Here is a 144,179-nt window from a genome sequence, read left to right on the forward strand (position 1 = left end):
TCTGGCAGAGAGCTTCACGGCTAAGTGGGATTGAGTCTGGCCTCCCAGCTCAGCATTCTAGATTGTCTCCAATAATTTTTTTCTTTAACCTCATTGCTGAGTAACCTCAACAACTAAGTCAGAATAGGGGCAGGGGCAGGTAGGGCAAGTTGAAATTATTTAATGTTACTTAAAATGGTGTATAATTATAATTGTAGTCAAGTTACTGTGAAGAATGTTTGAACAAAGGATGAAGGCTTGTAGTTTTCCATTGCAAAGGTGGGGTGAGCTAATCCATATGACTTGAGTCTCAGGTTTATGGATAGAGTTTCAAAGTGTTTACTTATGTTAATGAAGTAGCCCACAGCACTCAAGAGTCATGAGTCATTTTGCAAGCAGGCACAGATCTCCCTGGGCCTTGACCAAAATGCAGCAAGTTGGGAAAGCAGGAGTTATTTTGCTTTTTAGCTGAAAATGCCGGGTTTGGGGAAAGATTTGCTCTTGTGCCTTATACTGGGATCAATGCATGCAAGAACAGAAATTTATAACTGAGACAATGTGCCGTTTATTGTAACATTTAAGCCAAGTTTCTGCAAGTAAAGCTTTAAAACTTATTTTTGTGTGTGCTGAGAATTTATTTCTACACAAAAAGTCAGATATTATTATTATTATTATTATTATTATTATTATTATTATTATTTACTTATACCCACCCATCCGGCTGGGTTTCCCCAGCTACTCTGGGAAGCTTCCAACAGGAGACTAAAAATACATTAAAACATCAGCCATTAAAAAACTTCCCTAAACAGGGCTGGCTTCAGATGAGAGAGACTACAGCTTCCATTGGCAACATTAGTAATCTGTAAGGCAGAGACTACAGCTTCCAGGAAGCAACCAGATTCTGTGGTGTGTAATGTTGCCACCTCCCTGCCCCCATACACCTAATAGCCCTAAAAGAGAACAGGGAAGGTAGAGGCTCTTTCCGAGTCACCATCCAGCTCACCCAAGGCAGTAGAGGCAACTAGCAGAGAGCCTCAACAGCAACCGCTTCTGGCCCTACAATCAGCCTATTGGTGATTGTGCTACTCAGTTGGTGTGAACCCATGACAGGGCCTTCTTGGTGGTGGCTCCCCACTTTTAGAATGCCCTCCTGGTGTGATGCATCTGTCTCACACATTGTTCACATTCAGCAGGAACTTAAAAATATTCCTGTTTACCCAGGCATTTGATGGCTGAAACTGTTCCTGGCAGCCTTGAAATTTTTTGCCTGGGAGGGTAAGTGATTGTTTTTAGATGTTAGTGGTCACCTGTGGTTCAGATGCACAGCTTGCAGCTACCCCAATACATTCATATATACCTGTGAAAGGCCTTCTCAACTGAGAAAGTGCTGGACAAAGACGTTCCTATTTCAGCAAGCATTTTAAGGTGATTTCTGACTCTGTCGTGAATTTTAATTGCTCTTATTCTTTAAAGAAAGCATATGGAGAAATTCTGAATATTAAGCAGTACCTGGAATGAATGAATGAATGAAATGTTTTTAACGTTTTGAGATTTTTAAAAACTCCTTGGTCTTTGCTGCCGGGGTAGTAATTTAATAAATAACAATAAATAACAACAACGACAGTGAGTGAACCTACGTGCCGAGACACAATGATGTGGGAATAGTTACTTTTTTCAGGTCTCCAGTTATTGAGCCATGGAAGGTTTCAAAAACAGACCGGAGGCCAGTTGAGTCCTGGTGAGACACACCCCCCGCCACCAGTTCGTTATTAGCAGCCATGGGGCAGAATACTCCATTAGCTGATATAACAACAATGAGTGACCTACGTGCAGAGACACAATGATGTGGGAATAGTCACTTTTTTTGGCAGCCATTTCAGCTGGTCTTTTCGTTTACTGCTTTTCTGGATCAGTGATGAGGGGAGGATAGTGTCTGTGTCTCCCCGCACAACCGAAACTAGTTGTTGAGACCCCCTTTCCCTCCCTTTTACCCTTCCTGGAAGGTTTGCATGTTTTTTTTTCTTTTAGTCCGGAAATTTTTATTTCACATCCGAAGGGCTTCATCTTATCCCATTTTGCTTCTCCCTTGCTGATACAACCCTTTTCTTTTCTTTCCAGCATTCCTTTTTCCCTTTTCTTTCAAAAATATTTTGGCTCCTCTAATAAAACAAGCATTTGCACTAAAAACACACACACACACACACCGCTTGAATGCTCCCTGTGGCTCCTCTGTTGTGGTTGCTTTTAAGTCCCTTGAATTATATTGTTTTGACTGAACTGTCAGGATTTCAAAACTGCTTGCTGACTGAAAACATATGCAGTCACCAAAACTAGTGAGGCACCTCTCTGGCTGAAGAGAGCCCCATTTCCCAGCAGAGGGCAGAATGGTCCTGTTTGAATCGGCTATGCTTCTTCCATATGCCACAGCAACAGGTTTGTTACTGAGATGCGAGAAAATGGGTCAGTGATACACACAAGTCTTGCTTTCTTTCACTCTTCCGCAAGAGACTATTAAATTTTTAAAAAATTCCAGCGGATGCTGTTGGATTCATTTTTACCACCTAGACTTTGCATCTTTCTTGGTTTTAGGAAAATACAGTTTTACAAGAAAATACAGAAGATTAACTCAAAGCTTGGCATTTTATGCACATCTCCTGACCATTGAGAGCCAGTGTGGTGTAGTGGTTAAGAGCGGTAGACTTGTAATCTGGTGAATAGGGTTCGCTTCCCTCTCCTCCACATGCAGCTGCTGGGTGACCTTGGGCTAGTCACACTTCTCTGAAGTCTCTCAGCCTCACTCATCTCACAGAGTGTTTGTTGTGGGGGAGGAAGGGAAAGGAGAATGTTTGCCGCTTTGAGACTCCTTAGGGTAGTGAAAGGCAGCATATCAAGTCCAAACTCCTCCTCTTCTTCTTGTAGTATTTGTGGCAGGTCAGTTCGTTGATTCTAGGGCAGGGGTTGAGAATACCCTGGAAGCAGGGCCAGCACAATACCTTTTGGCACCTAAAGCAACTATAAAATGGCACCCCTTCCTCCAGGGAAGAGAGGGGGTGAGTGAAGATCTACATAAGGAACAAGGGGGGGGGATAAAGATCTGCAATGGGAACAATTGTGGGAGGAGGCCAGCAGCACTTCCTATTGTGGCAAGAGCCCACTGTAGAGGCAGCATTGGGGGCGGGGGCTGCTGAGGAGGTGACAGATTTGGTCTTCATGGGGTTCACCACAGCACTGCCACTGCAACAGGAGCGGAGGAGGGCAAAGCAGAGGGGGTTGCCTCACCATGCCTCAAAGGTAGGCCACGTCTCCCTGGAAGACTGCAACCCATATTGGGTTGTAAGCCAACAACTTCTACTTCTACCTCTGCAACCCCAAAAACACCTGTTCTAGAGGGTCCCCCAACTCTCTGGAGCATTTTTGAGGCTGTAGAAGGGAGAGGAAGTTCTGTTACACAAGCGAAGTCTGGACTGCTTGTGCAACAACAGCTTTGGTTGGGATCCACTGGAAGCAAGACAATCACCAAAAGTCAGAAACAATTAACTTGGATGTGTCCTCAGCATTCCTATATAAGGTGGTAGTCAAGAACACCACACAGAAATATCTCAGCCAGGATATGTTGCGATTCGTTCCCAATTGCAGAGATCACGGCTTTATTTCCACACGAACTATGAATTGTGTGTAAGGCAGTTTACATAGCTGTCTACTGTCGGCAGGAGTCATTGCATTTTAATAGGGCAATAGCATTTGTGGCTTGGCTACATTCCATAGTAACTCATTGTGATTAATTCAAGTTGCACAGAACACAGCCACACCCCAACAATAAGCATTGCAATTAGGGATCTGTCTTGTTCCAGATCTAAACACATTTACTTGGAAGCAAATGCCCCTGGTTTGAATGGAACTGCTCAATAACAAGGTGCCATCTTTGTGAATAGCCAGTGTCGATGTCCGGGCAATCTATTCTCTTGCAGGAGGAAGTGCTTCAGGGAACGTTGCGCTGCACTTTAAATTCTTTTTTCTGCAAATAAGAGAATGAGGATTGCCTGGGCAGTAGAACTCATGGACTAACAACCATCCCAAAGATAGGCCATAGGAACATAAATCAACAGAGACTAAGCACTGATAATGAGTGCAAGCTCCCGGGTGCCAACTAGTTTGTATGGAGTCAGCAACTAAATTGTGCCTTCAAAACCAAATCTCAACTGTACTATCCAAGGCAGGCTGATTGAAATTAGCTCCGCCATCTAACTAATACTGGTGGACTCAATTCAGGCTGCCATCTTAGAAGGGGGAAAGTCTCATTTGAATCAACAGGATTTACTTCTCAGTAGACATTTACAACACTGCGCTGTTAAGAATTTATTTTCCAAGCTCCTGCTGCCATTGCATTAGTACATTTAGAAATTCATTATTTACAAGACAGTTGAAATCTGGCATCAGTGAGTTCTGTTAAAAATAACAATGTCAAAAGAGCACAGGTGCTTAAAGAATAGGTTTATTAACAATATTTTCACAAACAAACATCTAAAGAAAAAATCAGAAATCTCTAAAACTTAAAATTTGTTCTCATTGGCGAAATATCCCTGAAGGAAAAAAAGAGCAAAAAGGGGGAGGTGAGGGGAGAAAAATGTTTTATAGCCTTGGACTTTTGGAAAGAAATTCTAATTTCTAAGTTTGGTTTTAGTGCTACTTAATGCTTATTACACACACCCAACCCTCTGCAGAAGAGGAAATGGAGAATAACTGATTTTTCCTTTGTATACAGAACAGCAACTGAACTTTTTTCATAAGCATCCCCTTGTCCGAACCTGACAAGACAGCACAGTTTATTACCACCGTATAAATATGCAAGCTCAGCCAAATTATTCTGGAATACAAACAGAATTCAGTCCCACCCTTCTCCAAAAGGAAGCACACCGTGGAAGTACAAGAATTGTCAGCATGCATTTTTGATGGTTATTTTTGTACTCCATGGTACGTGACTTCACCTCCAAAAGGGGGGAATTCCTTTTATATTTCGATTAAAATGTACTCAAACATTTTATAACATTAATATTTATTGCTTTATATGAATACTGTATTGAAAGCCCAAGCATTCAGTTTACACACAAATTATACAATTATATACCGTTTCACAATGGCAGTGAGCACTCTTTACAATCTACAAAAATCTACTTTACAGAAATTTAAAAATTCTAAATATCAAAAAGGTACAGTTGAAGAAACAGGTATAAATTTGGCAGCCAGTAAATGAGACTGGAGGTTGCGTCTTGAATGTTTTTTGGTGCCGGGGGGCGGAGGGGGGACAATATGAAGAATTTAAAGCAGTCATTGTGCTTTGAGCTGGCTTTGGAAAAGAAAGGGTTAACACTGGCTGTCAAAGTAACATGTTTAAAAATATTTAGTGCACTTTCAAAATGATGTACAAATTATGGTAGTTTTTCCTATGTACGCCTACAAACGCTAGTCAGCCGTTCACCTCAGGTACATAACTAGGGGAATAGTCTTGAAAACGTTGCAGTCTCTTATACCAGTCTGATCTGCCTACTTTGAAAAAGCCATCTGAGAAAGGCCAGAAAAAAATGCTCCAGTTCAGAGATACTGTCTTCCTCAGGCTTGCAAACATTCCCCCTACAGAAAGCTGAAACTGAAGGCTGTCCTCAACACATTTTCTCAGAATTAAAACTTTTCATTCAGGCACCTCAGAAACGTACGCAAGTGTTTTGCTAGAGCATTTCTGTTGGAATGTATTTAAACCCGGTACTTTCAACGGCTTTCGGATCTTCAGGATTCCAGGCGGGCCAAATTTTATTTGGTTTATTCAGAGGTGAAAATGTTGCCTTCTGTGAAATGAGCTCAATTATTTCCATTAAAAACAACAACACCATACATCGTAAGAGTGCGATAATAGGTTCTCTTTAGATTAGCATGTTTTCAAGTATTGTGTGTCAGGTGTGTAGCTTTTTTAAAAAGTACACAATGCAGTAAATGAAAACCTGAAAACCAAAAAGAAGCCTACAATTCACATGTTGAATGTTGAAACTCTAACCAAAGAAGAGGAAAAATAATTGCTATAGCATTATTATTACTTGGAGGGGGGGAAGGGGGAAGAAGAGACAGATGGGACAAAAGCTTCCTTGCATACAGATAGCTAAGCATGGTAATCTCCAAAAAGTTGTCAAAATTATAATTACCTTCCAGTTTAAAAACTTTTAATTCTAAATAAAAAAACTATACACAGACCACTGATTTGACCATACTGAAATTTCAGCGGTAAAGCAGGACCTGAAAGGAGCTGGTATTTCACAGTTCTTAATTAGTACAGCTCTTCAGGATTTAATTCATTGACAAGTTCAATTTACAGCCTGCTTTTGTTGTAAAACTAAAGGTCCACTTTTATTACATAAAATTATTTATACAGTGTAAAACCAGAGCCTTATGGAAAATACTGCCTCTAAGTGTATTTAAATTATTAATCCTGTTCCATAGGTTCTTCTGCAGCTTCTGTGGCTTCGTCGCTGTTTTCCATAGGGGTCTCTGCCGCCATTTCAGGAGTTTCACTGGCATACAAGCCCAATTCTTCCGTTTCACTGCAGCCAGCTCTGCTACTGACAGACCCACTGCTTTCACTGTCTTCAGAAGGCAAGTCCTTCTCTGCTTGAGTCTCGTCAGATTCCTCCATTTGATTATTCTCCTCAGAAACGTCTTCTTTCACAGTTAAGGATGTGTTATTGTCTTTATCTTGATCTTTTCTTTCCGGAATAATCTCTCTGGGCGTCATGAGGGATTCTGGAATAGGGTTAGAATTCAGCGTTAAGTATCGAGAGTTCAAGTTCAACCCAAGCGATATATAGTAAGGAATATTTCTTTATTTTCCTTCACCAAAGTAGCGACTGTGTGCAGTACACACACAATAAAGCTCTCTCCTCCCTATCCATGCATATGCATCCATTGTCATCATCTCTGCCGTAAAGGAACCAATTAGCACAGCGACCGTTTTAGGTACATCTGTGTGCGACCGCAACTGCGAGCACTGGGCCGAACCCAGAAGTGACCCAGAAACATCACAAAAAGGGGCAGAACGGAGTGGGGGGAGAACAGGGTGTTGGCAAGCTTTTTCAAATACCATATTTTTTGCTCTAAGAGACTCACTTTTTCCCTCCTAAAAAGTAAGGGGAAATGTGTGTGCATCTTATGGAGCGAATGCAGGCTGCACAGCTACCCCAGAAGCCAGAACAGCAAGAGGGATTGCTGCTTTCACTGCGCAGCGATCCCTCTTGCTGTTCTGGCTTCTGAGATTCAGAATATTTTTTTTCTTGTTTTCCTCCTCCAAAAACTAGGTGCGTCTTGTGGTCTGGTGCGTCTTACAGAGCGAAAAATACGGTATATGCGATTTCACTTAAACATGTGGTGCCTCGGAACGTAACCCCCGTGTAAATTGTGAGTTTCCTGCAGCACACATACACACACTGAGTCGCTCAACCAGAGATGGGTCATAGTATCTTGTAGCCTGAGCAAGCAAATTCTACACTGCCCCTCAGTGATAGAACTATAATAAAGGGAGTCCTTGACAATTTGCTGTGATTTAATAACAGCTTGTCAACTGAGGTGGTTCACTTCACCTGGCCCAATGGTAAAGTCAGTTCTGAACCTACCCAACAGGGGAAAGGAGAGGCAAGAATTAATCTGTTGCAGCTGCACTGTGACGTAAGGCCAAGATGGGGAAAATCTCCATCAGGGTGACCAAGTAGCAAACCATACCTGGGTGAACTCAGGGTTTGTGGGAATACTACTGGAGGCACATATTCCCAAACCTAATCTACAAACATACCTTCAAATTTGTGTGCTGGCATGAGCTGAGCTACCTGTAATTTTGGATAAGTTACTGAATGCAACAGATTCTGCACAGAGTTTAAGGGGCAGTCTCTATGAATACTGGTTTCTCCACTACCACACATAACATATGTACTAGCAACAAGACCAACATTAAGATCCTCTCATTCCTTCACTTAATTTAATTCAATGTTAAGCATCTTCAAATGTTAGAGTGATGGAGTTTCTAACAGATGCAAAATTTAAAAGCTGAATTCAAGCCATATTCCTAAATACAAAGAAACTTCCCTATACAAAATAAGTGATATTCAATTAGCGATATACCTTCCTCCTCTTCCTCTTCTTCTTTACAATGCTGCCTCTCACAAACGGTTTCTTTCTCTTTCTCTTGAGATGCAGAGGGCGTCTCGGTCTCTTCTACCATCGCTGAACAAACTTCGCTGGAGCCACTTTGGTTGGAGGTCCCTTCAGCTTCCTCCTCTTTGTCAAATTTCAGTCTTTTTACCTCGCGCCCCTCAACTTCGGCCGGATCTTCTTCAGGGTGTTTATTTTTCACAGAACTGCTTTGGACCCTTTCGGGTTCAGATGCCGACGTTTCACTGAAAGACAAAGAATTGATGTGGACAAAAATCTTCATATCTCATATCAACAGGCAGGCAGAGGCATGTGGCTTTTACAGAACTAGTCTCCTTGGGTCGTTTCAATATCTGCTACTCTGCTCAAATGTGTGTTTATTACAATTTATAAAGGATGAAAGCAAGATTGTGGTGTCCCATCTGCATAGTTTGAGTTCTATGACAGGACTATCTACCAATAAAACTCTGCTAGGGATCTCAATAGTTAAGGTTATTAGTTCTTCAGTTAACACTATAAATTTCCTCACTATCCTCAGACGTAATCTAGTAACCGTACTGATGTTCGTGATATCTAGTGATTTACAGAACAGGTTCAACTTTAGGGATAGCCCATGTCCACAAGTAATCTTTGCGTGTATACAGAGTACATCCGGTTCAGAGCACAAGCATGTCAAGAGTTCAAAAGAAAGTAAACATACAGCTTGACTGATGGAAGGTGGATTGAAAGTTATAAACCTGTCTATGGGAAACACAAAAACCAACCAAATACTCCTCTTACAAACCTGCTAATTTTCTCTTCTGCTTGTGGGAGACCTGACTCTTTATTTTCTGGGCTGTCTGGTAAACCGTTTGTTGTCATTGGAGGTGACAAAGAAACATTTGGTCGATTGATGGGTCGGGGTGTTCCAGGACCATTTATATTGGATCTGCAAAAGCAGGGAAATTTTACATCTTAGTAAACAAATTGCTACTGAATCCCAAGACATGTTGGATCTGTGGTTCAAGACAAGGAGGTTCTTTTGCTTCATACTATTTTTAACAGAAAGATTGCTACATGCTTGTATCTGGACTGTTTTGAATATGATCACATAATGAAGCAGGGAGCATAATCTTAAGCATAATCAGAAGTAAGTTCCATTGCATTGCATGGGACTTCCACCTAATAAGCGAGTATAGATTGCAGCATGGATCTCTTAATTTCAGGAAACAATGGAAATGTTTTAGAAAATGTCTGGAGTGCCAAACATACTACAGTGGTACCTTGTTTTGAGTCCAGGATCCATTCCGGAGCCCCGGACACTTGGCGAAAGGGACGCTCGACAAAGTGCTGCACTGCGCACACACGCAGAGCGGTTTGTGCTTCTGCGCATGCACGAGTAGCAAACCCAGAAGTAATCCATTCCGGTACTTCTGGGTTCGCCGAAATGGACGCTTGAGACGCGGCAGATGTTCGCAGAGGTATTGCTGTATTATTAGATGAAACCACTTCCCATTCTTTTAACTTTTATATTATTATTCTGAAATCTAAAAATTGTCTCCCTGACTCATCTTGTCTAATTGCATTTAAATTTTCATCATTTTTTTCAACATGTCAAACCATTTTTTGGAGTTTTACATTTATTTCAATCTAAGAGACTCTAAATAAGCTATAAAAGGAATAGGACACCAATAGCCCTTGCAATGAATAAACCTGGTCCTTCACAGAGGTTACCTTGGAATGACAGGATAAAGGACTGATCAAAAAAGATCAGAAGATTTTATTTTTCAGAGTACTTGTTTTCCTTAAGCACTTTCTCTTACCTCTCAGAATAGCTTGGCGAGTTTCCAGGAAACATCACACCATTCATTCTGTTTAAACTATTGGAATTGTTTTTCCTACAATAAATGAAAGTGTTGTTAAGTCTTGCGAACTGCTTGTAGAATGCTTCTAACCAAGATGATTTTAAAAACAAAAAACAAAAAAACCTCCAGAGTTTCAGAACTCTCTTCATTCCTTATGTTAACACACACATATCAAAACAGTGTAATTATTTGCCAACCAGTATTTTTACATTTTGAATGTCTGTCCTCTCCAAGTTATGTGCTTTTGGGCCTCAAAATGCTCCCCTCCACGAGACAAAAGATAAAACGCATGCAAATATGCAAGCAGCTCCATGTGGCAAGTCGTCCATTTGCAATAAAAACAAAACTGCCAGTATCATAATACCATTACAGTGGTGCCCCGCAAGACGAATGCCTCGCAAGACAGAAAACCCGCTAGACGAAAGGGTTTTCCAATTTTGAGTTGCTTCGCAAGACGATTTTCCCTATGGGCTTGCTTCGCAAGATGAAAACGTCTTGCGTGTCTTGCGATTTTTTTTCGCTTCCCCCCCTTTTTCTAAGCCGCTAAGCCGCTAATAGCCTTTTAGCCGCTAAGCCGCTAAGCCTTTAACAGCCGCTAAACCGCTAATAGCGCTAATCCGCTAATAGGGTTGCTTCGCAAGACGAAAAAACCGCTAGACGAAGAGACTCGCGGAACGGATTATTTTCGTCTTGCGAGGCACCACTGTATAGCAATCTATGGTGAGACCATATTCGGACTACTGTGTAAAGTTCTGGTTGCCTCAACTCCGCCCCCCCCCCCCCAAAGAAGAGCATTGTGGAGTTGGGAAAAGTTCAGAAAAGGGGCAACCAAAATTACAAAGGGGTAGAGCGACTCCCCTATGAAGAAAGATTGCAGCGTTTGGGACTTTTTGGTCTTTTTTTTAGAAAAGGTGAGTAAGAGGCAACATGATAGTTTATAAAATTGTCCATGGCACACATGGAGAAAGTCGAGAAAAGGTTTTCTCCCCATCTCATAACACTGGAGCTCATGGACATCCCATGAAGCTGACTGCTGGAAGATTCAGGGAAGATAAAAGAAAGCATTTCTTTATGCAGTGCCTAGTCAAACTACGGAAAACAAGGTCACACTTACTCTGAAGATGGATATACACAACTGACAACCATGACATTCTGTAAGACAAAAAAAGACAAGAGGCCAGGATTTTTAGACAAAGGAAAGTATTTCTGGCTTTCATCCTTGCTATGGAGTGATCGTGCCTTTTGCAACATACACTTCTTCCAGAAATGAACACCAGAACCCCATGTTAGGTCCTGAACAGCATCTTTTAAATAAAGTCTATCGAGGAAAAAGTCTTCAGTAATATTGGAAAGTCAAAACAGAATTTACAAACCATGAAGACAGTTCAAATTAGAAACTTGCAGGCAAAAATCTGGCTAGTTTCTTCAAACATGTAAGCAACATTTTTCTTCCACCCTACACTACTGGCACAATGGGTCAGTGCGCCTGGTTACTAACCAGAAGGTTGGTGGTTCTGGCCCACCCAGGCAAGAGGAAGCAGCTGGGGAAACCCCAAGTGAAGAAGGCTCAGAGACAGGAGATTGGTGGTGGGACGACAAAGAGGGGGAAGACTGGGAGGAGGTGTCAGAAACTGAGGAAGTAACAGGGCTTAGTGAGCGGGAACAGTCTGTGGTAGAGAGCAGTCCAGGATCAGAATCAGAAGCTGAAACAGGAGAGGAAGGAGGTCAAGAGGCAGAGGCGAGGGTGTCTCCTGCTGCGACAAGCTCCCCTCCCCGCTGGTCTCCCAGAACCAGGAGAGGCATGAAGAGGGCAGAGAAGATAGCTGCACAGGGGCACAGTCTCATATTGCTTGGGAGAAACCCTGGAGAGGAGGGGACAGGAACTGTGGGGAGTTGGGGACCTTCAGTATGAGTAACTGCTTCATGGGGGCAAGACCTGCTGGAGATGAGTTGCTGTGCTCATTAGACCTGACACTCCAGGGCAGATCTTGCTTTTGCTAAGGAAGTGTTATAATTTTTTGCTGGCTTGCTCCTGGGAGTCACATGCTACCTCCTCCATACCACTTTGTACATGAGAATATTGAACATGAATGAACCACAAAGTAGAAGGCAAATAATGCCGAACTCTAAACAATGGCTAAAGACAACCACTCATTTGGGGTAAAATTATTGTTGACCATAACACAGCCATCCTGAGGATATTTGTTAAATGGTACAACTGCAATTTTGGCCATAAGACGACATTACCTTTTCTACTCCTCTGAGAAATTTGTCTGTTCCTGTGTAATTCCTCCTTGGATCTGTCAGAAGTTCACAGAGTCGCTGAATAGTAAAAGGGATACTAGAACAAAATACAAACAAGTTAAATTTTATTTTGAATTAATGGAGAAGGAACAACCCTGATCATTTTGTCCACTGTATATCACTTTGCACTTATCTGAGTGGTTAACTACACATGAATTCAACACTTTCCCATTTAGTACCTCTAGGAGTGTGCTAGGCTTTATGGACAATAGATGGCACTGTAGCATCACAAACTCATTTGCTGGCCAATGAATTCACTTCAGAATTCCTCAGGATGCTCAAGGTAATCAGAAAAGGTTCACATGATCAGGAGTTATGTACCAGTAAGCATTATTTTGGTGCCTCCATCATAAATTAGATAACGTCCTCATCACCTGTTTCTTCTGAAAGATTGTTCAAAATTTTAATGGGAAAAAGGTAAGGCCTAAAAATCTCATATACACCTCACACTAAATAAAGGTGAAAAGGAGCCCAGGGTTTTCATTAGGGTTTTTTAAAAAAACAAACAAATAATAATAAGCTAACAGTGTAAACTTCAAGGCACAAATGGTACCATAAAGAACGATATAAAGGACAGACTACTGGTTTCAAACAAGCTCTTCCACCACACAGGTATTTGGTTTGTTTGTTTTTGAAAAACATTTGCAAAGATATCTGAGCCTAATAACCCCACCACATAAAATACCCAAAAAACCTTGCTCTATGAGGCTAATGGAAATTGAATCCCCCACACACACACACACTTTGAGATTAACATTTTTAAAAGAAGGTCAGCAATAATATGTAATGAGAGCTGGATGAAACCAGGTTAAAAAAAGAACATGACAAAGGTTTATATACTAGTGCCAACACAATTCTCAAATTATTAGACCCTGAAGAGAATGGTACTACACAGGGCAGTCACTGGACCCAAAAATCTTCGCAATTTTCTTATATTGCAAGTGGTGTTTATACAGTGGTACCTTGGTTCTCAAACTTAATCAATTCCAGGAGTTTGTTTGACTCCCGAAACTGTTCGAAAACCAAGGTGCGGCTTCCGATTGGCTGCAGGAGCTTCCTGCACTCAATTAGAAGCTGTGCAAGCTGCATCAGACATTCGACATCCGAAAAACGTTTGCAAACTGGAACACTCACTTCTGGGTTTGCAGCGCTCGGCAGCTGATTTGTTCAACAACTAAGCCGTTTGCGAACCAAGGTACCACTTTAGTTCTAAAGACAGCACAAAATTCCTCCAAAGTTTAATAGGGAAAATGGAATTTGGGTCTATCAAAACTGCTAATTTCTTTTGGACTCCTAAGTGTCATAAGATGTCAGCAGACTGCAGTCTGAATGTCATCGTTCTTTGAAAGTGTAAGCCATATTGCTTAAAACTGAGGAGAAAGAATTACTTGGCAATCAGCTATTTGCAGCCTGAATAAAAGCAAGAAAAAATTGTTACATTTGTCTAATGCCTACCACACCAAATCACTCAAAGCATGTTTCTCTCTCTCTCCATATAAATCTCAAATGTAGAAGAACTGAATAACTTGTGTCCAATTATTAAGGTATGTGGCACAGTACAACTCCCAAAATCCTAATGTAAATATTATTTTTTATGAGTTTACATTTCTGGAAGGGTTGCAAAAAGGATGTCAGCGCCTTTCATGAAAAACCTAGAAAAACTTAGCCCTATAATATTTATTTTAAACTCTACACTGTTAGCTGCACAGTTCCAAATGCTCTGAATTTTATAATTCTTCTAGGCTATGTTTTATAGAATCTTATTCCCTCTGCTGGTTAAAATTTCTGAATTTCAAGATCAAAGAATACTTTAGAAAATAACAAGAATTTTTCTTAACCACTGTTTCATGTCTTATGGCAAGACAGTCCAATTTTGAACAATAAAAAGGCTCGTGCATTTATGAGTTTGCGCATTATAGGATGCCTTAAGATCCATTCTTCTATTAAATAAGGGCAGATAATAATTCCAGTACTGAGCTAAGCCAGTGGGATCCCAATTAGAATTTGCAATAAAATATTTTGGTATTTGGATTTGCTGAGCCAGGAAGCTGCAATGTTAATTGGATATGATGGTGTTCTTGGTGGACAGAATTCAATGCTAGTATGGTGGAATAAATTTAATACTGATGTAGGATTTCTAAATCAGAGAATAGGTTGAGAAGCTCAGTTTTAACTTGGCTTCAACTGCCACAAACATCTGACCACCTCAAGCAAACAAATACTATTCAAGGAGATGCTTAATATATTGCTACAAATGATTGGTATAGAGACAACAACTCTGGCTCCAAGATACAGTCGTACCTCGGATCTCAAATGCCTTGGCTTCCAAACAAATCGGCTCCCGAACAATCGAAACCCGGAAGTGAGTGTTCCAATTTTCGGAAGCCAAACATCCGGCACAGCTTCCCAGGCTTCCAATTGGCTGCAGGAGTTTCCTGCAGCCAACCAGAAGCTGTGCTTTGGTTTCCAAACGTTTTGGAAGTCAACGGACTCCCGGAACAGATTAAGTTCAACAACCAAGGTACCACTGTAACTGCACTAACAACTGGGAGCCAATACTGGAAACCTGCTCTTTCCTCACAAAACATTCTCCACCCCCACCCCTTAACCATGTTTATGCTGCTCACTGATACCAACATTAGTCTGGGTTTCATTTAACCAGAGAAGCCCATTTATTTCAATAGATCTCAAGTCCACAGACTTCAATAGGTCTACTCTGGGGTTGACTAACCATTATCAGCCCACTGTTTGAGGTTGGAGGTTAGAGGACATCCTGCTTAACCTTAATTGTGCCTAGTAGTATCAAAAACTGCTTAACCACAGCTAAGGGCAAGAGACTCGCAGTCCAGGGGCTGTCTCCTTATTTCTTAACCACACTTAACATGAAGTCAGCATTCTGTCCGCACCAGCCCACTGTACCTGAACTTGCAAGCCTTAAAAACAGGCACAAAATCATTAAAAGAGCAGTAGCTCGCTTTGCCTAGCAAGGTCTCAGGTTCAATCTGCAGTATGATTCTGATAATACCAAAGTTGAAAGTTCGATCCCCATAGGGGGCAGCTTCATATTCCTGCATTGCAGGGGGTTGGACTAGATGATCCTCAGGGTCCTTTCCAGCTCTACAATTCTATGATTCTACGACTGTGAAGTTCCCCAGTCAGCACAGGCCACATTGAGCTTGACTGACTCCGTATAATGTAGCTTCCTGCATTTGTTCCTATGAACTAAAACCAAGTGAATTTCAGAAGCTATGTTCATAGTCTGAGCTGTAGTGGAAAAGAACACAGAGCTTTCTGACCTGCAATACTAACTAGAAGAATTAGTAGCTTAGATTCCTATTCTGTCCTCACTGCAGGTTCACATGGAACTTAGTCATCTAGTAAGTTATTTAAAAGCTATCATGCAAATTAGAAGGCGCAACCTTTGAAGAGCCTGATATGAACTGAAAGAATGTAAGCAAGTGATTTTTGCATGAGGACAATTCAGAAAGCTTACCACAATGGTTTGAACTTTGCCAAGAAACATTTATTTATAGAAATTATTCATTTTGCTGAACATATGGCAGAAAATTACTACAATATGAAAGACAGAAACAGAATGTCTAAGTTTGATAATAAATCATGCGGTCTGAACAACAAGTGAGGTTTGATCTAAGATTGCATACCCATTAAAGCCAGTGACTATTTTCAGAATACGTTCTTTCATCTCCTCAAAGGGAATATACTCCACGTTGGGGTTAGGAGGGCCTCTTGGCTCAGGAGCAGAAGTTCTGAAGTCATCCATCACTTTCTCCAATTTGAAAATAAAATAGCCTTTGAACTGCGACCACTGAATCCTAAAAAAAGAAACACACACAGCTTGCTTAACAGCAAACAAAAAACCACATGCTAACCATATTTATATTAAAGCAATAAAGCATGCACAGCACAGTTAGCTTTAAAAATACCTGCAGGCAAAACAAGACAAACAGAGAGAGAGAAAGAGAGAGAGAGAAAATCACATGATCAGGTATCTGAGCCATTTATTCAATCCTGTGTAGGTAGGGCTAGGTTCTAAACTATCGATTGTTAGATCTGAACCTGGGTAGAGTGGTGAGTATAGCTGCCTTCCAAGCAGTGATTAAATAAAAAGTATTTTCTGTTATACCTGAGCCATAATACCAAATTTAAATCACTGACAAACAGGGCAGGTTTCGTCATTATGCCCCCAAAACCAGAACTATTACATGAAGATGCAAGTGATAGTAAAGGGTAGTGGTATTAAATTTTGCTAAGAGAAATAAGGTCAAACATCAGATGCCTCAATCCTGAACAGCAAATGCATTCATCACCTAGCACACAGAGAGGGGGATACGAGTCAAAGGGCACTTTCTGCTTTCTAATAAAACTCTTGTCCACCACTCACTCCCCCCCCCCCCGTCAAGCTTGGTTTACTCCAGATATTCAAATGACAATACACAAAGTTGTTTGACCTTTCATGTGGTTCCTCCATTCAGGCATTACCAGAGCAGTTTAGGAGCAGGTTCAGAGAAGCAGCTCCTTTGTTGTTCCAGTGATGCATGAATTTTATCCAGCTGAAGACCAGTTGGTATGCAGAGGGGCATGACTGTCCTTACTCTCAGTGGAAAGAAGAGCTGAACGAGGGATTAATGTATTCTCTCACTGAAAACCACTTTGAATTCTCATAAGGGATATAAATCTCCAGTATCGCACTTGCAACTGGCAGCTAATCTAGACACCAGTTGTAGAATTATGTCATAGAAAATCTACTTCCCTGTGCCTGGAACAGCCCAAATTAGATTTCTGTTGACTTTCAACCATAATGCACGCAAGTATCCTCAAATAATCGTGACTGCTAGCCCAGCACAAAGCATATTCTCTAACATATGAGAAAACATGGAAGGTTTATTGTCTCTATTTTATCACGTTCAAGCTAACTAAACCAACTAAAGCACACAGTACTTACAAAGAGAGCGGGGAAATCACCTGACTAGATATGAGTCATTTATCCTTGTGTAGGTAGGGCTAGCTTTTAAACTATGGGTGGCTAAATCGGAACCCATGTCTCAATTCACTTCCAGGGTCTTTCCATCTAGCATATCCCCACCAACACCCAACTTAAGTATATCCTCCTATTAGGTAGTTCATCCACTTTCACTTGAGCAGGCCAACCCACAGGCAAAGAGCTCTTTGAGGTTCTCTTTCCACCTCTGCTGCTCACTGCCACTTGGTGTGTCTGCCTCATACACAGAAGTGAGCACCTGAGATGCATAATAAGGGCAGGCACCTGACACCTGTTCACTCTATGGCTAAGAAGAGATAAAAGACAATGAAGGCCAGATAAAAACAAGAGGTTGTGTTCAGCTAACCTTTACTCAGAATAGAACCGTTTAAATTAATGACCATGGCTAACCTAGATCTAGTAATATCAATGGGTCTTCTCCGAGAAAAAGTTAGTTGACTCATTCAAGAGTAAGATGCAAATGTTTTAGAACATGGTTTGAAAACCTGTGATCCTCCAACTCCCACAAGCCCTAGCAAGTATGGCCAATGCTACACAGGTGGTGGGAACTGAAATCCAACATCTTCAGGGCCACAGGTTAGTCATACCTATTACAGAACTTTTAATGCACAGACCAATACGGAAGCAGTTTTGCATTGCACACATACATATTCATACATCATATATCCAATGATAAATACTATCTGCCTGTTACCTTTCTGCCATCACCCAAGTTTAAAAAGAACGTTATTTTTAAAATAGAAATTGGAGGTTCTTCAAAGATGGAACAGCTTTAAGTTTTGCTTTTGTCAAAAAGCCCCTAAACATTTCTATGTACTTTTGACTCTGCCCTCAAATTTTTGTCTTTCTCATCCAAGTTCTGAGCAATAGGTGATCACATGGACTAGAAGGAATGCAAGCTGTGATGTGAGCTTTCTGGAAAATTTTGAATTGGAAATTATTTCTGGTTCCTTAATTCTATTGCAATCAGATTTCATGTCCTATATTAGTAAACTAAACTACTAAACCATGTTAATTCTAAGGGCTCTGTTAAGAATCTCAGATGTTTTTTCCTTGAGCTGTGCCCCAATAGCTACGTCAGGGAATGTACAGCTTCCAAGAACCCTAGAAACCACACTTCCGAGACTTTTGCACAGCTCATCTGCGCTGTGAGTCCAAGACCTAGATGAAGATGAGAAAATGTTTTTTGTTTTTAATTTTCATGTGATTTGCTTAACACACTGAAGAAATATGTAGATTTTGCCATGGAAATCGCAACTTTCAAAATTTAGCTCAAGTCTCATGTTTAGCAAAGCTATTTCTCGTAAAAGTACAGAAAACGGAACCTATTAAAGATATTGCCACCTTCATAGTACAATATATTAACCAAAAACCTTCTGTTAAAGAAGCTAAAAGGCAATAAAAGCTGAAAATTCAATAGTGGCCACTCTGCAGTGGGTACTCAAGCAAGACTATTGTTAGCATGTCTATCTAGTAGGAAGCAATTAGGAGGGTTTCCTATTTTGAAGACAAACTAGGCAGTTTAACTTGATTTGGTCTTTCATCATGCAAAAAAAAGTGCTATCCAGTTGCAGGAAACACTTAGGAACAGAAGTATTTTTTAAAAGGTTTTATGTTCATATCTTCCCCATTGACACTTTGTTGTTGCTGCTGTTGTTTAGTCGTTTAGTCGTGTCTGACTCTTTGTGACCCCATTACTTACCTGCCTTAGGTTTTCAATGCTGAAAAGCAATTTCATATATACTTGTAATTCAACATGTACAAACCTGCATATTTACCTTGCATGTAATTTATTCACACACAAAATGAGACATTTAATTTCTAAAGCGTGAGTCAGAACTGAACCTTTTTCAGAGCTAAGCAGATGAGCAATCAAGACGGTTATTTTTAACTTCTATCAGATGTTGTGAACCAACCCAGTATTACTTTTTCTGGCTGTATCTGTTCTGGAGATCCGTGGCATAGTGAAGCATACCTACCCAATGCCATTCATGCCAGAGTTTAGACCCACTCTGGGTGAATTCTGATGAATTACAGTGGTGCCTCACAAAACGAAATTAATTCGTTCTGCGAGTTTTTTCGTATTGCGAAGCACGGTTTCCCTGGGTATTAACGGTTTTAAGAAAAAGGAAACAAACTTGCAAGACGTTTTCGTCTTGCGAAGCAAGCCCATAGGGAAATTCGTCTTGCGAAGCAACTCAAAAAACGAAAAACTCTTTCGTCGTGTGAGTTTTTCGTCTTGCGAGGCATTCGTCTTGCGAGGTACCACTGTACTTAATCCATGCAATCTATCCAACAGGTGGTATGACTTGTCGTTCCCCCATGTGGTTATCCTGTGCTATACTTATAAGGTTCAAGCTTTGGAGTCCGGGAAGACTCCCTCTACCTGCAACCCCCTAAATATGTTCCAAGTTATTTGTGTTGGCGAAACAGCACCCATCACAGTTCCCTGATGACAGCTGATTGTTCCCCAGAACCATACTCACCTGCCAATCTTGTGGACCAGAGATTCCCCCATCCTTGCTCTATCTCCTTCAGGCTGTAAGGGAAAGGGTAGTGTTGGGGCAAGTACATGCCTACCGATTTTTCCCTTGCAGTTTGGGTATCAAAAGGCTCCTAAGTCTCTGCAACTAGTAGGAAGGAGGATATACCAGCCTCTTCAAAGCAAATGCCTGGTTTGAGCAGCTGGCACTGCAAGTATGTAGCAGCATATTTGCAGTCCCACAAGGAAAGAGGCAGTCTACCCACTTTTTGTCCACATGTGAACCGAACCAGGTTGCTGCACCCATGCAAAAGCCTTGGTGGTGTGTTCTACTGGGGCGGCACCAACACCTGTGGTGCACTTGTGGAAGGGCACGTGATCTTACAAACTTGTGAATTTTATGCAACACAAGACTCAGCTACAAGAAAGCAGCAATATTTTTAGAACATGCATTTTTAGAAGGCATCAAAAGTAATCCAGCTTGTCTCAAAACACTAACATCTACAAAAACCGATTAGAAGATAGTAAACTTTTAGCTATTGTCAGCGCCAGCATGAGCTTAAACCAGCTTAGCGGTTTTATCAGTTTGATTGAGAGACTGTTTTCCTTGCTGGCCACTTTCACCCTTAACTTGATTCTGCCTACTGACATTTTCATTCTTCTTGTTACCATGGCTTCATCACAACAATGCTGCAACCAGCCTCTCAGAGGAATGCATGGAAAACAGTACAGTAGCTTATTCAGCAACCAAGGGCTATATTTTAATGCAAAAACAATTAGCACAAATTCTTTGTGTACCACACTTGCTTTTCAGAGTTATCCCCAACTTGGGCCAGATCATGCATAATGCATGATGCTATCCTATGCATATAGAAAATTCAAAGTTTCACTGCACATACAATGAGCCTTGTCATTCTGCTATTCTCCTATTCTTTAGGCAACTGGGGTAACGAGGTGGCAGTAGGAGAGGGTGTGGGCATACCCCCGGCTTCTAAGCTGTTGAGGCTTCTAAGTTTTTCATTTAAATTTTACAGACTGAAATGTTCCTTCTTATTTGCCTTTTATCTTATGGGGAAAGCCCTACTGCTATCCTTACAAGTTACTAAGATGAAAAGTTGGGAAGCTTCTTTCACTTGGTTAGATCTTGCGATTTGTCATTGGCAATGCTAATTTTCCAGATAACTAATATTTTTCAGCCTCATGCCAGTACAGCAGATCTGCTCTTTATAATCCTGAAAATAACCTAAAATGCTTTACATTAATATCTTCTTTACTTATCTTCTATTATATATATTTTACATGGAAGAATGCAATGGTTTTCATGGTCAAAGTTAATGTGATAAGTGAGAAGATTCAGGGTAAAGCCTATACAGAATACAGTTCATACTATGGTGAAGAGGAGCATATATAGATAATGAATAGTCAAGTTTAGATGTGGGATGTAAAAGACGGGTAAAAGACTAATGATTCTGCTACAGAGTAACTGTGGCAGTCTTTGGGCAAGTCACATGATCTGTATTAATTTCCCGTATTTTCAATATTAGCTACCCATGATGTGCAAGCAATTTAAAATATCTGCCAACTTTTTTATTATTTCTCATTTTTCCCTAAAAGCTGAAATATACATCAAAAGTCATTAAGTACTACCAAACTATAATCAACACCACAGAACCCTGGAAGCATGAAGCAAGAACTGCTGTGAACCACCCATCCAGATCTAAATGAACACCAACAGAGAACTAATTTTAGTGTTTCTGGGCATAGTCAGAAGGCAAGTGATGAAGCAGCTAAGCATATCTGGTTTTGTCAATGCATGAATGGAAGATTGCCTGGTAATCCTCAAGTTCCATGGAAGAAAAATGAAAATAATGTAGCAGAGAAGCCAAGCATATTTCAGCACATATAATTCCAACATTTAATAGTACAGTGGTACCTCAGGTTACAGACGCTTCAGGTTACAGACTCCGCTAACCCAGAAATAGTACCTCGGGTTAAGAACATTGCTTCAGGATGAGAACGGACCTTCAGAACAAATTAAGTTCTTAAGCCGAGGTACCACCATTTATTCCTTATCTTATTTGAACTTTCTGAATGCTGATACTTTGCAACTGTGCCACTAGATCGTTTTCTAACTTTTTAGTTTTTCCTCTTTAATTTATTCAGATAAAAAATATGTACAATTTGTCTAAAGAGCTATTTACCACCAAGATCATATTTTTGTGGATGTATTTGCCAGGGATCTGTTCATCACCACAGTAAGATCTGTGGCTATTTTGTGGGGGTGATGAAATCATCATAATCTCATACAGGAATAAGGTGGGCGTCCCACATTAAAGGTGTTTTTTTGGGTGGGCGGGGAGGTAATTTTGTCTTCACTAGCAGATAAAATATTTTCCCTGTTCAGTAGTGGTAGGAGAGTTGCATCACAGCTTCTTCTACAAGGCAGGTATAGAGTATTTATATCTTTAAAACTTTGATCTGTTGGATGTTTACTTTGTATTGTAAGCAGGGATTCCCAAAATTTGGTTTTCCATGGTAGCTGTCCTGTTCTGTCATCACTCAAAGTGAGAGTGACTTGTACCAGCAATCAGCAAAGATTGGAAACCCGCAAGCCTGCTTGCTCTGCCTTTCCTTAAAGTTTACTTAGAAGTGAGAGACCCCCCCTCCCCACAGGCTACATGCAGAATTGGGAGTCAGGGGTCTCTCACCTTTTGGTGGGTGTCTATGAGAGTGGCAGGCAACAGTTAAGTTGGATTATATGGCAGTGACTACTGACCACCTTTTGTGAATTCAGGATTTCAAAGTATCTTAGCTAGTATAATTTGTGGTATTATATTCTTTACACAACATATTGTGTAAACAGTTTTACACACAGCATTAAAAGAAAGCAGTGATCCAGTGAGCAGTCTGGAAGAATCTTTAGCTGTAGCAATCTGCCTCTTCACATAAGAGCCCCTGGAGCCCCATTTAGAGGATGTATAATAAATACATCTTTTAAAAAAGCTCGACATACTTCCCACTTATAACAATATTGGGCTGGCACCATAATTAGTAGTAATTCATTCATCCTAGAAAAAGGGAACTGAGTCTCATTTATCAAGTAACTGCTTTCATTTCCATCTATTCTAAAGATTAGATTCTCATTCATCCTGATTTTAAAAATTACGTTGGTGCTATGATGTGCAGAAGTTCCTGTGCGAAGGAAGGCTTCCTATTCATTTCAGCATTACGGATTGCTGTGTGCAAGTAAAATAAATATGCCAATGGAAATCTGTAGAATAGCAAGAGACAGAAGTACAGCCACAACAAAGGCTCCATTAACTACTCCCTTATATTGACAGTTTTGGATAGTTTATCACAAGATCCCCAATACTCTAGCAATCAAGCCTTTTTATTCAGATTGAATCCTCAATGTCTCTTCAGTTTCGTAACAACCCTCAACTGTCTTTTAGACACTGATGGGTGGAGGGGGGGGGAGAATCCACCCCATGTGCCTTCATCAAGTCTTACAGGAGCTTATTATATCTTTAGATAAGTTTTAAGATTTTTACATCTCCTCGTTCCAACACATTCCCACCAATTGACAGACTTCTAAACCACCTTAACAAGTCATTTTACAAGCATTTTAAAGCAAACAAGTTAAATTGTGATCTCCCTATATGTTCTTGTAGATGTTGAGATGCCACTCAGATAGAATTTGCACATGCTGGTCATTTTATTTTATTTTTTAAAAAAATGTGGCAGATGATGATATTCTGCATTCTCTTATCTGAGCCAGCTTCTTCAAATTTCATTCTTTTTTAAATTGAATTGTCTCTTTGTTGCCAGTGAAAGATTCTTGAACAGAAGTATTTAGTCCCCTAGATGACAAAACTGATTAAACATTCTCTTCAGTCACTGCCCCTTACGTTGCAAAACAGTCACTTTCATCATTGTTTGTGCTTAAAGTGATGGTGCTATTAGTGAACATGGTAAATTCCTCATTTCTCAAACAATACTGTGATGTTTCATCTCTGAGCCCCAGAGTTCTCTGCTTCTGAAGTGTTGGGGCAAGTGGGGAAACCACTGTGACAGAAGTGGCCACTATTTCTAAGTAGCACCTTAACAAATCACCTGACAAAGAAGAATAGATTAATGAAGTTACTGAGAGTTCACTGGCTTAAGGGATATTACTTTATTTGATTGGAAATAAAAGCCTGCAAGATTGGTCACCAAATATAATTGTCCAAATTACCGGTAAATTACTGTTTCACATGTTGTGCACATGCATGAAATCTATGACAGGGAAGAACTAACTTTCCAAATACAGCATTCACATTTCTGGGACACACTCCATTAATACAAGCCTCCTTGTTCAAAGATTGAAGAAACTGAAGCAAATTACCAAGGACTATCTAAATTATCATTTTTAATAGACTGGGCTAAGACAATTTTTATTAATACCAATTATTTTGGATAAGCAGTTTACAGGTATGAATGAGCATCTACAATCCCTTCAACACCAGCTAGGTAAAGGTAAAGGGACCCCTGACAGTTAAGTCCAGTTGTGAACAACTCTGGTGTTGCAGTGCTCATCTTGCTTTACAGGCTGAGGGAGCCGGTGTTTGTCCGCAGACAGTTTTTCCGGGTCATGTGGCCAGCATGACTAAGCAGCTTCTGGCGCAACGTAACACTGAAACCAGAGCAGCGCATGGAAACGCCGTTTGCCTTCCCGCAGGAGCGGTACCTATTACCGTATTTTTCGCTCTAAACATGCACGTAGTTTTTAGAGGAAAATCCGTAGGCATGCCACCCGTAGGCATTCCCTCCATAACACGCACAGACATTTCCCCTTACTTTTTAGGAGGAAAAAAGTGAGTGTAATGGTGCAAAAAATACGGCAATCTACTTTTGGTGTGCTTTCGAACTGCTAGTTTGGCAGGAGCTGGGACTGAGCAATGGGAGCTCACCCCATCGTGGGGATTCAAACCGCCGACCTTTTGATCGGCAACCCCAAGGCTCAGCGGTTTACACCACAGTGCCACCTGCGACTGCCATACATTATCTGAGAAAACCACATATTTTGGGGGGTCAGATTAAAAATTAACACTAGCTGCTGAAAACGTCAGAGTGCAACTGTGATTTCTGGAACAAAGAGTAATCAGGAACACAGACATACAGGCACTGATTAGACAGTGTTTGCAGCATGTGGGATCATTTCAAATGGAACCAAATCCATGAGCTTTAGATAGTACTATTACTACTACTAATTTTTTCAGTAATATGCATATGTTCTGTGGTAATTTCTCTTACACCTAATTATGAATTACTGCAATTGATTAAAGCTTTCATAAAATGCATAAACAGACCCAATGGAAGGATAAGAGCAAACAAAATGCTGTAAAGTAAGTATCCAGAGTGATAATTAATGATAATCTCTGCCCATGTGTGGAAGGATCCCCACTGAGCTTAAAAGAGCTCTATTCCACACACACCCCTCCTAGCATGTAAGTCCAGACAATGAAACATCTGTGCATACTTCCCCCATCCCTATACAATCCTCTTATTCCGCATGATCAGGTTTAAGTTGTTTGAACTGTCTTTCAATATTGTCTTTGAATTGTTGCAACCCACATTGGAACGTTAAGGTGAAGGGCAAGTAAATGATAATGATGATAATGTCTACTCTAAGCTATTATCGTTAGGTGCCAAGAAAAAGCATTCCTCTTCTCCCAGGTTTTTGGCTAATTAAACAATTGATGGCCTTTTAAACTCTCTCTCTCACTCTCTCTCTCTCTCTATCTCTCTCTCTCTCTCTGTGTGTGTGTGTGTGTGTGTGTGTGTGTGTGTGTGATCCATGTGTGTTATTGCTGTGTTTGCTACTATGTTACATATTTTGTGTTTTTATACTGTAAACTATCCTGCGATCCTTGTTTGAAGGGTAGTTTATAAATAACAACAGCTACTAAAACATAATAATTATAATGTAACAAGGCTGAGAAGAAAAAGGCAAAATGGGGATTTCTTTTTAACTAAATTTATATACTACCTGATTGTAAGAGAACCTCTGAGTGAACATAGGAAGCATGCGCAGACTTCCCAGATCACAAGATGGCCTGTTGTACTGCATGCACATGCATGGGTTCTGTGCATATAAGGAAGAATAGTACCTCAACTTAAGCAATACTAGGAATTAAGACAAACTGATTTTAGTAGGGTTTCTTTTAATCTTTAAGTAGGATAGGGAAGAATATTTTTCATTGTTATTGTCTTGTCAGTTGATAAACACTCTTAATATTTTGTATTTTAAAAACATTTAGGGCATCTTTGAAATTTTAATGCTTTATAAGTTGCTTAGAAACTTTTCTTGTAAAATGCACTGAAAATTATTATTATGTGCTGCATTTTATTTTTGAGTTTTTACTGGGAAAAGGAAGTGTTAAATAAATAAGGAAACCCACTAAGGGCTGTATCCAATGAAATTGTACTTTTGCCACAACAATTTCCACTTGCACAACAGAACCCCTCCCTTTCATCCACCCAATATATCCTGGTCCCCCCCACCTCCAAATAAGATCGGGGGGAGGCCACATGGAGAGAGGAAGTTCTGCTGCTCAAACAGGATAATTTTGTCAAATACAACTTGAAATGTATGGCCAGCTCCATGCTAGAACCTGCAGAAGGAAACTTGCCAGTCAATTCGGGGGGAAAACACTATTAAGGTGTCTTCTCACAATATCTGAACTCATAACTGCACTCAACAGTATCTGGGCAGCATAAGTAAACGTACAATTGACAAATACCCACCATTGGCAGTTAATTTTGACCTATCTGGATATGCAAACATTGAAAAGTACATTGAAAGTCCAACATGATATAGTAGTTTAAAAAAAACAGAAGTAAACAGATACAAGATAGACAAGTTGTTCATGTTTTCCTGCTTGGCAGGGGGTTGGCCCCGATGGCCCTTGTGGTCTATTCCAACTCTATGATTCTATTCTATGATTCTATGTTCATTCTTAGAGTCAAATAAGTGCAGGAGAATGAAAGAGTATGAATTAGCATGCAACTAAATTAGCAGACATGAGAGGTGCTCTGATTGCTTCGTGTTTTGTCACATGCTGCTCTATAATTCACACCAGACACAATATGTGCAACTACAAGGAACATAAAATTGGGTAGAGCTTCAACTCACTGACATGTCCAGGCATGCAGTTTTATTTCCGGTACAAACAAGAACTTCATTCAAAGATTGTGAAAATGCCTTTATACTTAAAGAAAGCTGTGTGAATCAGAACAACTTGTTACAATGCTCTTATTTCCTCAATAAGAATTAAGAGCCAAAATGAAAAATTCCAGCTCTGAAACAGCAGCAAAAGCATTGGGTCTGTTCGCTTTTTCAAAGCATCTATCACTTGAGGCTCATTTATGTGCAAGGAAATCCTCTAGTGCAAAAAAGCACAAAATGTGGCATGCCTTTCACACATTCCCTTGAAATAATGTGGCTGATAAAACAGACTGACAGATTATAAATACATTCCCCACATGCACAGCCTTCAATTTAGAAGAACTGCACTGATGCTTCACTAGCAGCAAATTGGCAACATTTTAAGTTTTACAAAACTACATTTAAAAAGTATATGCTCATTATCAGAAACCAACAATTTGATAATGGAAGCTGCTCAACAGTTCAGCTGAAAAAATGTTCACAATAAGAGAAAAGTTACTCTGCATCAAATACAAAAGTATCTGAAGCGATGTGAAAGTAACCAAAAAAACCACACCCTTTACCCTGTTTTCCCCCATCAACCACATGGTCACTACTGTTATTTATTGATTATGTGGAGTTTTACATGCTACCATGGGACCTAAGAATCATGGAGTTGGAAGAGACCCCAGGGATCATCTAGTCCAACCCCCTTCAGTGCAGGAATATTTTGCCCAACGTGAACCCACGATCCTGAGATTAAGAATCACATGCTCTACCGACTGAGCTATTCCCAATATTGTCCAAAAAGCAGAGTGATATCTCGATGTGATCCAAACTTTCAGTTTCTAAAATGAAATTACAGATATCCTCCAAGATTGGCAGAGCTGGCCCTTCTTGTTGTGCCCTTAATTGGGGATAGATCACTGTGCTGTGACACAAGACAGGGTCATCTCTGTGACAGTGCTCCATTTACAGAATTCCTTCCTCTTAGGAGGTATGGTTAGCCTCAATTTTCATGGATTTCCAGAATCAACCGAAACACAATTTTTCACCCATTTCTGGTGATACTAATTTAGAGTCTGCGAAGTTTTAGAGTATCATGTCTGCTACTGGATTTTCGTTGCATATGTTGTCCTATTGTTTTTAATTGCTGTTGTAAAACACCCTGGGATTCCTTTGAAGAAAGGGTGGTTTATAAGCTCAATAAATAATATAAGACAATACAGGTTTTGCATCCAAATTGGATAATCTTCTTCTAAGAAACCTTGTCAAATAAGGATCCTGTAGTTAAAAGCCAGAAAGCAAAGACATTATTATGCACACAGGAGAGACGTCCTCATGCATGAAGCTTTGATCTATTGTTTTGGTAGCAATAATGTTTACACTGCCAAAGAAATCAAGCAAGTTTAAACTACACCGTGTGCTGCATGCTTCCCCAAAATGATGCCCACCAAATGCTTCAGATTACAACTCTCTCTTCATTCCTGATCACTGGTCATATAGGCAAAGGCTGAAAGGAGTTGTGAGTCTAACAGGTACTCCTAGGGAGCATAATTTTGCAACACTTAGCAGCTCAAGTCCTGTTTATCTACTTTCACATATGAACTTTAGCTTGCCTAAGATACTTAACAATAATTAAATGCAGTCTTGTAAATAGTCACACCAACCTAGTCATTCATGGGATGTGAGAATCTTCCAACAAAAGAAGCTTTATGAAATTGGAAATGTTACCATCCCCCACCCCCTCCATACACTTCCAGGCAAATATTATTTATTACGTTTATAATTCATCTTTCCTTCAAGGAGCTCACACTTGCATAGATTGCTCTCCTCCCTATTTTATCCCCACAATGAGGTAGGGTTAGGCTGAAAATCCAAGCTCACCCAATGAGCTTCATAACTGAGATATGAACCCTCATCTCCCAGGTCCCAGTCCAACACTCTAACCACAATGTTCCACAAATGACTAATGCAGGTGAGGATAAGAGAGCTACTATAATTTCCAAGGGAAGAAGTTAATTTTGGGGGCTGTGTCTACATAACTGATTATGTATGGAAAAGGATTCACCCATTTAGTCTTAAAAAAATAAAAAAGTTAAATGGATACCTATGAAGGCTAATTGCTTGCATATGTTTTACAGTGGTACCTCGGGTTACGTATCCCTCTGGATACGCAATCTTCAGGTTGCGCAGAAGCATGCACAAAAGCGACCTGCGCGTTGCACACAGGCGATCTGCGTGCCACATGTGTGTGCGCAGAAGCACTCAATTGTCCCTCGCATGGGCGCAGAAGGGCACCTCCAGTTACAGACTTTTCTGCATACAGCCGGGCCTCCAGAACAGATCCCATCCATAACCAGAGATACCACTGTACTGCTTTGAAACAGTGGGGGGGGGGGGCAGTTCATTTTTTAAAAAACTCATAGTAAGTTTCCTAAAGAAGTACTGCTCTTAAGGTTTAAGGACAACAGCATATACCTTCAGTTTTGAAGTTGTATGAAGTCAAAGCAGTTACCAAGATTATCAACTTTGGATACTAGGGCTTAATTGATCCTTAAAGACAGGCAAACCACTTTTTGAAAAAGGCGCTTCTTCTGTGCAGCTAGATGTAAAACTACATTGGAAGCACAACTTGAGGCAGGCATTTTTTCTTTGTAACATTAGTGTTACTCCTTGTACTATATTACTGGCCTCACCTATATTTATCCTCAACCCATTTGATTTACCTATCCCTGGCTTTGCTTACTAATTTTGCTTGCTCTTGGCTAAAATTTGTTAATAACAAACTTCATACCATTGGCTACTCACTATCCCACCTGGGTTAGAAAAAGAAACAACTACATTAAATTTCTAGCTATTAACTTGCAAAATTCATTAGCTCTGGCAAAAAGGGTTTGCACACTACTGTACCTTGATCTACACAGGGGTTTGCAAACTGATTTGAAGACCAGCAGTGACCAACCAGTTTCATTCAGTGGTCTGGGGAGATAGATGACATGTACCGTATATGAATTTGTGGTTGAAGACAGGACATGGCATATCCATCACATTTAAATTCATATACATTTAGATTGTATTTTTAGCTTTTTAATATTTTATGTTGTATTTTATTGCACTATAATTTGAATTCTTTGGAATTCAAGTTGTAATTCAATACAATATATAAGAAATGAAAAATCAATTGTTTTACCATAAGCAGTTACGAAAAGTTGATTTATCATGCTGCCCTGGCATTTAATAGTTTGTCCTTGTGAAACTGGCTCAGCTGAAACATGGTCAATGCTCTTCTATACTGTAATGTTTATAAGAATATAAACTCCTACTCTATCTCCCCAGTACTTTCCTTACACTTGGGGAACTCAGATGAATTTTATGTTTCAATTTTAATGACAGGCACTAACCCCAAAATTAATGAAAATATAGCAAAGTCCCTGGCTGTAGCCATTAAAACTAGACCACAGCTAGATGTTTTCAGAGTTAAAGATGTCTGCATTTTTAAACTACTTTTGATTGCTCGTGGATTTTGTTATACTCTTATTTTAAAGGCACAGTATGTGTGCATTCATGCTGTGTTTCTTCCCTATGGTTGTCTTAACACTGTATTGTATCTGCTGTTTATCATCTGAAGACCAAATAAACTAAACTGAGTGACTGAAATTTTGTACTTTTTTTGAATTGTTGTTATGGCTTAACACCACAGTTAAACATACACATTTACTATCTGTTTATCTTCCTTCAAAATGTCTGCAGAATGCACAACAGAATGCATTGTACAAGTCTAACCAATAGCATCAACAAAGCATTAATTTTGTGAAGTCTCTGTGTCAGACAATAACTGGCTTTATGAACAGGTCTTGCCTCAAGCTTTGCTATGCCCCCACCAAGTTTCCAGAACAATCATTTTTTCCTAATTGATTAACCCATGGAAACCAGTAAGTGCATTATCTGTTGTTAAAGCAGGCCATACTTCTATTCAATGTACTACCTAATAATATACAACACATTCCTGTTCAAACTGTTGAAAGGGAACTGCACATCTTCATCCTACGAACGCTTGCAGCACAGATACGCAATTCTCAGTGAGGTTACAAGCCTTTGCCTAGCCTGTTTCACTTCAAAGTACAGGCCTCACCTTCAAAGGCTTCATTCCAACATGCATCTCTCATGTGTACATGCCCCAACCCACATAGCACATAGACATGACACACAGGGGGTGGGGGAAGGAAACAAGCAAGCAGAAATAGATCCCTCAGCAGGACCCACTTCCTCCCCACTTTCTGCCTCCTTACTCTCTCTATGCTTCCCTGCCCTCACTTTTACTGGCTGTATTCCTGCCAGTATCTTCAAGGTTCAAGAACCAAGTCTCAAGGAGGTCCCAGTATGGCCACTAAGCATGGTAGCATTGGATTTATAAGATCCGAGGTCTCTGCAATCCTTCTGCCCTGATGAGCACTGGTAAAGAAAAAAAGTGACCTTTCCTTTGGTACAACAGTGGTGACAATATTGGTGGCTACACTAAAGAAATCGGGGGAGGGAGGAGAAAATGCAGCCCCCTGTGCAGTTAAAGGGGATGTCTCTGCTCACTGAATCAGATGGTGAGGAGGGAAAAGGGAATGAATGGAATCCTGCCATGATGGGGCTCCAAGCTGCCCCCTCCCCACATCGCAGCTACTGGAAACAGCCAAAGACAAGGCTACGACCGACCGTGTGCAGTGTTCAAGAGGGCTCAAGAAATCCTGTGAATACAGAAGTTTACCACTTAAAATCAGAGCAGACTCTTGGGGAAAGCTTGAATGAAAACAGAGGAAAGCACAAAATAGCACTGGGGCACTTAGCTAAGACTGTAAGACCCACAAATAATGCCACAAACCACTCACATCCCCCATATTATTAAATCAAAAAGAAAGTGTGGTCTTTGCAGTCCACTGAAACTGTCTTGAGGGGCATATATGGTCTATGAGGCACAAGTTTGCCACCTCTTTTATTATACAACCCTTTTTCATGGTTGACATGTATACAATCATTTGTATATGTGCCAACCATCAACAGAACATTTTTCTATCGGGAAATTCTCAGGTGTTTCTTAAAACAAAAAAACTTAACAGCTACATTTTCAATACTGGTGCTTCTTACTTCAGTGGACTTTCAACCAACAGGCTAATATTCATTAAAAAGGTACAACAATAATCCTGAAAATATGTCCTGGCATTTTATCCTGAAAGCTAATGTAGTCTAAGGTTACCAAGATGCTAGATATGAACTTTCTAAAGCCAAACTGTCAAGAGGACTAATTCTGATACTAAAGCAAATACAAATAAAATTTGTTAAGAAAGGCCACATAGGATTCAAGCTACTATTAAGTATATAAATAAGAAATACAGAGCAATGATCATTTTGTGTGCGTTCAAATAACGCGTGACCGTGCACATGTGCACTGCTGCGAACATAGAAATGGCAGGGAAAAGGGGCATAATGAGTGAACTTGTATATGCTTCACCGTTGCACAAAATGACCCAAAACATAACCCCTGCACAAATCAAGGGTTGCCTGTATGCAAGCTTTTACAATCATTGTTCCATTCTATCACACTGACACAAATTTTAATAGACATTGGCTAATATCCAAAATTGTGAGATTTAGTAGTCCACAAGCTTAACATGAATCCACAGTGTGATGCAGCAGCATAAAAAAGGTAAAACTATTCTATGCTGCATCAACAGAAGTATGATGTTCCAATCGAGGGAAGCAATAGTACCACTCTTGGTCAGACCACACCAGGAATACTGTGTTCAATTTTGGGCACAATTTTGACAAGCTGGAACGTGCAGAGAAGGGTGACGAAGATGTTCAAGTGTCTGGAAACCAAGCCTTATGAGAAACAGCTGAGGGAATTCAGTATTGGGTGTGTTTAGCATGAAAAAGAAGAGACTGGGAGGAGATATGATAATCACATTCAAATGTATAAAGGGCTGTCACATGGAAGATGGAGCAAGCTTGTTTTCTTCTGCTCTGGAGGGTAGGACTCAAACCAATGAATTTAAGCTACCATAAAGGAGATTCCAACAAAACATCAGGAAGAACTTTCTGATGGTAAGAGCTGTTCCAATAGTGGAACAGAAACAGACTCCCTCAGAAGGTGATGGACTCTCCTTCCTTGCAGGGCTTTATGCAGAGGATGGGTGGCCATCCTGCATTGCAGGGGGTTGGACTAAATGACCCTTGAGCCACCTTTCCATCTCTACAACTCTATGCTTCTATGACTCTTGCTTCTGCAATGGGACTTCCATGTCCTCCTCTCCACATCCATACAATTCTGCTCTGGAAGGTTCTCCAAACCACGGGAGATGATTTGGGAAAGATGCCTGGGGGATGAGAGGAGGACTCATCACACAAGTAGAGACATAATTGTCTGGCATCCATTGCATTAAACTGATCCTGCAAGCGACACTGTCAACAGTTAACCATGGAAGGATGACAAAAAACAAAACAACGAAGTTTAAACTGGTGCAGCTAAGTATAGAAAAATAATGTCTTTGTAGTTTAGTTTGAATATATATTAAAGTAAGACATGAGCAACTTTCTTTTGTTATTGAGCTTGAACCCTTTAATTCAAAGAGCCAAATAAAACTGATGACGTCAGCTTTCCCTAGAAACCAGTCACAAAGGGAAGTAAAGCTTCTCTGGTAAGCTAGACATAAACTCTAAAAGGATACTCACTGAAATAAACATTCCTTGCTGAAGCCTGCATCTTGCATTACCCTCCCCCACTAGGATAGCTTGGGAGCAAGAAAATTTGTACTCGCTAACAGTGCACACTGGAGACCTTTCCCCTTCATGCTAAAGAGTGAGACAATAAAGTCAGGGAAGCTCTAGAGAAGTGAAGTATATAAGCAGTCTATAACTTTAATAATAATAAATAATACAGGAAAGAAAAACCTAAGATATATAAAAAGTGTGTTAAATAACTGTGCTTCCTCATCTTTTCTACTGCAGCCTTAGGGAAGGGCTGCAGCTCAGTGTCAGAGCCTTTGCATGTAGAAAGACAGTTTCAATCCCTGGCATTTCCAGGAAAGGTTGGGAAAGACTGCTGCCTGAAACCCTATGCAGTAGTGAGCAAGATGGGTCAATGGTGTGACTCTGTGTAAGGCAGCTTCCTATGGTCCTAACACCTCTCTAGTCTTCTGGTGTCTCATCTTTCCCACCCACCCCTCACCTTTCTTGTTGCTCTGACCACATAAAGCTCCTCCTTAAATTCCTATCCTGACTTCCTGTACTCTCTTGGTATCCAGCATGAGCTTCTCATTTTTATCTTCAAATCCTACCATGGCCTTGCCCCACACCTCTTCACTGTCTGCATTGTGCACCATCAAATTATTTCCCAGTTTACTTCTTGTTACCCTTATGCATGGAATATTTATTTCTCCTCTAATTAATCCTACTGTCAATTACTGCCTCTTCCTCTACAGTCCCTTTGTCCTGAATTAGTCTGTAACCCCCCTTGGGACAAGGACTTGTACTTTATAAAGGATCATGCAGAGTGATGACACTATAGTAACAACAATAAATATGTTATTTTAGATATTAAATAACACACAACTGACCATATTGCCTCAAGCCAGACATATGTGCCACAAGTAGTATAAGAAGCAGGGATTTGCATCAAACCGGCTTAAAGAGAAGCAGGAGAGTCCAGGAGCATCGTTGACAAGACTCTTCAGCGCTCTGGGCAGCTGGCACCCTACACTACTACAAATGACCTGCATGCTGTCCCATGCACAGGACTATGCCAATCTCCACTACCCACACTCTCTAAAATAGAAGGGATCCAAATTCAACCTCACTGCTTCTGGAAACTGATGTAGTGGGCAGGGCTGGAAGTTGGTACAAGGTACAAGATAAAACAGGGATACAAGGGAGACCACCAGAACAGAAGCCACTGCCTGGTTGTGTGGGGTGATATGAACAAGTATGAAATAAGTATTGTTCTGAGAGATCTGGGAAAACCAAGCACTTGGTTTTACCTGGAATCTCAGTCCTGTAGATCCCAGGCACATGGCTAGCCATTCTGGAAGGAAGAAATGTCCTTTCAAAGGGCTGGTTAGAGAAGGAGGGCTGCCAATAAATTATCCTCCTGGGCAAATAAGAGCACTTCAAATAATAGTAGGCATTCTCATCTTAACAAATAAAACAACTGTAATTCTGCTCAGAAACATTTTAATCATTTAAAAAAAACCTATGCAGAGGCAGTCGTGGATATCTTATCTAGTAGAGAGGGATTTGCTCCCTGATTTCGTAGAGATTAGAGGGAAGTGGTGTGGAGGAAAAAGGCAGACCAACAGAAAAGCATAGATATTTGCCTTGGGACTGAAGGTGACCAACAAAGGCTTGGGAAATGTAGTTAAGTACACTTCTGGATCAAGATGCACTGGCACAAAACAGCTACTGTGTGAACAACTCCCAATGTGCTGGTAACTAAAGTAGAACTGTCTCAAAATTTATTTAGGTTTACCAAACAGGGCCAGCACTGCCCCAATGCACAATTACAACCGTCAGGGGGGAAACAGTATCTTATGCTAGCTAGTGAATCAAGAGCTATTAAAGAACAGAAAGTCATCATTTGTGTACAGCTGTGTGCAGGAAGCATCACACTGGGGCTCCTTGTGTGAAAAGTTGAACCAAACTTAGAAGAGGCTTGAGACCCAACATCTGTACTTTTCATTAACTTGCAATTCCAAAAACTGATTGCAAAACACATGCTTTTCTGGTTTCTGACTATAAAAGCAGAGGTCAGAAGTGTGGATGGTTGTCTTCTTAAAAGGAAAAAACAGCAGGCTTAATATACTCAGTAGGATCAATTAAGGCTGACAAGCAATACTATAAGGAAGCACAGGGACTTAGATAATTCTCAGTCTTCAATGAATGTGCAGCAACTTTTAAGTCTGGAAGTAAGTTACCCGAACAGAAAAACTTGAGAAACTCAGATTGCAGAGTTCTTAGTGTAGAATTCTGTAGAAACTTAACTGATTAAGTATTCCTATAATGGAAAAACACTTGGTTACTAACTTTCTGTCATGTCCAAAACCACACCAAGAAGCTGTTAGTCAATTAAAAAAATCACTCACATTGTCTCTCCAGTCTTGGCAACATGACAAAGAAACTGATCCAGTACAGGACACACTTCCTTCTTCCCCCTCTTTTCAAAATCTGCAAAAAGGTAAAGAAAAACGGGAGAAAGGTTATTAAGGAGCAAAAGAAACACACACTCACTCCCACACACAAAAGGCCAGGGCCTTATAGGCCTCCAAAGGACAACATATACACTTCAATGACTGGAAAGTTCATATCCAACTTCCCTTTCAAAGCCGGTTTCTCATACTAGGCCACCTGCCTCAGGTGAGGTGAAAGCTGTAGCCAGTGTAAACCAGAGATTTCTTGGGGGTGGGGTTGGAGGTGGGGCTGGGGGATTATGGAAGTAGAAAGTAACAGGAAGTGGGAAAGGGAAAGGAAACGGGGAATCCATTGGGGGCCACGCGCTGTGGAGAAGAAACAATTCACGTTGAGAGTGGAGAGGGATCTCCGAGGGCCTTTTTAAGGGGGGGGGGGAATCAAGATAGAAGGAAGGCGGGGGGAGGGAGGAGACAGAGAAACCTCTGGGTCGTTTCAGGATCCCCATACCACCACCCTCAACCCAGAAATTAGGGGCCTGGAAAGCAAGACTGATCAGACTCTGACTAGACTTCCTCCACATCCACACACAGCTTTCCCCCCCCTTTTTTTTTTTACAGGTCATCTTGCCCCCACCCCCGTTCCCCTTCTCTTCCCTCAGGGTTTCCTTTACAACCTCTTACATGTTTTCTGAGGGGTGTGGGTGGGTGGGTTACCCCGGGGTCACCCCTTCCCTGGGTGACCCCGGGGTAACCAACCCCCCCAACCCATCAAAAAACAAGCAGCCCTCACCTTTCAGCGCCTCCTGCAGCCTCTCGATATCCATGATCCGCTGCTGCCTCCTTTTCTTCTTCCACCGCCACCACCTCCTCCTCCTCCTCCTGCCGCCCCCCGGGCCCTCACGGGAAGCAGGCACCAGCAGCCGCGGGAGCGACGGCCTCCACCACAGACAGAGACGAGAGAGAGAGAGACGGAGAGAAACACAGAAACCCCGGCGGCCGGGCTCAGCAACCTTCCAACATGGCGCCCAGGCCGTCGCCGTGCGCGCCCCCGACGCCCTCTCGCAAGCGCACCGAAACGAGCCTCTCCTCTTCCCGCCGGGGCGGGGGCGCGCTCGAGAGGGGAGGAGGCGGGGGAGGGGCCGCGGCCATGACGTCACCGCCCAGCCGGGGGGTGGGGCAAACCAGCCGAGCAGGGAGAGCCGCATCGCCGGCAAAGCAGCACGGCTTGGGATTGGTCGGAAGGCGCGCTTTTCACCTTCGGCTGGCCCCGCCCTCTCTCCCGGCTGCGTCACGTTCCGAGATGCAAACGTGCGGCTTTTCTCTCTCTCGGCGCCTCTCCCGCCTTGCTAGTGTTTTGGGTGCGGGGTGGCGTCGGGCGTTACGTTGGCCTCCCTTTATCAGACACGACCCCTCTCCACCCCACCTCACAGACAAGAGTCTTTCCCCTTTCGGTGCCCCCCAAAGCACCCACATGTGCTCGTCCCGGTTTTTTGCGTGAGCTGAAATAAAACAACCCTCAGAATATAATGGCGCATCGCCTTGCAGATTAAGGACGGAGCTACACAGGAGAGGGGATTTCACGCTGGATGGCGCTAAAATTATTTAGACGGTCTATAAAGTTGTAAAACTTGAGGGCAGCTGAACTTCAGTCCTTGCATCATTCTAAACCTGGAATTCGTTCACTGTTTCATGAATGGTGCTGAGTAGTGAGACTCATCACAGACATACACACAGTATTTTTTGTAATTTGTTTTCGTTGTGTAATGGCCTGTGATGGGCAGAGGTAGATTTTGTTATATACCACCATTTATCAATAGACCACAGGAAGGTTTGCAGCATAAAACACAAAATACATAATGTATTGAGAGTAAAATAAAAAGAACAACACCCCATGTGCTTTGAAAGGCCATAGATTGATGAATAGCAGCTACAGCATCCAGCTAATTCTATAACACGGGCTGGAAAGAGGATTATTTCATATCGTAGTTACGGAGGCAAGAAAGGGTTCTGCAAATTACTATTTCTCCCTCACTATATCAGACTCAGGCCTAGTTGGCAGGCACATGAGGTTGTAAATCTTGAGTGGATTCACAGGGCTGGCCCACCCATGAGGCAAGGTGAGGTAACTACCTCAGGTGGCAGGATCCACAGGGGCAGCAGATCCCAGTATTCCACACACCTCCCTTTGTTCTTGCTGTAGATTTTCACTCACCCCTTCGCCTCCAGGGCCAAACTGTCTTGGGCTAGCTCTGCCTGTTCAGGTTGAATATACAGTATCTGTCTGCCTGTCTGTCAGTCTGTAAACAGAAAATGTCATCAGAACGGTTCTAGTCTGGTTATCAGCCTGCCAGTCTATTTTCCATAAGCAGTTATTTTTTTGTATGAAATAGCATTGCATAAAGAGAGTCCCAAGTCAGCCTGTGGTGGTATAAGCCAGACACAGATTTGCTGCCACATCTTCTGATTTGTGGTGATAGGCTTTAATAACCTTCTTATATACCCAGTGCTTAATTTCTAAAATAACAACCATCGGAGCTTATGGACTGTGATGGACAGAGATAAAGTAAAGTACCCTTGGAATGTAAATCCTGCTCTTATCCCTTGATAAGTAAATCCTACTGTCAATCCTAAATATGCTGACTGATTGTTTAAAATCAATAATAAATGGAAGGCCGTTATTTTGCATTTTTAAAGAAAACAGGTCCCTGGATTAAGCTCCAGTGCATCCCAGTATCAAATTAAGCCCCATTTATACCACAGTGCCTTCCATTTCACTCCACACAAACAACACATTTATGATCAGCACCATGGAGATTGCATCAGGGACTGAATTGTCTCCTCTCATACATCAGAGTTCATAACACACACACACAGAAACATATACACAGAGTTTAGGGGCTGGCCACAGTCAATTATAGTAGACTGCAAGAACCTTTTAATGAAGGTCAAAATAGAGTGCAAAATATGATCTGAAGCTCAACATAAAAAAAAACTAAGATCATGGCCACTAGTCCCATCAACTCCTGGCAAATAGAAGGGGAAGAAATGGAGGCAGTGAGAGATTTTACTTTCTTGGGTTCCATGATCACTGCAGATGGTGAAAGCAGTCACGAAATTAAAAGACGCCTGCTTCTTGGGAGAAAAGCAATGACAAACCTAGACAGCATCTTAAAAAGCAGAGACATCACCTTGCCAACAAAGTTCCGTATTGTTAAAGCTATGGTTTTCCCAGTAGTGATGTATGGAAGTAAGAGCTGGACCATAAAAAGGGCTGACTGCTGAAGAATTGATGCTTTTGAATTATGGTGCTGGAGGAGACTCTTGAGAGTCCCATGGACTGCAAGAAGATCAAACCTCTCCATTCTTAAAGAAATCAGCCCTGAGTGCTCACTGGAAGGTGAGGCTCCAATACTTTGGCCACCTCATGAGAAGAGAAGACTCCCTGGAAAAGACCCTGATGTTGGGAAAGATTGAGGGCACAAGGAGAAGGGGACGACAGAGGACGAGATGGTTGGACAGTGTTCTCGAAGCCACAAACATGAGTTTGGCCAAACTGCGGGAGGCAGTGGAAGACAGGAGTGCCTGGCATGCTCTGGTCCATGGAGTCACGAAGAGTCGGACATAACTAAACAACAACAACAAGCATTACTGATGTCATCTGAGACCCTGTCTGTTAGCTGAGTGGTGGCACAGACAGCTTTGCTTTAAGTAATGAAGCTTCAATTAGATCTTTAGTGATCTTAGACCTGAACTGGCCTAGGACAGTTACAGATAGGTAGCCGTGTTGGTCTGCCATAGTCAAAACAAAAAAAATTCCTTCCAGTAGCACCTTAAAGACCAACTAAGTTAGTTCTTGGTATGAGCTTTCGTGTGCATGCACACTTCTTCAGAAATAGACTGGAAAGAGAAGCTGCTGAATTGCAACTCATTACCAAACTTAAAACCATGGAGAGACCTGGTCTGAACAAAGACATTGGATTCTTATCTCATTATACATGACAAAGCCATTTTTCACCTTCTCACCCCTTGCTTTTTCCTGTAAGACCTATTGCAGTTGTTAAGAGTCGTCAACAGGCTCATCACAGCTATCTGCCAATCACCCATTCCCACCACCCTTCTGAGTAATACCCCTCCCCACCTTCTCACTATATAGAAGGATCTGGCAACTTCTGTTTCAGTGTATCTGAAGAAGTGTGCATGCACACGAAAGCTCATACCAAGAACTAACTTAGTTGGTCTTTAAGGTGCTACTGGAAGGAATTTTTTTTTGTTTTGGCCTAGGACAGTTTTCTTCCAAGTACAGCATGGAACCTTCAACATATGCAAGGACTGAATTAGGTTCCTACTATTTCCATTGAGCCCTATAATTTCTTGAGACCCTGCATGAGAGCAGCCAGTCTCCAACATCAAAAGAGTTTGCTTATAACTGGGGAGGGAAACCTCCTCCTAGGTTCATCTAGCTCTATGGATTCTCTTCTGGTGGCTCTGGTGCAGTCCCCTACATCTGTGTAATGGTGCTTGTGACCCTTTGCTGTTGAGGTAAAATCCACATATCCTGCTGCCAAGACAAAATAGCAGGTCACATGTAATTTTAATTTAGTAAGGCCGAAAGAGGGGGGGGGCGCAAGCTAATGCTTGAAATTGGTAATTTACAGTACAATCCTATCTGTGCCTACTCAGAAGCAAGTTCTATTGAATTCAGTGGAGCCTAGGGGGGCACATCATGCTCCTTCTGGGGTAGTTGTTCACCTTTGGTCCCCACCCTGTACTCAGCTCTCACCTGTAGCTCCTAGGTGTCAGCATGTGATAGTGAGCACACCCGGGGAAACAGCTTTGGCTGACCAGCTAAACTAAGTGAGGATAGCTGATGGGTCTCAAACCCTCAGTGAGTTAGGAACTTCCTCTGCATGTAAAGACAGGCTCCGGTGGATTGAACCGATGAGACAATAGTGGGTCCAATGGTCAATAAGTGGTTTCTGCATGTGCTGTAGAGGGAAGTGAGGGGCAAATGGGGCATGTCAACCTGGGAAGGTAACCCACATAGGAGAAGGGAAACTCTAGTCCTAAACCTCTACTGCCTTGCAGGATATCTTCAGGAGAATAAAAGGTTAAAGAGTAAACCCTATACAAATACAGAGTGGAGTCCCCAAGATGGTTGGATGGTGTCTTGTACACTTCCTTCTGGCAACTCCTGCAGTCAAGCTGTTGCCAAACATATTGCTCCGCTTTCTTTTGGACCACATCAGCAAAGCTAAGGCAGGTGGTTCTTGTTGTTTGAGCAACCCAGGATCTCCATACACACTTGCCAGGCTTGCACCCTGGCCTGACACAGCAGTTTGACTTCACCCCTGTAGGTGCACTCCTTTGTTTCTCAAGACAGCTGGATGCCAGCAAGAGTCTCTGGTAAATGGGACCATGACTGCAGCCTAAGTTGGGTTGCCCAATATGTTTTTACTGAAGGTCTTTTTCAAGGAAAAAGGACCATCACGTTTCTTACTCTGGTACACCAGTTAACTCTGTATATGTACTCTGAGTTGCTTTATCAGGTGACTAGAATAACCCATATGTACTGGGTGGTTTTTTCACACAATAAACTAATTTTTAAAACACCAGCTTGTGGCTTATCTTTTCCCTTGCCCCTCCACTTTTGTTGCGGATGGGGCGTGGGCTCCACTTCTTCCCTTACACAAATGTAGTACCACTGATGTAAACAGGGGGAAAACACCCACGAACTGTCCTTGAAGTGTTAATATATATCACCGTGTCTCTGAATAGAATTAGAGATAACACCTTGAGATGATAGCCTGTCTTTGTTGAACCACCTTAATGGTTATTATCATACAATTCAAGTGGCAGTAGTTTCTCAAACATCCTCCAGGCTGATGGAGAAAACCGCCCCACCCCATCTCCCCAGTTTTCAGGAGGGCAGAGCCAATTTGTCATTCCATGAAGTAACTGACAAGGCTCATCCATCTTTCGCATTCTTCCGGGTGACAGCGCATATTATGCTTCAGTAATGTCCAATAAGGAGAGGAACAATTGCTGTCCAGGGTAGAAAAATGTATTATAAAAATGTTAGTGAATTAAAGACTTGCTTAGTTCAGACCATGGAGTGGGAATACTTTTGTATATGAGAACATTATGAAATTACAGGCTTTCCCCCACCTAATTAAAAAAAAACAAAACCAGGTTTTGTAACTGTCATATTAACCAGCACCTTTTTAGCAGCATTCCCACTATTGCTAACTTGAATAAAGATCTGGAAGTAAAATGGGCACACCCACAAATAATAGTTTCTGCATATTTGAAAGCATCCCTGCAGAAATTAAAACAAAAAGATTTAAATAATAAAAAGAAATAGCCCAGGAAGGGAATGTTGACAGCAATTGAGCCTATAAAGACAAAATAATATTAAGATAACTCACCTTCTCTGGGAACTCCCATTCACCATCAAAGACAATGACTTTGCTTCAGCCTTTTGCCTGAGGACTACATGCTTGCCCTAGTTACACCTATGCAAAAATCCTGGATTTCTCATCTCTGCCTTGAGGAAGGTTTGGAACCAGAATGTGGGCAAACTATGTGGACAACCACAACCCAGACTTTTAATTCTCAGAAATGGGGAGCAGCCTTTGCTTCTTAATCTCAGAACCCCAGGTGTTACCTGATATCTCTAGCACCTGGGAGGGATTTGTTCAGCTTCCAATCTCCAACCTGAAATGGAGTCTACAAGCTGAACCTCACAACTATTACCTCAGCCTAATTTTTGTACCTTCTGTAACATCTTGCCTTATGAAAAGTTATGGAAAACGTGAAAGCTTGTGAAATTTTGGTTGGTCCCAAAAAATGTAGTGCTCATCTGTGGATTTAAACCAACCCCCTTATGAACTACCATGGCTACCTTTACTGTTTATCTGTCATTTAACAGCAGACGTCTAACCATGTCTACTTTGAAAGGAAGCACTATTGAATTCAGTGGTGCTTAGTTCGAGGTCAGTGAAGTTAGGATTTTAACCTAGTATCTATGACTGAGGGCAGAGGCACAGAATTATAAGATATTTGTTGGGGATGGGGGTGGGAAGAAGGGATAAAATAAAATATAATGGAGGGTACGGGAAAACAGAGAACGGAACTGCTCAAGCTCTGTAAAGGCAAAGGAGTATTCAAACACTTTATTTAAGGCACATGGGTTTTCCCAAAGAATCCAGTGAACTGTAGTTTGTTTATGATTATGGGAATTGTAACTCTATGAGGGTGAACTACAGTTCCCGGGATTATTTGGGGGAAGAATGAAAGGAATGCTGGCTGTGAAGGGTTTTGGTTGTTTCTTGAAACCTCTGCTCTGTACAGAGATATTTCAGGAGCAAAGAAAGCAAAAAAAGGGCACTTTCCCACTCACCAGAGTCCTCTGCTCCATAAATATGGGTGAAGAAAGCTCCACTGGAGGGGCCAGCAGTTACCTGCATCGCCCTTCGCAATCTCCCTCAGCATTCCTCTTTGTGTCTTCAAATCTCTCCAGGGCCAACAGGGACTGCCTGGTTTTTCTTTCTGATTATTTAGTATGTATTTATTTATAATTGTATATTAGACAGCTTCTCATCCAACGATGCCAAAGTGGTTCACAGAATAAAATGCTAGAAACGTCTAAAACCAAATAAATATTAAAGTAGGCATTAAATCTCAATAAAAACCCAACAGCAAACAATGAACAATGTTAGGCAAGCATGCCGTAGATCTGTCTGGGTTTCATTAACTCCTTCAATGGACTGAAAGAGGTCTGCCTATGGCAGCAATATATTTTATTCTTTTCCCAAAAAGTGGTGGCCGTGTGGAGATATTAAGCCCTCACCAACAACTGCATGCTGAGAATTGTGTCTGTTTGGGGCAGAAGTCATGATGGAGCTACATCCTCAGAAGATGTTGGACAACTATTATGATGCTGTGTAGAAAAGATGATGGAAGTGATAGCAAACACACCTTTAATCATTCTTTGAACTTAGCCAGCAATACAATTTTGGTTCACCTTAGCATCTCGACTGCTAGCTGGCTCCCCTCTGATGTTTATTCCCACCTGCCACCTCTAATCATGGCCTCTTCCCTACCCTACTCCAAGACTTTGAACACCAGCTGGATATTGTCAATACATGCTTACGAGGGCACAAAAGTAGGGTTCCTGGCACAAAAGTACACAGTACTTTAGCATTTGTTTTGAGGGGGTTCCAGTTTGGGGGATTTGCAATTGACACACTGTAATAAGTTAGCACTCTTCTTTACTTGGCATCCCATAATGCATCCATGTTTCACTGCTTGGAGCCCAGCGATTCACATTCATGACCAAAACCCAACGAGTACCTAGCAACCAGCCGTATTCTGTGATCATTTTTTTCATCTTCTTTTTTGAGGCCCAGTTTCAGTCACGATCCATGAGCCACATTTGGAAAGTAAGGATTAAGGCCCCATCAATCTCCTTGCAGGTTACCAAACTCACATGCGTCAGCCCAGCAAGGATGCTAGCTACTGCAGCAGCTATTATTAAGAATCTGCAAAGTTCTCAGGCTGACAATGGGACTTTCCAAAGGTCAGAACCGATGAGATCATTCTGTGGCTTGATTTCTGGGGGTGATTTGACACTCACAGTTGCAGTGTCCGTCCTGCGTCTGTAAAGGCAATGAGGCTCTGCACACTGTGATTTAAGCTTACAAAATTCTGCTGTTTTTTGACATCTTTCTTTGGTATCCCTTGGTCCTGTGGTTCAGAACAGATATCTTATCTATAATATATAAAATTCTAAGGATGCCATCACATTGCAGTTTGCTTGGCCACAGACAGGTGGCGCTGCAAACTACAGGGTGAGAAGCTGCTAGTAGCTAGACCAGGGGTCAGCAACCTTTTTCAGCTGTGGGCTGGTCCACTGTCCCTCAGACAATGTGGTGGGCTGGACTATATTTTTTTTGGGGGGGGGGATGAACGAATTCCCATGCCCCACAAATAACCCAGAGATGCATTTTAAATAAAAGCACACATTCTACTCATGTAAAAACACCAGGCAGGCCCCACAAATAACCCAGAGATGCATTTTAAATAAAAGGACACATTCTACTTGTGTAAAAACAGACTAATTCCCAGGCCATCCGTGGGCTGGATTAGGAAGGCGATTGGGCCGCATTCGGCCCACAGGCCTTAGGTTGCCTACCCCTGAGCTAGACCATTGGGTGGGCAGCCCAGGTAAGGAGAGGAGGAGGGATCTGGAGGGAGAGGCAGCTCTAGGTGAGGTGAGGAGGGAACTGAAGAATGGAGAAGACATACAGGTGTGGTGAGGAGGAGACACTCAGAGGGTGGAGGTGCAGGTGGGAAGCCCAGGGCAAAGTGAGGTAGGAACAAGAGGGAAGGCAAGCAGATGGACCGCCCAAATGAGTGATCCAGGTGAGTCACAGAGGTATGGCAAGGTCTAAGCCCCTAGTATATGTTTATGTTTGCGACTTTTTAATGAGGTCTATAAAAAACAGCAACACAAAATGCAATATATTTATATGCTTGTTTAATCCTTTGGAAGGTTTCGCCAGGTCTATGAAATGGTTTATTTTCTTGTTCTTTCCATGTATATGAGCTTGCTTTGTTGTAATAAAGGTAAAGGTAAAGGTACCCCTGCCCGTACGGGCCAGTCTTGACAGACTCTAGGGTTGTGCGCCCATCTCACTCAAGAGGCCGGGGGCCAGCGCTGTCCGGAGACACTTCCGGGTCACGTGGCCAGCATGACATTGCTGCTCTGGCGAGCCAGAGCCGCACACGGAAACGCTGTTTACCTTCCCGCTGGTAAGCGGTCCCTATTTATCTACTTGCACCCGGGAGTGCTTTCGAACTGCTAGGTTGGCAGGCGCTGGGACCGAACAACGGGAGCGCACCCCACCGCAGGGATTCGAACCGCCGACCTTTCGATCGGCAAGCCCTAGGCGCTGAGGTTTTACCCACAGCGCCACCCGCGTCCCTTTGTTGTAATATATCCTAGTAAATGTTATGTATAAACCAAATTTGTGGATTTTCTATTTCTTTTGATGTTTCACCTACAGCAACCCTAACTAGCAGAAACCTTCTTTTCTAATCAGATGCCAGAGTTGGTCTGTCAACACTAATAGTTATGGACCAATGCTCAGACAAAAATAGAACAGAAATAGAGTCATCTAGACTAGTGTTATTTGGCTATTTGTACAGGTCCTTAGTAGTCAATGGCAAATTGACAAAGGGCATGGATCTAGTCCAGTCTTTGCATGAAGAGCAGAAATGTTGTGTTTGTCACAAAAGTTGAATAATGTGTCCTTTCCTCCCCAGCTCTGGTAGCTTTGAGTGCAGACATCAGCATCAGCTATCGCTCACTCTTGGATGTTCACGTTGACTCTTACCTGGAGGGGGACTTCTCCAAGATAAGAAGTCACTGAACACAACTGTTAACAGTTTTTCTTCTCTTGTCACTGTTTTTAATGCTGTCTCCCACATCTATGAACTGTATACAGAAACATGGAATATAATGATAGAAGATGCAATGGTGTAATGAGAAAAAAGGCTCATCTAAGCAATTTATTTACATCTCCAGCGACCATAACTTGTCCAATACAGGCAGCTTGTTGTAGCAATTCCGTCCAGGGTAAATGGAGTGCTGTGTGCACCCCGTACAATTTAGCAGCTTTAAATCTCATCCTGATGAATGCAGTTGTAGCAATTCATTTTGTATTGACCATAGGTTGCAACAGAAACAAAGTGATACATGTGTATCATGTATTAGCACTGACTAGGAGAAAAATAAGATATACTATTAGCAGAATTAAGACGCAGGCTGCCTTGGAAATGAAATATAGTTAATAGATACATGGGGGAAATGGATGGTTCGATCTGGGTCAGCGGTTTTCAAACTGTGAGATGAGCTTCCCCAAGGAGGTGTAAATAATGTGAGAGGAGTTAAATTAGAGCCTTTCTAATTCTCCAGTCCATCCTCATGTACTCTTTTGGGCAAGGAGATACTGGGGTGGAAAAACTGTACTGTATCTGGGTATCTCACTTCAGATAAAGACTCCTCTATAAAAAAAATATACAATAAAAATCCCTGCATGTAGAAATCTAGCTGTTGGCGAAAATGCATTCCAAGCTAGCCTTTTCTCTGACATGCTGGTCTTCTATGTGCAGGGTTACTATTTTTTTGTATAGAGGATCATCCAATAAAGCATCACTTCTGGGCTCATACATTAAAGGTGGAACACACCAGACACAGGTTTATCACCTTACTGAGAACAAGGGCATAGCAACAACCCATCACTACCAACCTGTGCCAGCTACTTGGTTGGTGCTCTGGGGCGCAGGGTCACTGGGCCAATATTACACACACACACACACACACACACACACACACGGCTTTGCTTGCCTAGAATCTCCCTCTAGGGGCATCTTTCTGTGATGTGTGTGTAGCTAGTTGCTTTTTTTTTTTTTAACACATTGGGGATGGGGAATCTGTGGCTCTCTAGATATTCTTGGATTACAACTCACAACCCCTGACCGTTGGTCATGTTTTCTGGAATTTAGAAGTCCAACAACAGCTGGATAGCTCAGCTGGTTAGAGCATGGTGCTGGCAACGCCAAGGTTGCAAGTTTGATCCCAGCTACCTATACCTACCTATACGTATACCCTATACCTATGGGGACGCGGGTGGCGCTGTGGGTAAAAGCCTCAGCGCCTAGGGCTTGCCGATCGAAAGGTCGGCGGTTCGAATCTCCGCGGCGGGGTGCGCTCCCGTTGCTCGGTCCCAGCGCCTGCCAACCTAGCAGTTCGAAAGCACCCCCAGGTGCAAGTAGATAAATAGCGACCGCTTACTGGCGGGAAGGTAAACGGTGTTTCTGTGTGCTTCGCTCGCTCGCCAGATGCAGCTTTGTCACGCTGGCCACGTGACCCGGAAGTGTCTCTGGACAGCGCTGGCCCCCGGCCTCTTAAGTGAGATGGGCGCACAACCCTAGAGTCTGTCAAGACTGGCCCATAAGGGCAGGGGTACCTTTACCTTTACCTTACCTATACCTGCAGTGCAGGGAGTTGCTGGATCCCTTCCATGATCCATGAACTTCTGGAGGGCCACAAGTTAAGTTCCCCATCTCCGACTACTCTGAAGTCACAATAGCAAATGTGAGCATAGGTGCTCTCCTCCATCTAGCTATCCTACAAAACCGGGAATTCTGCTCTTCCCCATGTTGTTCCTCCCCCCCCCCCCCCCCATTCCAAGATACACATTCCTCTGCTCAATATCTTTCCTTTCTCAGCACAACTGTGCAAGCTGCTTGCCCAACTCATCCAAATTTAGAGTGTGCATCTTGCAGTTCCGACAACAAAAACATTGAATATGGTTTGAATGCTCATTTGCCCAAGGGACATGCTGTCCTTAACAAGTTATGGATATTGATAGCGCAGGCTCTGGTACTTGGGTGTTTTAAATAGGTAAATAAGTATTGATTAACATTTGTAGGCAATCTCAATGCAAGAATGTCCCACAGTTGAATGGGAGATAGCCAAGTACACTCTGCACTAGTCTCACAAGTCTGGACCTGTCTAGAGGCAACCCTATGGCGTGCTCTGTTCAGCCCTGTATCTTTGAAAAACAGTGGACAGCGAAAGGGACAGCCAGAAGGTAATGAACGAATGCCTATCCAAATAGCTGCAGGAATAAAAACAAAGGGAGGAATATTGCTTTTGGCCAAGTGTCAAGCATTCGCTCTGGCCACAGAAGTTCCACCTGCAGTTTTGAATAGGAGAACGGCTCTGTCCAGCATACTGGCTGGTGGCATCACAGCAATCAGGCATTAATTCCCCCCCATGTAAAATCTAATCTGTCTGTAGCATTGATGGGTCCCCAAGAAGGGATTAAGTGTAGAGATCACGCTTCACACTTTGCCTCCATATAACGAGGGGAATCTGTGCTACAGCCTGAAATACATGCAAGGCTTTATATTGCGAACGCATCATGCATTCTGCTTGTACGTTCTGTTCTTCTGCCCTTTCTTATGACTCGTTTGTTTACACTCTCTAGTAACCTACAAGTAAAGAACCTTGCAGGACTGAAATAAATCCTATGTCATGGTTTAGTCTTTTACTAATGAAACTGTGAATTAAAGATTGGAATAAGAAAACCCGCAGAAGGGAAGGAGGAAAGTCAATGGCTCTATGGAGCATAAAGTAAGATAGATGTAAAAAGATTTGATATATTTGTTTGTTGGTGTTTGTGTATCTAAAATGAAAACTTAATAAAAAGCATATTCAAAAACAAAACAATAAAACACTTTCATGTCTTATATTTCAGGTAACAACTAAAATCAAGAATTAGGTCCCATTTTAAAAGGGAGTATCTGGATAGGACAATTTTATGTTTGCATATACATAGGCAGCCTGATTATTGGAAGACTTAATTTTCTTTCCTAGGGAAAAAAAGAGGCTATTCAAATATGAGGTTTGCTCAAAAGTTCATTTAATTACACGGTAAGCCTAAAATTGCATATGACTTAGAAATGCACTGTAATCATCTCCTTAGGAGCTATAAAAATTTGGTGCACTTGTCAAATACAAATATACAAGACACTTAAGTAGAATGACACTGATTGCAATTCCTTACAGACATACCTTATGCAACTATACATACACAAAGCAATTAGCATTTTTTGCTTTCCATTGAAATCTGTATCGTTTTTCCACATGCAGTCATATCGCTACATAAGACCAGGGTTCTAATTGATTGATCAACCTTGGCAGAATGTTTTTTTTAAAACACCTTGAATATTTCAGTTCTGCTCAACTACTATTCTTGAGTAAATTATTTCAAATAATTTGTGGTTACAAAGTTTATGCTAGACTTCATGACTGGACTTCCCAATTCCTAAGCATATTACTCAAAAGTCCTATGGACTGTAGGGGTTATTTTTATGTAAAGCGGCACAGTTATTAAGGTGTTGTGTTTTACACCAGGGAAACTGGGAAAGCGGGAGTTTTTGCTCGGCAAACCTCCATCAACTCGCACTTGGGGATTTGGAATCCAGCGAGGTCATAGAGAGTCTAGCTGAGTATATGAAAGCAACTGGAGGAATGCCACCCAGATCAAGGTAGCTAGTTATGCACTAGCTTAATGCTAAATAACTTCTTTTGCCCTCGACAGGATCTCTTGAGCTTGAATGGCCAAACCCTTTGAGATAAGGTTTGGGCAGTTGCTGAAATCATAAGCATATTTGCAGCTTGAAAGCACAGTTAGGCACATCTAAGCTTGAAAGCAAGAACCACGCCTAACTCTGCCCAAGACACGACAGTGGCTCCAACTGAATTAAATCTGCATACATAAGGATGCTTAGGGTTGTACGTTTAATTATTTCCATCGGTAAGATTTAAAGAGTGCAAGGCTATATTATATTGTTCGCGCCACATGCTAACATGCTGGTTTGTCATTTTTTTGCACCTGGAGGTGTGCAGTGTGAATGCGTAAAGTAAGGCTATTGATCTGTCTAGCCTTGTGCCACCTATTCTGACCGGCAGTTCTTCAAGGCGTCACCTGGGATCCTTTTAATTTAACATGCGGGGAGATGACCGTGAGATATTCTGCACATAAAATATGTGCTCACCACTGAGCACTTAGCATTTTGCTGCTCACTCACTGACTGCATTTAATGCACAGTGAGCTCATCATATCATGAATGGCTCGTGGGTAGGTAGGTGGTGAATCAATCAGACTGTGGCTTCATCACAAGCCCATCCGCAACAAGGCTGGAATAGATGGCTGCATTTGCTGGAATTATTTTTAAACTGTGACCTTTTCTGGATTGGTTAGTAAGCATTCTGATGATGCCTCCTCCTTCTAAATCACAATAGGTGGAAAACACTCTTCTGGCAATATTATTCTAGTTCAGAATATAGTAATACTACATGGAGATGAGGAAGAGGTTTATACAGTTGTACCTTGGTCCTCTAACGCCTTGTGACCCGAACATTTTGGCTCCTGAACATCGCAAACCCAGAAGTAAGTATTCCGGTTTGCAAACCTTTTTTGGAAGCTGAACGTCCGACGCAGTTTCCGATTGAGTGCAGGAAGCTCATACAGCCAATCGGACGCCGTGCCTTAGTTTTCGAATGTTTTCGGAAGTTGAACGGACTTCCGGAATGGATTCTGTTCAAGAACCAAGGTACAACTGTATATGTCCAGTATTTTATAATAAGTGAAGCACTTTTCAAAGAAATCAGCAATGAGTATGGCATAATGTTAATAAAAGTCTTTCAAAAACAAGCTATTGTTAAAAACAGAAATGTGATATAGTACCATAAATTGCAGCAAAGTATAAATTACTATGCGAAAAAGTAAACATTTATATAATTTTTTTAATATATATATAAAAAACTCCTTAAGAACTTTAGCGACTACACCCTCCCAACCCAAATAAAATGCATATGGAAAACAATTTCTTTTGCATAATTTCATTAATATTGTGCAGCATGGTTTTTAATGTTAAACCAAATCCTTCATATACCAAAGGCAGACATTGGAGAAAATATTCTTCCTTGTAAAAAACAAAAAACAAAAACAAAATACAAAACAACATTGCAGCTTCTGAAAATCTATTATGCACCAGGAATGAGAATGCTTTCTTCTGCAACAGGTGCAGGGGACTTGTTGCCAGCCAGATATTGGTGGCTCCAACTCCTATCAGCCCCAGCCAGCATTATCAATGGTCAGGGATAATGGGAGTTGTAGTCCAACGGTTTCTGGAGGGTCACACCCATCTCTGTTCCACACCCAACTCAAGCCCTTTGCTTCCTTCATTACATAACCTACCCCTTTTACTTTACCATAATCATGAAACTGGAACTCGATATTTGAATACATGAAAAGGACTTAAATGTTTGACTCTGAAAGCAGAAGGCCTATGACCAGCATTCGTTACCGAATTTCAGCAGAAGTTTCATACCTGTCCTCCTCTCCAGAGTCCGAGATCAGATTACCACACACGTTTGTCAGACTGGCCTGAATCAAATGCTAGGTTTGTGTATGTAGCAGTTACTTGTACTACACTTCTCCCTCTGTGTTGTAGACCAGGTTACCTGAAACATGGCAGGCTTCAGAATTTTCAGAACACACTGAAGGTCTTTTCAGAGCTTGAAACATGGACATGCTCTCAGGTGTCACACAGAAATCTTAAAAGATACGTAGGGTAACAGGAACCCCTTTCACAAAGAAACTGCACATATTCAGAATTTGTTCTGAAACCATACGCTACATCGGACATCTCTAAAAGACACCTGCTTAGTAACCTGAGGTTGTATTCAATGTAGCGCTATGGTGAACGTTCCATCACTGGAAGGATTTTTCATTGCATGACGGAACATCCTCTACCCAAATCTGTTCTGAAGGGTTCTTCAACCTTCAGGAGAAGGTTTGGGGTGGGCACAGAGTATGCATGGGGGTGGCTGAGGGGGGAATTACAGCAGACATTCTGCCAGTTCTTCAAATTCTACAGGTGGAACAGTACAATCCCATTTCTGTCAAAGGCAGCATTCTGCGTTTTCACTCAAGAATGGGGCTGTTTTGCACTGCAAGCCTTCTGCTTCCTAAGTACAGCTGTATTCACCTGTTGCCAAGAAGGTGAGGCACAATCTGTCACAGACATAAGCGTGCTGAAGCCCATCGAGATTAATGAATGTAGGAACACTTAACTCTGTGTTGCGTCATGACCAAAGAGTCCCATGCCACCTTAACAACTAGCTAATCAGACTTCCCATTTGGTCCTTTATATACAATCTTACCTACATGTGGCAAGGAAACAGTGCCTGCTATTCTCATTAGTGGTGTAAACACTGGCAGAGAGAAAGTAAGTTATTATTTCTCCCACGGGAGGTAATAAATACTATGAAATGATAAAAGATGGTGCTGGAACAACACTGCTACTTATTATAACAGTGTCGTATATTGCAATATCAACACTGTTCATTTATTTACCACTGTTGGTGCTGTAGTCATGGAAATGCTCCTCTTTGCACCATTGAAGTTTGCATCCGCTAGTGAAGGTGGTTGAGCCAGAGACTTACCAATGCCGGTGATGCTTTAAACAAAATGGCTGCATATGTGTGACCCTGAAAATGGCTTGCTCACCTTCTCCAGGTCTGAATGAGCCTTGAGATGTGCACAGGCAGTGCGGCAATGCAGACTGACTAGCTGTACTGCACTGTGCCACTGCAGCAACTTCCACATGGACAACACTTTGTATAGATGAATCTATTCTACTGCCTTTTTATTCTACCATTTGTTCTCATTTGTTACCCACGCACAGGAACTTCCTACACAGGATCCCCTGTGTGCAAGAAAGAACAGTGGAGCAGCTCCTTATTTATTTTGTGTAGCAGAAGTCATTAACAGTTTTCTGTGCATGGGAGACGGCTGCTGAATCAGAGTGCTTGTATCCAAAACCAATGAGGCACTATAAATTTATACAGTACTGGTATCCATAATATACTTTTGAGGACAAATGTGTCTGTGGGGGAGTGGGGTCTTGGGCATGGCAAAAGCAACCAAAAGCAGGTGGTCTTGGCCTCTCTAAACTTGGTGCCATAGCAATTAGTAGGCATTTGCTATTAGCAGCAGAAAAACAGATCAAAGTCCTCAGGCCTAGACAAGTATGAAATCTACTTACAGCTTACTTTAAAAAACCCAAAAGGCAAAACCATCAGCCTGTTTCAAGATCTGTTACTAACCTAACATCTCTTCCACTCTACCCCTAATTTTTGTACAGTTCATAAACTGCCCCTTATACAGCCACACTGAATATCAAATGCACAGGAGTTGAGCAAGGGTTTTATGCATCTTCAATTCACCCATTGGGGCTTGCAGAGAAGATGTTCCAAGTGGCTTGTGACCTCTAACTACAATCTACCAAGTGCACTTCTGCAGCAGCAAGTTCCCCTGTTGCTGTAGAGAAGATAGATAGCTCAGTCTCAAATATAACAGTGCAATGCAAACATATAGCCAGGATGGATTTCCCTCAGTTTCATGTTCAGCTCAAAGGAAGCAGCCTACACAACTGATCCTAATTAATGCTCAGTTGATAGACAGCTGTTATGGTATGGTTATTGCCGCAAAACTGTTTCCCTGTAGCTGGCTCTGGTGCTAGTCTGTTAACTTAACAAACTTTAGCATTTCATGGGTACTTCCTACACTAGCTTTGGTAACCACCATAGGCGCCGACTCCATGGGGCTTGAGGGGGCCCGAGCCCCCTCAAAAATTCGTTTGGGGGGGCTCCGCCCCCCAATAATCTCCGGCGCCCCTCCAGCAGAGCGCCATCGCCGCCCCTCCCCCAGCCCAAAATGCACAGGGAGGGGCGGGCTGCATGCCTCCTGCCCTCCCTCCCGAGCAAAAGCTCCACCCAATTTCCTTTGGAGCTGATTAATAGGCGCAGCACGCTCTCCCCTATTCGCTCACGAGGAGGCGGCGCCACTTTATTTGCATATTCATGAGCTTATTTATTATTCATGAGCTTTCCCGGGCCCCCCCAATATTTTTTATAAGTCTGCGTCCCTGGTAACCACAATAGAGGAAAGATGTTCGTAAGGGAAGTATCAAGGTCCAAAATACTGATAAGATCTAGGACAAGCATGGGGAACCTTTGGCTCTCCAGATCTTCCTGGACCAAAACTCCCTTCAGCCCCAGCAAGCATGGCCAATGGTCAGGGATGATGGGAATTGTGGTTCAGCAACATCCGCAAGGCCAAAGGTTCCCCACACATCTTAGGAAGTAAAGAGATAAGAGCAACGAGTTCATTACATGAGGAAAAGTTAATGCATTTCTTCTTCTGCCACTGTAAAACTTAAGTGATACCTGTAAACATAGTCAACAGAATTTCTTTCAAGTAAAAGTAATGACTTTGAAGAAGAAAGTGACCTCCTCACAGAAATTCAGGGTTCACCCAATATCTGTCTCTACCTACCTCAAGGCATTCATTTTCCTGGGCAGCTGAAATTTAATTTTTTTTTTACCTTATAAACATTAACATTTAGTTTTATATTATGAAATGGGACACGTCCAGACTCTGTGCTTTAGCAATCAATTGTGGAAAACTCCCGACATCTTCCAGTGAAATTCCTAGACTTTCACCCATGTCCACTCTCATGATCATCAACCTCGTGAACTGTATGTGTACACCATTAAAACCAAACCAATAAGCTAACACCCCAACTGGCACTTTTGCTCAAGCTGCAAACTGTATGACAGCACAGGCCTATACATGCCTACTCTGATGTAAGCCCCACTGAGTTAGGTTGGACTTGCTCCCAGGGAAGTGTGTATAGGATTGCAGCCTAAAATAGCCTAATGTCCCTTAGGAGGACTGGATAAGAATATGAAAACCGTATCAAAATACATTGCTGCACTTATAATCTGAAGTTGGCTCCAACGTTGACGATCACCCGGCTTTCGTAGACTTTCTTCATGGTTCTTTCGATTTGTTTCAGAAAAACCTGAGGAATTCGCCCACATAAAGTGTGTACAGTATCAAGGAATTTTGACTGGAGAGGGTAGTACATTGATTGGAAGAGATTGTCTTCAAAGGGAAACTAAAGAACAAAAGAAAAAGGATTAAAAGACAGACAAGTAATATCCATGATAATCATTGCTTTGCTGAGTTTTTCCTATAAATTTTAATGCGGAGGCAGGGAGTTTGACTGTCAAGACATGCTGTGGTACAATGCAGTGGTAAGCTGATAATATTACAGGCTGCTGTTGTGCTCCCCTCTCATGCAACCCTATTCTGTGCAGAGTTACCAGCTCCAAAAGAGGGTTCCCCCCAAAAAAAACTTCTTGATCAAAATATAAGAAACTCTGCACCAAATTGCACTATCTGTCTATTTATCAGTTCTATCAATTCTGACCAATAGTGTACAGGATCTTAGGGAAAGGCCTATCCCAGGATTGCAATGTGAAATGCTAGAGATTGAATTTTATACACGCGCGCGCGCACACACACACACACACACACACACACACAGAGAGAGAGAGAGAGAGAGAGAGATTCACTCTGTCACAAATATCTTAACCTGAACATCTTCCCCTCTCAAAAAAAGGTCACCAATAGCTCTCATCCTACTTCCCACTTTACTACCACAGTACTTAAAAAATTGGACAATCTGTCTAAGTTGGTGTGGTGCCATCTCAAACTACTGCAGATAATGAACTGAGTTTGGACTTTTTTGGATCTAGGCCTGCGTGTTGAGGCTGGTGAGGCTACTGGGCTGCACTGCAGCTAGAACATGGGTCTATCTGTACTGGGTCCATTGTGTGTGGGAGTAGGTTTAAATACTCAGTTTCCCATTCAATGAGCTTGAGATCATGATTCCCCTCTCTTCCTGGGGAGGGGGGGTAGAAAAGAAAAGGCAATAAAGACAATTTTGTTTGGAAAGTGAGGAGTTAAAGCAACAGAGTTGGTTCCTAGAGAGGAGATTGTGGAGCATGGTGAATGAAATGGCTAGAAGGAAATTTAGAAAAAATGAATGAGCAATCTATACAGGCCATAACCCAGGTGGAACAGAAACATGAGCTACATCTGGGGAAGTTACACAACTATTCCACTTAGATAAATAAGGGGTCTTTTAAACTACTGGTGTGGGTGAGGTGGAGAACAGAACCTGAGCAGGGGGGAAACACAAAGAAGATGCTTTGTTAATGATGTTTAACCAAGTACATACATACATACATACATACATACATACATACATACATACATATGTGTGTGTGTGTTGCTATTCCACAACAAACTGCCTGCTGTGAAAACAGGCCCATCACACAGGGTTGTGTTGTGAGGCTAAAATAGTGGGGGAAGAAACCGTTTATGCTGCTTTGAGCTCTTTGCAGGAAAACAGAAATGCAAGACATAAGGTAATACAACTAGATGCACCACATCACATGTGAGAACATGGCATGAGACTGTCTCCCTGGGCGGGGCAACACTTACATCACGTATCACTTCATAGAGTGCTTTGAAAGTAGGCTGTTTGTCATCGTGGTAGACACCTCTGTTCCCATGTAGAATAGAAACGCCTTCTTCCTCTGCTCCTTTACAGTTACTGCCATACATGCAATGATCCGGTCGATAGTTCCATTGGCAAGGAAACAGATAGAGACACTCTAGAAAGCCCAATTTGAGCAAAGATGCCGGGGTGGGGGGATGACCACAATTACTAATCAACATCTAGAAATTGGCACGAAACACAAAACCTTCAAAATGTTATCAGAAATTCTGAAATAAGGAAAGCTACACAATTTGGAAACGAATCATGTGCCTGCTATTCCAGGCACGTCTAACAGGTAGATTGTGATCTACCAGTAGATCACTGGACGTCTCTTCTGGTAGATCACTGGCTCCCCCCAAAGAAGCTCAACAAGTTTGGCTCCCCTAAAAAAAGCTCAACATTTTTGCCCTGCACCCCAAAGAGATGGGGCTTTCCTCCCTCCTATAAAAAGCCCTACAACTTTGACCTGAACCCCCAAAAAGGGGGTAGATCACTTCCTGGCCCTACTCACACAGCCAGATGGTCATTCCAGGGCAATTCCTTTCTCTATAGTACCATGGCAATATTTTGCCTTTGAGCTTGAGCCTCGCAACAGCTAACAGCTCGCAGCATTGTTATAGCTACCATACAGAAGAATTCTAAGTGGAGAATGCATGAAGTGGGTGAGGGGGAATTATTTATTTAATGCAAGTGTTTGTCTATCACTTTCCATCAATAAAACAATTACAATCTGTTCTCATCCACAGGATTGGCAGCGCAGGCCAATGAGGCAGAGTCTATACACACCACCCTGTCACATATTCCAACGAGACCTAATAATAATAATAACAACAACAACAATAATAATATATCTACACATGCCTATAATATACAGTCTGTGCAACGTGTACCTGGATTAAAGTAAAAAATGATGTTGAGCAAGTCCTGGTCTCCCCATGTTATGTAGTTTTTGTACTTTTGGTATAAAGGGTACAACATCTCCTCCCATGTCAAGCCTGTCGGTATCATGCTGTTCTGAAAGGCAGGAATAAACGATAAAGAAAGAAAAGCAGAAACCAGCAGAAATCACAGCAGGAGGAAGGCGTAGCAGCGCTGAGCAGCAACCTTTCTCACTGTTCCTGGAACCAAACAGCACAGAAAGGAAGAATTGCCCTTCATGCTGGAACAGGGAGCCAGCGAAGGGGAACCGTGTAGACTGCCAGCATGCAAGCTCTCCCTTCAGATAATGTGATTCCATATCCTCAACTGACCATTCATTTGGTTGACCCTGAAAAGCCATCAAATCCAAAAGCACTCAGAAGCATGGATTCGAACCTCCTTTTTCTGTGCCCCAAGTGGTATCATGATTTACATGCATGCAATTAAAGAAAACATGAAGCAACAGAGCTTGAACACAATACACTTGCTCACTCTTATTATGTCAACATTCGCATGAGCCCTTCCTTTTACTTTACCATTTCATAGAGAAGAAAGTTGGCTCAAAGCCAGAGAGGCTCAGCTGGTGGTCCCTACTGGGTCCTGGAAAAGCCTCCAGAGGAACTCTGCTATTTTACTGAAGCTTTAATCACTTTACAGGAAGATGCCACAGCTCAGTGGCAAAACATGTACTTTTCAGTAGAAAAGCTAGATTCAGTCTCACATCTCCAGTTGAAAGAACTGAATAGGGGGTGTTATGAAAGGTCACTGCCAGTCTGAGCAAATACTGGACTTAGAAGTGTAAAGTTGGAAGAGTCATCTAGTATAACAACAACAACAACAACAACAACAACAATTTATTTATACCCCGCCCATCTATCTGGCTGGGCTTCCCCAGCCACTCTGGGCGGCTTCCATCAAAATATTAAAATACCACAATACATCAAACATTAAAAGCCTCCCCAAATACAGGAATCTCAACTAAAGCTGCTATGTCAGATGGCCACCCAACCTCTGCCTTAAAACCTCCAAGGACAGAGAGTCCACCACTTTTCCATGGGAGTCTGTTCCCCAGTTGATCCTGATGGACAAACAGCTTGACCTGGTATAAGGCAGGTTACTATGATCCCCAGTACTAAGGTCACATCTGAGGGTTCTGCAATCTTTTGGAGGAAGGTTTGCATCCATGGATGAAACCTGAAGTCCTCTGAGATGATGGTACTCAATAATTGGCAGGAACGTTGCCTGAAGAATATGCAGAGTTGTAGGCAACTAAATCATTGCACACATGGAACGACTTCAAAGACCATCACTTCCTCCCTCTCCCACTGCACTGTGCCCAAAACTGCCCCAGAGGTTTGGGGAACCCTAGATTAGATTTGGAAGGTGAGGTGCAGAAGGGAGCAGAGGGAGGGGAGGTTTGGTGGCACGCTCAGAAATCACGATTTAATTGGATAGTGCTCATTCTTAATCTAGCGGGCAGGAAGATGTGAAATGCACCAGCAGTAGTGACAAAGGTGCACCTCAGTGTGACAGCATTTGAAGACCTACAATGACAAGCCTCTCAAGTTAACTACCATTTGGCTGTGCTACTCTGGGCCAATTTGAGAAGCCAGTGGACTGATTCTGTCAGTCAAAGCACATTCCTCAGAAAACAATAGCCCAAGCTGGATTTTCAGTCAGTGGGAAATCATTTGTATAAAACCGTGAGGAAGTTTTATACATGCAGGAGTAGAAACCAATCCCCAGTTGGCGTGGGAGAGAAAAGTGTTTCCGAAACAAAACAAACAAATGAAAAGCCATTCTTACCTTGAACTGGGCATTCCTAATACGGGTTAAATTCATCAGCATGACTCCAGAATTTACCCCAGTCACTCCATAATATGGGTGGCGAGCAAACCGACTGTACCAGCCAATCTTTGGTATTTCATGTTCCGGAGCCATGGCGGCCAGCTGCGTGGAATTGAATGCTCTCAGGAAGCCCCAGATGTCATCAATGGGTCGCAAAAATAAGACATCTGTGTCCACATACAGAAGGGAATCTACGTCTTTTAAAATCGTCTTTGGGGTTGGAAGGTAAAGGGTGCAGGGGAAAACAAACAGGCATCAAAGTCAGGAAGGCCAAAGAAGACAGATTACAGGCCAAGAACTCATTCACTCTGTGTATACATGCAAGACACAAAAGAACATACCACTTTGATCCAAATTCCTGCTCGGTATAGAGACATTCAATATAAATAAGCTCCTCAGGGTCAACTGGATGAAGTGAGCCAACTACTATGTTCTGGCGCTCAAGAGAATTAGGGAGCATGAGAAGATGGTGGAATGAGGGGTTTGCCACAGGGAATGTTTCTTGATTTTCATTTGAAGTATTTCTGTCTTACAGTTTGGTTTTAAATATAACTAACAAGAAATAATAAAAGTAAACCTCACATCACGAAGCTTCATAGCAACAAAATCAATATAAACAACAAAACACATTTTAAAAAAATTTGCTAAAAGGACAAGACTAGTTTAAGTTTGTACTGACAGACGATGGGGCCAACTCATATAACCAGGTAACAGCTTGGCTGCACAGTGGGTTTTTAAATGGTGGTCCTCATTTCAGGCAAGGGAAAGACCACCCTGTGGAGAGGCACAATGTGATAAAGATTTTCATATTTTCAGGCTGCCTTCTGATAATTGCCACCGCTTGCCTGATCACATGAATTACTCCGAAAAAAGAACCTTGCTAAACAGCCAGAATCCACTGTGTGGTGTGAATGTAGAATTAGAAAAAGGAAAAAAAAGATAATTATTTGACCATATTCAGAACTCTGGTCCATCTACCCAGCTCTGTCTACTCTGACTGGAAGTGGCTTTCCAAAGTAACTTTTGAAGTGCTGGAAATGAGAGATAAGATTGATGCACGAGTTACCTGGATATCTCGAAAGGGATAGTAACAATCAGGCTGTTGATTCTTGTTCACAGTGTGCCCTCTTGTGGACACTTGGTTCTGTACGTATCCATTCATAATTTCAGTAATTGAATTATTTAAAAAAAACACTTGTGTGGGTAGGTTTCAATATTTCTTCAAAAGCAGCGGAGTGTCTCTTTCCCATTTTACTTTCCTTCTCTCCTAATGATGCAGAAAATCCCTCCCTTTGTTTGCCTTCTTTCCCACAAAACTCTCTTATTCGATGGCCAGCAGAAGGGCTCAGGTGTGGGAAGAAACCGTGGTTGAAATTCCCCCTCTATGCAGTGCACAAGGTGCTATTGGGGAAGTCTCCTACTCTTCCCCAGACCAGCAACGGGGAGAGTGGGTGTACCATGTATATCACCTTGGGAGAAGAGAATGTGACATACAACAAACCCGTGCACTTTTAAATTGGCATAAAAATAGCACGCCTCCAAGTGCGTGGCCACATTTACTTTGCTAAAAAGACACTCGTGGGACATATTCAGCAGAGGAAAAGCCTTGATTGCCATTAGATTACCCTTGAGGTCTCAGTATTTGAATTTCAAATTTAATAGGAGCATTTTCCACTTCTGCAATTAGGTGCTCAAGATATTATTGCCCAAAGCTTCCAAGCATGAAAGTGGGGGCGGGGCAGGGAGAAAAGGGTTGGAATAAACAAAAATAAGTAATCGGTACTTTGGCTCTTAAATAAAATTAATATCTGTTTTATTGGAAGATATAGACCAGGCATGTCCAACTCCCAAGAGGCTGCAATCTACTCCCAGTATAAAAAAACTGGCAGTGACCATTGTCATTGGAGGGAGGAGGAGCGTGCGTAGGGTAGGTGGATTGCCCAGAGTTGTTGAGTTTTTTGGGGGGAAGACTGCACAGAGTTTTTAAGCTTTTCCCCATAACTTTTTGTACACGATAAGGATCCAGCGATCTACCAGGATCAGCCAGGGATCTACCAGTAGATCGCGATCTACTGGTTGGACATCCCTGATCCAGACTATTGGAATGCATCAATAAATAATTTAGGCAACCTATTCTGGAGAAAATATTCCAGCCTATTTAATGGATATGGAGAGGCATTTTTGGTTTTTTAAAAAAAACTTTGCTTTATCTTTGGCTTTGTTTTTGATCTGCGGCACATGCTCCACAACTGGTAGAGTAAGTTAGTGTTCTATACAGGAGACACTTCTACAGAAAAGCTGCAATTAAGACAATGTGCTTTACTCCACTTATGACAATGGTGTCACTTCTGCCGCACAATTCTGACTACAAATTGCGCTTCTTTCACAGCTTTCCCCACACCCTCATTATTTTGCACAGATTCTTTCCCAGTCTCTCCAACACATATGTATTGTTGCAGCAAAATCTAGAAAACTTCTAGCAAAGTCACGACTGCCATTTATCGTGGCTTCTCCAATATCACCATTCCCCACCCCATTTTAAATGCACCATCATTAGAGGCTAGCCGAATATTCTTGGATGAACTTTAAGGCTAGGCAATTTAGAGACAGGTGTTTGAGCAGGGGTTTATTAAGGCAAACCCCTCTTAGAATGGCCAAACTCTTCCTTGGATGAGATCCAGTTAATCAAAGATTTGGCCAAGCAAGAGCTAAGAACTCTGAGATCACTAGGTTTTGCTAAAATTAAAACAACCCCATGACATGGGTTCCTTTGCTCCTGGTCGGAGGGTAAGCTCTTATATGCCTTTAGCAGATTTATGCTGGGAGAGGGTCAGTAGTTGTGACTTTCCCTGTTGCAGTGCTGCAGGGACAGAAGAAAGCATATTTCCCCTGTCACAAAGCTGCTATAAGCAGAGGACACCCCCTCTTTTTAACTCCACGCACTGGCAACCAATCTGTGACAGAGAACAATTTGTTGCTTAAAAGGCAGGCATGACCAAAATTCACTCCCATCTTTACATATGATAGCTATGGGCTGGTGATGGGGTTGCCACTCGAAGAGCTCCAAAATAAGGGCTATGTTGTGAGAAAATAACATATTATGTCTGTCAGAAAACACATAGTACTTATTACAGTATACTGGAGGGATGGAGGAGGGGAGAGAAACAAACTGTGCTTTTTATTGACTGGCAACTAACACTATTATTTCGAAACGAAGGAACCGTTCCTTGAAGCAAGCAGCAAGAAGCAAGGACATGGGCTGAAGCTGTAATTTGATGCCGCGGTTCTTCGAAGAAAACATCTCTGGTTGCAGAATGCCAACGTTCTGGGACCTTTTTGCTCTCTATAGTACCATATGAGCCAGCTTGTGCTCTTGAGATACATCCTGGGAATGACCGGCGCTGTCTACAACTCATCCCAGGTGGTGTTTGTTGATAAGGCTCCAGTTCCAGGTTTTGCAGTGAGGAAGTTAGTTAATAACTTCATGATGTTCTCTGTATGCTTGGGCAGGCATCACATGTAAAACTGCTGCTGCTGCTGCGTGCTTGCTATGCCTAATGAGAAGTTGGAGCATCTGCCTGCTAGCAAGGTACAGAATTTGCAGGTTTGTCACAATAGTTTTTAAAAGGGACACGGGTGGCGCTGTGCGTTAAATCACAGAGCCTAGGACTTGCCGATCAGAAGGTTGGCGGTTCGAATCCCCGTGGCGGGGTGAGCTCCCATTGCTCGGTCCCTGCTCCTGCCAACCTAGCAGTTCAAAAGCACATCAAAGTGCAAGTAGATAAATAGGTACTGCTCTGGTGGGAAGGTAAACGGCGTTTCCGTGAGCTGCTCTGGTTTGCCAGATGCGGCTTAGTCATGCTGGCCACATGACCCAGAAGCTGTACGCCGGCTCCCTTGGCCAATAAAGCGAGATGAGCGCACAACCCCAGAGTCGGCACCTTTATCCAATAGTTTTAGGTTAAACTTAAGGTTGTGGGGAAGAGCTGTAGCTCAGTGGTGAAGCATCTGTTTTCCATACCCCCATTTTTTAAAAGAAGGCCCGCAGAAGACCAAAGCTGGGCAAGGCAAGTCCACATAAGTGTAGCAAGCAGAAACAGAAATGGCCAGATTAAAAGACTGCTGTTTCGCCTTTACTCATCTTTGTTTTGCCTTGATGTGTACACATGGGGCTAAGAAGCCGTCTCAGCTGGATTAAAGAGAGGAAGAAGACACCTCTGCTCCAACTGGAAGCTTCCAAATACATACTCCGAGCACACTGTACAACATTTTTCTAGGTGTCAAATATTCGCCGCGCATCAATCCCAGAGACAGCAGGGGTCATGCCAATCTTGCTGGAGTGCATGGCCTCAGAAGCACAGCAGTGCTCTGTTCAACAACAGAGTGTTTCAGATCACAGTAGGTTTTAGATCAGTGCTGGAGGAAAGAACAGCCTGGGTTACGTGCTCTCTGGCCTAGGCCCCACCACTTAGCCTTAAGTCTTGGCTCCGGTTCCTGTGATGTGTGGTCCCAGATCTTTACATCAGAGGAGCACTGTTACAGACTAGCTATTGTTACAACTATTTCGCCCTAAGGGGACCAGGGCAGGTTTCCACGATTTATAATGCAGTTTCGAAACTTGCAATTAAAAATTCAATCACACACACAAAAACACAGGGTGGCTCCTGAAAATACAGTGCGATCATGCCCTATGCACATTTAACTCGCGCGATTTCAACAGCGGTTGAGGGCCGCTGACTGAAAAAAATGCAAATTAAATGCAAGAAAGGTGGAGAGCTTAAAATCTCTTTTTGCTCCAGAAAAACTCAGCATAGAAAAAAGGGGCTTTTAAGCTCTCCACCTTGCTTGGCAAGCAAGGCCCTCTCAGCATGCCAAGTCTGGGATGCCCCCACGAAATCTCAGATGGTCCTGTGAGATCTTGCAAGAGCATCCCCAGGGACCTAACACCAGCTCCAGAATCCCCTGGGTCTGAGTTTTTTTGAGTTTGCACATATATGGAACCCTTGCAAGTGTAAGATGCGATCGTACTGTATAATTCTTGTGTGTCAAATGCTAGAGTAATGAGGTGCTTCTGAGGGTGAATGGAACCAAGAGTGTTCCCATCTGTTGACCTTAGCGCCCGAGGGGGTCTTATGGGAAGGAGGTGGTCTTTTGGCTACTGCCAGCTTGCTTGTCAGCCTCTGCGACCCAGCTCTGCTACAGCTGAAAGCACCTCCATCTTGCCTGCTGTCTGTTTCTCTGCATGCCCCAGTAAATAGCAGGTGAGTGTTAGTGCCATGATGCTAAAAACCTGAACACTGAACACAAATAAGCATTAACTGGGAAGGAAGCACCGGTCACTCGCAGCAGGGGGTTTGCCCTCCTGTGGAGCAAAACCCTCACCTGCCAGGGCCTTAAGAAGAGGGGCTTTTTAAGTGCTCCGCAACATAAAACGAAACAAAACATCACTGAGACTGGCACCTTGTTGGGCTTTTGGAAAGACGGTGGGAGAGGAGGAGCTGTTTGACAGGTCCGCAAGCAAATGGACCGTTTCAATTTGTGCGCGAGGGAGTTCTCAACATTTCTAAGGCCAATGCAGTTTCTTGGGTTCAGCTACCTCAGGCTGCAGTCCTCAGCACGTCTACTCACAAGAATGTCCCACTGAATTTGACGTGGCTTACTCCTAGGTAAGTGGGGCTAGGGTTGTGGCCTTCGCCCAAGTGCCTTACCGGGAGAAAGAGCCGCTGGGCTGCACATGGCTTGAATAATTTTTTCCATTCCTGAGCATTTCCCACTGAAAAGGCGATTGGGTAGACATTATATTCAAACTTCTTTGTGTACGAAGGGGGCCATTCCTGTAGCTGAAAAGCACAAGGAGGAAAGTGAGGGGGATTAGAATTCCTGAGAGGCTGTTTTGTGGGAAATGCTATTGCTCTACAAAGTCAAACAAATTAAAACAAAGCTCTTACTCAGGCAGAGCTTTATTGAGGGCTTACTACTAGAAAAGAGTTTATCCGCTCATTAACTTGTGGCTGTCAGAGCATTTCCAAGTGAATCTGCTAGCTTATAATCAAAGATCTAGATTTGGTTGGTGTTTCTTTAAAAAGAAAGAAAGAAAGAAAGAAAGAAAGAAAGAAAGAAAGAAAGAAAGAAAGAAAGAAAATAGTGCAGGGGACTCACTTTCCTCTCAAATTCAGGTTTCAGGGAATCCTCAGCAAAGATGTGAAATTTGAGTTTCCTGTAGCTAAAGAGAACTGCTGATTTCAGCATGACGAGAGTTTCTTCCAGCCGGTCGCCACATGCTACAACCGCAAGATGCATCCACTGCGGAGATGAGAGCGGGGCTGCAGAATGCTTCTGGTCCTTTGGTCTCCTAAAAATATATACATTAAAAAAAATGCACTTGAGTGAGACAAAAATAATCATCTTTGGCGGTTTTATATTAAATAAGCACAATACTGCAAATATAAAAAGAATCAGAGAACTGTAGAGTTGGAAGGGACCCAGAGGGTCATCCATTTCAACCCCTGCAATGCAGGAATCTCAGCTGAAGTATCCATGACAGAGGGCCATCCAACCTCTGCTTAAAACCTTCCAAGGAAGGAGTGTCCACCACTTTCCAAGGGAGTTGTGATCTTAGACTGGATTCGAAGAGCTTGCCAGTGTAATTTTAATCATGTGACCTAATCAGTTTTAAGGCGCTAAAATCTTTCCTTTATTATCTTCCATCATCACAATTGTTTCCTCATGCACAGCTTGGTTTTAGTTTCAGATTCAAAAAGCAAATTCAGAAATGTAACTCTGGCTGTCAAGTAAGAGTCTGGGTGGCTTCAAATGTTACAGGAAGCGTCGTTACCGGTGCCAAATGTTGAATGGACTCTCACATCTGGTCAGCAGCCCTTTCTGATTGCAGAGATATGCTTGCAAGTTTCCAGGAGATTTTGGAGTGAATTTCCGGAGCTCTTTGCTGAGTGACTCCTGCAACTATGAGAGGAGGACATAACACAAAAACACTGGAACCTTTCTTTTTTAAAAAATGTATCTTTTTATTAAAGATTCCTTGGTTTACAAAAGTGTGTGCAATGCCTTTTTTCAAGTTACATTTTCTACAAATCAGTTTCATTTGTTGAGACATTAGTGTTACATTAGGAAGAAAAAGGGGAAAGAGGTGGTGGGGGAGGGGTGGGGTTGGGTGGCAATGTTTCTATTTTACTTATTGTACGTGTGGGGTTTTGTGTCAGCATCGCTTGTGCAGGTTCTCTTTACTATTCGCTTGTGTGAGAGAGAGGCTGGGGTTGGCCTAGGGCATGGGTTGGCAAAGTAAGGCCTGCGGGCCATATCAGGTCCAATTACCCCCTGGATCTGGCCCGTGGATGGTCTGGGAATTGCCGTGTGGATTGGCAGTGCACACGTTCTTTCCCTCTCCCGGCGGTACTGGCACCTCCTCCCTCCCTCCTCTTGGCTTCTCCCTGCCCTGCCTAGAGGAGGAAGGGGGCTGGGCTTTGTTGAGCTGCCGTTGGCTGAGTGCAATTTAAACAGTCCCTCTCCGGAGCCAGCCCTTTTGCACCGCTCATCGTCCCTTCGCTGCTGTCAGCCCCTGTCTCTCTCAAGACACAGGTAATCAGCCACCGGGGCTCATGGTGCTCTTGCATCATCCCCCCCCCCAAAAAAAAATACAGTCTGGCCTCCCACAAGGTCTGAGGGACAGTGGACTGGCCCCCTTGCTGAAAAAGTTTGCTGACCCCTGGCCTAGGGTGTGGTTGTTTGTTTGTGATTGGCTGCGGTGTACTTTGTTTTATGTGGGAGTGGGGTGTGGTGGCTGTTTTTGAATCAGGTTAGCCATATTGATTCGTATGCTGTTGGCGGATTTTTGTCATTGTCTTGTTGGGCTGTGTCTGTGATAAAGGAGAGCCATACCGGGTGTCTTCTTCCATTTGACCCTGTGTCAGTTTCAGTTTATTGGTTAGTTTTTCTAATATGACTGTTTCCCATACTATTTGGTCCCATTGGTCCACGCTTACCCCCACTGGAACCTTTCTGACTTGAATCCTACTTATTTGATTCCCTATGCCTCAAGAGTAGTTATTTGTTCACTCCAAACCTCACTCTGCCAACAACTCAGCTCTCAAAATTACTACTTGTTCGCTCCACAGATTAGCTACCCATCGTTTACTCATGAATAACAAGATGTGACAAATGACTGAGCAGCTGAGATATAACCATCCCTGTAATGGGGGCAACATGTAAGTGGGCAAGAGGGGAAGAAAGGACAGATGCATTGTACAAAAAAGAGAATGTGGGAACTCTTAAGAAACTATCCCTAAAACAAAGTGAATGTAAACCGAAGGCCTCAGTGTTCAGAAGAAAGGTTTCTAATATGCCCAGCAAAGCTACTTCTTCCATGGCTTTCTATCACACTTCCCCACTCCCTCATATCCTCTCTGTTACCTCTGTGCTACTTACAAAGGCTTCCTCCTGTTCCACACCACCATTTTCTCCAAAATTCAAAATTACGTGGAAATGCAAAGAGCGATCATGCTCTTTGGAACTATGTTATGCAAAACAATGTCATCCATCTGCACAATTTATTCTCAACACAGAATCATGGCTCCCTTGGTGCAAGGATATAAAGAGTCCAGCAACTAGGGTACTTCATTTGTAAGCGGAATGGATCCCCCCTTCTCCCCCCCCCACGAAACTAAAATGAAGTCTGCATGCAATAGCTGCTGCTCTGTATTGCAACATAAATCTTCTCGCGCCTTAAGGGAACACAAGCGTTTGGTACCTGACTGGTTCAAGAACGCAATATATTTCATTAATTGCTGAAAAGTCCACGGGCTTTTGTCTTAATTAAAGCTCAATTTCTTGCAGTGGATAAATAATGGCACACTACACTTATGCAAATAGTATTTACTTTCCAGCCAATTAGTGCAAAACCCGCTGAATTATTAAAGTGCATAATTGGCTGCTTGCATGGATTGTGCTCCTTCCCCTTTCTTACGGCACTGCTTTTTGCCTACTTCTCCTATGCTTACTCTTAATTGCATCATTAAATCAAGCTGTACACAGAAAATGAAAGCTTTGATATAGCTCGCCCCTGCGTGCTACAATCGAAGCAGGTAGAAAACTTCAGCTGTTCATTACCTTGAAGTTACGATGTTAAGAGTGTTTTCGTGCCACCAATGTAGCCCTTAAGCACGGACACTAACACTATGCATAGCCTTGAATAATCAAAAGTGGCATCCCAGCACAATGAACTCCTGGAAATACTACTTTTTGTTTTGAGTCCTGGGAAAGAAAAACCCGCACTGATCTCAATAGGCTGCATCAGAGAAGAAAGGTTTAAATCATTTACGTTAATTTTTAGGACCCACCTTTTTTCTGTAATTTTAAGTTACCTTAAAACGTTCTTGTGTACTGCTGTGTTTTAATTGTTGTAACTCATCCTAGGACCTTAGAGTATAAGGTTGGTAATAAAATGTTATAAATAATAACTTTCCCCTTTCCACCTGCTGTGATTCTGAAAATTACTGTACCTGCACTCCCACTGATGCTATTTGCACTTAACATAGTGTTTAGTTTGGTCCAGTCTGGAATAAAATAACTATGTGCATCAGGGAGAAACTACCCCTGGCATCTTTCCAGAGTGGAAATGTGCTTCCTTCTGCTCCTCAAGTACTAGAAGGTGGAAAGGGGGGTTTTCATCTTCCTGGCCGCAGGTTCTTTGGGTCTGGTGCCACAGAGCTGGCATTGGAGTCAATTTCAGCCCTGAAGGCTTGCCAGGGCTGGGAGTTGTAGAGCTTTGCTTCCTTTTAAACAGCTAATGGAGAAAACACCGGGACTCTTTACTAGCAGTACATGTGAAAAGGATCTAGCTTCGGGAGTCAACAGGTGATAAGTCTGGTGGACCACAAGCTTAACACAAAGAATAATTTGGATTTGATATCCCGCTTTATCACTACCCTAAGGAGTCTCAAAGCGGCTAACAATCTCCTTTCCCTTCCTCCCCCACAACAAACACTCTGTGAGGTGAGTGAGGCTGAGAGACTTCAAAGAAGTGTGACTAGCCCAAGGTCACCCAGCAGCTGCATATGAAGGACTGGGGAATCAAACCTGGTTCACCAGATTACGAGTCCACTGCTCTTAACCACACCACACTGGTTCACAGTGTGACGCAGCAGGGGGGAAAGCCAATGCTATTCTAGGCTGCACCAACTGAACTTTAGTGTCTAGATCAAAGGAAGTCAAAGTACCACTCTATTCTGCCTTGGTCGGACCACACCTGGAATACCGTGTCCAATTCTGGGCACCACAATTTAAGGAGGATATTGGCAAGCTGGAATGTATGCAGAGCAGGGCATCTAAGATGATCAGGGGTCTGGAAACCAAGCCTTATGAGGAACGGTTGAGGGAACTGGGTATGTTTAGGCTGGAAAAAAGGAGACTGAGAGGAAATATGACAGCCACCTTTAAATATCTCAAGGGCTGTCACATAGAAGGGGAACAAACTTGTTTTGTCCTGCTCTGGAGGGTAGAGCTCGAACCAATGGCTTCAAGTTACAAGAAAGGAGATTCCAAGTAAACAACAGGAAGAACTTTATGATGGTAAGAGCTGTTCGACAGTTGAATGGACTCCCTTGGGAGGTTGTGGACTCTCCTTCCTTGGAAGTTTTTCAGCAGAAGTTGGATGGCCATATGTCATGAACGCTTTAGCTGAGATTCCTGCAATGCTGGGGATTGGACTATTTGACTCTTGGGGGTCCCTTCCATCTCTACAATTCCATGACTCTATGATTCTTTGATTCTAGCAAGGAAAAATCAATTCACGGTGCAACAATGCACTGAAAGGCAGAAATTACAGAATACAAGGAATACTGCATAATGTGAAACCCGACAAATGCCCACACAGCTGCAAACAGCGGAGCTTTCCGTGAAGCACAAAGCAACCAACACTCCACCAGGCTTGCCATTTCTCCTAAAACAGAAGAAGATGGGTTTGTAAAAGATAAAGGGAAGTGGGATGGATGGGAGAGAAGCTGTAAGGAACTGACTTGTAACAGAGGGAGGGTACAGATACTGGGAGTGCTGGAGAGAAAAACCAGAGGGTGGCGGACAGGGGCAGAGAGAGGATGATCTGGAGAGATAATGGGAGAGAGAAGATAAAGACAAAGCTGTTCCACCCACAAAGCTGCCTTTGTCAGCCTCAACAAAGCCGCCTTTCTTGGCACTCCATGTTTCTTGTGTCAGGGCTGAGTGGGCTGGAGGGGGATTCCCTGGAATTCACCCTCAGAGGACTTCACAGGGCAGCGCGCAAGCTCATTTATTTTTGCAAGGCAAGCTTTGGTGCTAAGCCAGGGAAGATCAGAAAAGATTGCTAAAATTAGGTTCTAAGAACTGTTATGGGTTTAATTTATGCCCCCCCCTCAATGATTTCTGGTATAGCTAGCTTGACTGAGGTGTGGCAAAACTGAGAACAACTGAAAATGAACTTAACCAGGGGATGAGTAATCACCTTCTTTTGTACCGGCAGGTAAAACGCATTTGCTGACTTTTAAGACACTGTGAAATCAGTTCCCACCACACGTGATGATACATCGATCAGAAGCCTATCTGTTTGGCTATCTATATGAAGCCGAAATGCAGCAATTACAAAATACCACAACATATAGCCACAGCTCCCAACTCTGCCATCCACGAAAGATGTAGCACAAGCAGCCAATGCCGCTCTGCATATCTCATAAGAAACAAAACTAACCACCAAAACTAACCCACTTCACCCACACAAAAATACTAAGGGCTCCCCTCAACAACTACAAAACACAGTAACAACTTTGAAATTTAACATGCACTTGCCACAGACTAGCAGTACTTCTAACACAGTGGTGGCCAAACCTGGCCCTCCAGTTGTTTTGGGACTACAATTCCCATCATCCCTGGCCACTGGTCCTGTTAGCAAGGGATGATGGGAGTTGGTAGTCCAAAAACAGCTGGAGGGCCAAGTTTGGCCACCACTGCTAACACAACAAACAGTATTTACTGGCCACAGCACACGCGCATACACACACATCACGAATAGCACCTTCAAGGGCAAATACAATAGCACTTAGGGGAGTGATTTACAGCGGGAAACCAAGTATAGACCTCTGACTGAGGGCATGGCATTGGATTAGGCCCCCTGGTCTGCTTTAGTTTCAAAATAAAAGTGAAAAGGCTAAGAACACTTTTTTTGAAAGCACGATGGAGCAGGTGGAGAAAAGGCTAAGCCCTGCACAAATCTGGAGGAGTCCCTAAGAAGGTTGGATAACGCTTTGCACGCCTCCTTCTGGCAACTCCTGCAGCCAAGCTGGTGCCAAATGTATCGTTCTGCTTCCTTTTGGACCACATCAGAGAGGCTGAGGCGCATGGATCTTGCGCCCTGGGGAGGTCACTTTGGTGCATAGAGGCGCAATCCATTGTCTCTTGAGACAGGCGCATGCCAACAAGCTTCATCGTATTTTTTTTTTCATTCACCACTGTGATAATTGCATTATTGCAGAGCAGTATAAAAATCATACTGTTTACAGATCAGCTTCACTTTTTTAAAAAAATGTATAAATGAGCTGTGCTTGCACTATTTCTGGCCTCCTACTTTTTTGCTTGTTTGTTTGATAAATTGATGTTGCCCTCTTCTTCCATCTGGTGTTTGGGAAGCAAAGAACCAGGCAGAAACCTGCAGGTCCTAACATCTGTTACACTTTTGACTATTTTAATTAGGCTGAAGCTAAATTAAGAAGGGATATCTTCAGTTTTCTTTTCTCTGTTACCTACCACAAGCCTTTGGGGTTAACATGGGGAATAAACTAAAATGAACACATGAGTTCATTCAGCCGCTTGCTAAATTGGCTTTGAGTCAACACCTCAGAAGTAGGACAGAGGTAAGTCCTGTGGCAGAGCTTTCCAAACTGTGTGCTGCCACACGTTAGTGTGTTGGCTGCAGTGTGTAGGTGTGTCACGTGAATGTTCCCCGTGCTCTTCCCGAGGCTGGTAAGGGGTTAGTTCACTAAGTAAAACTGAATTACTGTGTCACCAACAAGTGTGTCACCAACATGAAAAGTTTAGAAAGCTCTGTCCTATGGAATAATCTCCATCTCTGCACATCTATGTCTTGTTTCCAAGCCAGTACTCAAAGCATGAGGGAGTTGGTAATTCTCAGATGACTCCGCGGGGCTACTGTGACAGCCTGCGCCAGCGACTGGATTCCTCTGCCGAGGCACTCAAAGGAGCCTGCACGCCTCACCCAGCCACCCAGAGCTGCAGAGGAGTGGCCTAGGAAGAGTGTGGGTGGGCTGGCTCCTAGCCAGAGTGGGGAGGAATGTTTTCTGCGCCCCACTGGGCCTGTGCCCCTGGAAGTGGTCAACCCCTAGGTACTCCAATAGACACTGGAGACCTGAACTGGGTTAGGTGCTCTCCTTCTGAATAGCAACCCTGTGGGATGAAGACTATGGAAGGGGCGCTCTGGGGGAGGGTGTGAGCATCTTATTTTGTAAATACAACCCTGCTTTTTCACAAGGCAGCTTGAAACATTAAAAAAAAAGACAATACACAATAAAAATGCAATTAATAAGAGGGAGCCAAAAGAAACAGGAGCAACCATCAGCCACAGCGGAAGGAGAATTTAATATTTTGGTTCTGTGTTCATTTTCAGATTTCCGCTCCCCTCACCCGCTTCCCTGTGGGGAGGGGAGAGAGAAAGACAAGGACAGGTGGTTTGGCCCTGGGTGAGATTTCTGAATAAGCGTGATTAAAACCAGGCTGCTAGTCTCCTTTGGAATGTGAGCTGACATAGCTAGCAAAGAACAGCCTTGGAGGAGAAACTCAGCAAGATTATATAAACAGGAATATTTGGTTATTGTTTTGTGCTCCTTTTATAGCATCCCATAAACAAGAGCCTACACTGGTGTATATTGGGAGAGGAAGTAGAGCAGACAAACCATAAAGTGGTGGGGGGAATAGTGGTTGGGTAAGAATTAAGTTACACAAACAAGGCTTTGAAGAGCATCTTTATTAGGCAGTATCTCCTAAGATACAAACTGGCTGCTAGCCTAATCAACAGACAGCAGTTGTGTGTTAAACACTTCAAACAACGCTGCTTAAAGACCTGGAGGAGCACTTCCTAAGAATATCACTTTGATACTTGGCCACCAAATATGCAACAGGAAGGGCCATAAAAGCTGTTTCAGCCCCCAGGTGGACCAACCGCTGCCAGCAACTCTATGTGATTATTTTCACCTAGTGTGTGCTCTGTGGCAAGAGACCAAGCATGAGGCAATGTTTTTGTTTGCCAGGAGGGTTAGATAAACCACACTCAGTCCTTAAGCACAGCTTGGTTCCTGTCAATCTTGAACTATTCCAGATCCAGACAAAACAGTGCTTATTTGCCAAAAGGCAGCCCTAGAAACCTTTCAGCCGAGCAGTAACCATGTGTACTTGCGATTAAGGGTGACTTGATTCAAGGTGGCTTTATATAACGTTCATCTTCTTAAATCTCACTGAAATATTAGGCTGAAGACACATATAGCACAATCCTATGCATGCTTACTTAGCAGCATGCCTCACTGTATCCCCAAGTTAGGTGTACTTAGGACTGTGGTATTTAATATGTACAAAAGCCAATTCTGTGCAGAACTACATGCATTTGTTCATTCTGTTCTTATTCATTCAATGGGCACTTGAAGCACATTTAATAAATAGCTCAATTAATGCAATGAAATCCTAATTAAAATAGGCAATTGACTGTCATTTTTAGTAACAACAGAATCAACAATTTTTCAGCAAAACGTACACAAACTTACAGAACTATAAGCACCTAGTCCAGACCACAAAAGCTCTGCTGAAGACAAAGCTCTTTTACTCCTTTTTGTATTTAAAAAACTCCCTACAAACAAGTTTGCCAGGCACATTCCTCTTGGGAAGGAGTTCCCTATGGAAGAAATCAATAAAGGGATAGCCCTGATCTAGCAACCACCAAATGTGTATCTTTTAATATCCCCAACTGCTCCCTAAAGGATTTACCATAAAACTCAGCCCAGCAAACTAAAATTAGCCTGGATGGGCAACATTCTAAAGAACAGGTCACTGGATAAACAGCTGTGCAAACTCTGGCCATTTATCTCCAGCCTGCAGCAACTGAAACTCATCTAAACAACTGCAAAAGGGAGAAGCCATGGACGCTTCCCGGGACTGTTATACAATACAGTAATGCTGTGGCGTCCAAATCGGAGGCAGATGTGAACAATTTTATAGGCAAAGTGCCACGCAAATATATTTCAGAGGGCCACCAAGTACTCGTTCCTTCCAGCACAAAGCCGATTTACTTTGTGTCCTTCGGCTACCCAGAAAAACAGATGACAATAAGCCAGTGCAATGGTAGCCAAGAGAGTGAGTCACTGCTTTTGCTGCTCCTGAGCCAGCTCTAAAATGAGTTCCAGCCCACATTCAATCAAATTAGCCCCAAATTCTTCCCCACCTGCATTCCTGTTGCCGTCCCTGCTGCTTCACCGACTGCAATCAATGGAAGGGATTCTCTAGGGGTTATCACAGCAATCATTTGATCAGGCTGGATGGCTCAGTTGGCGGAGCATGAGACTCTTCATCCCAGGTGGGCGCAAGATTCCTGCATTGCAGGGGGTTGGACTAGATGATCCTCGTGGGACCTCCCTACTTTATAATTCGATATTTTAGGTATATGGCAGGTGGGTGTGGTTTGGGGGAAATGGCCCCATGGGCCAACCTGGGACATGTGCTGGGCCTAATTTGGCCTGCATGCCACAGGTTCCCCACCCATGTCAGAGAAGCTTAGGTTTCAGATCTGCTAAAACTCTCGACTTCCATTAATACATCAGCCTCCCTAGTATTATATATGCATATTTAACTGAAATGAAAACTGTAAATAACTGAAAGGATAGATTTCTCCGTGTCCCTCATTAGCATTATTCTCACTTTAATCAATGGATCTTTGGGCAGAATGAACTACTGCTCCATAAAAATTTGGGCAAAAACTCTCACAGCGCAAGAAGATGGGAGAGTTGAAAAAAATCCGCATCCCTGCTTCTTTATTCTGAAGCTTTCTCCACTGATGAACGGCGCCTGCCAACAGAGACTTCGTAAGAAGCACTTGAAATTTCTGTAAATAAATAACACCCAGATAAAATCAAACTTTGGAACAGTTTATTTGTATTCATTTATGCAGGGGGGGGGGGGGACTTGGGAGAGAAGTCCTGTACTCCAACACGTCAGGGGAGGGAGATGCAGCCACGACTCCTGCGCCACGTCTATCCTGCACTCATCCTGAACAGGATGAAAGGAACACCCTGATCTCAACAGAAGCATCCCCAACGTCCACAGCAAGACTGCCAGTGCGCCCAGCAATCATAGCCACTCCAAAGGCAAAAAGGGAGCGTCACAATCAAGCCATGTGGGCACTATTTAGCAATCAGGAGGCATGAGACAGGGCACAAACAGCCCTTTCTGTCCACTCCTCTCCACTGGCAGCCCATGTGGTCAACTTCTCCTGCTTTCCCTTTGTGCTCTCTCTCTCTCTCTGCCACCAATTCTTCCATCACTCCTAAATGACCACCCCATACAGCACGGCCACCCCACTTGTGCTTGCTGCCCCCTCACAGTAAAACCAGACTGAGTCAGCACAGCATGGAGGGGCCACCAGCCCAGAAATCATCCACCTTGCTGTCCACTCCCCCTCTCAGAGGCTAGCAGAGCAAAGGTCATACTCGCGAGGGAAAGGGGTCCCTGGCAAGAAAGAAGCAAGGTTGTGTGGCAAAGTCATAGCTTTTATTGGTGGAGGAAATGCCAAGAGAGAAAGGTACACAGGTGTAGGGCTGCTAGCCAATCGCTGCAGTAGGGCTCCTGTGCCTTGGTGTGGTGACTCTCCAAAGGGCGGACGGTAGCCACGTCCCTCGTGGCTGCAGCGCTATGTTGTGAGCACCTTCACAGGTGTCACACAGCTATCAAAGCATCCTGGCCACTAGTGCTGGAAACAAGGTAGGTCTCCCATCCTAGTCTGCACAAAGCAGCGTGTGGGAGAAGGTCCTGTGGAAGGGAAGGCAGAGAGAGGGTAACAATCAAAACAGGCAGGAATAGTAGCAGCCTTCGATGCACAATAGATAAATGCATGGAGGGGAGAGAGAAAATGAAACAAGGGCCCCCTGAGTGCTTATGCGTCAGTCTACAGTGACTGGGGCTGCAGTGGACTCCTGGGAGCATGGCATGACAACAGCTTGCTCTACTCCACCATGCATCTGGGCAGTGATCTTGCAAGGCCAAAATAATGGTGAGTGTTTCGGCTGGCAGTGGCTGGAATGGATTGCCTCGCATTCACAGACAGAGAGCTTGCCAGCAGGGAGTGGGGTGGGTGAGCACTTGCCCCATGTAGCAGACGCCGCTCTGAGCAGTTCAGGGGAACAGCGTTGCAGCTGCACAGCTTGGGCGAGAGACAATATTCACACGGAGCAAGGGGCATACGATTGCAGAGGATACGCTTTTTGCAGAACGTTCCCGCCCCCCGCCCCGCTTCCCCTGCTTACCTGTGTGGGGTGCTCTGTCCCGTCATTCCCAGCTCTGGCAGTGGGACTGTTGGGGTTCTAGGCAGAGAAGTGTTAGCAATGTGCTCCAGCGTCATCTCTAGAGAGAGATGGAGAGATGCTGCTTGGTGCAGTGCTTCCTTTATTTATTACTGGGAGGAGAGGAACACAACCTGAGACAGGAGCCAGCAACAGACCCATCACCACGGTTATCATCTAAGTGCTCCTAACCTGGGGCCAGGCATATATACAAAGGAACACGGGAAGCTCCCTTGCACTGAGTCAGGCCAATTGTTCCGTCTAGCTCAGTGCCGTCCACACTGACTGGCAGAGGCTCTCCAGGGTTTCAGGCAAGTGTCTCCCCCAGGCCTACTTGGAGATGCCGGGGATTGAACCCAGGACCTTCTGCACACAAAGCAGATGCTCTACCACTGAGCTGTGGCCCTTCCCCTATGCACTGTTTATTTATTTGCTCTGTTATGTATACTCCATCTTTCATTCAAGGGAAGGCACAAGTCTGTCTCTTCCCCAGTTCCACCCACTGCGTCTTCACCCTCTTTCTGATGCTACATTGGCACAGTTGCTTTGGCACAGAAGGATAAGGTGCCATAGTGTTGCCCCAGGGTATTCGCACAGTTCTGCTAGTGCCCTCCAGGTGTTCTATACCCATCAGCACCAGCCAGCACAGTTGGGTCACATTCTGCTGGCATAGGGGCCTTTGTGCCATATCCTTGTAGCCTTTTATAGCCTGCATTAGCTATCGCACCCTCGCTTATCCATTCACAGGGGAGTTTTTAACCACATTTGCTTCTCATTTGTTTGGTACTGTCCACGATAAACTCAAGAGATATGCTCTGAAGAAAAATGACTTCAGGAGGTATAGTTGCTAATGGAAGATAATCCTGCCTTAATACACCCATTTGAATTCAGTCCATGATCCACTCCCGGTCACAATAAACACCCCTTGCTCACAATCAGATACAATGCTGGTAAGAAACCAGCCGCTTTAATAGGGTGAAGAATAAGACCTCGGAGAATGGGGCAGTCTTTCATTCAGAACATCTCTGTGAAATCATGAATCAAAGACACACAGGGTTTGTTTGATAGATGAGGTCACACTGAGCTAGAAAAGAGATGGGAGAGCAGCTTCCCAGCTCAGGGACACCACATAGCAATTATCTATACTTTCATGAATTAAAAAGTTGCTATGTTCCAGCATTTTAGTTTCACCTTTAAAAAAAAAGAAGTAGTAAATTACAGTATGTTTTCCTAACTGCAGTTCACACACATTTAATTAAATGTCTGGATTAAAGGTGTTTTATTCAGCTTCCTATTATTCTACCAGCAACATTAAAGCCACACACCTGTCATGACTCCCTCTCCTTCACTTTGATGCACTAGACTAGAGCATGTCTTTGCGATGGGGAGGGGGACAGCATAAATTTAGCTTTTAACCTGCATTTCCCCCTAAAATAGCAACCTGGGGGCTATGTGCATGATTTTCAAGGGGAAATGCTCCCGCTTCTGCTAGAACCACTATCCATATCCAAATGGCCCCCGCCTTTGCTTTATTATTACTATTCTTCTTATTATTATTAGAGAGGTGACCCCAGTTCTCTAATGACTCATCTACTTGGATTTCATAGATACAGAAAGGTGCATTTAACTTTCAAAAAATTTCATCGTGTGGCAGACAATAATGTTTTTGTTTTCCGTTTGAAACAGGCCTGTGTGAAATACTTTAAAAAATCTTTATAGCCCGTGTTCTTGTGTCTAATATTAACATTATCTTCATAAGTCTAGCCATGACTGTTTCAAAAGAAAACCAGGCAAGGAGAATATAATTCCACCCCGCCTAAAGAATCTGTTTAAAATTCTGCCGGAAGCTTATCTTAAAAGAGCCATCAATCGACTCGCCAGGCTCAAGAATGAGAAAATGGAAATGGAAACGCATATAAAACCCATAAAACCAAAGGAAAGAAACTGAACTGGGAAACCTCAATATTTCTTTCTTCCTACAACCCTACCCCAGAAGTTTTTCTGCTCTGGGGAATGGAAATTTGCTGAACTAGTGAGCAGACACAAAAGAAGTTCTACTTGGAACTGCAAGCTGATTCACACGCGACATTCAGAAACTTGTGTTAGTAGCATTTGTGAAATGAATTGCCAGTGTTTATTTTGGGACAAGTATATACTTGAAGATGCTGCATACCACCCTTCCCAAGTAACAAGTGTACATTCTGCCCACCTGCCCTTATATGAAGATCATGGCTGTTTAGCAAAACCATCAAAAATAAGGCAAGCCTAAACAGGGAAAAGGGACGCGGGTGGCGCTGTGGGTAAAAGCCTCAGCGCCTAGGGCTTGCCGATCGAAAGGTCGGCGGTTCGAATCCCCGCAGCGGGGTGCGCTCCCGTTGTTCGGTCCCAGCGCCTGCCAACCTAGCAGTTCGAAAGCACCCCCGGGTGCAAGTAGATAAATAGGGACTGCTTACTAGTGGGAAGGTAAACGGCGTTTCCGTGTGCGGCTCTGGTTCGCCAGAGCAGCGATGTCACGCTGGCCACGTGACCCGGAAGTGTCTCCGGACAGCGCTGGCCCCCGGCCTCTTGAGTGAGATGGGCGCACAGCTCTAGAGTCTGTCAAGACTGGCCCGTACGGGCAGGGGTACCTTTACCTTAAACAGGGAAAGGCACAAATATTGTACAAAATGAATTAAAAGTGAGGTTGCCTTCAGCTGCTGATGCAGGAAATCTTTCTGGAAAGGGCTATTTTTCACATCACTGTTGGCTGAGGCGGATTATTTATCTCTCATTTCAGTAAATGGGTTTATAACTGGATTGCATCTTTAAAAGCCATCATTCTTCCCTTGGCATGTACTATGGTAAGATCCCATAGAACAAAGCATCTTGTGCTCTCCTGTGTGGTACCTATAGAGTCATTTCAGCAAAATATACCTAAGCAGTGAGCAGGAAAAGGACTGTGTCCCATCTCTGCACAACACTGCGCATGATCATACACATTCAACGCATGGGCAGTCATAGCGCAATCAGTACTCCGCTTTTTGGAGTTCAGTCCTTGCATTGACTTTTCAAATTCACCAACCATATACAGTGGTACCTCGGGTTAAGTACTTAATTCGTTCCGGAGGTCCGTTCTTAACCTGAAACTGTTCTTAACCTGAAGAACCACTTTAGCTAATGGGGTTTCCTGCTGCTGCCGTGCCGCTGGACCATGATTCTGTTCTCACCCTGAAGCAAAGTTCTTAACCCGAGGTACTATTTCTGAGTTAGCGGAGTCTGTAACCTGAAGCATATGTAACCTGAAGCGTATGTAACCCGAGGTACCACTGTACTCCCTTCACATTAGAATCTGTGCTACTCCTTGCACAAGTGTGCAGCACTATGTGTCAACAGCCTTATCATCTTCTCCCAAAAAGTAGGAGCACCATTCAGACAGCACTACTCTGCTACACCAACCCCAAGGGTCATGGGAAGCAGCCCAGAGAAAACTACAAAACTGGCAGGCATGCAACTGAGCAATGTTAGGTAGGTGTAAAAAAGGATACAATTTGCATTGCTCCTTGTAAGTGTCGGTGCATGCTATATATAAAGCGTGTGTGCTTGAGAGAGACAGAGACAGACAGAACATCCTTTTCACACCTTTCCTTAGGTACCCAGAAGGCGCATCAGGTCCGCCTGCTAATCTGCGCCCTGAAGAGCAGCCCTTTAGAGCTGTGATCCCGAACATCCTTCCGATTTATATTCCCTTTGCAATCCAAGGAAACTTTCGCGGGTTTCTCAGGATCCGAGGCTGCGAGACCACATGACACTGAAGAACGCCCCCCCCCGCCGCCGCCGCCGCATCTCTTTGCAAACTCCCCATCCCAACCAAAAAAACAGATCGCTAGAGTGTTTCATGACCGAAGAGCATGCAGAAGACAATGCAATTACAGGAGTGGAGAAATACATAAAATGCATTGAAAATAATAATGCATATTTTAAAAATGCCTCTTTTTTGGAAGGCTTTACCTCACGTTCGCAAACTTCCCTCGGGCAGCGCCGCGCCTGCCCGTTTTTCTGTGGAGACGTGGCTCCCTCTTGGAAACCTGAGCCTGAGCCGCCGCTGCTGCCGCCGCCGCCTCTTCTTCCTCCTCTCGCTCCTCTGCAGCCTGGACGGGTCGGAAGCGCCCCGCGGCGGCGAAGTCCCCGCCGGGCCCGGAGGAGGAGGAGGCGCGCGCCGGGCGGCTTCCCCCCGCGGCCGCTTTCAAAGGCGGCTCGTCGGCGTCGCTGCCCACGAAGAGGTAGAGCAGCAGCAGGAGCGCCAGGCAGAGCGCCAGGGCCACCACTTTGCAGTAGAGTTTCATTGTGCGCCGGGCGGCGGCGGCAGCAGCCTCAGAGCCTCAGCCGCGCAAAAGGGTAGACGCCGCCTCGCCGCCATGCCGCCCGCCCGCCCGACGGCAAGCTGCCTCCAGCCTGGGCATCTTCTAAAGCGCCTTCCTCGCCGCCCGGGGCATTCCTGGAAGCGCGCGCGCGAAAGCGAGGAGACAGAAAGAGAGAGTTGGCAGCGCGCAGCGCCCCACTAAGGCTGCGATTGCGGCGGTCGAGAGAGGGAAGGGGGTGGGTGGGAGGAGCGAGAGGGTCGCCCCTACCGTAAAGTGCAGAATAGCACCTCTTCCAATAATCCGAAAGGAAAAGCCTCTCCGAATTTGCCGCTTGCTTCCCCCTCCAACATCCCGCAACCGGTGTTTAGTTAGTTAGTTAGGAACTGATGAAACTCACAGAAGAAACTGCATGTCTGTTACTGTTTACTATTGGATCCTAATGGCTTATTGAATTTATTATTGCTTTATTTGATATAAATTGTTTTAAAGTTATTGTGACTTTTTATATTGGGTCTGATTGGTACTATAAATGTTTGGTGTTGTTATTGCTGCTGTTGTTGTTATTAGTAGTAGTAGTAGTAGTAGTAGTAGTACAGTAGTAGCGTTGGAAACCGCCCAGAGTGACGGGGGCAACCGAGCTAGATGGGCGGGGTATAAATAAAATCTTTATTATTATTATTATTATTATTATTATTAGTTAGTTAGTGGCAGAATCGGGATTCAAGAGGACCTTAACAGGTTGGAGAACTGGGCCAAAACCAACAAAAAAGAATTTCAATAGGTTCAAATGTCAGGTTCTATACTTAAACAGGAAGAATCATGGGCATAGCCAGGATTTTCCTTGGGAGACGCATGCCTTTTGTTGGGGAGGGCAGAACCTCAGCTATGTATTTTTAGTGATTTTTATTTATTTAGCTGCCCCTCCCTGCCCCCCTGGCTACACCCATGGGAAGAATCAGCGGCACAGATATAAGATGGGGGACACCTGGCTTACCAGCTGTAGATGTGAAAAGGATTTAGGGGTCTTAGAAGACCACAAGCTTAACATGAGTCCATAGTGTGATGCAGCAGCAGCAAAAAAGCTAATGCTATTCTAGGTTGTATCAACAGAAGTATAGTGTCCCCATCAAGGGAAGTTATTCTGCCTTAGACCCCACCTGGAGTACTATGTCTAGTTCTGGGTGTCCATAAGGATATGGAAAAGCTGGAGATTGTGCAGAGGAGAGCAACCAAGAGGATAAAGAGTCTGGAAACCAAGCCCTATGAGGAATGGTTGAGGGAGTTGGGTATATTTAGCCTGGATACAAGGAGACTGAGTGGAGATATCATAGACATCTTCAAATATTCTAAAGGATATTTGAATATCACATGGAAGTTGGAGCAAGCTTGTTTTCTCTTGCTGTGGAGGGTAGGACCTAAACCAGTGGCTTCAAGTTACAAGAAAGGAGATTCCAACTAAACATCAGGAAGAACTTTCCGCAATATCTTGTGAGAGTTCCTCAAGATCTCACCAGAAGCTGCCATCACCACTAGATCTCTTTGCTTCTCTGATGGTGGTGCCAGCGGCAGGAGGCCATCCCTTGGCATTCTGCCGCCCAAGGTGGCTGCCTCAGTCTGCCTCATGGGCAGGCTGGACCTGGCTAGTAGCCACTAATAGTACCCTTATCCTTATATCTACAGTATTTGTCCTTTAAAGCTATTCAGCATAGTGACTGCTAATCTTGTGGTCCAAACATCATCATTGCACACCATGCCTGTGGTGATCCAATCGCTACCTCTTGTGGGAACAAATTCCATAGTTTAATTATGCACTGTGTTAAGAAGTTATTTTGTCTGTCCTGAATCTTCCAACATTTGGCTTCCCTGGATGTCTCCGATTTCTAGTACAGTCGCACCTTGGTTCTCAAATGGAATCTATTCCGGAAGTCCATACAACTTCTGAAAACGTTCGAAAACCAAAGCATGGATTCCGATTGGCTGCAGGAGCTTCCTGCACTCAATCGGAAGCTGCAGAAGCCGTGTTGGACGTTCGGCTTCCAGAAAAAGTTCGCAGACCGGAACACTCATTCGGGAGCCAAAACATTCGAATCACAAGGCATTTGAAAACCAAGATATGACTGTATTATGAAATGAAGAGCGAATCTCCTCTCTATTCACAGTTTGTGTGACTACTGTATTCCCATTTTACAGATAAAAGGCCGAAGCTGAGCGATACTAATTTACCTCATAGCAACACCCAACGAAAGCAGGATTTGCACACTGACAAGAACATAGTAACTGGTTTGCTGGATCAGATCATCTGGTCCAACACTCAGAAACAGGGCGTGATAGTCTCTGTAGCTATATAATATGATTCATTATATGATTCATGTAATTTCTACAGCTCAATAGCAGGCAACGCATTGCAATATAACACTCGCTGCAAACTTTCACTCTCGTTTCTTTCATTAAATAATCTATTCCTTTAAGCATCTTGAAAATTTGGGCTCCATGTAGGATGAAGGCCTTGCTTCAGCATTTCCTAAAATTACAATTTAGGGCGCTGCATTTTTTTGGCTCAAAAGGTTATGCCCAGTCTAGTCCAGTGTCCTGTCTGGTGGTTAAATCAGAGAATCCTAATACATCTGGGCTCTTTCCAGTAATTTGCTGCATTACTCAGAGGAGCTGAGCATATGATTTGCTCAAGTGAACTATGATAATTAATCCCTCTTGGAAGAAAGACAAGATGAGAACAGTGAGTTGTCAGTAGGGTTACCAGTAACCAGGGAAAAACCCACCCTTTCCAGTTTGGGTGTATTTCCCCTCATCTCTCTCAAACAGAGAGAACAAAGGTTATCCCCACATGCAGGAAAGCTCTCTGTTGACAAAAGCAAAGGCCCTCAATTCCATCCACTGCAATTGTTGGCCAAATGTTCGTGTGCATTTTTGCCTTCCAGGATATATACTGAGCACACCAAACAGCTACTGCCCACAGCAATCCTAAAAAGAAGAGTGGGAATAACCCACACTCACAGTCCCTGCAGGCTCCCCATATGCACAGGCAGAGGCGGGGATTTCCCCACCCCCAGCCTGGGGGCCACATTGCTCTCTGAAAATCTTTCCAGGGGGCACATGCCAATGATGGGCAGAGCAATGCATGTAAATGTTCCTTTGTGCAATAGGCTGCTTTCCACATACCCTTTAGTGTCCTCCATTGAGGCAAACAAGAGGCATGATCAGAGTTCCGGGATGCAATCCGGTCAGGCAAAAACACACAAGCAAGGCTGGTGAGGGGTGTGGCCTATGGAGAATCCCAGGGGCCTGAGGGCCAAGACCTGATGTTTCCCATTCTTTCCCACAAAGAACAGAGGCATGAGCAGTAAGTAGCACAACACTTCCGTGGCCCTACTCTATCTTCTCTTTCCCCTCCTCACAAACCCCCCGCTATGAAGTGACTATTTGCTTCAATTGCTGCTGAGTCAATGTGCACAGGATTGTGCTGTAAAAAACCACAGGAGTTGAATCTGCTCATGCAGAGACCACTCCTGTCTCCTTTGAAAGGGCTGGTAGGCTAGTGCAAGCATGAAGTCTTTGCCCCACAAATGCTTTGTAATAATTCAGACTTTTTTCCTACACGCATGCACAGGCACACTTTCCCCCGTTTTTCCATACGGCTTCCTGAAAGGGATGCCAGCAAGCCTGAGTGCTACGTAAAAGCAGAGGTCTTAAATATCACCCACTCAAGTGGATTGCGATGAATAACCTAGGCTGGCACATGCATAATCCGAAGGGTGTAGGTTGTACCCAATGTAAGTCCTACTCAGAGTAGACCCACTGAAATTAGACTAACTCACATCCATTCATTTCACTGGATCTGCTCTGTTTAGAACTTATCTGAATACAGCCATTATGTTGCACAAACCTGCCTTAGGACAAAAGAAATTTTATTGCTCTCTCTGAACTAGATTCAATTTGTCTCAGTGGTGACATTTTTAAAGGAAGGAGCTTGGCCTGATAGTTATGAATCTGCCCTGCCCAAAAAGAGCACTGAAATGTCTCCCTCTTTCTGTAAGGGGCAACTGATTTAGGGGGGAGGGGTGTTGACTGTTGCGTCTTTTTGTTTTTATGTGGCTTGAAGAATGCTTGGCCAGCATTGTCTGGAAAGCTAACTAAAACCAGATGTTTCTCTCTGTAAACAAAGCAAACCAAGTTCACGCCCAGTATAAACATAACATGATTCAAGTGGGATCTTTGCATGTAGTATGGTGAATTGCATAGGATACTTTCCATCTCTTTTTGCATCTGTACATTGCATACCATCCTCATTTAGTGATCTCCCGTATCTGGGAAAACCAGCGATGACGTCACTTGCATTTTCATTTACACACTGCATATGCATTCAATAGACTGTGCAAATACTTTTAATCTGACAGCAGAGCATATGAGTCCTCTGTATCCAGGCATTAATTTATTATTGTGTGGATCAGAGGAAGGAAACCTGTGACCTTCCAAATATTGCTGGACTATATATCCCACCATCTCTGATGACTGGCCGTGCTGACTGGGACTGATGTGAGTTGGAGTCCAGCAACAACTGAAGGGTTCTCCCCCCTTGCTGTCGAAGTAAGGCGACCATAAATCCACCACTGTGAGTTCTAAAAAGTTTGGGATCCAGTGTCTTGTTGTCACAGCTGGAACAGGTTAATGGAGCTTACTCCCAGGTTAGTGAATAAACCGACTTCATCGAGTGCACAAGATACAATGGGTGATATCCAACATCAATCATATTCAGAATATACCCACGAAAATTAATGGACTTAAATTTCTTGTCCAGTGATTTAAAGGGGTATGCTCTGAGTATGGCTAACATTGGATAATAACCAAGTAGAAACACACACTGGAGATTAAAAGAAAATAAAGTTCACCTCAGAACTTTGCCAGAACAGAAAATTATTTACCAAATGGCAGGGGTATGTGCGTTCAAATTACCGTATTTTTTGCTCTATACGACTCACTTTTTCCTTCCTAAAAAGTAAGGGGAAATGTGTGTGCCTCTTATGGAGTGAATGCAGGCTGCACAGCTATCCCAGAAGCCAGAACAGCAAGAGGGATTGCTGCTTTCACTGCGCAGCGATCCCTCTTGCTGTTCTGGCTTCTGAGATTCAGAATATTTTTCTTTTTCTTGTTTTCCTCCTCCAAAAACTAGGTGCGTCTTGTGGTCTGGTGCATCTTATAGAGCGAAAAATACAGTAACTGAATGGGACAAATTATTCCACAATATGGATGCAGCCACTGTAAAGGTTCTTTGTCGTTTTCTCCCAGCTACGCATTCATCCACCATAGTCTGGAAACAGAGAAGGGCAACTCCATTTGCAATGTATATCAGTGGTTAAATGTTGTTTCTTAGTACACAGGTTTGATTCATTAGCACCTTAAAAAAATTCTGAAGGGATTCGCAATTCACATGTTTGACATAGAGCTGCCAACTGAGCAGAGACAGTACTTTGACCTGCTCCTGTGCCTTCAACTGCTACTTGTACCAGTAAGTGGAGCTTTTAATAACATGGAAATAAGCAACATCAGCTGCTAATGCCTGCAGATCAAGCTATCAGGGTCACGACAAGAGTTTGCAGGAATAATTCCCGTACCTGAAAAATAAAATAAAACATGCATTAATTGTTTCAAAGCAAAGTAGCCAACTTCTCTAGTTTGTGGATTACAGCCAATAACATAAAACAGGTGAAGTGCTGTAACATCAGCCTAGTTACAAATTGACAGTAATGATCTTATCATCGTCAGAAACAGGATGGAAAAAAGTATTTAACATGGGAATCAGTCCAGTGTAAAAGGCATTAGCGATACATCATTTTTTAAAAGCAGCTGATAAAGATGATTGATCCCATAATTAGGTTGTTAGTCTATTGCTGCAGAGGCGTAAGATGAGAAATCTATGACTTTTTCATGTCACCACAAAAATATAGGACATTACACTGAAGTGGCAGCTCCCACTGAAAATGTGTTTTCAGCTCCCCCTTCCCCCTCCATAACAGAGATGGGAATCTGTGGGCCTTCAAAGGTGGTTGGACTGCAACTCGTATCATCCCTGATTATTGGTCATGCTGGCTGTGGTAGATAGGACTTAGGACAGGATACCCATTTTCTGATATCACAACATGGTTTATTTCCTTTCCTCAGCTCCATGTTATCATGTCAGGACATGAATACAGTGGTACCTCGGGTTACAGACTCCACTAACCCAGAAATAGTACCTCAGGTTAAAAACTTTGCTTCAGGATGAGAACAGAAATCATGCGGTGGCAGCGCAGTGGCAGTGGGAGGCCCCATTAGCTAAAGTGGTGCTTTAGGTTAAGAACAGTTTCAGGTTAAGAACGGACCTCCGGCACAAATTAAGCTCTTAACCTGAGGTACCACTGTATGCTCTCTCAGAGACTATGGGAGTGGGAAGCTATGTGATGCTTGGATTTGGTGGCAGTCACAAATATGGAGTAATGTCTACTTTGGTTCTCACATGAGAATCTTTCTTCCTCGGACACGACCTCATGGGAGTATGAACTTAAAGAGTGTAGGATGCAGGGTTGAGCTACACTCTTTCTCTATGAAGCCCATGATCCTGCTCCATTTCAGCCATCCTGCTGTCTGTGTTAATTGCATTATACCCCACCTTTCCAACAAGGAGCTCAAGGCTTCGGCCACAGTTGTTCTCCTCCTCCCCACAACAACCCTGTGTGGTAGAGTGATGACTGGCTCAAAGTCACCCAGTGAGCTTCATGGCTGAGTGGGACTTTGAACCATGGCCTCCAAGGTCCCTAGTCCAGCACTGTAATCATTGCACATGTTCTGTTGTGTTTTGTGTTCCAAAAGGGTGTTCCTGAGTAGCATTAAGAGGAATCAATTCCCTGCCTGTAGGGATGCCTGATGGCTGGCAGTACTGAGCTTGCTACTGGCTGGCCCAGTGGCATAGCATGGGTTGCCTGCACCCGGGGCTGCGCAGAGGGGAGGTGGGGCGAGGGAGGGAAACGGATGGAGTCTGCATATGGATTCAACACCTAATGGCGTCCGTGTCACCCAAATTGCAGCCACAGAGATAAGAAAAAAAGAGCCGCTCTGTTGTCTGGAGAGGCACTTCCTGGATCGCATGGAGAAGCTGTTTCCAATTGAGCCCACCAAGGGAAGTGCACAGCTGTATTTAGGCAGCACTGGGTGCTTCCCCAAACAATTTTGTGGCTGGAGCACACACACACACACACACACACACACACACACACACCATGGCACCCCCCATACTACGCCACTGGGCTGGCCCACTGGCGCTGCTGGAGTGGGGGCACAGGAGCACAGTCTTGTGTGTGTGTGTGGTGTTGCCAAGGGTGTATTGGGGTCACTTCACTGTTGCTGCAGGCCCATTGTCTTCTTCTGTATGTGGGTGGCATGTGGTGGCTGCAGAGTTTCCAGGGAAATTGAGTGCATGTGTGCTGTTTTTGTAATTCCTGGCAATGAGTGTTTCCTCCTCCTTCCTGACTTCAGAACACATTGAATATGGTGGCCCTTTGGCTGGGGAAGCTGTGGTGTACCCCCACCCCAACACAGTGTGAATACAGTGGTACCTCGGGTTAAGTACTTAATTCGTTCCGGAGGTCCGTTCTTAACCTGAAACTGTTCTTAACTTGAAGTACCACTTTAGCTAATGGGGCCTCCTGCTGCTGCTGCGCCGCCAGAGCACGATTTCTGTTCTCATCTTGAAGCAAAGTTCTTAACCTGAGGTACTATTTCTGGGTTAGTGGAGTCTGTAACCTGAAGCGTCTGTAACCTGAGGTACCACTGTATTGGATAGCTCTGTTAGTTAAAAGTTAAGCATAGGATTGGGCTATAAATATTATGGCAAGTGAATGAAAATAACTTCTTTCTTCTCTTACTCCCCCCACTTATTGTAAGACAACCCTGACATTTGATAGAAGGGAATACAGAAAGTGAATAAAGGGCAACAATTCAGGAATATATTATGCCTCATGCAAGGAACTTACTGAACTTAAGAGTAGCTAGACTTCGTTCTAAAAATTAACATGGAATCGAACAATTCAGCTTTCCATATTCTCTCTGTAGGGATTAAGCAAGGGATTTGGATAAAGACTGAGCTACTCTGGAAATAAAAAAGATATCATTGGATGGTCATAACACTATTATGAGTGAAACTATTATAGCCTATAAAGTCCTGAGAAATTAAATCAATGACCTGGAAAACAAGATCACGTTAAGGAACATTAGATTAGCAGGGTGTCCCTCAGGGCACAGAAGAGAAGAAGCTTAAGAAAAAGAAAAGAAAGAAACACACACAATCTGGTTTCTAGTAAATGCAAGGATGAAAAATTGTGCTCCCTTGCACCCAGCAGTATTCAGAGATATTTTATATTCTAATCTCTGAAGAAACCATTTCCATCACATTTGGAGATTGGAGAGGGTACTTTAATGTAGTCCACCAGCATGTGGCTGGGAAACTAAGTGAAAATGTCTCTTCAGCAATTATTTTGTTATCCTGTAAGTTGCATCAGTTTTAGTGCACATGAAACCAAACTGTATCAAAGCATCTTCAAACTGACAAGCCATGAGCCTGACAGAGACCACTATGTGTGTGTGTGTCTAACCCCGCCCCCCAACCCTCTCAATCTTGTCATTGGTGTAGCTATTCTTGAAAAGTAAATCAGTTTAGTTCCTTAAAAGCCTTCTTTGCAGGATACTTAAAAGTACCAGAGGCTCAACAAAATACCCACTGTGCTTCAAAACAACTTGTACCTGTCACATTGCTCAAATGTGAAAGCTTTTCAACCTCCCCAACAGATACCCCCGAAAGACAGAATGGGTAGCATTGTTAAAAAAAAAAAAGCATATAAACAGATGACACTCCCCAAATCCTGCCCCTCTTTAGAGATCTATATCGATCTATCTATCTATCTATCAGCTGAATTAGAAAGTCTTAAAGCTATGGTTTTCCCAGTAGTGATGTATGGAAGTGAGAGCTGGACCATAAAGAAGGCTGACTGCCAAAGAATTGGTGCTTTTGAATTATGCTGCTGGATGAGACTCTTGAGAGTCCCATGGACTGCAAGAAGATCAAACCTATCCATTCTGAAGGAAATCAGCCCTGAGTGCTCACTGGAAGGACAGATCCTGAAGCTGCGGCTCCAATACTTTGGCCACCTCATGAGAAGAGAAGACTACCTGGAAAAGACCCTAATGCTGGGAAAGATGGAGGGCACAAGGAGAAGGGGACGACAGAGGATGAGATGGTTGGACAGTGTTCTCAAAGCTACCAGCATGAGTTTGGCCAAACTGCGGGAGGCAGGGGAAGACAGGAGTGCCTGGCGTGCTCTGGTCCATGGGGTCACGAAGAGTCGGACATGACTAAACAACAACAACTTGGAATATGCCCAGTTTTAAACACATGGGCCAGTTCAGAAAAAGTTGTACCCTAAATCCTATTGCATTCTTTCTCAGAACAAGCAAGTTCAACAGGACTTGCTTCCATTTTGTTAGAACTTCAGCCATACAGCTCAGTCTGGTGGCTGAGTATCTAGAATAACCACGTTGGTCTAACTCTCAAATGTGTGTGCCTAGGACTGCAGTTATAGTTGTGCTTATGCCCTGTTGTCACCAAGTTAGTTGCAAATAATGTATGCCCACTGATTTCAATTGGAGAGTGGACTTTATTGTGACCAAACTTCTTGGGAGCTGTGCCAAGAGCTAACGTCACCTAGCTGGGTAGGGAATTCCTCTCTCTTGCTTTCCTTCTTATAAAACCTTTATTCTGAGAGCTCTGTTCCAGACCCCATTCCTCCCCATTTTAGATCCTTAACTGGTCATGAGTTTTTCTTCCTATATTTCATGGTAGTCTTTTCCAATATAGAAAACATTTCTATTACATTTATTTTTATCAAATACATTTGCTACTTTCCCAAGACTCCTCCAGGACACCAGAGATCATACACTCATAGACCGATGCCTGTTTTATTGGTACTTTGTAGAGGACACTCTCCTGCTTGCTTGTGTGCATGACTTGTGCTGGTCCAAAGCATGTTTTGCACCGGAGACCCGCCCAGTTACTTATTTTTTCCTACATATTTTGGCTATGGATGCCCATGACTCTGCCATTTGTTTGGATGTATGATTTGAGCTGAACCAAAGCATGTTTGGGGCTGGATGCCACCAGATACTTATTTTCCTCTCTACAGATTTCCATAAACTGGTTATGCACCAGTAGGACACTTCGGGTTAGCATCTTGTAGAAGACCCTCTCCCATTTGCTCGGGTGTATGATTTATGCTAGGGGACGTGGGTGGCATTGTGGGTTAAACCAGAGCCTAGGACTTGCCGATCAGAAGGTCGGCGGTTTGAATCCCCATGACGGGGTGAGCTCCCATTGCTCGGTCCCAGCTCCTGCCAACCTAGCAGTTCGAAAGCACGTCGAAGTGCAAGGAGATAAATAAGTACTGCTCTGGTGGGAAGGGAAACGGCATTTCCATGCACTGCTTGGTTTGCCAGAAGCGGCTTAGTCATGCTGGCCACATGACCCGGAAGCTGTACGCCGGCTCCCTTGGCCAATAAACGAGATGAGCGCCGCAACCCCAGAGTCGGCCACAAGTGGACCTAATGCTCAGGGGTCCCTTTACCTTTACGATTTATGCCAGCCCAAAGCATGTTTTGGGACGGGCACCCCTGTTACTTAAGTTTTTTAATGGTGCTACGTTGTCATCATGCATTTTAGAGTGTTTCCCAAGCATAATTTTGATTGTTGGGATTTTTTTTAAAAAAGAGCCCACCACCCAATCATGCACATTAATGATATTTATTTGGTGGCTCAGGGGCATATGGACTTTAATGTGGGGATACAGTAGCTTCTTAGTTCTTCGAAGTTTTAAGCAAAGTAAGGAACTAGGAAATGAGGATGCAGCTTCGCTGCCATTCAGTAGTATTACTATTAGCTGGTTGGAAGCCAACCCAAGTATTTGCATGCAAAAGAAAAAAAAGCAACGCCTCTTTGCAGCGTGGCCAGCGGCAAACACAGAACTGGGGAAAGTCACGTGCAGCTGCCCGCTTTACTCGCATCGCCCGTTATAGCGAACCGAAAGGAAGGCGCAGGCGCGGGATGGCGACATTCCTTTTTCTCGCCGGGCTCCTGTCACGTGACGCTCACTCCGCCGCGCCGCCCTCTTTTTTCACATTCTCGGCGATTTGTGAATGGGCGCGAGCCTACAGCTCCTGCCAATGAGCTTGTAGCCCGCCTCCCAAGCGGCCCGCCTCCGAGAGACCCTTGTTCTCCATTGGAGGGAATGAATGTTGACCGCAGGATCCAGCCAATTGGAAGCCTATGCGCCATCGGGATGGGCGGGCCGTGGGCGGTAGGGGAAGACGGGTTCTGCCAGCGCGTGTGTGGAAGTGCGTGGTCTTCGGTCGGGTCGGTGGGTGAGTGAGTGTTGGCCGGGCCTGGTTGCCGAGCCTGGCGTTTTTCGTAGTCTTTTAGAGCGGGGATGGAGCTGTGTGGAAATGGAGGCTGTGGCCGACAGTAATACGCGTACAGACACACATGCACAGATATACACTCATGCACACACCAACATACACAGAGACATGTGCGCACATATCCACACATATATAAACACATCCACACACTTATCTATGGCTAAAGGGAGCGGGAGGGGAATTTGTAGTAGCAGCCTTTTATGCCACCCTGTGTTGGGGCAGCATGTGTGTTTAGCTCTGGGCTTTTTGACAGGCGTGCCCATTGATGTGTGTGTGTGAGAGAGCTAAGTGTGTAAAAGCAGCAGTTTGTACCTTACTGCGGACTCTTGGGTCACTCACCATTTAGAAACATGTTTGCTGTGTTCTCTGTGAAAGGGAAGTAGGCTTTATTTGAGACTCCTAACTCACGATGGCCTCTGAATATGTATCAGTTGCTGATGTGGGGAAGGGGAGTCGTCAATGGGTAAAGTGATATTGGGTTCATATCCTATTTGTGGAATTCACATAATAAAAATGTGGTTGGCGATGCTGAGGTTAGTTAGTGGTTCCAAGTTTTTTATTTGCTAGAAGATTTGAAGCACTTTTAAAAAAAGTAAAGCTCATGTATCCCTGAACTCCCAATTAAAGTTTGTATGCTCTCATATTTTATTTTTATGTTGTGAACATCCGTGTGATCTTTGGATGAAGGCTGGTGTACAAATTTATTCATTTAATAATAATAATAATAATAATAATAATAATAATAATACATATTAGGATATCCCTTGGCTTATATATGCACATGAACAGGGGTCTCCTTCCTTTGTCCCAACAATAATGTTATTCAGTTAAAATAATCATGGTTGTGAAATGCTCATAAACGTGTGATGGCATCATAATACCATAAAAAAGTAACTGGGGGTTTGTACCCTAAATGTGCTTTCAACCAGGGCAAATCATATGCCCAGGCAAATGGGAGAGTGTCATCTGAGATTCCAGTGCATCATATGTGTCTCAGAGGTCCCTGTGGATGCGTGGCACAACAAAAATAAACAAGCTGGGGGGGGGGCGGGAAGTAACTGTAGGTGTCCACACTGAAAGGTGCTTTGGGCCACCTCAGAGCATCCTCCAGGAATTCCTGTAGAATTGTTGATCTGTTAGGTAAACAGAGGTCTCCTATCAACTCTCTCACCACCTTTAACCAAGTACAGTTCCCAGCATTCTTTGGGGAAAGCCATGACTCTTTGAAGTGGTGTGATGTTGCTTTAAATGTATAGTGCAGATGGGACCTACTATACTAAATGTGTGTGAACACGGGTGTATTGTACTGCTTCCTTTCTTCTTCTAGCTCCACTGTCTCACCAGTTGCTCCAGAGCCTGAGTGAACATCTCCAACTCATGATCACTCTTGATAACATCTTCTGTTTCTGCAGTGTGGCCTACTTTCCTTCATCTTTGGCAAATAGGCCTGTCTTCATAAAATCTATCCTGCGCCTAGCGGCTCTTTCCACTCTGTCATGTGCTGTGACTCCATTCCCTAGCTCTCATAAACTTTTGTTTCAGATCTACTTGAACTTTTGCATCTCCCTCTGTATCTTTTTTTCCAACATACTCTCACTGATTACACATATCAGTCATGCCAGCATTTTCCATCTTGGGTCTTCTTCAAGGTATTAGCTTCCAATCTTCCCATCCGCAAGGCTCTGATGCAGTCATGCTCCTGACAACATTGCTGTATTTTGTTTATGATTTCTCAGAAGCTTGATGGCATTCTCCTTAAAACCCAAGGAAAGTGTTTCCCCATTTTGCCAAAGAGGCAATTTTAATTTCCTATGAATAGCAGCATCCTACACTCCTTCCACAGACCTTTTCTTGAGCAACTGCTCTTTGTCCTCAGTCCTACTTACTTCCAGTCATTTAACCGCTCCTAAGCCTCAAAGCATATTCCCTCAAACTTTCAGTAAATTCCCAAAATCTTGAATAAAACCTTTGCTTTAATTCACACAGGGTACACACTTCAAACATTAACCCCAGCCCCTTGAAAGATCTGTTCTACCATCTCCTTTTGATTTGATAGACCTTAATGTCTTCTTTCTGCCACTTTCACAACTCATGTAACCCAAAAATGGATTGCCAAATAGCTTTACATCTCCCCAAAGTTACGGTTTCCTTGTGTATTTCCCCCTGAAAAGCTAGAGCAGCCTGGGAGGGTGCTCCAAAGACACTGGGTAGTGTTTATGGGATTTGGACCCTGATGGCTGGGCCTGTACCATGCTGCTTCATCACCAACATTATTACAAGTGGTGTTCTTGATGTCTCTGAGATGGTTGCCCTGTGCTTTAAACTCCTCAGGCCTTTTCATGGTGCCAGATATGATGCCTCAGGGTCCTACAATTTTAGGATGAGGGGTGGGCCAGACTGCAGTCACCCTGGAGTTGAAGGGGGGGGGAATCTCCCCCTCATAAAATTTACAAAACTATTTCAGACTGCAAGTAGATGGACAATTAGAAAAAGAAAAGTAATTAACAGAAATCAGTTTATCATACTCAGGTGTTCATATGTCACTGGTATTCTCTTATGTTTGCTCAGATGGTGATTCTTTTATTTCCATGACATAATTTTTCAGGCAGCACCTTTGGCTTTTGAGCAGTATTCAGCATGATAACCCCAGCGTTTGAACTGAGTCAGGATCCAGATTTTCTTACAATAACAATCAAAGTACCATATGCACGAGTTTCAGAGTTTGAGGTCTATTTCGAAGGGAAGGAGTTCAAGTTTTATGCGAAACCATACTTTCTCAGGTAAGTAACATCACTTCATTAGGCTGAGTTTAATTGCTTATGTATTGTTTGTCACATTGTGTTAATAAGTGCTCCCCCCCCCTGTGTTTCTGGGGGCAAGTTTGCTCATTTGTGTGTGAGAGACAGAAAATCCTTAATATAGGATACATTCTGGAATCACATATTGGCTGAATTCAGACTATAGTATGTTTTGAGAATTATCCTGGGACCCAGTGGTACAACCCTGGCTTATTAATCTAACTGGTTTGTGCAAACTACAGTATCCTGTATTCAAATGAGATGAGAAACTGGTTTGTTCCAAACCGTTAATGAACGCTTCAGATTTCCTCCTTATTTGTGCAGAAGAGGGAGAAATAGAACGTATGAGCCCAAGGCTTGCTGTAGTACGTTGTTTTGTTTCAGCAGAAGTGTGCTTACACTTCACCCTGAAGACTTTTTGTGAATGTGTTCTATACGCACATTGTAAATGACACCTCTGGCATTTATATAGTGCTATTTTGAATGTTAAAAACACCTGGCATACATACTCAGTATATTCTTGCAACAGCTCCTTAAGAGGCGCCAGTATTATCTCTATTATAGAGGGTGGGGTGAGACTTTGTGATTTCATGGCTGTGGTGGGATCTGAACTGGGTCTTGTTTCTGAATTTTATTTTTTTTCTCCTGGCTTTTCTCCTATATTAGATACCAGCATGGGCATCTGGAGTAACACTCACGCTTGTTGAGCAAGTCTTTTCAGTGGACAATTAGTATTTATTAAAATATTGAGAAAGCAGGAAAGACTAGGCAGGACTTGAGAGGGGATGGGGCCTTAAGGTCATGCATTCACCATTCTGCAAGGCACACGGCAGTTACCTAATCTGTCCTTTTCTGCCTTCATTCTCTGCTCTTCTTGCTACCTTACTCAAATCGCACAGCTTCCAATTGGGCTTCCTTTTGCATTGAAGTGTACATGGAAGGAGGTTTTCCAAAGCCTGGCAACCAGTCCCTGGTTTCCTATTATCCTTACCCCTGCATCAGATATGTAATTAATCGCCTTTAATTCACCCCTCCCAGATTGGCTCTTCCAGGAAGAATTGTAGAGGATGGAAGAGAGAAAGCATCGTATGACGACACAGGTTTGTAATTCTTTTTAATTAAATATCTTCATTTTGAAGAAAGCGTGATATGCAAGATTCCTCTGCTGTTACGTTTGCTTCTACTTTTAAAATGAAGCGAGCTGTCCTGGTTGTTTCAGAATGTTTTGCTTTGTAGAGATAAGTGGGATGGTTTACGTTTGTTAGACGGAAGACAGTGATGCTTCCCATGTCACAATTTTCTTTGTGCAGAGAGCGTCAAGCACAGCCTTATCTAGTGGAATGTGTTGCATGACAAATTATTAATTTGGGAAGAATGTGCCGTGTCTGTTCCGCATCTTCTTAGCTTGGGTTTTTGGACTGATCGAGCAAGACATGTAGTAGATGTATTTAATTTGTGCCTCTCTCTTGCAATGTGGGAAGTGGTGGAAGGAAGCAAAAGCCACTTGCACTCGTTCTGTTTGAAGAGGGGACTTTTTGAGATATATGAGGCCTAGATGTGGAACTGCGTCTTGTGTGATTTCCAAATCTTTCCACTGGGAGGGTGTGTAGATCCTCCTTTTGCATGTTGGGTTGGGAGCTGAAAATGAGCTGTAATCACCTGTGCTCCTCTTTCTCTGCTTTATGAATGTGTGAAATCATTAATGAATGGGGGCGCTGCACTTGCAGGCCTCTGTCCCTGGAGTAATGCAAGCAAAAATGAGAGCAGGCAGGGTTTTTTTTTTTAGTATAGTCTGGCCAGCAGTTTTGCTATTGCTTTTTGCAATACCCTAGTAGTAGCTTATCCGGATAAATGGAGAAATGCCTTTTGTTAACTCAATGCTTTTCTTTCAAGGGGTTTTTACAATCCATCTTCCCAAGGAAGTTCCCGGAGAGAATTTTGATGGGCTAGACATGTTGACAGCTCTGTTAGCACCAAAGAAATCCAGATCTGCAAAGCCTTTAGTCGAAGAGATGGGTTTGTACAATTTTGATTTTAAAAAATGGCTCACGGGTTCATTCTCCCTCCCTCCCTCCCTCTCTAAGTTCAGAGAAACATGAATTTATGTGCTAGATGTTTTACTTGCCCTGCTTCCTGTAAATAGGAATTTAATGATTTACATTGGCTGATAATGCTTCTGGTTGTTCATAGAAACACAGGAAGCTGCCTTTTATGCCTTCTTGGTAATCACACCTGCCCTGTGGAAACCCGACCCCTCCATCAGATGTCAAGGAAATAAACAACTTTTTGACTTTTAGAAGACATCTGAAGGCAGCCCTGTTTAGGGAAGTTTTTAATGTTTGATGTTTTATCATGTTTTTAATATTCTGTTGGGAGCCGCCCAGAGTGGCTGGGGCAGCCCAGGCAGATGGGCAGCATAGAAATAATAAAATTATGATGATTGCCTTCCCCAATCAAGTGCTGCCCAGATGTTTTGGATTACAGCTCCCATTATGCCTGACCATTGGCTGTGCTAGCTGGGGGCTGCTGGGAGTTGTAGTCCAACCATGCTCGCTGTCTTGGCTTCTGGCAAAGTCGCGCACAGCCTCTCCCAGCTGGAGAGGTTGTGCGTGGCTAAAGAGGAAGCCAAGACAGCCAGCAGGATGGATCCCGCTGGCTGTCTTTGCTTCTTTGCTCTTTGGGGCTGGGGGAGGGGGAATAAAGAAAGTAGGTGCACCCTATGATGCAGTGCGCCCTATAGAGCGAAAAATACGGTAGTACATGGGTAAAGTTAAAGGTATCCCTGACCATTAGGTCCAGTCGCGGACGACTCTGGGGTTGCGGCGCTCATCTCGCTCTATAGGCCGAGGGAGCCGGTGTTTGTCCGCAGACAGCCTCCGGGTCATGTGGCCGCTTCTGGTGAACCAGAGCAGCACACGGAAACGCCGTTTACCTTCCCGCTGGAGCGGTACCTATTTATCTACTTGCACTTTGACGTGCTTTCGAACTGCTAGGTTGTCAGAAGCTGGGACCGAACAACAGGAGCTCACCCCATTGCGGGGATTTGAACCGCCGACCTTCTGATCGGCAATCCCTAGGCTCTGTGGTTTAGACCACAGCACCACCCGCGTCCCTAGTCCATGGGATGCAAAATCATGGCCCTCTAGTGGCAGTGATGGCTCATTTATCAGAAGGAATGTGTTTAGTGTTAACTCTGGAGTCGTACCTTGGTTCTCAAATTTAATGCATTCCGGGATTCTGTTCAACTCCCAAAATGGTTTGAAAACCAAGGTGTGGCTTCCAATTGGCTGCAGGAGCTTCCTGCAGCCAATTGGAAGCTGTGTAAGCCGCGTCGGATGTTCGGCTTCCAAAAAACGTTTGCAAACCTGAACACTCACTGCGACATTCGGGAGCTGATTTGTTTGACAACTAAGGCGTTCAACTACCAAGGTACCACTGTACTTGACCAAACTCCATCTGAAACCAAAGGGGCACATTGGTTGCCGGATGTGAAATATATTGGCATTATTTTCAGCACCCCTACTCCACTAATAATTTCCCCATATATTGCCCAACACACTCTTTGATCTTGCCATTGAGAACTAACCTCACTTGTCATTTCCGGGCACCACTTCTGGGTCCCTGGTGTGTGTGTGTGTGCAGTCGCATGCAAATAGAAGATGCATCAGTGGAGAGTTGGGAGTATATACACGTACTTCGTCATAAACCTAAAAGTAGAATTCATTATAGTGAACTGGGCAGATTTGTGTGGCCAAGTACTAATCCTGTCTTTTGCTCAGTATCAGTTTTTCTGGTTCTTGGGTTTATATCTCTGTCTTTCCACAAAAACAAATGTAGCGTATGTACCCCAAGTGAAGGTGCACACTTTCCCGCAGTATTAAATGACATGGTTGGGGCCTCCACCCCACAGGCCTCATGAATCATGTCCCTCTTAATCAAAGTGTGTGGATGATCTGGGAGGCAGGGTGAAGCAGCACAATTCCAGTTTCCAGACTGGGGGCTCTGGTGGTGCCTTGCGGAATTTGAGAAGAAATTTTCTGATAGGAAGATTGGTTACCTTTTTGTTCCCCTCACCACCACCTGACCTCAAAACTTCAGGTGCTGAAAATCAAGAAGAGGAGGAGGAGGAGGAGGAAGAAGAAGAAGAAGAATTTGACTGGGAAATTGAACAGACTCCTTATGTGGAAAGCAAAGACAGCCCCTTATGTTCACCTTGCACCTATGGATTTGGAAATCTGAAATCGGGAGTTTTCAGACGCCTTCAGGTATGTTCAGGTATTTAAAAACAAACAACAAACCCATCAACTCTTCTAATAGGCACAGCTTCTTCCCTCAGTCCCCAATCCAGAACGAAATTTGAAACGCATTACGTATCAGCGTGAAGGAAATCCTCATGGCGTTGCTATTGAAATGGAATAAAACCAACACACAAACATTGATATCTGGGTGGCTCCCACAAATAAATGTGTGATGTCAAGGCAACATGGCTGTTCACATTCATTGGGTAGCATTCAACGAAGTTTTACTCATAGGAATCATAGAATCATAGAATCATAGAATCATAGAGTTGGAAGAGACCACAAGGGCCATCGAGTCCAACCCCCTGCCAAGCAGGAAACACCATCAGAGCACTCCTGACATATGGTTGTCAAGCCTCTGCTTAAAGACCTCCAAAGAAGGAGACTCCACCACACTCCTTGGCAGCAAATTCCACTGTCGAACAGCTCTTACTGTCAGGAAGTTCTTCCTAATGTTTAGGTGGAATCTTCTTTCTTGTAGTTTGGATCCATTGCTCCGTGTCCGCTTCTCTGGAGCAGCAGAAAACAGCCTTTCTCCCTCCTCTATGTGACATCCTTTTATATATTTGAACATGGCTATCATATCAGACCCATTGAAGTTGGGGCTAGCTTAGTAACTCTCATTAAAATCAATGGGTTGAAACTTAGTTGAATACCATCCATTCTTATAAGCAAACAATATGTTCGGAACAACCTTGAGGTTGGGCAGTGGCCCATTTGAAATAACCCATACAATGTGAGCCTTAACCTATAAAGTGAAATCCTCTGTCCTTAACTTTGGCAGTAGGTCCCATGGAGTAAGGCAAAGGGAGGCTGCTTCCATTGTTTTCTGCTGCGTTCTCTCCCATAGCCTAGAACCCTGTGGAGCAGCTTTTCAGGGGGTAGTGAAAAATGCCTTCCTGCTCTGGTTGTGTAGCAGGAAGACTCTGTGAGCTGGAGTTCCGTTTGTGGGAACTTTGAATCCAAACCCTTGCAATGATTAAATAGCAATCATTACAAAAGGTTGTGTGTTCTGATCGTAAGTGCACTTTTTGCTGACGCCATGGAATTTCTGTATAAAGCCCCACGTGAGTGCCCATGGGGTTTATGATGCTTAATGGTGCAAAATTTTGCATTGCGTAATTGGCCTAATGGAAATTTTCACAGTGTCATTCACGGGAAGGTAGCCCATCTAGGAGAAGGAAAACTCTGATCCTAAACCTCTTCTTCCTTACAGGCAGGGGCTCCAGCTCCTGGGGGGCGAGTGCTTTTGTGCCCCCCAATACCTTTGGGGTGGGGGCCACCCCCACCCCCCACGTCCAAAAAGCATGGAGCTGAATGTGGCACTGTTCCAGTGGCCAGCTCCTTCTCACCCTGCTGCAGAGGGGAAGGAAGGTTGAAGTAGCCTCTTGGTGGCGGCGACGCTAGCATGAGGAGGTTGCGGCCAGTCGGCAGGCTTGCACCCTGGGGAGGTCGCTTTGGTGCTGCTGATGCCGCAGTTTGACTTCACCCCCAAATACTCACTCCATTGTCTCTCGAGGCAGATGGAAGTCAGGGGACTTCCATGGTCTGAGATAGTGTGTCTTCAGTTGAAATTTGTGGAAGATGCTTAGCAGCCTGTAACGATGAAAAATGACAGCTAAATATAAATCTTAGAATTGTGTTGTCTCTTTTTAGGTGCTGCAGGCTTTCTTGTTTTTTTGGTTTTGGAAAAAAATACATGATTTTCTCTGTATAAGCAAAGAGAAGAATCCACACAGCGCAGTTCTGTGTGAAGAATACAATGCAGGAAATGGAAGTATTGTGTTAAATGAACTGTTCAGCTTTCTTCATTATGGAAGCAGTGGGGTTCTGTAAATACTTGTTCTCAGGCTCCTGTTTTCAAACTTGTTTAGGAGTAATGTGAAGGTGCTTCTTGGCGGGAGCTTTCAATATTTTCAAATAGGCTATAACCACGGGTGGGCAGATACCAGCAGAGGTGGTTCCCTTGGACCTCAGGCTCCTTGGCCATTTTCAGTAGCAGCCTCGCGTAGAGCTCGTTGCATAAATTCAATCAAAGTTTACTTGGAATGCAAACGACTGAGGCCAGGCAAACTCAGTCCACAGCTGGACATAGTGCTATTGCTGGGTGTAGACTCTCTTTACCCCGATACCATCTGAGTCTCCACTGTCAGCTTAGATTTGAGACGAACGTCGCAAGTTTTCTTCCTAAACCTTTAACAAAGTCAATCCCCCCCTTTACAGGTTTGCTTATTCTTTTGTGGTTGTCTTCGCAGGATGAACTTAATGATGTTATCGATATCAAAAATCCAGACGTGACCCCTGCAGCTGAACGCAGAGAGAAAAGGCTGGCAGCAGAAGATGCCAAATTCGATCCTGACCATTACCTGTAAGTCCTTGCATATGGCGTGTTTCTGCAATATCTGGTTGACCATCTTGTCATCATTTAATAGAAAGTGGATCGAAGAGGCCTATTTTTTAAATAGGAAATGAGTGGTTTCCGTATCTCCTACTATTTTGCCTTATGCTGCATTTTAGACTCTCTTTATGTATAATTGCCACGGAAGCTGATGACTGATATGATTCAGGTTTGGTTTTTCTGAGACTCTGTTAGAGCCAAAGGCCAGCTGAAATTCAAGCTGAGTAGACACAACTACTGCAGAACGTCGTCAACATAAGGAACCCCACGACTGCCTGAAATTACCTTTCTTACTCCACATAATAGAGTATAATAATCTTGAGTATAGTACTCTAAAGTGTAATAGGTGCAATTGATCCACTCTGGCCAAGAGAAAGAAACAGGGTCTTTGCTGCATATTTCAGCTGTTCGCGCTCGAGAAATGGAATAATAATTACATAAGGGTTGCCTCTATATCAAGTCCACTGGTTAATTTATTCCAGTACAGTGGTACCTCTGGTTACATACACTTCAGGTTACATACGCTTCAGGTTACAGACTCCGCTAACCCAGAAATATTACCTCGGGTTAAGAACTTTGCTTCAGGATGAGAACAGAAATTGTGCTCCGGCGGCACAGCAGCAGCAGGAGGCCCCATTAGCTAAAGTGGTGCTTCAGGTTAAGAACAGCTTCAGGTTAAGAACGGACCTCCGGAACGAATTAAGTATTTAACCTGAGGTACCACTGTATTGTCAACAATACTGGCAGTAGAGATTGCTTCATTGAGAAAAATGAGGCACTGCCCCACCAACCTTAGTCCCTACCCCCCGCCAGCTCCCACCTGTCTGCCTTCCTTACAAGCAGCTCAGGGTGACACTGCTTGCTTGTTTCCTCCCCCTTCGTCCCAGTGTACCTGCTGCCTTGCGTGACATCTTTGGGAGGAGAAAAGGCTAAGGAGTAAACCCTTCCTTAGTGGAGTCCCTAAGTGGAGCCTGGTATGCCTCCTTCCAGCAACTCCTGCAGCCAAGCTGGTGCCAAACGTATTGCTCTGATTTATTTTGGACCACATCAGCGAGGCCAAGAGGGAAGTCTAGTCATCTGGGCAACCCTGGACCTCCATACAGACCGCCCAGGCTGCGCCCAGAGAGTTCACTTCAGTGCTGCTAATGCAGCAGAAACAACGCAGGAGGCAGCAGTTACGATTTACCAAGCTCTGCAAGCCACAGCAGGGGCTGTGATTCTCCAGCGGTTTGACTTCACCCCGTGAGGCACACTCCATTGTCTCTTGCAATAGATGGAGAGTCCCAGTGTTGATCTTGTAGAACTTGGCAGGGAGGATGATGGGGATGAAACTAGGATGAGTGGACTACGTCTGCTCCCTGTTCAGTCTGCCTGCATTGTGTCCTATTCATCTCAATGGACTGCAGTCACCACTGCTACCTGCGATACCTGGCGATTGAACCTGGGTCCTTTTCCAGGCAAAGCATGTGGTTTACCAACGGCTACGGCCCTTCTCCCGTATCTCACTGTGTTACGCTATTTAGTTGCACGGACAAGGGGTGGGTAGAACAACAGATGTGACTCTTTAACTTTGTAAGGTGGGGTACATTTAAACCTGCACAAAAGCCTGTACCTTCCCTTCTCTCCATCCTCCATTCCGGTGAGCAAGATATAACTCACTTGCATCACCCCTGTAGCAAGATACACAAATCTCAGGTGGGTCTGGGAGTCCTGCATCTCTAGGTGTGTAAACCTTGCATGCTACTGAGAAGCTTAAGGAAATGATGATTATGTATTATGATTATTTGGCAACATACATGAACGCCTAATCTTGGACCGTGATGCAGGAATCCTTTTATCTTTCCAGTGCTGACTTCTTTGAAGATGAGACTATTCACCATCTGTTGAAATATGAGCCTTGGTGGGTTAAAGCCTCTAGAAAGAAGATGGATTCCCAAGAAAACCATCCTTTGAATGAGAGCAGACAGGCAGTAATTGGTAAGACCCCACTTTCCAGATCTTCTGTGGATGTTGATGGACAGCTGCAGGCCTCTTTAGTGGGTATTTTTCAACCAGGTATTTGCTCTCCTTTGCAAAAAAAAAAAGGAGGGACTATGCAAACATCCCTCCCCTTCTTTTTGAAAGGACTGTCAAAAGTTTGCTTGAGATTTTACGGCACAGTAAGAACAGAGAAAAGAACCACTGGGAGTGAATTGCTGCTTTGCTCTTCCTGTTTTCCCAGAACCCTTCCTTTCGCTCTCCCAGGCCAAACAAGAAGCCTAAGAACCCTTAGAAAGGATCCTAAACGTAGGCAACGTTTTCCTGCTTTTTGGCTTCTCAGTCTCGGAGCTGGTCTCATATACTGTGTGGTGTGACTGGTGTTGTTTCTGCACAACACTGGACCAGTCACAGAGTCTGCCTAGCAACAAAGTGAGAATATCTTAAGCGGAGAAGGGTCAGTGCACAACACTATCAAGAGGGGCAAGAACCTATTTTCACTGTATTTTCCTAGTGTGCCCAAGCAGCCTGTTAGGACCACTGCACATTTATGAACATATAAAGTTCATGAAATCTATTTGCAAATTCAAATTTTCGTTTGACATTTGTCTTAGCGGTTGAGTCAAACAGCGACTGTGGTTTCATTTTGTTGTCAAAGCTGTGCTTTGACTAAAAGCCGTTTTCAAATTGGATGATACTGATGAATGTGTCTTTTTCCTATCTTCCTTCAGTTAACTGTACTGAACGACAGTATTAAGGACTGCTTTATCTGCCCTTCTATAGTTGAACCATTGACAGTAGAAGTACTTTCTGTTCTTGCCAGCTATCTCGTGGTGAGGAAAATTAAACTTGTACTATTTAAAGAAATCTTAAAAGCAAACCGTTATTAGCTTTTGTTTGTAAAGGCATTTTGGGTTGCAAAATCTGAATAAGAAGCACACATTAGAAAGTTGTTGCTGTTGCTGCTGCTGTTAAAATCTGTATATGCCCTATAACTGCAGGTCTCAGGATGGTTCACAAGATAAAATTACAATATAAACACATAAAATACATAATAAAAATAAGAATAAAAACAACCCAGTAACATTTCCTCAACCCATTTTGTTAGAGGTAGTGTTTACCAATGGAAGTCATGGATCATTCTTCCATGGATACTCTAGAGAGGAAATGGATGAGCATTTGTGGGAGATAACTTCTGGCAGTTAAATAAGTTGAAACAGGGCTTGTGAGGTCCCTCATAATTCTTACAGTGTGTAACCTTGATGCAGGTAAAATCTGCAGAAGGGCTGTTAAGAATAAGGGGGCTTTAAAAATGCATGACACCTGTCTTCCCTGCTGTATCGCAATGCTTCATAATAAAATGAATCTGAGCCTGACTCATTTTATAATAGATGAAATTCTTACTGTAAAGCTATATGGTGAGATTTACTCTTCAGAAGAGGTATTGCACCCTTGTCATGTAATACAATTGTATAGGTGACATTTTGAATAGTTATCTGCGGCGCTTAAATAAAGCAAATGACATTTTTTAAAAAAAAAATGATTGCTTTTGTAAATTCTCTTTATTGACAACAGTCACTGTAACTGCAGAGGCTTTAATATTTTCAGAAAGAAATGCAAGGGCTGATTATATCAGATTAACAACATTTTTTCCCTTTGGAACCTTTAGCCAAAAGCATGAGGCCACTTGCATTAGATTACAACACTTACAGACTTTCTTATAAGTCATATTCAAAACAAAAATAAAATAGCTTATCTTTGATTTTTTGATTATTATTTTTGCCTTTTTTGGTTTGCTTGGTTTGCTATACTTTATTTCCAAGTTCTGGGACAGGGTGTGTGCCTATCGCAGCTCTTAGCTGTTCTGCTTTAGCTTTCGTGCAATGCATCTGTTTACTTTCTTGTCTCTTCTTTCTTTGCTTCTTTCTGCTCCAGCCTTCCTACACCAGGCTGCTGAAAAGACCCCCCCCCCCCCAAAGTCAGCAGAAATAATAGTGTGGTGCAGGCCGCCATCATTTTTGGCTTTGTGACCAAGTATCCCTCCAGTAGAGGGCGCTTCATTCCTTTCGCTGACAGGCCGAAATTTCCTTTCGTTCCGTTATGCAAAGCAAGTCAAACAAATTCTTTACATAAGCTTAACTAATTACTTGGCTTTTCTCATGGGGTTGGGGGAAGGAGATGGTTAGCCTTGCTCCCCAAACGTCAGGCGAAAGGATTTAACTTCTTTTAAAAGTCACGTTTGGCTTGCCTAACAGCAGTTCATTTTTATTTGGTTTCACAATGCAGAATTCTAAAGCTCTGTTTCAGGCGACAAGCAGTCTTCATAAGCGTAGGCAGCCACATGCATTTAATATATCATTTACATGCTCTGAGGTAATTTATTTTGTCTCCTAGTAATCTATCATGCTTACTAGCGATCAGTCTCCGATTTCCTTTTATAGGAGAAGAAAAATGATGCTTTTTTTCTTTTAAGGCCTCGTATTTCCCTTTGCATCTATGGCTCCAATCCTATGCCTGCTTTCCTGGGAGTAAGCTTCCTTGGAACTTGGTAGGAATTACTTTAGAGTAGATATGTGTGGGATTGCCCTGCTGCTGCCTAAATGAAATGTTCACAAGTCTCACTCTTATTTATTAGGGCCTTGGATTTAATGAAAGGGTTAGTGTTCTGCATCCCAGACATTCAAATGTCTTTTGTGATAATGATAGGCAAAGGGATTTCGGAAAGGTCCTAAAAGTTATGGCCACAGATTGATGTGGCCCAGACCAGGTTGCACGTGTGACTATCCTGTAAGGCTGAGGTGGTGGTCCGTGTGGTATGAAGTAAAGGTCTAGGTATGGATTCTGCTTCCTTGAGTGCCATGTTTCCACACCATTATGATTGCTTGCCTTTTTGTTGTTGCCCTAAAGTGGAAGTGGGAAAACTGCGCCCCTCCAGATATTGTTTGGACTTCAACTCCTATCACCCCCAACCTTTGGACCATGGTGGTTGAGTCTGATGGGAATTGGAGTTCAACAGCACCTGGAGGGAACTGAGTCCTCATCCCTGATCTTGAGGAAATAGATCACCTCATCTTTCATACCAGAGGCATTTGCTCCAGTGTAGGATAAGAAAGTACAGTGGTACCTCAGGTTACATACGCTTCAGGTTACATACGCTTCAGGTTACAGACTCCACTAACCCAGAAATAGTACCTTGAGTTAAGAACTTTGCTTCAGGATGAGAACAGAAATCGTGCTCCGGTGGTGCGGCAGCAGCGGGAGGCCCCATTAGCTAAAGTGGTGCTTCAGTTTAAAAACGGACCTCCGGAATGAATTAAGTACTGTACCCACTGTATAGGTTTTGCCATTGCCATTCACAGCAATTAGTTTGGGTCACTATAATTGCTTGTCCTAAAGGACAGCAAAATGAGTCTTAAAGACGGACAAATTTACTACAGCAGCAGCTTTCATCTCATTTTATCAGATGCATGAATGGCAGTCCTAGGTTGGCACATACATGGTTGGGAACGAGGCCAGGAGGAATGGAGAGGAGTATGTATCTGTAAGAAACATACAAACTGTGTTTCTTCAGAATAATCTCCAAACCTAAGGGAGGAGAAACTCAATTTTTCTACCTCTTCTGGATTGATTTCTTTCTTCTGCAGTATAAATAAATCATAGGATCATAGAATTGTAGAATTGGAAGGTACCCTGAGGGTCATCTTGTTCAACCCCTGCAATGCAGGAATCTCAAAGCATCCATGACTGATGGCCATCCAACCTTTGGTTAAAAACTTCAAAAGAAGGATACTCCCACCATCTTCAAAGGGAGCCCATTCCACTGTTGAACAGCACTTGCAGTCGGAAAGTTCTTCCTGATGTTTTGCTGGAATCTCCTTTCTTTTAACTTGAATTCATTGGTTTGAGTCCTATTTTCTGGTGCAGAAGAAAACAAGCTTCACCATCTACCATGTGACAGCCTTTTAGCTATTTGAACATAGCTATCATATCTCCTCCCAGTCTTCTCATATCCAGGCTAAACATACCCAATTCCCTCAACTGTTCCTCATAAAGCTCAGTTTCCAGACCCTTTATCATCTTAACTTCCCTCCTCTGCACAGGTTCCAGCTTGTCAACATCCTTCTTAAATTGTGGTGTCCAGAACTGGCAGGTGTGGTCTGAGCAAGGCAGAATAGAGTGGTACTATTACTTCCATTGATTTTGACACTATTCTTGACACAGCCTAGAATAACATTGGCTTCCCCCTGCTTTTTTTTGCTGGTGTGGACTCATGTTAAGCTTGTGGTCCACTAAGATCCCGAGATCCTTTTCACATGTACCATTGGTAAGCCAAGTGTCCCCCATTTTATATTTGTGCAGTTGGTTCTTCCTGCTTAAGTGCAGAACCTTACATTTCTCCCTTCTGAAATTCATTTTCCGTTTTGGCCCAGTTCTCCAATCCGTTAAGGTATTTATTTCATTTCATTTGAGAATGGTTTGATAATACATTTCGACATATCTCAGTATTACTAGAGTGGCTGGGGCAACCCAGCCAGATGGGTGGGATATAAATAATAAAATTATTATTAGTAATATTATTAGTCCTTGAAAGAATTTAGATGTAACTAAACCATGAGCCTAGGGCTTGCCAATCAGAAGGTCGGCGGTTTGAATCCCCCACAACGGGGTAAGCTCCTGTTGCTTGGTCCCTGCTCCTGCTAACCTAGTAGATAAATAGGTACCGCTCCAGTGGGAAGGTAAACGGCGTTTCTGTGTGCTGCTCTGGTTCTCCAGAAGCGGCTTAGTCATGCTGGCCACATGACCCGGAAGCTGTATGCCTGCTCCCTCGGCCAATAAAGCGAGATGAGCACCGCAACCCCAGAGTCGGGCACGACTGGACCTAATGGTCAGGGGTCCCTTTACCTTTACCTTTAGATCTTCATTGAGGCATTCACTTGAATGCACAAAGTGCTAAACTGGGATGCCCCAGCAACAAAAATTGCAGGCGTGCTGACATTCACACATACAAAAATAAATTTTTCTTCCTCTAGTAAAGGTAAAGGTACCCCTGCCCGTACGGGCCAGTTGTGTCCGACTCTAGGGCTGTGCGCCCGCCCATCTCACTTAAGAGGCCGGGGGCCAGCGCTGTCCGGAGACACTTCTGGGTCAACGTGGCCAGCGTGACGAAGCTGCTCTGGCGAGCCGGCACCACCGCAGCACACGGAAACGCCGTTTACCTTCCCGGTATAAAGCGGTACCTATTTATCTACTTGCACTTAGGGGTGCTTTCGAACTGCTAGGTGGGCAGGAGCTGGGACCGAAAGACGGGAGCTCACCCCGCCGTGGGGATTCGAACCGCCGACCATGCGATCGGCAAGTCCTAGGCACTGAGGTTTTACCCACAGCGCCACCCGCATCCCTTTTCTTCCTCTAGGTGTCCTTTAATCAGAATATCCCTTCTATTAGCATCTTTCCTTATCTCTAGCAACTTAAAATCATGTCCGCAGTTCAGTTATTGCAGCATTTTTTGATTTTTAGTTTTAGTACAACTTGCATATGCACTTCTAATTTTCAGCTTCTTCAGATAATTGCTATGCTGTTTCATACGTCTGTTAAAAGAAAAGAATCAGAGCTCGGTCTGTGTTTTTATCCCCCTCCCCCTTCACTCAACTATTGACGCCATTTACATTCAAAGGGATATACCTGAAAGTACTTGCATTGACTGTTTAAAGGGAGAAATCTTTATCCAGTCTAGATTTCAAAATAATTGACAACTACAATAAGTTTTGAAGCGAGGGTGGAACACGTCTTGAAGGGATGTCTTTAGAATCTAAAACATTTGCATTAGTTATCTATCAAAGGTCTTGCATTAGGGAATCGACTGCTAGCCTGACTTGTTGATCACTAGCAGACTCTGATATGTTTTGTATAATGTGGTTCTGCTTCATTTGATCTAAGGCAAATGACATAGGACAGACCAACGGTCCATCTAGCTTAGTATTTTTCCCATTTTCCAGGGTTTCAGAAAGGGAGTTTTTTTTCCAGGCCTGTTTTTTATCATCTGGACACATGGTCAACAGACCCTGGACACCTTCCACCAGAAATTCAATGATTTTCACCCCACAATCAACCTAACAATGAATCAATCTATGCAAGAAATACATTTTTTGGACACTACTATAAAAATACAGGATGGGCGCATAGACACCACCTTATACCGTAAACCAACTGACCGACAAACATATCTACATGCCTCTAGCTACCATCCCAAACATACCAAACAGTCCATTGTATGTAGCCAGGCACTACGTTACAGCCGTATCTGTTCCAATTCTACAGACAGAGACTCTCACCTAAGAGATCTACAGCAAACCTTTTTAGAACTAAAATACCCAGCAGATGAAGTTAGACAACAGATCAACAGAGCCAGACTGATACCCAGAGAGAACTTGCTGCAAGACAGACCCAAAAAAGAAAATAACAGAACACCTCTAGTCATCACATACAGCTCCCAAGTTAAAACAGTACAACGCATCATCAGAGATCTACAACCTCTCCTGGACAATGACAGTTCTCTTTCTCAAGCTCTGGGAGGAAGACCTTTCATTGCCTACAGACAGCCACCCAATCTTAAACAACTCCTAACCCACAATAATACTACAACCAGACTTAACATGGACACTGGCACCAGAGCCTGCAATAAACCCAGATGCCAACTTTGCCGCCACATACACCCGGACAACACCATTACTGGCCCCAACAACATCACACATACCATCTCGGGACTATTTAATTGCTCATCGTCTAACATTGTGTATGCCATCAAATGCCAACAGTGTCCTTCAGCTCTCTATATTGGACAAACAGGCCAAACCTTACGCCAAAGAATAAACGGACATAAATCTGACATCAAGAATCACAAGACAGAGAAACCAGTAGTAGAACAGTTCAATCTCCCAGGACATTCTATACAAGATCTCAAAGTAGCTGTTTTACTACAAAGGAATTTCAAAAATAGACTGGAAAGAGAAGCTGCTGAATTGCAACTCATTACCAAACTTAAAACCATGGAGAGACCTGGTCTGAACAAAGACATTGGATTCTTATCTCATTATACATGACAAAGCCATTTTTCACCTTCTCACCCCTTGCTTTTTCCTGTAATACCTATTGCAGTCGTTAAGAGTCGTCAACAGGCTCATCTCAGCTATCTGCCAATCACCCATTCCCACCACCCTTCTGAGTAATACCCCTCCCCACCTTCTCACTATATAGAAGGATCTGGCAACTTCTGTTTCAGTGTATCTGAAGAAGTGTGCATGCACACGAAAGCTCATACCAAGAACTAACTTAGTTGGTCTTTAAGGTGCTACTGGAAGGAATTTTTTTGTTAAAAAAGTGCTGGGGATTGAACCTGGGGAGCTTTAGTATGCTCTCCCATCATTGAGCCACATTCCTTGCCTGACCTAAGTGTTACATTTTCCTTTCTGTCAGAAGCTTTGCTACCGCGTCCTCTGCTTTTAGGCAAAACTGCCGCTGGTGTGTTCTCTCTCTCAGCTGTCACCTAGGAGCAGCCATTTTGCCTGGCAATAGCAGAGGGAGAGATGGGAAGGAGGGACAATCCATCAGCTCTGCTGACCTTCGGTTCCTCCTTTCCCTCAGCTGTCTCCATTTGAGCCGAATCTTTATAAGAGTTTTGTGGGCAGTATCCAGGGAACTTGTTCCCTCAGCACAGGGATTTACCCTTCCATGGTGGGACTTTGCCCCTCTTCGCTGTCTCCCCAGGTGTGCCCTGTTCCCTCCCCATAACTGCTCCAAAAGGTTGGGGAAACTACATAACTGGTGGTTTTTTTGGGGGGGGTGCATGATGGGGGAGGTTAATGGGTGTTGTGTTACACAAGTGGAAATCCTTGCAGTGATGGAACAAGCTAGTTGGACATCACTCTGTGTAGTGGTTTGGAGTTACTCGTGCGTAAACCGACCCCGTTTGGGTGCTTGGTTGCCTGGTTAAATCCTTCGGACTGCACAGCCCATCTCCGCTTGACTGCCTCAGTCACTGGCAGAATCTGTCTGTGGGCGTTTCTTAAACCTCTGCCAGCATAAAAGCTGTTTGACACCTAATCGTCTCTGCCTCTCATTGCGCAGGGTGGGCGTGGGTAGCGGAGTGCCTGGGCTCTCTTCACTGACTTCCAGGGAAGAATCCTGGAGCCCTTCCACCTCCTCTTCCCCTTGCTCTCCTGGACTCTTGGTGTAACGCGTATTTCCTTCCCCTTCCACCGAGCTGAGTCTCCCCCTTGTGATAGGACCTTCACCTGCAGAGTCTGAGACCCTCTCCTTCTCCCGTGTCTCTGATGTCAGTTCCCTGACACTCTGTAATTTGAAAAACAGGTACCTGAGTTTGTTTTTAACTTCCTCCCTCCCCATGCCCTTTTCCTCTAAGCGTTGTGCCTTTCAGATTGTAAGCCTGAGTGCAGGAACTATCTTTTTAAAAATATTATTATTATTGTTATTATTGTTATTATTTTATTTATACCCCACCCATTTGGCTGGGTTTCCCCAGTCACACTGGGCAGCTTACAGCACATTAAAAATTGCAAAACATTAGACATTAAAAATTCCCAATACAGGGTTGCCTTCAGATGTCTATTAAAAGTCAGATAGTTGTTTATTTCCTTGACATCTGATGGGAGGGAGGGTGCCACTACCGAGAAGACCCTCTGCTCTGAAGAGTGGGTTTATTTTTTAAAAAAAATTACACACTTTGAATACCTGTGGAAGCGTCTCTACCCCCATCGTTCTGCCCGGACACTGAGGTCCAGCTCTGAGGGCCTTCTGGTGGTTCTCTCACTGCGAGAAGTGAAATTGCAGGGAACCAAACAGAGGGCCTTTTCCACCAGATGTCAAAGAGTTAAACAACTGTATAAATTTAGTAGACATCTGAAGGCAGCCCTGTTTCGGGAAGCTTTTAATGTTTTATTCTTATTTTATGTTTTGCTTTGTATTTTTGTTGGAAGCCACCCAGAGTGACTGGTGCAACCCAGTCAGGTGGGCGGGGTGTAATAAATTTATTATTATTATTATTATTATTATTATTATTATTATTATTATTATTATTTACTGAACAGAAATCAGATTGACATATGTCCCTGTATGCAAGAGAATGGAATAGTTGCAGCTTTTTTGACTGCATGTGGTGCAAGTTGAGAAGGAAACTTCTGTTAATTCTGAATGGATGCGGGCAGGCAGGTGCTGCAGAAGCCAAATGGTTAATTCTGAATTTAACACAGGAGTAATTCTGGGGCTTGGGAAGAAGTTCTCATCAATACTACCCTTGTTAATTCAAAGTATGTGGTTTTTAGTGTGGCTATGGATATGGTGTGTTAAAATAACCTCTGTGTGTGTGGGTTTTTTTGGTTTTTTTTTTAGTTTCCTTTACGGAAGATGAGAAAGAGCAGCTAAGAAAATTCACCAACAGAACTTTCCTGCTTGATAAAAGAACCTGTCATCAAGTATATCTGAGCTTAGTTGATATACTTCTGGCTTATTGCTATGAAGTCTGTGCCACTGAAGGAGAGAAGAATGTGAGTTCCTCCCCTCTACTCCCCTGTATGAAACTTCAGTGAAGTGGATCCGCTAGAATAGCTACAGGGAATTTCTCTGTCATCTGGGAGGCAGGGCTTTTAAAGCGGACTTTCTTCCTGGCGTTGAAAGCGCAGGACCGAAATGCTATATCACTAGGGTGGTTTGCCAGGCAGCTGTTTGAAATTAACAGTCCAAAGTGTGAGGTATTCTCTTCTCTCTCTCTCTCTCTCTCTCTCTCTCTCTCTCTCTCTCTCTCTCGGATGCTGCTACGGCAACTCTGCTGAGCTGTATTTAGCAGTAGAGGAAAGGAGGAGGAAATGATTTTACAGCTAACAGCTGAGGGATCTTCATTGTCCACATGTTGAATTATTTTTTTCTTTTTCTTTTCTGGGGGACAGGTTTTCTTGGATGCTTTCTAGACTCAGGAGCATTATTTTGTTGGACGCAAAGATTATTTGTTGAGAATTACTGTTCTTGAGGCAAGGCACCAAGTCTTCTGTAGCATATCCTAGTCTAGTGGTTCTGTGCTTAAGAACAACATGAGCATTTCCACTGCCTGTTTGGGGAGATCTATTGTGGGCTACCCAGTGGTGTAGCGTGGGGGGTGCAGGGCGGGCTGGCCGCACCAGGCGCAACATCTGGGGGGGGGGGCGCGCTCACACTCACAGCTCTCTGCCCCTACCTGGCTCACTCACTCTCTCTCACTGCAGTGCTGGCTGTGTGAATCCGATCCGAGCCGCCCGGTCGCCGCCCACTGTGGAGGGGGGGGGTGCCAGGCGTGCGGTGCGGAGAGAGAGCGAGGGACTATCGGGTTAGGGGGCGCAAATTACTTGCCTTGCCCCGGGTGCTGACAACCCACGCTACGCCACTGGGGCTACCTAGGAATACGATCTTTGGAGACAGAGAGCTAGAGGTGCAGGTTTGGGTGGGAGGAGGATTGAAGAAGCACCAGGACCTAGAAAATCTGGATGTGTGTAGACAGCTAAGACTTGGAACAGAGACTCAAGCCAGAGAACTGGCTGGTGGAAAATGTTCACAATGCATAGAGGGTAAGGAGAAATAAAGGTCCAGAAATGGACATGCCACACATGTTCAGGGAGATAGTACTAACCTAGGTGCTCTAACTCTTAATTATCTCTCTCTCCCCCCCCCCCCCCAATCATGGTTCTCTAATCTAACACCAAAATATACAGAGGGTGGAGGGGAGAGGAATTGAAGTTGGATAGTATCTGCAAATATATGGAGGAGATCTAAATGTGCTTTAATTGAACCAATATATCTTGCAGTTTTCAGTTTCTTAGTTCCTGTGCAAATGGTTTCTTTTTACAAACACAGTGTTGTGTTCTAATTTGGTTTCCTGAACCCCTCCTTCTCAGGTTGAGTCTCCATGGAACATACGAAAGCTGAGTTCAACTCTGTGCTGGCTGGAGGTAAGATGAATTATAACAAGTTTATTAATAGGGCAATACATGTTAAACAGAGGCATATCTGGAAAAGGTTTAGCACTACCTTTCACCCTATCCCTTCTGAAGTGGATATTTCTTCTTAGGTGGGCTTTTTATTAGTAGTATTTTATTGGTTCTCCCAATGCCATCTCTACTTGTAACTTCATTTGTATTGTTATACTATCTTTTAAATCTTTGGGAATACAACTAGATTGAAAACAGGGATTTCCCTTCTTAAGAGGACCTCCCTAGACCAAAAGTGTTAGATGCCCAGTTATAACAACAATTGCACAGGAGTGAATATCCCCTTTGGGGACAAAGGACTTGAGAGGGCGATTCTGGTTTTAGACCTGTTCATGACACTGAAACTGCCTTGGTTGCCCTGACTGATGGCATTTGCTGGGAGAGAAAGAGGGTGTGTGAGCCTGCTCATTGTCCTTGATCTCTCAGCAGCTTTTGATAGTGTTGACAGTGGTACCCTTCTGGAGTGGCTCTGGAAGTGATAGAACCAGACAATTGTAGAGTTGGGAGGGACCCCAAGGGCTGTTTGGTCCAACCCCCTGCAATGCAGGAATCTCAGCTAAAGCATCCATGAACCTCCAAGGAAGGAGAGTCCACATCCTCCCATAGGTGACCATTCCACCATCGAATAGCTCTTACTGACAGAAAGTTTTTCCTGATGTTTAGTCAAAATCTCCTTTCGGTCCACTGTATTCCATTGGTTCTACTCCTACCTTCAAGGCTGTTTCAAGAAAGTAGTCATCTCACAAACTTCCACCTTGTCTTCTGTGCTATTTACCATCTTCACTGAAACTGCTGGGAGCTGTCACCAGGAGATTTGGAGTGGGGTGTCCTCAGTATGCGAATGATACCCAGCTCCATCTATTCATGCCGTCCGAATTATGGAAGGCAATTCAGGTGCTAGACTGCTTGGGCTGGATGTGGGCCAATAAATTGAAGTGGAATCCTGTTACGTCTTCCAAGTTCTTGGATTCAAGAGTTTGGGAGATGGCCTGTCCTGGAAGGATTAGCCTCAACTTGAGATAGCTAGCTACAAAACAGTTAAGAAGATTTCTCTTCTTAGGCAGTTTGCCCAGATTTTAATTTTACTCTTAGTGGAGAATGGCAAACATATTTGCTCTTTCAAAAGGACTCTTAAGGTGTATTGCTTGTTGAAGCTGCTCCATTCTCGAATGTGTTGTTCCTTTTTAATTTGAAAAGGGTTTTAAGGGATAGCTGTGTTCTCTTTGAACGTAACTGCAGCATGGGAGGAAGGAAGAGAATACCTGTATAAGTTCACCCTATGAGTATCGTGCAAATATGAATTAATCAGAGTCTCTCATAGGAGTGGGCCCATTTATGAATAAATCCCAATTGTAAAACTTAATGGATGGAAGGTATTTCTTTTCCTTTTAGGCTGCGGGGATATATTAATTCCCCGGTTAGATGACAAGAAGCCTGATATTTTAGATTTCAGGCGTATTAGTTAACATAAAATCAATAGAGGTCCTTGTGCTGAGAGCATCAGTCAAGTAAAGCGAAAGTAAGACTTGGCTCAATAAGAGCTTCCGATAATTGCTCTGCCATCGTGGCCAGAACAGAAGGGGCAGATGATTTGCTGCGTTTTACAGGACATTGGCAAATATATTCCTCCTTGACGTTTTTAGAATGTTAACTTAATAGCCGTGCTTATTTCGGTTAATCAGGGTATATGCCCTGTGGCCTGCTGAACTGTGGGGATGGTGGTATGGGGACTGTAGATGAGGCTTAGGGGCTTTCCAATATGAAACCGAATGGGAATTTCACTGGCAAGACAACACTGCCTGTAATTTCATAGGAAAGTAAGAACCTGCTGTTTCCTTTTGTCTTACAACTACTGTTGAAGTACAGTGGTACAGTACCTCGGGTTAAGAACTTAAATCGTTCTGGAGGTCTGTTCTTAACCTGAAACTGTTCTTAACCTGAGGTAACACTTTAGCTAATGGGGCCTGCCGCGCCACCGCACGATTTATGTTCTCATCCTGAAGCAAAGTTCTTAACCCAAGGTACTATTTATGGGTTAGGAGAGTATATAACCTGAAGCGTCTGTAACCCGAGGTATCACTGTAAACATGTTTTCTCCGCTAGTAATTGTGGCCTTTAAAAATGTTTGTTCCACGCAGAGTTTTACTAGCATTTCGGGAGTTCTGGTGTCCTTTGGGAGAAGAGTTATGTGTTATCCACTCTACCGACACTTCAGCTTAGTGACTCGGGCCTTAAATGACACCATTACGATATTACAACTTGGTAAGATATTTAAGTTTTATCTTTACAGTTTGGCTATGGCAAATTAGTTGGGTATTTGTGTGTGGTGAACACATTTGTTCACAAAGGCATAGTTTTAGATAACTTTACAAGGAACCTGGGTTTATTCATGGGGCATCTTTTTAGGATTTAATGTATCATTTTATTTCTGTTTATAAACATTCTTAAGGCTGCAACATTTGCCTAGGAGTAAGTCTTATTTTTGAGTCGACATGAGTATGATTGCAGCGCAAATCTATTTTATACTGAATTGTCATAGTCTAATCAATTTTTTTATGGGGACGTGGGTGGCGCTGTGGTCTAAACCACTGAGCCTAGGGCTTGCCGATCGGCAGGTCGGCGGTTCGAATCCCCGCGATGAGCTGAGCTCCCGTTGCTTGGTCCCTGCTCCTGCCAACCTAGCGTTTCGAAAGCACGTCAAAGTGCAAGTAGATAAATAGGTACCGCTCCGGAGGGAAGGTAAATGGTGTCTCCGTGCACTGCTCTGGTTTTGCCAGAAGTGGCTTAGTCATGCTGGCCACATGACCCGGAAAAACTATTGGCGGACAAAAGTCGGCTCCCTTGGCCAGTAAAGCGAGATGAGCACCGCAACCCCAGAGTCGTTCACGACTGGACTTAACTGTCAGGGGTCCTTTACCTTTAATCGATTTTAAAAGTCAGGTTTAATTCAGTTAGCTGTTACTGTTTTATTTTCAGAAGTTATTTATGAAAATATTTCTAAGCTGCAATTTCATTTAAAAAATCAAAGCACTTTACAACAATTATAATTAAAATGCAACAGTTAAAACAGATCACCATAGTACATGCCATGGTACATGACTTGCTTGTTTAAAAAACAAGAACAAAAGCAAGGCAACCAACCAACCAACTGTTGTCTACGGTGCAGTAGGATTTGTCCCTGTGTTGAGCCTCATGAGATCCTTTGTCTACAGATAATCCTGAATATACATTGAATGGAAATGTCTCGGACCATTTGGCTCGTAGCAAATCCTGACAGTGGGTAATAATCCATTAGGTTTTACTCAGAGTAGACCTATTGAAATTAATAAAGATGACTGTGTCAACTCCATTAATTTCAGTAGGTCTCTTCTGAGTAATGCTTATTTGAGTGACACCCAATGTGTTGTTGAAACCCACCTGTAACAATGAGCAAAGCCTTCTGTTGAATGAACTAGGTGGAACCAAAATATCACTGTACCCCTTTGAGTCTCCCAGTCTCTCTACTCTTCATAATGTTCAGCTGTGGGTTGTGGGGTTTTTTGTGTTTTTTTAAGCATTGTAAAAAGTCAAAAAGGAACTGATTTAATTCTTTCCATACTGGCAAATGCTTTCCTTTGATTGTGTAAAGTTACCCAGGAAACCATTGTTAAGATGAAATGTGATTGGCTCAGTTGAATGATTGTTGGAGTTGTGGTTGGAATTTAAATAACTTGGGCTTGAGTGTATAGTTGACAAAAATGAGTTCTTAACCACTTCCACTTGTATTATTTCATTGGAGAAAGGAAGAGTGTGTAGCATGATCGATAATGATTTTCCAGATGCTTTGAGAGAACTTAATGACACGTTATTTGACTAAATAAGTTGGAAGAATAGTCCTAATAATGGTGTGTAAAGATAATTACTACAAATGTAGTATTATGAATGGAAGTGAGTAATAATTGGCATTAAAATGTCAATACTCGTGCACTGAAAGCCTGTCGTATCTATAAGTAATGGGTGTAATCCTGCCCACATTTATCTACAATTAGAGGAATAAACCACTGACATTTGCAATATGCCCTAGAGTGGACAAAAATACTTAAATGAAACCTGTTTTTTAAAAGAAATTGAGATCCTAAAAAAGATTACAGAAAAAGAACCTTTCATTTTTAACACAGACAGAAAACAATTCATCACAGTCCCAAATGCTGATTTTAAAAGCTTGCAATAAGGAGGTCTTCAAAGCTTGTTTTAAAGACAGCATTGTAGGGGCCACGCATACCTTCCTAGGGAGGGTGTTCCAGAAACATGGGACCACCATTCTGCAGCTATGTGGGCTAGAACTTCTTTTTTGAATGGGAACCTAGCATTCTTAAGAGTACAAGAAGGCCTCTCTTGCTACTGAAGGTTAGGACTGTAGTGGTGGTCTGGGGTGAGAAGTGCAAGCAAGATGGGATAAATATTTTGCATTAGTCATGTTATAGAAGCCACACTTCAGTATTCTTCGATGAAAAGGTTCTAGTGGTGTCTGTTGTCTGTCTGTGCTTTGGCTTAGGATGGGCGTTTGAATTGACTAACCTATGAGAAGCATTCTTGAATGGTATTGAGGGTGGATGACCCTGTAATCTTCAGGCCAAGTAGCAAACCTGATTAGCAAAAGCAGTGGCTATATGGGAGGCAGTATGCCTTTCACAGCAGCTCTTGTGCCAGGCCTTTAAATTACTATTTAAACTTGGAATTTTAAAAGTTTCACTGTTGCTAGGGAAACACTACAAAAGAATCCAGGTCCCTGAGCATGTGCTTGCCTTTTTGTGTGTGTGTGTGTGCAGACTTTTGTCTTGGGAACAAAATAAGTTAGTGCATTACGGCTCGGTGTCCTTTGATCAGCAGGACATTGACATGTTAACACTTTTACTTCCTCTCATGTCGTCTTAGATCTAATTTTAAAAGGCAGCATGTACAAGCTCGGTTGAATTTGATAAGCATTTGATTAGCGAGTTAGTAGGACATGAAATATTAAAATGGCTTTTGACATAATTAGTAAACTAGAAGAGAGCGATGGTGTAAAAATAGATTAATTAAGTAGCTCAGATGCATTTTGTGAATTTTGCAGATGTTCTTCTGCAACCTGTATAGCTAAAACATGCTTTCAGCAACGGTAGGAAGAACGTATTTAGTTTGTTTCCACGTGTAAGGATTGTGTTTGATCTAGATAGATAGCAGTGGCAGCTAGACTGGTGACTGGGAGCAGCCGCCAAGACCACATAACACTGGTCCTGAAAGACCTACATTGGCTCCCAGTACGTTTCTGAGCACAATTCAAAGTGTTGGTGCTGTCCTAACATGCCCTAAATGGCCTCGGCCCAATATACCTGAAGGAGCATCTCCACCCCCATCGTTCAGCCCAGACACTGAGGTCCAGCTCTGAGGGCCTTCTGGCGGTTCCCTCCCTGCGAGAAGGGAGGTTACAGGGTAACCAAGCAGAGGGCCTTCTCAGTGGTGGCGCCCACCCTATGGAACACCTTCCCATCAGATGTCAAGGAAATAAACAACTACTGTACCTGACTTTTAGAAGACATCTGAAGGCAGCCCTGTTTAGGGAAGTTTTTAATGTCTGATGTTTTAATGTATTTTTAATATTTTGTTGGACGCTGCCCAGAGTGGCTGGGGAAACCCAGCCAGATGGGCAGGGTTTAAATAAATTACTACTACTACTACTACTACTACTTTTGATAAAAGTAGGTGATGTATGTGTTCTGGCTCACTTTCCCATTCTCCCTAGGTTCTTTGTATATCTATGCACTAGACCCAAATCCATCTTCTACGAAGCAAATACCATTTATTTTAAAGGAGCTTGCTGTCTTGAAATACTGATTGGCTTAGGATGCCAGGCCTGGTTCGTGAGCTTTCGTAACAGGAAATGAAATCTTAGGTGTGTTTGATTCTATTGTTCAGGCAACAAAATATTAAAATGTGTTTTGAGTTCTAACAGTTTACTAAAAGGGACATACCAGCAGCATTTAATCTTGGCTGAATATTTGGTTCAAACTCCGGTTGGTTCAAACGTATCCAACCTGAAAACATACCTCACTTGTTGCATGACTTTGTGTAGCCTGGCAATTCACCTCAAGCATTTGGTATCTTACTTCTTAAGATGTGTTGATACCAAGCTGGTGGTTTTGTCCTGATATCTTTTTAGAATACAGTGGTACCTCGGGTTAAGTACTTAATTCGTTCCGGAGGTCCGTTCTTAACCTGAAACTGTTCTTAACCTGAAGCACCACTTTAGTTAATGGGGCCTCCTGCTGCCACCGCGCCGCCAGAGCACAATTTCTGTTCTCATCCTGAAGCAAAGTTCTTAACCCGAGGTACTATTTCTGGCTTAGCGGAGTCTGTAACCTGAAGCGTATGTAACCCGAGGTACCACTGTACATCCTGTCTTGGCATAACCAACAAGGTCCCAGCAGCACAGCCAGTGGGCGGGAATTGTAGGAGTTGTAGCCTAACAACGTTTGGAACGTTCATGTTGGTTGCCAACCTTCTTAATCGCAAAGTCACTCTCTCTGAATCCTTCTTTAGCTAGAGCAACATCTGCGCACAAGGGGAGTGGATCACCAGGCTTGGATGAACCTCAGTGTTTGCAAAAGTACAAAAATATTTAGAGAGAAAAACATCCAGGGCGAAGGCACACCAAAAGAGGACTGAGTATTCTCAGTAGGAGAGAGGCCTTTGAGGCAGGGGGACGGACTGTCTCTGAACCACAGTGCTGATTTGGAACTGGGAGAGATACGTTTGCATTTTTGTTAGAGACGTGTGGTAGGTTCTGGCTGCATTTTAAAAACAGCCTGTTTAACTTGCAGTGTGGTCCAGTGTCTTTCGCCCAAACCTAGCTAAAGTTTGCTGTAATGGTCCACTGCATTGCTTTCAATGGGGTTTAATCCCGATGATCTGTATCTTTACTGGGCTAGAAGCTGTTTGGACTAGCTTCAGCATCCCTGCAAAGGCACATGAGGCAATAACTCTGCTTAAGCCGAGCAGTTCTGGGTCTGGTCAGTGCCTGGATGGGAGGCAGTCTGGGAACCTGTTCTACAGCCTTCAGAAAAGCAGGGTGTTTCTACAAGTAAACAAATAAATCTCCCTGTTGAAAAGGATCTTGCACAAAAGACTAGGGGTTGTGTTCAGCTAACTTCTGCTTGTAGGAGACGCTTTGGAATTGATGGCCCATAATGTTAATTATGGCCAATAATTTCAGCTGAGTAAATGAGGGTTGAATGCAGCCCTAGAGCACAAAGTCGTGATCGGCCATGTTTTTAGTATATCGGTATCTGAATAGTCTTGTTCCTCCAGATTCTGCTAATGGCTGCTTTAGATGCCTCTTTGGCAATGTATCTGAAAAACCATAACTTCAAGCAGTGTGTCTAATTAGGAATAATGCCTGTGATTCAAACAATTACTTTTTCTCATGTATGTAGGCCAAATTTTGATTTCCACAACTTTCCAGCAGTAAGCTTTAGGGTGTAGAAGAGGGCAGGCATATGATAGCTCTAACCCAATGGAGAGCAAAGTTTTCTCGTTAGTTCTTAGGCCCATAATTGACTTGCAGCTTTGTGCATGTGTTCTCTCACTAGCTTGTTTCTTCCCCGCGCTGCAGGGAGCAGGGAGCCCTGGACTTTGTTTTATAGCACATTCCTTCTCTGCAAACCTTTTACCTATTCTGTTCCGTCTCAATCTCTCCCAGCTGGAGATATTCCAAGTCGTGGGATCTTCGACAGCAGAGGGAGTTTTGAGTCGAATACAACCCAGGAGCATTTGATTTCTCACATCGCCCATTACTTATCCCTTTCAGACTCTGATGTGGAGTTACAAGGGAGAACAAGGCTCAAAGTCTTTGAAAGCTGCCACCCTACCCCTCTTTCTTTCATTCAGGTGCTTATGCTGACAAATCGTAGGTTTGTATTCTCCCCACCGGCCCATGAGCATTTCATGATATATTTGAACTTTTAGCATTGCTTTTTGCAGAAGAAAAATCCTCTGGAGAACAGGAAGTGATGGTGGAGAAGTGGGTTGAAGCTGTTCAGTGCAGAGGTCTCGTGCTTCAGAAATCAATTTAACGTTGCTGTATAACTGGGCTCTCATTCACTTTAAAAGCTTGCTTCATTTTTCTGCCCACAGCAGTCTTGAGATGGTGTGTTACCTGGAATAGCAGCAGTCCGCCAAATTGCAGGAACTGGTCTTGTTACCTTATGAGAAACTGAGCATTTCATTAATATTTAGGCACCTGCGCTGACATGCAAGAAACCCATTGAAACAAGATGTAGCCTTTACTCTCAATGTGTAATGGAAAAACCAAGTTTCTATTCTCCTGCCCCTTTAAGGCAGGACTGGGGAGCTTTTTTCAGACTGACGGCCACATTGTCATCTGGGCAACTTTCTGGGGGACCATCTGCCAATAGTACCAATAGTGGATGTGGCCAGAGGCAAATTTTTCCTTTGTACAGTGGGCGAGTATTGGCACACACTTGCATACGTACATGTATGCCAAGAATTCAAGGGCATATTCCAGCCAGGCAAAAAATACTCAAGGAGGGCAAGAAGTAAGCCTCCTGTGGGAGAACAAATGGAGATGAGGAGGGGGTGTGACAAGTGAAGAGTCTTAAGTGCCAGACAGAGAGGTCTGGGGGGGGGCTGAATTTGCCCCCCTGCCTGGGGGCAGAGGCCTCTCACCCTGCAAGGAATTCCTTCTCTGCTTAACAGTCTCTCCTCCTCACTAAGAAGAGAAGAGACACATCAGATTTACACATCTCATCAAATTACACTTTTGACGAAGCCAGCTCTTTGCAGTCAGCTTACCTGCAGCCTCTCACACACTCTTTCCACCCTTTCCATTGGATCCTGTGAACTGCCCCAAGTGATGAAGGGCACTACATAAATCACATAAATAGTAATAGTAATGTTATTAATAATAATGCTGCTGACCCCTCTTTCTTACACTCCCACTCCTACAAGAACCCAACTTTAAAAGGGGAGATTGTGACATAGTTGTGTAACTACTGGGATTGATTCTTATAAGGTTGATTGATTATTCAGGTAATTCAGAAGCTCCAGAAGGCATGTAGTGCCTGCCTCCTTTTTGGAACTGGGAACGTGCTCAGTCGTTTTGCAGCAATTCTACTGGTTATGCCGGCAGACAACATTCAGCCTGCTAGTTTCTGCTTTTGCAAAGCCCTTTTTTTGAATGGCACCCACGTTTTAAAAGCTGCCTCTTCCTGTCTGAGGCCCCATCACAGCACAGTTGGTCAGAGAGGTAACCCAGAACTAAATCCTCAGTTACATCCAGGGTCTGCTGCAAGTTGCAGGTAATTCTTGAAGCAATTGGGAACAGGTACACACCAGAGAGACGCTGCCTTGACGGGAGAATCTTTTACCATGTAACTTTGAGGAAGGCTTGTTGTTGTTTAGTCGTTTAGTCATGTCCGACTCTTCATGACCCCATGGACCAGAGCACGCCAGGCACTTCTGTCTTCCACTGCCTCCCGCAGTTTGGTCAAACTCATGCTGGTAGCTTCGAGAAACACTGTCCAACCATCTCGTCCTCTGTCGTCCCCTTCTCCTTGTGCCCTCCATCTTTCCCAACATCAGGGTCTTTTCCAGGGAGTCTTCTCTTCTCATGAGGTGACCAAAGTATTGGAGCCTCAGCTTCACGATCTGTCCTTCCAGTGAGCACTCAGGGCTGATTTCCTTAAGAATGGAGAGGTTTGATCTTCTTGCAGTCCAGGGGACTCTCAAGAGTCTCCTCCAGTACCATTGAGGAAGGCTATCTTCAACCAAACCACATAGTACATTTAATTGTTTTACACCCCGCAAGGACTATTAATACTGGATGAAGATTTACCTTTGAGTACCATTTGAGGTTTTGCCTCTTATTTTGCTTCCTTCAGTTCCTAAACAAGCCACCTTCAAACCAGAGGTTGTTTTAAACCGCTATTTCAACTGTTTTTGCATTATGTGTGAACCAGTCTGCTAAAGTTTTGCTCTTCTTCCTTAATTCTGACATGTAAACAGGGGTTTTACTATGCTGGCAATCTGCAATCTTCTCAGGTTTTCATGAACCACTGATTTATCCTAAAGGGATAATTTGCTGCAACTAATAGCATGTTACTGATAAGGTGTTCAGTCAACTTCCATCCAAATTTTCAAGTAGGAGAGTTTTATAAGGACTGGCTGGTGGGGATAAAAAATGTAAATGTGTTCATATGGTTTCCTCTCTTACAGGCAAAAGTGCAGTTCTGAAGTGTCTGTTAGATATTCACAAGATTTTTCGAGAAAATGATCCTGCATATATTCTTAATGACCTTTATATCACAGATTACTGCGTTTGGATTCAAAAAGCCAAGTAAGTTTTATGTCTTGTCATTCTCTTGATGAAAGCATTTTTGGTATGATTGATCCGGTATTCAAATTCCTTATTGCAAATGGCATTGTTTTCTTGGAAGGCAAAAGCAGAAACTTTTAATTGAATTCTACATTGAGGATAAGATTTGCTTTCTTCAGAAAAGTTGCATACACACACACATACAACACACACAAAAGTAGGCTGCGAGTGTTAAAAAAATTCCTGTGTTGTGACAATTTTGAGAACCAGGAAAATGGCTTAACTACGTTAAAGTAAAATTGCTAAGCAGCGTTTTGCAGAGTGCAATACAAACTCATTCAGCTGAGGAGATATATTGTAGGCTTTTCATATTGTGTACCAAAGAACTCCCAAATTCTGACAAAAAAAAAGATTATGCAGTGTCTTTATTTTGCATAAAGACACCTAATCTGTAGGCATTTATTCTGAATCAAAAATTTTGATTGCTTGCAAATCTGGAAGCAAAAGAGTATTGTGGCCGAAAGGAAAGGCATGGCTAAATATGGATAAGCGTATTTGTGCTGAGGGTAAGTAAAAGTGTTTGAAAAAATGATGGAAGGGATATGCTTGAACTATGGGGTCTTTTGCAAGTCTTGTCTCCATGGTTTCAAATATAATTGCCACCACTGGGCTTTGAATCTTTTTCTCACTGAGAATCATGAATTGTTGTTGTTGTTGTTATTATTATTAAAATGTGTATACCACCCTTCATCCGAAGATCACAGGGCTGTTCACAACATAAAAATACAAAATGAGAATGCAAAATATATAATCTTCTACATCCAATCTCTCTTACTGAGTAGTGTTCTCACTTTCTAGTTTACTGTCTAAATAGCTGCAATCAACAAACTAATAATAAGTTGGTTGTCCTTCCTCCTGATTTCATCTAAATCACACTAAGGCAAACTTCAGATTATATAAAGTTTAATTCAAGTTATAAAATGTAGAACCATATCTTAGAAAGTTTGTGCCTTAGAGCAGTGGTTCCCAACTGGGATAGAGATATCAACTTTTCCAAAAGTAAAGGGTCCATGGCTTGGCTTTCGAAAAACAGGGGGCCTGCAGTACTTAGCTTATTGGGAACCACTGCCTTAGAGCATGCCCACCAAAGGTGTAATAAACCAGCTTTAACTACTGTATTTTTCGCTCTATAGGACGCACCGGGCAACAGGACGCACCTTGTTTTAGAGGGGGGAAAACAAGAAAAAAAATTCTCCCCCTCTCTGCCCAGCGCCCCTTCAGTGAAGCGGCAGGAGGCGCGCAGAGAGGGGGAGAATTTTCCCACTCTTGTTTTCCCCCTCTAAAACAAGGTGTCGTTTAAGGTGCGTTCAGTCGCCTTCAGGTGGCTACCTTGGAAGCCTGGAGAGCGAGAGGGGTCGGTGGGCACCGACCCCTCTCGCTCTCCAGGCTTCAGGTTCTTTTCGACCTGCTCTTTGGGGCTGGCAGGGGGAAGCCCACCACCAGCCCCAAAGAGCAGGTCGGGAAGCGGGGAAAGGCGCGCAGCGGAGAGGCTCCTGCCATAGTCGCGCGTCACCTCTCCAGCTGGGAGAGGGTCGCGGGGGGCTGCTTTAGCCGCGCGTGCGCTCTCCCGGCTGGAGAGGTGGTGTGCGGCTAAAGAGGCTCCTGCCGTAGTCGCCGCTCACCTCTCCAGCTGGGAGAGGGTCGTGGGGGGCTGCTTTAGCCCCCCGTGCGCGCTCCAGGCTGGAGAGGTGACATGCGGCTATAGAGGCTCCTGCCATAGCCACGTGTCACCTCTCCAGCCGGGAGAGGGTCGCGGGACTATGGCTTCTTCGCTCCATAGGACGCACACACATTTCCCCTTCATTTTTGAAGGGGGAAAAGTGCGTCCTATAGAGCGAAAAATATGGTAAATTGCATTCCAAATGTAAGCATTTAGAGGAAATAGTCTCTGAAGAGTTGAGTACTATTGATGGATTAGTTGCAGCTGAGTGTCCCAAGTTTTGGTGTAAAGAGAACTTATACTTCAAGTTTTCTAATTTGAGATGTTTTCTGATAATAGAAATAGTCATCTGGTCTACTGACTGACTTCTATACCTGCTAACCAGCAGAAATGGTGGTATTAGATGGTGCTTTTTGCCACCACTTCAAGACTTGTCAGAAGTCCCTGAGCATTTGGAATGACTCTGTGTGGCAAAATTGGAGGTGTGGAGATAAGAGTAATTGCCTGTGTAGAGAAACTTTGTTTTAATGTTATGGTGGTGGTAAAACTGCTTAGAGGTTTTATTTACAATTAAGCAATATATAAATTTTGTTAAATAATTTATATTAAAATACTGCTTGGCATACATATTTAACTGCATGAAGAAGAAAACCCTTGTCTTTTGCTCCAGGCTAGAGCCAAATAATATATACATAGTACATAGCATATGAATTCTGTTGGCAGCCTGCCATTTGGCAGTCAAACTGTCACAGTTGCCCACTGTTTATAAGGTTACAGCGATGTGCAGGCAAGGATTCAACTTTTATGTATGGGGCAGTAGCATCTAAGTAGTCAGTTTTGTTGTTTAGTCGTGTCCGATTCTTCATGACCCCATGGACCAGAGCACGCCAGGCACTCCTGTCTTCCACTACCTCCTGCAGTTTGGTCAAACTCATGTTGGTAGCTTTGAGAACACTGTCCAACCATCTCATCCTCTGTCATTCCCTTCTCCTTGTGCCCTCAATCTTTCCCAACAATCTTTTCCAGGGAGTCTTCTCTTCTCATGAGGTGGCCAAAGTATTGGAGCCTCAGCTTCAGGATCTGTCTTTCCAGTGAGCACTCAGGGCTGATTTCCTTAAGAATGGATAGGTTTAATCTTCTTGCAGTCCATGGGACTCTCAAGAGTCTCCTCCAGCACCAGAATTCAAAAGCATCAATTCTTCGGCGATCAGCCTTCTTTATGGTCCAGCTCTCACTTCCATAGTGGACATTCCATTCAAATCTATTGGCCCATAATTATAGGTTTTGAATCTAGCAGAAACATGTTGATTGGTTGGAGGTCCTGGCCGAAGGGTATATAAAGCTAAGCTCAGTGCTGTTTCAGAGCCAGTTGGGCAGTCTGATGGAACGTTAAGGAAGCCTGGAGTGAGAACCTGAAGCAGCAGCATACCTGAAGAGTATGGGATCAGCCTAGAGGCTGAAATCATGGAAGACAGAAGTGAAGAAGCTCTGCAAGAGAGGAGTTGGAAGGCTTCCAGCAACAGCTTTGGGGTATAACTGAGGACAGTGTGGCTGTAGCTGTCAGTTGACCGCAGGAAGCAGCGAGTTCCTGATTGTGTAAGGCTGTGAACCCTGTCCAGAAGGAAGACGTCAAGTAAAGCCTGTTGAACAAGCCTGTGAGTTTACTGAGGTGGACTTACGAAGGGCAGCTGGTTATGGTTATCTGTGTGGCTGCAGAAACTAAAACAAGCATCCAGACATCTTAAATCAACACCATTAAGCAACAATAACATCAACTACTGAACCAAGTCTAATAACCTAGCTGTAAGGAAACATATATTATAAGTAAGATTTATTAATTATCTTACCTTCAGCTTTTAACTACAAATCTCTGGTCTGTTTGTTCCATGCTACGATACGTTTGAAGGATAAAAGGTGAATGAAAGTATTGAAATACATGGTATTAGTGGAACTAAAAAGGAGATTAAGAGGGCAGGTAATTTATCATGGTGACACAATTGGTGGAATGAGAAAATGCCAGGACTACAGTTTCTGGCTAAGTGGAGAGGGTGGTGGGATAGTAAATAGTAGTGGGGTGTTTTTTTAATAATTAAAAAACCCAGTTGGATCCAGTAAATTTTTGTCCCCTGTGTGCTAAGTTGTATCCCTGTAGCAGTACTAATTCATATCCTTTCCAGTTACGTCGGGTATTGCTTGCTGTGGTAAAACATGAGCAAAGGTTACCGTATTTACGCCAATCTAATGCTCCATTGAATCTAACGCGCACCTCAGTTTTCAAAACCAAAAAAGTATTTCCTGGCAAATGTAAATGCGCCATCAAATCTACTAATGTGTACCCTAATTTTCACGACGTGATTTGGCCCCCCAAAAAGTGTGCATTACTTTTGAGTCAATATGGTAATATCCCCCCTGGAAAACATCCTTAAGTCTGAGACACGGCATGTGGCTAATCTCTTCTCTTCTCTTCTCTTCTCTTCTCTTCTCTTCTCTTCTCTTCTCTTCTCTTCTCTTCTCGGCTCCTCCCTTCAACTTATTTCAAGAAAGCATTTGGCAGTATCAGACTCAGCATATGCTGCACCATAAAGCAAATACTGCATGCCCAGTAATTTTCTAATAGCTATTGCTTTAATTATTCCCTTATATGCATTCCACATAAACCATTCTATTTGTATGCAGTGCAGCAATTAGGGGTGGGTGAGCCATATTGCACAAATCTGCAAAACACGAAAGGGGGAAGCTGTTAATAGGCTCTCCCAGGTTGCAGCGGATACGTAGAGAGCAGCGGAGGCAGCTCATACAGGCATCTCGGCAGGTGTCGTCAACATTTTATGTTGAAAAGCCAGATGCGGCCAGATGGAAAATTGCATCTTTAACCCCTGAGGTCATGCAGCGTGTCACCACTTTGCTTGATCCTCCTGCTAAGCGAGCTTATAACATCCCCTGCTGTCAACCTTGTTACTGCTTTAGTTTTCACAATAGAATTAAAATTAATTTGTCAGGGGTTTTCCCCTCCCTTTTTCTTTTTGGTCAAGTATTTAGGAAGTGGCACTAAATGCTGCTTTGGGAATGCTGGACATCTGTCATAGATAAAGAAAATCCAGCCCTTCCGTTAAGTGCTTGGTTTTTATTCCCCCTCTCCCTTCTCATTACTTACATAAATTTGTTGGGCCTCTGGAATCCCTCTTGAGTTATGAAAATCTTTGAAAGGCGGCAGGTATGCTATATAATAGACGAGCTGCAAAAAAATCAAGGTGGGGGTGCAGAGGCTGGCTTTTCATTTGCTTTGGATCAAGAAGACCACCAAAGTTGGTGCAGTGAAAGCCTTCCAGTTTCTTTCCCTCTGGAGTGATTTAAGATGACCTGGTCCCTCGCTGAAGACTAAGGTCCCTCCTTAGTCTAGATCTCATGCTCCAGGACAGAAACATATCTCTCTTTTCCTGATCAGTGAGAAGAGTGCACTGACTTAAACCTTCAAAGTGGCTTTCTCTCTCTTTATGGTAATAATGAAATTCTAATACGGCATGGAACTAGTCTTTCCTTTCATCACGGCTGGTTACATCAATCCAGTGCATGTGTCATGTTTATTGTTTATTGTTCACAGACCATAGACCAGCCTGGGACTGTGTCCTTCCTCTCTTCCCTTCCCTTCCTTGCCTTCACTATTATTTAGCAGTGTATGTCTCTGTTGTTAATCTAGGGTGAAATGGGACATTGAACCCTGTTTGAGAGGAAACACAACTAGTGTTTTCCATGGTTACCTTTGGGGTCCATGTAATACTAAAATTCAGGCAGGGAAGGGAATGGGCCGTTGGATTTTCTCTTGGCAGAGGCGGAAGAAACATGTCTTCCCAAGGCTGGCTCCATGTTTTTCCTTGGCTAGATTTGGACCTTTTCACTTTCAGTCTAGGTTTGTCTGCGTAAAACTACATAGCTTTCAATATAGGTTGTTTCACTCAAAGTAACGGTAATGTAGTGACTCTCTTATTTGAAGTCATGAATGTAGACTTAGAATCTTTTCACATGTGTCTTCACGCACAGTATATTTTGTGAATGTGTGCACCAAAGGCGATTTAGTGATTTGCATGAAATCCTTTTGAGTATGCCCTTGGTGATGCCTCTGACTGTGTCACTTTTGCAGCAGCCCCAGAGTGTTGGTTTGCCTCTGAGTGACAGATATGCTTCGGATATAGTGCAATCCACGAAGGCCTCAGCTTTATCCCGTGATGGCTTTGCAGCGGCAGCTCAGCCCTCCATGACCCAAAGGCTCAATTATTGTAATTCCCTCTTAGCGCAGCTTACAAGCAGAACATCGCTGTAGCTGGCAGCACTTTCAGGACGTCGCATCACATCTGCTTATGCCTTGGAGAAGACATGCTGTGTTAAGCTTGCCCTTTATTTATTGCTTGGGTGGCCTTTGGTCATGGATAGGGTAGTTTTCAAAGCCCCTGGCTGATAGAAGGCATTGTTGCCTTTTTCATCTGCCTAGCAATTGTCCTTAAGAGTGTGTTGTTAAGCTTGTGTTCTACCTGACTTGCTAGTGTACAAAGGGGACTAGGTAAGTGCTTTTCTAGGTTTTTGTGGTGGGGTTTCTCTAAAGCTATCTATGAGAGCCAGTGGCCAGAGCATTGGTCTTGGGTCAGGAAGACCCAGGTTCAAAACCCTTCTCAGCCATGAAGTTAACTGAGTGACTTTTGGCCACATGATCTGATCAGGCCTGTTATCAGCAGAGTCCAGGAGGATTTGGAAAGAATCCCATCTGAAAGAGAAGGAAAGCTGGCCACATCCACATGTCAGAATAAGCCGGGGTTTGTAGTTTATCCTGATTTTTTGTGCATGAGCAGAAGGTATGCTGGCCAGTTTGCTCTTGCTTTACTCTTTCCTGAGGCATACAGAAGAAATGAACAATGAAGTTGTGGTTAAGCTCAACTTCCCATTAGTTCTGATGAGCCTGGGGTTCTAAACAAGCCAGCCACAAACCATGGTTTTTAGGTTGAATAGTGATCATGATAGGGAGAAACAAGCCACAGTCATGGATTCTGATGAAATGGCAAATCAAGGGTGAATAATGTTCTTTGGTTGTTATTTTTCTACTCCTTGGTGGGCCAAATGCAGGCCTGCGAAGAGGGAGGGGCAGCAGGGTATACTGGCCTTGGGACTCAGAGGGCTAAGCCAGCTGGGGGACCCTGCCAGGGGCATTCCAGACTTACGCTGTCATGCCAAGAACAAGACTCCTACCCTGAGCCTCAGACAAGCTGTGTGTGGGCCTGTCCCAAATATGAGAGGTTAGTGGGACAGCTTACCTAATCGGTCACTTGATGTCATAATGTATGAGATCAGGTGTTGGCTGGGTGGGAATGGCTTCCTTGAAACAGCCTTGCAGGCCATATTGGGAGGTTTGGCTGGCCAGGTTTTGTTCGTGAGCCAGAGGTCCACTCATACATACATACATTATTTTATTTGTCTGCCTCCTTTCCATAATTCAAACCGTGCTAAAGACGGCTTACAACATGAAACAATACGCAATACGGTGTAACAATTGCAAGTAGTTTCAAACAATAAACAAAACATAAAAATGCCCAACCAAACGGAACAATTTCCACATAATCACAACAAGATCTCAAATAAAGATACAAAAAACCAACAGCAACAACCACCCCATCACACTTAAACAGCACCCTAGCTCAAGTGTCTGTTCAGCAGCCTCAGCTTTTGTAGCTGGAGTCAGTCAGGGCCCCACCCTCCCAGGCCAGTGGAAAAGGCTTGCCTGGCAGGGAGAAGGCCCCACAGGACTCACAGCCAAGATGGTCCAAGTTTTACTCTGGCTTTCTGGAGTGTTTATCATCCACCTCTAGACCAACCTTTGGAACCACTTAAGCACTATTGCATAGGGTTGCAGCCAGTGTTGGTCTAGAGCAGACCCATTGAAATGAATGGGCGTGACTAACTTAGTTCCAATAATTGTTACGGGTCTACTGTAGGTACTGTATAACTTAGCTGAATATAATACCCCCCCTTTTAAATGCCCTATCCCGACTTATCCATATTCCAACCACATTGCTTCCCCTTTTTAGTTTCACTTTCTATCCTGAAGTACAATGCACCGTATCTACACCCTGTCACTATAATATATCTGTAAAAGCAGCAACTGCACCAAGAGCATTTTGTGAGTAACGGAGGCTGTGTACAACAGCGCACAGGCTTTGAACAACAATAGAGTTTGCCCTGCAGGCTGGAAGGTGCGACAGACGAGCCTAGGATGCCAGAAAGTGCCCTTTATCATGTGCTTTAGCAACCCTGTATGACATGGCTTTTAAAGGGGGTAGATGGGAGGATTTAAGCTCCCTTCCCAGCTGTTGGCTCACATTTTCCTTTTGATGCTCCATCTCTCTCCTCTTCCTTCCCTGCTGCTCATTCCATCATCTTCCCCCCTCTCCACAGTTCCTCTTCCTTGCGGCTGTGTCTGAGGGATGCACCTTGCCACAGGTAGAGAGAGGGGATGCAAGCAAAGCTCTTCACTCCCTTTGGGTTCTCTCTTTGATTTCTCTGAAGTTGCGGGGCAGGCAGCCGTTTGCTATCAGCTTGCAGAAAGGGGGGTCAGCGATTCGTGTCATCTCTCTTCAGTCAGCACTTCTCCGCTGTTTCCTTCTGTTTTGACTACAGGGACGACATGTAGCCTGTGTAGCTGCTGCCTTTTTAAGCAGGTGCGGCTTGCAGCTGTGATCAAAGAGGGGAAGCTTCTCTCCATGCAAATAGCATCTTTCTGTTCTGTTCGCAGCCTTGTCAGTAGCTGACACCCTTTGGCAGCGATTCTACTATCAGCCGCTTAACTGGGGTGAGCAGAAACGGAAAGGAAGGGCAAATGTTCCTTTCTCACGGTCCTTTTGATGTTATATTGAAATGATAATCTTCTAGTGGGGAATGGGGATTTTGTGCCTCCACTGTCAGCTCTTTCTACAAGGATTCCCCATGCTGCCACGAGTCGCTGTAAGCTAATGCCCAGGACTTGAGACAGCCTGCGGATGCCCAGAGGAACGACCGTGCGATAATATATTACGATAGACAGGTTTGTGTCATTGGATGAGAGAGAACGGGGAAGAACCTCCTGCCATTTGTCAAAAAAAGATCAAGATTATGCCAGGGTCGTGGAACAGAAAAAATAGGTTTTTTGTTGTGGCTTCTCCCTCACCCTTTCCCAGTTACCTACCATGAATGTCATGGCATCAGTCATGGGAGCACAGCTACAGTTTAAATCATGGTCAGTCCTTGAATGGAAATATGTTTTCTTATATTTCATCAGCTGACATGCAAGCCCCAATCTTGTGTGTCATTTTGACATGATTCTTTGTCCAGAATCTACTGGAGAGTCAGTGTGGTGTAATGGTTAAGAGCGGTGGACTTGTAATCTGGGGAACCGGGTTCGCTTCCCCGCTCCTCCACATGCAGCTGCTGGGTGACCTTGGGCTAGTCACACTTCTCTGAAGTCTCTCAGCCCCACTCACCTCACAGAGTGTTTGTTGTGGGGGAAGAAGGGAAAGGAGATTGTTAGCCGCTTTGAGACTCCTTAAGGGGAGTGAAAGGCGGGATATGAAGTCCAAACTCCTCCTACTTCAGTGCCCCTGCTGGCCAGTATTTTTTCTGGAAAGGAATTTGCAAAAGTCTCAATGGGATGATGGTGGCAATTTGAACTTCCCCTCTGTCTGAACAGAATTGGAGCCTCCTGCTCATTTCTCCTGACCTCTCCACTTAAAAGAGAGCATAAGTCAGATGATGAGTTAGCTCTTACTGCTTAGTCTGTCATGACACATACCTGTGAACATATGCCTGAGAATCTAGAGCTTGTTCTCATACATGTGCTGATAGGAAAGATGTGGAATATGCTTGGGAAGTTCATGTATCTTATAAGAGGGGGTGGAGTGTCTGCACACATGCGCATAGATCCTACATGCACACTTAAGGGTCATGCTGGATGTGATGCTCAATCCAATTTAAAGTAGAGAGTGGGATTTAAAGTGCAGCACTTTAAAACTGGAAGAGGCTGAAAGTGACTCTCACTTGGAGGAAAAGAACAGTTTCAGTAGTGTTGCTCTTTAAATATCTCCCCACCTTTCCATTTCCCAGGGAATTGGTGGGACCTGGCTTAGGCCTTGCTGCTGTCACAACTTAATTGCACCCTTGGCTAGATGGAACACTATTCCAAAACAAAATTTATTCCTGAAACCAGTGCTCATAACTGCAGTTTAATTAGAGTTTGTACTTTTTTGTGTGTGCATGTGCACTGAATGAGTCATCTGTTTCGTTATTAATATTTTTCTGCTGCACTGCTGAAGCATGAGACGTGCTTTTTCTGCCTCAGGTGGAGGGTCCATCTAGTCCAGCATTCTCCTTCCAGCAGTGGCCAGCCCACTGCCAGGAAACGGCATCACTGCCGCTGCATCCTTTGAGTGGCTGCCAGGCTTTGGACTTCGTTGACATGGGGGGGGGGGGCAATATCAAGCCATTTCCAAAGCCCAAGTAAAAGCCTGCCTCTCTCTCAAAACTGGAGTGGTATGGTTTCTTTATTTAAAAAAATCATTTAATATTCCAGGTCCCTCTCCCACTCAGCTCCTCTTCATAGCACACATCTGTGTGGACTATAAATTCTCAGCGGGTGTGTTTACTTTAAGAGATTTCCTGTCCAGATTATGAAAATAAATGCCACACCTTAGCATTTTATCCTCCTTTAGCATCTTGTGTAGATGCTTTACTTGAAGCGAGCCTCTGAAGTTCTGCACATTCGGAGTTAATGGAGGAAGAGATGATGTTCAGTCCCTAATCAGACTTTTGGCACCACTGCCTGCATGGGGACATCCCTTCCCTCTCCCTTCCTCCTCCCCATTCATTCATTCATTCATTCTCTTTTTTATATTCAGGTTCTCCCCCCCCTCCAGCTAGCCAGTCTCCCTCTGGGACTTCCAGCCTCTGCTTGCCTCCAGCCTTTTCACTCCTCCCTCCATCCATCCATCCATGAATTCTCTCTCACCCTCTAGGCAAAGGCTGCTTCAGCCAGTCAGCCTGCTGCGCTCCAGCCTTCCTCCTTTCTGGTGCTGTACTCACTTTGCTGCAAGGAGAAAAGCCAAGCGGTGCTGTACCAAAGCCCTACCATATCTGCAGCTGCAGAGAGGGCCAGCGCTACTGAATGGAGGGAAATGGCAGAGAGGCAGGTATTCCTCTGTCCATGGGCTCACACACCGGGGGGTGGGGTGGTGAATCATGAAGGGCTGCTCAGTTTACTGTTGTTCTAGCTCTCGCAGCCAGACTCTTCCCCCCCCCCCTTTAAACCTGCAAAACGTGGCGGTGATGGATTGTATTTGGCTTTGGAATTGGCATTTTAAACATTTTTTTAAAAAACATTTTAAGAAAAATATATCACATGTTTCATTTGAAGCAAGATCTGCCTCGGAAAGAGTGTGATGTCCTGTTGTTTTCTGCTGCCCTTTGTGAGGGGCGGGAGGGGTGTCCCTGTCACAGTATGCTGAAGAAAACTAGATTTTTCCTCTTCCCTGGGCTGCTGTTACTTCAGGTCGCAGAGAAGGAGAAAATTGGCTTCCAGTGTGAACCCAGACATTTCATTTTCAGACCATAACGATAGGTTCCTCTGAAATATTCTCATTCCTGTTTACACACCCAAGTTCACTTCTAGCATTCATTTGCACCTTGTACTTTCCTGCTACCAGTATCTCTTCACCTTACCAACTCAAGGAAAGGAGGGGGGGGGAAACTATAATTGGGATAAATGTCGTTTATTCATAGTCCGTACAGGAGTCTTGTATGCTCAGCTACCTCTTTGGGCGCTCTTCTCTGTTACTGCTTCTTTCTTCCTTGCAAGACCTCTTGTGTACAGTGTGGAATGGGCCGTGTCATTGTTTTGACAGCTGATAACCACCAGAGGAGGTTTCGCATCTACTGTGTTGCTTGCTATCCTGCCCTGTTGAGGAACTGTCATTTGCCCCAAGATGCTCTAGTGATTTAATTCCGGCTTCCTGTATGTAAGTAATGCTATTTGCAATGCACTGCCGTAGCCTGCATCCCCCTCCCTTCTGCTTCTGATAAGGCTGTGAATGTTCTTTTTTAAAAAAATACCATTTCCCAGAACCGGAAGAGCCAGGTCCATTAATTGGGCCATTTCAATATCCGTACCTTCTGTTTCCTGCTACTCTTTCCACTTGCTGATTAGCTGCTGTCGAAAGGGCCTCTCTCTCTCTCTCTCTCTCTCTCTCTCTCTCTTTCTCTTGTACTGGCTTTGACAAACACTAGAAAGTGAATGTGCGTATTTGACGGATGCATCTTTTGCGTCAGATGTCAAATACTTGGAGCTCTGCATCGCTTGAACTGCAGCCTTTCCAGTGCTCTCCAGCTGAACAACCTCTTGGTGTGAGGAGAGCTCTCCAGGGAATGGCCTTGGTGCGTGAGGCGCACAGTGGCGTGTGGGGAAGCTGCTCGCCACTTGTTCTCTCCAGGGGTGCCTTGACAGGTGTTTTCAAGAAGCGTTGCGGCCAAGCTGCTTTGCCACATTGGAGATGGGAAGTGGGTCCCGACAGCCAGGCTGATTCAAATCGCCTATAGCATTTGGTGCAAGGCCTTCTGGATCCCCTGCTTTTTGATGTGCCTCAATTAAAATAGCAATGTTCTAGTGACTAAATAAAATTTCAAGCAAGCCTTTTTTGTTGTTGTTCTGGAAAGGTAAAAAGGTAAAGGTAAAGGGACCCCTGATAATTAGGTCCAGTCATGGCCAGCTCTGGGGTTGCGGCGCTCATCTCGCTTTAGTGGCCGAGGGAGCCGGCATACAGCTTCCGGGTCATGTGGCCAGCATGACTAAGCTGCTTCTGGCGAACTAGAGCAGTGCACGGAAATGTTGTTTACCTTCCCGCCAGAGTGGTACCTATTTATCTACTTGCACTTTGACGTTCTTTCGAACTGCTAGGTTGGCAGGAGCGGGGACCGAGCAACGGGAGCTCACCCCGTTGCGGGGATTCGAACCGCCAACCTTCTGATCAGCAAGTCCTAGGCTCTATGGTTTAACCCACAGCGCCACCCACGTCCCTGGGAATGCAGCTATCAAGCTTCAGCACAGAAGTGACACTGCTAGCTTCTCCCTGTTTCCCAAAATGCTGTGGAATTCTCAGGAACAAGAGAGAACCCATCTGCATATCCATGGCACACGAGTAGAAAAAGTATTTATTTGCTTCTCTCTTTGTTTTCTCCTACCATTCGGCTTCGGCGCGCAGAGTGCCTCAGAAGGACAGCACAGTTGTGAAGATGCTATCCTGCCCCCTTTTCCCAGCTTCAGTCTCAGGAGGAAGACTTTCCATGCTTCACGCAGGGTGGCAGAGCACTCATCGTGACTCGTGTGGCAAGTGGAACTGTGGACCCTTGCTCGCAGAATCCAACTTTTTTCTTGGGGCAGGAGTTCGGTTTGGCTTTTTCCATAGGCCTGAACGTGAGGGCCTTATGCTCACGACTGTTTGTGGCAAGGGTTGTGCCCCTGGGTTGTCACTTCTGTTATAAATTCGGTTTGCAATATAGATGGACAAATGGGAACTGCGCCATGGTTGCAGTGTATTCCCAGCACCTAAGAAGACGGGTGGCGTCAGGGCCACAGAAAGCCTGAAACAGGAGTTCTCTAGTGTTGACTCTCTGAGGTGAGGGATATTTCAGTAATGGGAAGGGATCAATGACACTTCTTTTTCTCACTGTGACAGGTCGCCTTCTGCTGTAAAGCTGAAGTGAGGGAGAGACAGTTCTGGATAATTTCTTTTTCTGAAACATCCCTGTATAATGCAAGACAGTTATCTTCTCTACCCCCCGCCCCTCAAATTCACCAGGATGTGAGATGTCAGGGTCATGAACACATGTTTTCTCCCCATCCTCCCATGATCCTTTAAAAAAATACCAATGTTTGTAACTGCCACCCTAACATTCACTGTCTTAACTGCTCTCAAATGTAGACTTAATAAGTGTACCTCAAACAGTCTGCCTAACTTCTTGTTTCTTTAGGGATCCACCGGATCCCCTCTGCTTCTCTCTTTCTCTCTTGACTCAGCTGCTGTCAGCAGTACCCCAAGGGAACTCATATTGGAGTTTTCTGGATCTTTAAACTTTAAAAAACAAAAACACAAATGTAGGCATTTCTACAGAGTACCCAAGTATGTAGGAAACAGTACTGTATTTTTGGACGGCCCCAGTGCTTTTTTTCTGGGGGGGGGGGGTACGCATACCCCTAAACATTTTTTGAATCTTTGTACTTTTGTCCATTTACTGTACAGTGGTACCTCAGGTTACATACGCTTCAGGTTACATACGCGTCAGGTTACAGACTCCGCTAACCCAGAAATAGTGCTTCAGGTTAAGAACTTTGCTTCAGGATGAGAACAGAAATCGTGCTCTGGCAGCGCGGCAGCAGCAGGAGGCCCCATTAGCTAAAGTGGTGCTTCAGGTTAAGAACAGTTTCAGGTTAAGTACGGACCTCCGGAACGAATTAAGTACTTAACCTGATGTACCACTGTATTTATTTTTCCCAATTTGAACAATAAAATAGTGATTTTCTTGAGTCAAAATGAGAGTACCCCTAAATATTTTTTTTTTAGAAAAAAAGCACTGGGTGGCCCCATTTCACTTCCAGGCTGAATAGACACTTCACCACCCAAGTTTGCTGCTAGAGGAAATGATGTACTGTTCAGAAGTAGCTCTGCAGTGCTTGGGGGAAGCTCCCTGTGGTAAATGGCATCTGTATACCATTGACGACAGCAACGCAGCGCAGTCTGTTTTTTTGCTGATTGATCACTGCTGTTGGCATCCCCTTTAGACCAAGCCGGCATGTAGTGAGAGGGCATTGCATCACTGCGCCGAGCATAATGAACAGATGCAGGAGCTCTCCTTTCCAAGATTCCGCAGCTATGATATTTACACAGCCACTTAGCAAAAGCTGCAATTATAAAACCAGTGGTATTCAGATGGTGTATAATTTGTGTACACAATACCATGAAAGACTAATCCACCCTTTAGGCGAAGTTCCTGTTGAGTCTAGCTAATTACCATGGGACACATCATGTTGCATGTGTTCGCAAGGAAGCCGGAGCCGGGTCTCAGTGCTTATGCAGTGCGTAGTAGCCCTTGGTATTAACTGTGATTCTGACTTGTGAAATTGTAGAACAGAGGTCCACACACATCTGCATTTGGGACAGAAGCATAGCTGTCAACTTTCAGTTTTGAAAATAAGGGATCAGCAGCCTCACCTGTCCCGGGGACAGTCTACGGGATATCTAACAATCCGGGATAGCAGCGGGAAACGGTGCTGGAATAAGGGAATTTCCTGCAAAAAAAGGGAAGGTTGACAGCTGTGGACAGAAGAATGCATCGATTTTGTTTGTGTCTTAAGTCTTCTACACTGAGCGTACTTTCAGTTCCTAATAAATATAGCAGAGCACACTCACACATACATGTGCATGCATGCAGAGAAATGGCACATACATGTATGATTAAATTTACATCTATTATTTTTGAAGCTTGTTAATGGCAACCTCAGATGTTAATTAGAAATAACCTTGAAGCTGTGAGGAAGCACATTGAAATACAGCATATCTGCTAAGACATCTATGTTAAAAATGCAGTCACTGAAGATCTGTCTCTCCAGGCACACCTTTCAAGGCTTTTACCTTTTGAGAAGAAATGCTTCAGTAACATAGGGGGTTTTGAAGCCTGAGATATATTCTCTCTCTCTCTCTCTCTCTCTCTCTCTCTCTGTGTGTGTGTGTGTGTGTGTGTGTTTGTCGGAACGCAGTTAAATACTCAATTGTAAAGCATTTTTGTCTTTCAAGTGCTGCTCATAAAATGGTTCTGTTGGTTCATTTATGGAGTTCTTCCCTTTAAAAAGTGGCTGAATTTTCTGTTTCATTATCTGTTATGTTGTTGACCCTGGCTGCTCCTGGATGAGAGGGGCTGCTTCAACACTCCATCTGTGGTATCGTCTATATTTTATTGAAGCATAATTGAGCTTTTCATGTATTTTAGTTCTGCACCTTCTGTAGTTAAATTGATGTCGGTCCTTGTCATCTGTCTGCAATTACTGCCCCTAAATTATATAGAAATTTTTATTTCCAAGGTGTGTGGTCTTAACTCCCTCACCACTTAAATGTTTTAGAATTTTAGTGCAGAAATGAACATCTTGGCTCTGTCTGGATGTAAAAATGAGCTTTAATATTCTTATTTTTTATCATTGGTAGCTCTTTACTTGTTCCAACAAGAGAGATTTCCCCTTCCTTGAGATCTAAAAACACTTTCCTTGGCAATCACTCGGAGCCAAGTAAGATTGTCTTCCATAAACACGGTTTTAACAATGAGTCCGTAAGTGACCGTGGAGGCCAATTCTGGATCCACACGTCCTTCCACGGTGGGGACATTGGTTCCCAGGCGGGAGTTGATCACGGTGTGGATTTGCTAATTCTCTATATGACAGCAACAATTGCAGATATCAGTGGCTCTCAAAGTGAACCATTTACAGTGGGATCAGGTGTTAAACAGGGTTATGTTATTGCCCCAATTCTATTCATTATTTTCATTGCCATGATCCTACACTTTGTCGAAGGGAAACTCCCCACTGGGGTAGAAATCATAACTCCCCACTGGGGTAGAAATCATATATCGAACAGATGGAGAGCTGTTCAATCTGAGCAGGCTGAAAGCAAAGAGTAAGGTTACCGTAACTTCCGTCATAGAACTTCAGTATGCTGATGACAACGTAGTGTGTGCACACTGAGAGGATGACCTCCAAACCATCCTAAATATCTTCGCAGAAGCTTACGAAAACACCAGGGAAACCTTTAACAATGGCAACTCTCATTTTTGAAAGAGAAAGGGGTGCCTCTGTAATAAGGTGTTTGATGGGAGTTGTGGCCCAAAAAGTTCAGGAGAGCACCAGGTTGAGGAAGGCTGGTTTAAATTGTGAGAGGGCAGCAAGATGCTGATGCAACAGCATTAAAACATTAAAAAGAGGACTTGCAGGCACATCCAGAAATATTGAGCAAGCATGATCTTTGCACCCAGGTGGTAAGCAGGCCAGATTCCAGGTAGATTTATTCTTCTGACATCCTTCACTGTGTGCGCGAAATAATCTGTCTAGCCAGCTTTCTCTTTGTAGGTGAAGCAATTATGCTGAATTTTAAGCATCCAGCTCTGCAATTCTGATGGGTCACTTTCCAACCCTTTGTTCTGCTAAAAGCTGTTAAGTCTTTTTTGGCAGAGTAGTTAATGGAGAAGCAAAGTGATCAGGCACACCCTACAGTTCAGCATGCCAACCTTCCCTCTCTTGCTAATGCATGAACTCCTTGGCTGGTCACCTGCAGGGTACATAGAAATTAAATAACACTTCCTTGTAAAACCAGTGTGGTGTTGTTTTGTATGTGAGTGCACGCTAGCCCCTGGTATACATTGAAAGGGAATACAGTGGTACCCTGAGTTAAGTACTTAATTTGTTCCAGAGGTCCATACTTAACCTGAAACTGTTCTTAACCTGAAGCACCACTTTAGCTAATGGGGCTTCCTGCTGCCGCCGCTCCGCTGGAACATGATTTCTGTTCGCATCCTGAAGCAAAGTTCTTAACCTGAAGCACTACTTCTGGGTTAGCGGAGTCTGTAACCTGAAGTGTATGTAACCTGAAGCGTATGTAACCCGAGGTACCACTGTAGTGTTTGTTCTCTGCTTAATCGTATGATAGCCTGAGAGTTTTGAAGAGCTTGCATGCTTTTTGGACATTTTGGGAAGAACTAAGGCTTTTTTTATTCACAGAGATGATGCACATTCTGCTAAAGACAGCAAAATCTCTCCCTGTTCTCTCCTCCACCTACACAGCCCCAGTACAGTGAATCTCCAAAGGGTATCTTCCAGCTTCAGCATGGAGACTAGATGCCCTTGGATTAAGTTATATCCATTTTGCAAGTGACCTTGGAAGCCAATTTAGTTGGAAGGTGAGTTAGATTGTTTAGGATCTTGGCCTCAGCCATACCTACAATTCAGCAGGGTACAGTAATAGGCATCTTTTGCTCTGTAGGTGAATCCTGCCAAGATGTTTAACTGCAGTGGAAAATGAATTTAATAGTTGTCTTTCAGTGGCATGTTACTTGGATCTTACAATATGT

The 144,179-nt window shown here is 43.5% G+C and overlaps 3 protein-coding genes and 1 long non-coding RNA gene across 9 annotated transcripts in view; 1 reads left to right on the top strand and 3 right to left on the bottom strand.

The window, feature by feature from the left end:
- Positions 1-4,322: 4,322 nt before the first annotated feature.
- Positions 4,323-37,169, bottom strand: PPP4R2 (protein phosphatase 4 regulatory subunit 2). 4 transcript variants are annotated; one of them, XM_077925031.1, is made up of 11 exons: positions 36,960-37,169; positions 36,125-36,206; positions 31,587-31,738; positions 19,818-19,870; positions 15,974-16,144; positions 12,255-12,348; positions 11,122-11,159; positions 9,966-10,040; positions 8,948-9,091; positions 8,134-8,408; positions 4,323-6,765 (listed from the first exon to the last, which is right to left on the bottom strand). In XM_077925031.1, exons 3-11 carry the CDS (start codon positions 31,632-31,634, stop codon positions 6,449-6,451), a joined length of 1,215 nt encoding a protein of 404 aa, XP_077781157.1. In that variant the 5' UTR covers positions 31,635-31,738; positions 36,125-36,206; positions 36,960-37,169; the 3' UTR covers positions 4,323-6,448. The 4 variants fall into 4 exon arrangements, with proteins under 4 accessions (XP_077781157.1, XP_028575206.1, XP_028575205.1 ...); XM_028719373.2 differs by lacking the exon at positions 31,587-31,738 and having other exon boundaries at positions 36,960-37,168; XM_028719372.2 differs by lacking the exons at positions 19,818-19,870; positions 31,587-31,738 and having other exon boundaries at positions 36,960-37,167.
- A 17,574-nt stretch (positions 37,170-54,743) lies between these two features.
- Positions 54,744-82,149, bottom strand: GXYLT2 (glucoside xylosyltransferase 2). Of its 2 annotated transcripts, XM_028719376.2 has the most exons (7): positions 81,574-82,147; positions 66,152-66,344; positions 65,701-65,832; positions 59,951-60,202; positions 58,117-58,240; positions 57,169-57,341; positions 54,744-55,774 (listed from the first exon to the last, which is right to left on the bottom strand). In XM_028719376.2, the coding sequence occupies exons 1-7, from the start codon at positions 81,906-81,908 to the stop codon at positions 55,592-55,594; spliced, it is 1,392 nt and encodes a 463-aa protein (XP_028575209.2). In that variant the 5' UTR covers positions 81,909-82,147; the 3' UTR covers positions 54,744-55,591. The 2 variants fall into 2 exon arrangements, with proteins under 2 accessions (XP_028575209.2, XP_028575210.2); XM_028719377.2 differs by lacking the exon at positions 65,701-65,832 and having other exon boundaries at positions 81,574-82,149.
- LOC144327029 (uncharacterized) lies at positions 76,777-81,392 on the bottom strand. Its single transcript, XR_013392006.1, has 3 exons — positions 80,040-81,392; positions 77,551-77,699; positions 76,777-77,056 (listed from the first exon to the last, which is right to left on the bottom strand). It is a non-coding gene; the product is annotated as an uncharacterized LOC144327029 (long non-coding RNA).
- An 11,134-nt stretch (positions 82,150-93,283) lies between the features above and the next one.
- SHQ1 (SHQ1, H/ACA ribonucleoprotein assembly factor) overlaps positions 93,284-144,179 on the top strand; it is a 64,320-nt gene continuing 13,424 nt past the window's right edge. Inside the window, exons 1-11 of one of the 2 annotated variants that reach the window (XM_028719380.2) lie at positions 93,284-93,380; positions 96,043-96,217; positions 97,274-97,335; positions 98,129-98,251; positions 100,334-100,500; positions 102,789-102,901; positions 104,778-104,908; positions 114,314-114,468; positions 115,846-115,899; positions 118,077-118,200; positions 126,190-126,310. In XM_028719380.2, coding sequence (XP_028575213.2) covers positions 96,075-96,217; positions 97,274-97,335; positions 98,129-98,251; positions 100,334-100,500; positions 102,789-102,901; positions 104,778-104,908; positions 114,314-114,468; positions 115,846-115,899; positions 118,077-118,200; positions 126,190-126,310 — 1,193 coding nt within the window. In that variant the 5' untranslated portion in view covers positions 93,284-93,380; positions 96,043-96,074. Of the gene's footprint in view, positions 93,385-96,042; positions 96,218-97,273; positions 97,336-98,128; positions 98,252-100,333; positions 100,501-102,788; positions 102,902-104,777; positions 104,909-114,313; positions 114,469-115,845; positions 115,900-118,076; positions 118,201-126,189; positions 126,311-144,179 lie in introns of both variants that reach the window. The other variant, XM_028719379.2, reaches the window with a different exon arrangement.

Source organism: Podarcis muralis, chromosome 2, assembly GCF_964188315.1.
Source record: "Podarcis muralis chromosome 2, rPodMur119.hap1.1, whole genome shotgun sequence".
In the NCBI taxonomy this organism is placed as follows: domain Eukaryota; kingdom Metazoa; phylum Chordata; class Lepidosauria; order Squamata; family Lacertidae; genus Podarcis; species Podarcis muralis.

What these genes read in the sequence shown, in the direction of transcription:
- PPP4R2 (XM_028719372.2), bottom strand. Translation starts at nt 36,993, where the DNA reads ATGGATATCGAGAGGCTGCAGGAGGCGCTGAAAG. An exon ending in GCCAAGACTGGAGAGACAAT is followed by an intron (nt 16,145 to 36,124) that starts GTGAGTGATTTT and finishes TTCTTTTTTTAG; the next exon opens with GATTCAGTGGTCGCAGTTCA. An exon ending in ATAGTCACTGGCTTTAATGG is followed by an intron (nt 12,349 to 15,973) that starts GTATGCAATCTT and finishes ATTTTGTTCTAG; the next exon opens with TATCCCTTTTACTATTCAGC.
- GXYLT2 (XM_028719376.2), bottom strand. Translation starts at nt 81,908, where the DNA reads ATGAAACTCTACTGCAAAGTGGTGGCCCTGGCGCTCTGCCTGGCGCTC. An exon ending in GGGAAGTTTGCGAACGTGAG is followed by an intron (nt 66,345 to 81,573) that starts GTAAAGCCTTCC and finishes ATATATTTTTAG; the next exon opens with GAGACCAAAGGACCAGAAGC. An exon ending in AACCTGAATTTGAGAGGAAA is followed by an intron (nt 65,833 to 66,151) that starts GTGAGTCCCCTG and finishes TGTGCTTTTCAG; the next exon opens with CTACAGGAATGGCCCCCTTC.